We start from the raw sequence: 121,896 nt of genomic DNA, 5'->3' as shown, positions 1-121,896 counted from the left end.
CTGTGTAATGCTTGTTGTGTGTAGTACTTCCATCTGCCATCAACTTTTCTAACTATGAGTGGAATGTAATGATTGAATAATTGTATTGGTGTAGGCCTGTTGCTCCCTGTGACGAGACTTTTTATGGGGAGACTGGCTTGCATTTGTGCCTCAAAGTTTGGAACCACAGAAAACCAACTTCAGCTGACTCATGGTGCAAGCTACTACTAAACTACACATGCACCTCGCCTGTATTCCTCTGTGGAACCTCTAATGAATTGGTACATGCGGGAATGTGCGTGTACGTGTAGTGAATCCTGACGTGAAGTTTGTTTCTGCGTAATGCTTGTTATGTGTAGTGCTGCCACCTACCACCAGTTTTCTTAACTATGAGTGAAGTGTAATGATTGAATAATTTATCGTTGTAGGCCTGTTGCTCTCTGCGGCAAGACTTTTTAATAGGGAGATCGGCTTGCATTTGTGCCTCAAAGTTGGAAACCAACTTCAACTGACCACCACTGTGGCGACGGTGAGGTTCAGTGCAATCTGGGTAATGGTAATTCTACCACAAGTCATTATATCACTTGATCATTGTTTTAATAGTACAATAAAATTCATACATGACCTTGAATGGCCAGATAGTCATGAGACAGCACATATCGTAGCAAATCCATTGAAAAATATATTTGTTTTTGGTGAAGTGCTGTTGAGCATTCTCTAAAAACACCCTCTACCGCCTTTGATATTGCGATTCAACCACACCTTCTATGACCAAAAACACTCGTTTAGGTGTCATATATCACCTCTTGAAGTTTGAACCACGAATTTAGAATCGCCCTGTATATCTGACCTTCAACACATCAGAGGAAGAACTTTATAACTGACTAACTATCATTTCCTAATCGATCCTTTACAGAATGTAGAAATACAAATAACAAAATAAAACATTAAACTTCTTTATAATTAATATTAATGAAAAAGAAGAAAAATGAGAGAATACACAATAAATAATTATCCCTTCAATTCATCATTTCATACATATTTTATACAATATTTACAACACATGTTTGTACAAAAGGCAGAACAGCAAAAATGCAGTAAGAACAACTATTTCTTAATGATTCATTGAAAATGATGCAATCACCCATAGAAAATCCATGTGTTTAATAGACACTCTGTATACAGGCAATTCCGTTATACATCGAATGAATCTTCCGTTTTATGACATTTAAAACTAAAATCAAACAACATTTTGAATCAGGGAAAAGAAAACAGGTTATCCAGAAATACAATAAATTTTTCTATTGAACTACAGTAAACGCGGGCTGCTTTGATCCATTTTTTTAAACAATTCCAAATTATCTTTCTAATATAAACTCAATATTACTACCAAAGAACGGTTCCAGGGCCAAAGTAGCCCGCATTTACGGTATGAGAAAACATACTTAAAAATATATTGAATTGACAAATAATTAAAATGAAGATCGACCAATCGTTGAATATTAGGGCTATTTAAATTTTAAAGGAGGAGGTGGGAAGTGGGGTGACCATACATAACTCTACTACCAGCGTAGAAGTACGTAACACTAAGAATATGTAAAATCTGATTGTGATCTCACGATTAATACCGAAACAAATGCTACCAAACTAAACTGTAAAGGCATCATGTAAACAGAATTTTAGATACAGTTGAACTCTGTTATAATGGTATCTTGATTACAATATCAATAAGTGACAGTCCCATCTAGTTTCCTAGAGAGGATAATGTCAATGGACCTTCCTTATAGAGAAACAAAACACACAAATGAAAACGCAATGACTTTGGAAATAATGGCACATTTTTGTCATTCTGTATTATTTATCATAATTAGAATGATAATATGACACATATACAGGATATTTTAGAATTTTTCCCTTCCTGATATATTTTTTTATTATAAAAATGTCCTGTCTTTCGACAAAGTTTACTCATAATCAAAGTTTATTCATAATCCTTACTGAAATTGGATATGAAGATAATTTGCATGATTTATTAGTTATTTGATAATTAAATATGATTATGAATAAAAGCATTAATCACATGCATTTGCCATGTTAAACTTTTTTTAACCAATGAAATATACTGTACATCACTGCAGAGTTGCTGCAGCACTGCATTTCTCGCTGAGTTATTTATAAGGAAGAATTGGTAATTTCATCAATAATTGGAATTTTTAATGGGAATTGGTCCTATATTTTTCTCAAAAAAATATGGTCTACCCTAATCATAACAAAATAACAACTTGTACAATATTAGTAACTCATGCACAGTATTCGACTGCATCTGATAGAAATTTTTAATCAAAAAATGCCAACCTCTATTGTAATGACACCTCGGTTATAACGACAAAATTTCGCGAAATCTACAGAGAGATTACAATAGAGTTTGGCTGTATTTGAAAACATTAACTTCAGTCAACTTGAAATAACATTAACAGTTAATGTTATTTCAAGTTAACTATCAAACAGGGTCGATATAAATAAACTGACACTACTCAGACATAGGTAGCGCCCATTCTGAAGAAGGTATTTTGATGAAATTTGGTATGTAGGATGGATATATGTACCCTGGGAGAAAAAAAAAGATTCAATAAAAAACGTTCAATTTTTGGCCACCATGTAAAACAAGTGGCACTTTTCTATTGCAATTATCATTTTCCCACCATCCAAACAAGGAAAATACCAAGTTTAAATAAAATACCTCCACCATAACGGGTGCTACATAGGTCAAATTGATGTTGGTATAATTAAACGGACCCTGCTCAGCAAATTATACTACTCTGACCTATGTAGCGCCTGTTGTGGTGGTTGTTGAATTGGAACTTGGTATATATGTTATTTGGACAGTGGAAAAAGATAAGTTCAATAAAAAAGGTGCCACTTTTTCATCTGGTGGTAACAAATTTAACTATGTTTTTCATTGAGTCTTTCCTTTCCCCATGGTTTATATTTCCTGGTTTATATTATATACCAAGTTTCATCAAAATACCTCCATCAAAATGGGTGCAGTAGTTTGATAGGCTATTAGATATAGTATATGCATTACTCCTGTTCCTTTTAAGCTGCTTGCATGTATGGCCGCACATAGCAACATGGGTCAATTTTAATTTCACCAAGGATAATAATAATAATTGATAATAACTATCACAATTCCAAAAAGAAAATTGTGTTTAAAAAAATTTAAACAATGTGAAAAAATTTGAGATAATATAAATGCTATCATAAAAGAAAATATTTGAATACAGTAGACTCTCAACTATGCAGCCTAGTAAAAAATTCATACATAATAATTCTCTGTGATTCCAAACGGTTTTGGGGTGTGGCTGCGCAAAATCTCTCGTGCTGTGCTAGCCACACCTCAAAACCGGTTTTTGCACTGTTTAGAGAGTAAGTAGAGGGACATTGTGTCGTGTGAGTGGATGGCGTGTTGCACTGAGCGATTAACATTGCATGTGGCCCAGAAAACCTATCCATAGAAAAAAACCAACTTCAGAGGGCTAAAAGCTAGAATCAGTCTCCTATTAATGACTTTTTCCAAAACTGAAAACTATGTATTCTGACTCTTAATCTTAGGCCTACCTTTTAACATATGCACAATCATTTGCCAATTAACAGTCAAATAAATTCAAATAATTTTTGTAAGAAACAAACCTGTACGTATTCTGTGCTACGTTGTTTATTTTGAAAGCATATATATTCATACTATACATGGTTTCATGTTTTCTGCAATCCCAAAAGCAGAATGTTTTGCATTGTTCTTTAAAGAGCCCTCGGTCGATTGGAAATGTTTTGCGGTAAAAATCTCCATAATAGTGTTTTCTGCACTTTTTAAAAAAATTTTGCAGATTGTTCTGTGATGTACATCAAAGATTTCGCCATATTCTGCATTGGGGCCCTGCAATCAAGTTACATATAATATAATTTATTCTAAAATGTATCTAAATATTTTTATTCTTGGACCATTTATTCTGTAATAAATTTTTAAAATTCAGTGCATATGCATTTATCAAGTACTCCTCTGTACTTAGAGGTAGAAAAATATGAATAAAAGTGGGTTTTAGTATAAAAAGGGTGTTTTTGATGAATGGATAGGGCCTATCTGGCTTTTTTATTATCCGTCCTGTCTTTCCACCACATTAGGCCGGATATTCCAGAACCTTCTATGTAAGATTTCATCACTGAAACTATGATAAAGATGGGTAATAAGAAATGCCCTCACAAAATGAAATTACAATAAAGAGAAAGGATTTATGTCACACACTCACACAGCACATTTCATACGTTATATAATGGAAATAAGAATGATAGCCAATTTTTAATATGCTGCTCAGCCAAAATAAATAATGAAGTTTACAAATATAAAAACCATATATCGACAAAGTGTATCAAACTGCATAAATGTTAAAAAATAGCTCTTTTGCAATGTTTTTGTTTTATCTCTCTCCTTGTGACAGAAATAAGGCACCGGGTCGACGGATATCACAATTATTTCATCACTCAATAACCATTTTATGTTTACCCCAGGCATGAAAACACTTGGTGAATCGTTTTGACTCTTTCCCTTTTAGTGTTAGCATCAGTTTTCTGGGTCTATCTGGCTGTTTGGCACGAACGCTTTGGACATATACCTATAAAACAAGAATTTATTTATATAAATTTATGCATAAAACCATGAAAAAAATGGACTGAATCTCTTATAAGGCATTAATAGCTAAATTACTGTTTTCATTAAATCAGCTCAATCAGAACTCATGGCACTTAAAGCTTCATTTCCATGATATAGCTTGCATGTAGGCTTAACAAACCTACTTATACATTACATGCCAATTTTGTCAAAAATATTGTGCCAAAAATATTTTTCTTTCACGATCATGTTGCCATGATCACGTTTCGACAAATCTCGTGAACCAGGTTGTCATGGCAACAAAAAAGTGGCATAATTCCCCACAGTATTTTTAATGTATGGTAATTAAATCGGGGTCTAAGCATAAATTTTCTAGAACTTATGTTAGCATCTCTGCTAGTACGCAAGAGTTCTTAAGTCCGGGAAAGTAAAACAATATGCAACTTTAGACCATTTTTGCCAGAAAAAATGCTTGGCTTCTACGGAATGAGGTTGGTGCCATTTTTTTTCTAATATGTCGAGCCTTGGTATAATGAGGACATCCAAGAAGAACAATGAGGTTCTAACTTTTTTTTCTTTCTTTTGAAATGATGCTGTCAGATATATGGTGTTTACGGTAGGGTATACATGAAAACACTACTTAATGAAATGTTCAAAGTTTTAGACAATCATCAAATTATTAGATGAACATCTTCATGAATGATGGCCATCACAAAAATGTTGATCATGATTTTTTCTAACACCTATTGGAGCACGATACTTCTTTCCAGTAGCCTATTTTTTAAAAAGTTCATAACCCTAGATAACTACACATTCATCTGATAGACTACCAACCAACAAGAAAATAGAGTGCAAGCGCCAATTTTTACCACTTTTCTATTTTTTAATTGAAATATTATAATACTTCTCTTAAGTTACGCTAATTTGTTTGAAATAAATAAAGAAAATATAAAAATATACTGGTTTTTAATTTATAGTCTATGAGTTGAATTAGTTATCGAGTAACACTGATTTAAGTTTAGTTATCCAGGGTAAAGCCATCGAAAGTCACTACACAGAAAGTATGACATTACCATATACTTTCTTGTTAATTTCATGAGTTTCCATTGCTGATTTACTCTTTAATTGAGCAATAACAAAATTTGATTCATACGAAATCATATTACAGTAGCTTCACACAGAATAAATTTTAGCTGGATAAAGATGAAACGAGAGTAATGCCCATCATTGTTGGGTAAATCTATTGACAGAGGCATGTTAAAATACTGATTTGGGCATGTAATTTTCTCCTGATTGGTCATGTAAATTTTTGGGAAGTTGTCAAACCTTGATGTCTACATATGGAGATGGTTTCCCTCTCACAAATGATACAATCAGGGCTTGACAAATTCCCAAAAATTTACATGCCAATGCATGACACAATCATGCAGCTATATAACGGAATTGACAATAAGCCTCATTTTTTAAATAGTCTTGGTGTGAAAGATTGTATCATTTGCCATGCAGAATTAATTATCCAGTACATAGAATAAATCACCAGCGTTCAAACAAAAGTAACTCAGTCACAATTTTTTTTGACAGGTGCTACAATTAGTTGAAAATTCTAATTAATTATATCATGATATGGACAGTTATCAATCACGAACCACTTATCTAAACATCAGTAAATCTACTGTAGGAGTTGAAAATCTTGAAAATAATTTTCACAATTTCACATAACAACTCAAAAGTTTTAATTGACAAAATCTCAAAACTGGACTTGGCAACTTCTGCTTGAATGCTGGGTAAGATGCTCGCCTACCACCAAGAACGCTACCATCAGGTCTGCAGGTTTAATCCAAGGGAAAGGACAAAGATCCAAATTTCCGACCCAACTCAATCAGTAGTAAATTGCCATATGGTGATATGGTCAGAGTTGGTGTGCGGTAATTTAATTTTACTTCTCCAAATTTCATTGAAGAATGAAAATACTCCTCTAAATTATGGGTATTTTTTTTTAAAAACAGGTTATTTCACACTGATAAGAGAAAAAACCCTCCTCTTTTTATGAAAATACCCCTAGAAATTTTGCAGAGCAGTGAAACTACTCTTCAAAATTATATTTTCGGTTAACAGTAGTAGTTCATAGAATATATAAATGATAATAATTCAGGATATAGTATCACAACACCCAGTATATTTAGTCCCTTTCTTCCTTAATAAATATCATATTAATTAAAAATAACAAAACGGTACTTCGGATGACAATGAAAAGATTGTAGGTAAAACGTACCTGTGCACTTTTGTAAGCCAGTTTTATTTCAACTTCACTGCATTTTGAACCCACCCATATGAAAACTTGGGTCCCGTTGTCCAATATCATTATGTCATCGTCAGCAAGATCATCCTGACAGAAATCAGCACATTTCTCAGAGACAGAAAAATATCCCTTTTCATTGGAGCATCGAAACAGTCTTGTATGATTCATGAAATCAGCTTCCTGTGAGAATGGTCACAGAACAAAAGGACTTTGCTTTAACTTTTCTCAACAAGGTGGCTGTATAATATTAACATGTATGAAAAATGCATTACAGTGTTTATAATAATCAATAACTATTTGTAAAACACAAATGGTGAAAATAATTATAAAAATCCTGTGATGAATGATGAACAAAAATGGCTTCAGTAGAAGCTGCTTATTGGAATAACAATGTTATCATTTGGAATTGCTATCACTTTTGCAAAGTAGGGAATAGACTGATATTATAACATGGGGGAAAAATTTGTTTATAGTTAGTTATAAGGACTTTATGCTTTATGTTATCAATCTTTGAAATTCGTTGAAAGTTTTTTTTGTTGTTGCACATTTTGAAGACTTATTCTCTCCCCCCCCCCCCATAAGTTATTGTTACCAACCTCCAAGACTATTTAAGTCAGAAGGTGCAACCTTCTCTGTTATTTACATCTGCACAATGCCCTAATTGGGTTGTAGTTGCCACTATGATTCATGTACACGTGAAGTCGCTTTTGCAATGATTTTCCCATAGTGGAGGCAAATGCAAGGTAAAAGAAAAAGCTCCTAAGTTCTTGGTCAGTCTCTTTCAGCCGACCAAATTCACAGTTAATCAGCTGAAAGTATTGTGTGTTAAACCAAATATCATAATTCATAATATTAATAGATAGTTCCATTCCGAACACCTCACAATGGATGAATAATGATTACATAGGAATTTTAGTTTAAAGGAAAAACATTCATTTTAGAACAAAAAGAAAAATGAGAAAACGCCATGATTGAACATTTTACAACCAATTATGGGGAAAAAGAAATTGTTTTTCTGTTTACACTTATCCTGATAGACCAAATGGGATGTACACAGTCATCATATTCACTTTTATATTTGTTTCGAATATAGTTATTGAGTTGGTTATTGTTATCCAAAACCGTAGTCTCAATGTGATCATACATGCTGCAAATATGGATCGATTTGATACTACCTCATTCATGGATGACAAATTCTCATTCGCCAATCAGAAAAAAATGTTTCAAGCTACTATTTCTAAACCTATGTATACTGCAAATGATATGTTACAAAAATGTTAATCATTTCTGAACAGGATGGTTCAATAAAAACATAATTACAGCAAATCAATAATTTACAAAAACATAAAACATAATTACAGCATCATATGGCTTTTTGCCGCCGAGTGCCACCCAGAAGAAGTTCTCAGGTTCTTCTCCTTCATTGAGAATCTGTATACTGTGTGTTTCCTGTAATAACAATAATAATTTTACGTAATATAAGCATGCACAGTGAAACAAAAAGGTACTATATATAATACATACAAGTTAGAGTTACATTCATTACTGAACTGACTGAAAATATGGTCATATGTGTTTGAAGCTATATGCATAGAAGTAAATGTAGGGGTGGATCCAGGGAGGGTGATTTAGGTTAAAAGCATGGGGGTCACCCCATAGGCCTTTCTCTCTAATAGGACAGTACCATTATTTTCCCCTACAATTTTTGCTCCTATACTCAGGAGGAGGGGATCACTCTCCTTACCTGGATCCATATTTGATACATTTTGATTAAATAAAAAAAAGATGACAATATAAACTGAAGCACCATAAAACCCTATGAACATAATAAAAATATTTACACATAATATGAAAGATAGATCCAAAACATACTGTGTCATAGATTTTGCTGGCCAGTTCTTGTGTTAATTTTGCCTCACTCTCATCACTTTTAGACCCAATCCAAACATAGACAATGCCAGAGTCATTCACTTTATCAAAAGGAACTTTCAGGATGTAACTGAAAATATGACATAATGAATATGGTTGTAGCAACATAAACAGCAATAATTGAACAAATATGCAACAGAACCCTGTAATAGAAAATTAAATTTTTGGTCTCAATGCTAAGAAGTTCCTTTATGAGTTCTTTTATAGCAAACCAAATTCTCAGAAACGTTTAATATAACAGTGTCTGAATACATTATTTACCTAAATGTAAGCATCATTGATTTTCAATATCATTATTCGCAGCACCCCAAAAAACTATTTTGAATAATGCATGAAGGTAACTGAATGAAATTAGATCAATAGGAAGGGGGGATCTAGCAAAAGTTCAGTCTGAAAGAGATGAGTGAAATGAAGAAACATCATTCGACACCAAATCTTATCCTGTATAAAAGACACTGACTCTTGCAATAGAATACATATAAAATAACACAGTAAAAGCCCTGTTCAAAGGTGAAGGTGTCCGTTAACAAGAGTGTTACAGATGCATTCCTGTCTATCTAATATTTCTGGCATCGTCTGTAATTGGCTGTAAATCTTCATGTAAATATCAATCTAATGGCGATGTTTGATCCTTATCTTTTTATCTAATGGAAAGTGTTCACTACGGGAGATTCATCTTTGTGTGTGTGTGCTCTATAAATATAAAGATTTAACTAACATCAAAATACAGTCAGTGCTCCTTATAAGGACTCCCAGTGTCCCGTCAAAAATGAACATTATATTAGAAGGTTGTTATATTGAAAGGGAAAGCATAGTTTATTCAATATATTAAGACATGTTTGGCTTATCTTACCAGCCATTGTAAAAGAAAGGTAGTTATAATATGGGATTGTTATAACAAGTGCAGACTGTAGTATCAATATTTGATATTTTTTTATTTTTCCTGGAGTATGTGTGCTACTCATCAACTACGAAAAAAAAAAAACTTCTTTTATTGAATTTATTAGTGTTAAAAAAACTAATATATTGCTAGTTTTTCTATAGAAAAAATGGATTTGATGAAATAATTTACTAAAGAAAGCTAAAGATAATACCATATATTTCTTTCATAATGTGAGTTTTGAACAAGAAAAATAACCCTTGAATACATATGCACAGTAAAAAATGACTAAATGATTTCCGAATGCAATAAAAAATATGCAAAATTAATGTTTAAGTAAATGGTTTTTCCCTCCAAAATTCAACTCACCAAAATGCAGAATTCAGGAAAGTTCCATCTGGATTGCTCAACTATTAAAAATATATAAATAAAAAATGAAATTTTTATGATACTTTAAAAAAACTAAACTTCAAGAGGAAAGATAGTAAAAAAAACAGCGTATGGCTGCATTGATATAAAAATTCATGTAATGTGTTTTTGCTTTTATTTCAAAATAAACTTTACAGGAATTGGCAAACATTTTAGTACTAAAAAAATGTACATTAAATGCAATAAAAATTATTGTTTTTAACACTACCTGAATACAACGAGTACATATAGGACTGCCATTAGAACGAGTCTGAAACATTTCTATTGCTGACTTATTCCTAGGATCTTTTCGCTTGCCAGAGTGTATTACAAACTCTCTTTTGAAGTGCGAAAGAAACTTCAGATTTTCTTGTTGCTGAATAAATGAAACAAGGAATGAAGATTGTCTTAAAATGTGATACATTCTATTTACCAACACATTCATGAAACTCATTTATATAGAAAATTCACATGAAAATGTGTGCTATTAATTAAATAGAGATTTAAGATGATATTTGACAAAAAAAAAATATGTGGATAACAAAAATCTTTGACACAAAAACAACCTCAAAATCAATTCAAAATACAATATAGTCTGACTGACTTGTTTATACCAAACACCCCATGAATTTAGGATAATTTATCTATGTTTATCAAATTAGTATGGCTAGTAACAAATAATTTAGCCATTTTTGACTTCATTATAAGTGGGTCAGACTATATTATATCAATATAACTCAAATTCACTGAGTAATTAAAAACACCACATGAGGAGCATGAATATTTCATACTTGATGTGTTCGCACCACTTCCAACTTGTCACCAAATAAAGCTTCAAATTTTTTCTGCAAGCTGAAATAATTTCAGAATATTTTTGTTTAACTATAACAATTTTTACCTCATAAACTAAATCATATAATTTAAAAAATTGGTACCCCCCCCCCCCCAAATGTATTTAAATAAAAAAAATAATGAAAAAGAAAACTTACAAGAATGATTTCTTTCATATTTTTAAAATTGAGTTTAATAAAGAAAATCTCATTTAAGAGATTTTAAAAACTTGATTATATGTATAAAGTTTGTTGAACGTATCAGACAGAGGATTATATGCCGTATGCAACATCATAATTTATTTTCCCCTTACAGATTGTGAGGAAAAAGAATTAATTACACAAGATGAAAATTATATTAGCAAATAAAAATCGAAAATGGTCAGACTGCTCATTCAACAATAATGACAATCATTTTTGTAACAATGTAATAAAAACAATTCATAGGAGAGGTTAAGCAGCGCTTTTAAGAATTGACAGGTATTAGCCTAACAAAAGCACAAAATTTATTCAAATCAATATGAAAAATTTATGAAGATTTATACCTGAAAGTGAATGTAAGCCATCCCATGTTACCAGCATTTCTTCCTTGCCAGAAATATACGACACACTGATAGCCATCTTCTTGAACTTCCTCTTCTTCAGCATTTTCTTCATTTTCAGGTGCATCTAAAGGAACCCAATAACGGCAGAGGAACACGTAGCAGTCTTCGCTGTAGAAATGACCTGTGAAAATTCAATCAAATCATGTTTGATTAGATAGAAACAAAAAACAGTTGAAATAAAATACAGTAAAACACCTATATAGTGATACTTAAGGGGCTGGAGAAAAGTATCATAATATAAAGGAGTCATTGTTATGGGTGGAACATACTACCACATTAGGAAGTGCATCAGGATCACAGAGTAATATCGATTATATAAGTAATATTAATTATATAAGTAACATTAATTATATAAGCAATTATCATTATAGAGGGTATATATGATTTTAGTGAATGAATATAAATGAATCATTAATTGTCAACTTAAAAATGTAATTGGTCTACTGAACTCAATCAAGAATTACAAGTCCTCGTGCATGAGAATAAAAGGATTAATTTCATTGTTCCTATATCGCCCCCACCTCCTCATGCTAGATGCACAAATATGTAATGTCCATAGAAAAAAAGAATGTGAGAAACAATGTTTGAATGTTTATTCTACTCATGTCACTCTGTAAGGTTCAGGAGAAAAGAAGTAGAAAAAGGCTGGGGAGAAAAGAGGCAGAAGAAAGCTCAGGAGAAAATAAAGATCAAGAGATGAGGATAGAAGCATTCGAAAAAGAGGGGGGGGGGGGGGTGTTCTGAAGTTTGAACTGGAGGAGACATGAAGGTTTTTCTCAGGGGATTTGGAGAATAAGAACAAAATAACGTGTTTGTGTACTTTGAAGTTGTGAACCCAGTTATTTTGTCCTGAAATCACATTAAAAGTATAGCAGAGGACCTATGTTCTATAAGAAGAAGGGGAAAGTTTCTCTTACTCTATGGAAGTAAAACATTTCCTAAAATGCTTTGTAATATGTGAAATGTTTTGTGGCATGTGTTTTAATAATAATTACACATTCATGTTTCAGGTAAAACTTAGATAGCAAAATAAAGTACTAGCTTCAACCAGCTGATAAAAAAAAAAGACAATTCTCACATTCGTGCTTCTAGTATGAAGGGGAATGATATGCGCTGCTATCATTATACCAAAGTTTCTATCCATGCTGGTTTTCTAACATTTTTTTAATTTTTTAAATACAATGATCAAATATGTTGAGCATTAATATTCATGAAGCAAATATTTGTTTGAAAAAACCAGCTTACATATGACGATTTTGGTAATAAAAAGTGAGTGAGAACTGCAATCAAACCTTAAAATTTGATGAAATATGAAAGGAACAGAAATATTTTTTTTTGAAACAAAAGAAAAAATAACATTATTTTGTATATATAGTACCTAGCTCTTCTTCAGGCAATCTAACAAACTTCTTTCCCTCCAATACGAATGATTCCATGGCCTCTAAATCTTCGTTCCACTCTTCCATTAATGTTTTCTTAATAAAAGAAATTTGATGAAGAAAAAAGATAAGTATCAAAGAGATTTTAATGTGTTAATAGAAATTATAAAAAATTTAAATACTTTTCTTCTAAAACATTATGTTTCCATTACATTTCACAGTCACAGATGTTTAAAAAACAAAATAAGAAACTCAAAGTGATTCAAATTGACAGTTCCACAGCATTTGAGTTTCATATTCTGGTGAGAAGAGACATTAATGGAAAATAATTCCAGAAACACTATTGCTAAAAAACATAAAACACTTCAAGAAACCGAAGGAAAAAAATGTCTAGACATGAAAAATAAACACTAATTACCACAGAACTTTTTGCCCATTTCATAATCTTTCAATTAGTATAAAAGAGTATTTGAAAGGTTATTTTTCATTCCAATATACAGTTGACAATCATTATAATGACCATGCATTATTGCGCTCGCTCCATTAAAACAACCTGGTAAGTCCAAAAATTTTCCTTCCGCGTCATTTTAATCCAGTATAACGACCCATGAAGACTATTAAATTCAATACAATATCCATATTCAGTTCTGCCCAGCTACTTTTATGTAAGGAAATGAAAAAAATTGTCCTGCGCATTTGACCTTGACATTGGAAAATTTGGTATGTAAAAATTGTGCATACAATTAATTATTACAATTTAGATATTACTTTTTAACCTGATGCATTTTAATTGCAATGGCTTACATTATTACAAAACTAATAAAATGAATTTCAATTACACCATTCCAACATAAGCTTTTCACAAACTAATTTTTTTTCAAACTTTTGACTTCTCAGTACAATGTCAGTTTTCTATGGAGTAGAGGTAATGTTATTCCATTATAAGTGTCAACTGTATTTTGATGATGTTTACCATATATTATATAGATTTTAAAAACATATTTTCATAATTAACTTATGAAGTTTGCCATGAAAAAAAACATTAATTTCAAAACTATAATAAAGCATTTCAAATAAAATCTATAAGCATATTTACAGCTTCTTCTTTGCTCATTGGAGGCTGCCTGTTCATAAACAGAGCTGAAAGATCTGCCTTCGTTTCTTGCTTACTCATCCATTTCTAGAAGATAAAATATCCAAGTGTAAAAGAAAAAAATAAAAGTAAAAAATACATATGATGAAATGAAAACTTTTAATGATTTTAAATGAATTTATATCAAATTTTTTTCATTAAATTTCATTCTCAATAATTTCAAAATTTATTAAAAGTGAAAAATACACATGCATACCTTAAGATCTGCTCCAGTCCTTGAGACTGACTGGGCTGTTCTTGTGAAATCAACAGCAATGACATCATCCCAGCCAAAAAATTTAGATTTGAACAGTTGAGGTTCCGTTCTGAAAAAAAGAAGACAATGAAACGCCTATATAATGGGACCAGAGAAAAGCATCATTATACAAGATTTATTGTTGTAAATGGAACATGTTAACACTATTGAATATGTATTGGGATTGAAGAGTAATATAAGTTATGCCTGTAGGTTATTATCATATAATGTTGTCGTGTTAATACTCTGCAACTAGATTTAACTTGATTTTGGATGTTTTGAGGAAAACATATTTAAACACTGAATGTGTGAAGTGCATCTATGCATTATATTACATAGAAACAAACAAGAATAGCTTTGCTTAGACTTGTATTACACAGTAATACATGTCTGGTAGTAGCATATCAGAGTGCATGCTCAGATAAGTATTTTTTTTTACACCTGAAAATCACAAATTTTCGAGTTATCAAGTTGTAGTATTGATACAATGATATGAGAGTTTGACTGAATATATATGTAACTGCCAAAGCCTAAAATTGCAGTGTAATGGTACAGACCCAAGGCGGGTCAGAAAGGGACTACCCATCAGTAATGAGTGCTTATAATTTAGAATATTTTAAGAATTCACTTTTCTCACCATGATACCGCAGATCATCCAGCATCAGTCTGAGATCGTCAATTGCAGTGCGTGCTGCATCTGGAGACACCCACTGGTTGCTTACATTGGATTGATATGACGTCACGGCTGCTGTTGCCACATTGCAAAGAAAAGAATCGGGAAGATATACAAATTCAACATGTGATCGGCAATGATTGGCCACTTCCTCAGCGATTGCTAGTACATAAAGAAGTGATGAGATCATCACATCACTGGCTTACATTCTCTCAACTTCACTGCCTAATCACTTGTCGGGTCGATCTCCACCTGGAGACTCAGCGTCTTCGAGCTATGGCTTAGCTCTCCCTTCACTGTTGCTCCCAAATCCACACGTGCCGCTTCTACAAGTAAGGTCAAAGGATGGAAAGGAAAAGTTGGTTTGGTTCTGGAGAGCACAAATGATTTCCAAACCATAGCTTGGATAAACTATTCTCCATGATTGGATGTGAAGAGTGACAGATTGAGAAACGACATGATGTGCGGTGTGATATATTTTATTGTCAAAAATTCTAATTTGTAAATTTAAATCCATAAATACTGTTAAATTTAGATTAAATGATTTAGAATTTATATTTTCGACTCTTGTTGTGTTTGCTCATGACACTCTTTTTATTTTGGATATGTGACAAACATGGATTGTCACACCAGTTGATCTATCCAAAATCTAAATTTTAGGCTTCGATAGCCTCTATATATCTATGATTCGAGATTATAAGATTGAAGTATTTTTTAGTGATAATTACGACCATTTATAATTATGGTTCACTATGGCTGCCCTAATAATCAAAGGAATGGGAATATCGGTAGTTTAGGGATAGATATATTGGGACCTGACAAAAGCCTGAAATTTGGATATTGGCTGAACGAACTGGCCAATTTCGGGCTTCGGCAGTGACACACACACACACACACATATATATATATATATATATATATAGATAAGAAAAAGGAATTAAATTTACATTAAACTTGCCAAGTAATATGACAAGTTTTTTTTTTGCAAGTCACATTATTTTTTGTCATCAAATTGTAAAATGTGATCATAACAACAAAATTTTTTACAAAACGTAATAGAAAGCAAAAAAATTTACAACACAGAATCTAGTATTTTTTATGCAAATCCTCATTATGATTTTTATGAATTGATTACCTCAGTAGAAACTTTTTAATTTAGAGCATTTTACTTTTTATTTCTTAATGTATATTATCTTTCATAAATTCTACATTTTCAAGGAAGTAATAAATGCAATGCTAAAATCAATTGTCTGGCAACCAATGAGAAGAGGTAAACGGGAAAAAAATTTTCAATTACCAAAAACTCTATCTGATCACTACCTTTCGGTTGTTGGAAAAAGAATGAAAAGTGGTTGGAAACAAAATGAAAATGGGTTGGTAATTGAAAAATTTCATAAATATACTTACGACACAACAATTCACTATGACTATAATATGGCAGAAAATATGAACTATGAAGTTGCGAAGTGAACATGAAGCGATAAGGGATAGTAAAAAGGAAGTTGAATCTAGGTTGGCAGATAACATTGGCTCTGACCCAAAATAATTTTTTCGATACGTCAATAATGGATGTAAGGGGACAGTTGCCCCCCCCTCTCGATAGGAGGCTGATATTCGATATACGGGTGTTGCATGGGGTAATAAAACCCTCAACGATATTCAAGTAGAAGACGTGGACGTCCTAAATCTTCTAAGGAATGTATGTGCAAGCAAAGCACCAGGACCAGATGATATCTATCCCAGGATTCTCAGTGAATATGCTAATGAATTGTTGGGGCCAGTAGCACAGATATACAGGAGTAGTGTTGCTGAGGGTATTGTCCCGAGAGATTGGAAACTGGCTAACGTTGTTCCGATATTTAAGAAGGGTAGTAGAGAAGCGGTATCAAATTATCGTCCAGTGAGTTTGACGAGCTCCCTCTCGAAAATTTTGAAAATTATCATCAAAAGGCAGTTTGTGAAGTGTATAAACGAGAATAATGTATTGTCAGATAATCAGCATGGGTTCAGGAAGGGGAAGTCATGTGTAACTAACCTCCTTTGCTTCTATGATTACGTGACTAAGGCTTTGGGTAAGAGCAAAAATGTCGACGTTGTTTACCTTGATTTCCAGAAGGCATTCGATCGGGTCCAACATGGCAAACTCTTGAAGCGTTTACATGAGATTGGAATAGGGGGCAACTTGCTGAATTGGATATAATCGTGGTTAAGAGATAGGTCGCAATGAGTTATGGTGGACGGGGAATTCTCTGGTTGGACAGACGTTACAAGTGGAGTTCCTCAGGGAAGTGTCCTTGGCCCCCATACTTTTTTAACTTTTATCGACAAACTCGATCAGGGTATCGATGGGATTACTAGAAAATTCGCAGATGATGTTAAGCTAACAGGGGTAATCGGGAATGAAAGCGATAGGGAGTTGCTCCAGACCAACTTAAACAGGATTGCAGCATGGGCAAATAAATGGAGCATGACGTTTAGCGTAGATAAGTACATGGTCGCTCATTTTGGCTCAAACAACCCACGGTTCTCTTACGAGTTGAATGGTGTCACTATCCCGGATGCAACTAGGGTCACTGATTTGGGAATTCTCATTGACGAGCGACTTAAGTTTTCTGAACATTGTTCAGCGGTGGTCAAAAAAGCGAATAAAATGCTTGGCCTCATTTTCAAAAAGGACTCTTCGCGTTCTCCTGAAGTCATTCTTCCGCTTTTTCGAGGCTTAGTTCGTCCTAGACTGGAGTATGCTGTAAGATTTTGGAGACTATACCTACAGAGGGACATAGACTTGGTTGAAGGGGTGCAGAGAAGAGCTACGCGTGTCCTTATTGGCACACAGGGCTTGAGTTATGAAGAGAGACTTCATTTTTTGAATATGTTTACATTGGATGAACGCAGGTGTAGAGGAGATATGATCAAAGTGTTCAAAATTTTCAATGGGATGGATAGGATGGAGCATGAACTTTTAGTACACCGCCAATCGACTGCTTTTACAAAAGGACACCAGTATCAATTGGTGAGGGACAATGCAAGGTTATGGTGTCGCAGGGAATTTTTCTCTAATAGGGTTGTTAATAAATGGAATAGCTTACCCCCGGAGGTAGTAAATTGTAACACAATTGACACGTTTAAATATGTTGGGGTAAATCGAGAAGTTATCCATTCTTAGAATAAGACAACCATAAGTATTCTTTATGGGCGTTGCATAATATTTTATCATGTGTATATATATTGTTTATAATTTGTGTTAATTGCATTTTTAATTGGGTTGCTGTAGTTTTGAAATATATGACAACCATATTTTTATGGGCATCTTTTTATCAGCCATCTCTTATCAGTTCTCGTTGGGCATTTTGTCTGTTGTGGCGTTGTATTTGTATTTGAAATGCAATAACAGATTATCAGATACAAATGCACATTTGTATTTACCCTTCCAATACTCTTGTGACAACTGCATGTGCAGGCCTTTTGATCATGCTACACAGTTCCTGCGAAAGCTTCAATGCAGCTGCTCGCACCAATCGAGTGGATTTTTGGCCTAACCTATAAAAAAAAGCAAGAACAGCATGTTATAAAAGCTTCATACTTGTTTTCCTTGGTTGAAGTTTGTTCCAGTACTGCAGAAATCATAGGGAAAAAATGCTAATCTATATTGAAATCATGTTACATATCATTTCACATATCTGGATCATGATTCACATAAATCAATTTCTTATTAAAAAACTTACTTAATTACAACATATTTCTATTTATTAATGAAAAATATAGTAAGGCGACAGGCAGAAAGAATTGACACAAACTGATACATTAGCAAACTGAAAAGTCCTTGACTACATGTGTTTTGTGCATCTACATCAGACACCCTCAACTGTTGACATAACACGGGCTGCATTTGACATTTCATTGAGGCCCATGAGTCACTAAGTTATACTACATACTTTACCAAAGAGCTCAGTGGACCATGTGTTAAAGACTCCTGATCTACACATTATGTTAAAATAGAACATATGCAATGTAATAGAAACAACTGCATCCGCCTAATGAAATAAAAAATAAGCAAAACTCAGTAATGAAGCAAAAAAGAAAGCAATCACAAAATCGTGGAACATTTATAAATGAAGATTGTGTGCAATCGGTCAAAGCTGATCACAGAGACATGGTTGTCGCTAATGTGGAATTAGTTGGTTTTCGAATGCACTTGTGAATGGTCATGATTGTTGTTGTCAGAACATTGTTTTTATAGTCTTATTTATATCATATAATATTTTGATAAATTAAATACTTTTTGCACAAGATGTCACTCCTTCCTTCATTGCACCTATAATTAGTTACAGCAGATGTGAATTCATCATACAGTAAAACCCCTATTAATGTACACCCTCAGATGTGGTCACCACTCTTTTTACAGCTAAATAATAATTTCCCCCACTTAACAAAAGTATGCATTTCAAACCCATCATTAACGAACACCTTTCTTTTATGGACAAATTTTTTGTCCCGCTAATGTCTGTATATATATATATATTTTTTATATACTATGTTGGCTATCATATTTTTTATTCACCCCAAACCTGAAAATGGCTCAAGAAATTACTAATGTTAATCATGTTGCAATCAAACCATCTCAATTTTGGCGAACAAATCCATCAGTGTGGTTTCTGCAGCTAGAATCACAATTTACTCTCGTTAGAGTGATGACATTTTATTTAACAAAGGTCCCTCGTGTTGTGTGTGTGCTTTCTTGAGTTATAAATTATATTATGATAATTATGACCCTAAAGTTATCACTAATTATTAGTCATACAAATATATAAATCTTCATTTCTGTCACACGTATATGGTTTAAGTTATTTGACGAGTTACAATTTAACTTACAGTACCAATTATTATCCATGATTATGACAATTTTTCAGCAATTATAGCGATAGTTGGTAACTTTACTTCACCTTAGAAAATTTTTCGGTTACAAAGGGGAAACTTGACTGTAACTAGCAACTTTACTTGCTTTGATAACTTTTTGGAGATATCCAGTATTTTTTTTGAAAGAAATATGATCAGCCTAGGTATTTATTGTGTTGTGTGTATTGATGCTTTTTCTACCGAAACAACTTTTGTGGTTCGGAGGTTGTGTACTCCTGGTTTAAGGGATCAAAAAATGTACACATAAATAAAGAGAAAGAATGCATATTTAGCATAAGTAATCTGAGAGCAATCCATACCATACAAATATATCGGCTGAACAATCCAAAATATAAACACTTTTGGTTTCCAGAAGTTTTTTCTCTAATCTATTCTGTCTCATTTCCACTGAAATGGGATGAACAAAAACAAAATGAACAAACTGTTTAATTTATGACATGACATAATTTAACATGGTTTAAGAGAGCTTTAACATGGAAAAAAAAAGATTTACCTTGAGGAAGTTCGAGATATCCCATACCAAGGCCAACTTGATATAATCTTGGTATCACAAAATAGAAATCATCCGGAACATATTCCACTAATTCTGTTGGAATAAAATCAGATCCGCAATTCAACTCTTTCAGAAATTCTGCTGTTTCATCACCTTGAGTACACGTTATGATCTCAGAAAGATTCTTTCTTTCATTTTTATTAATTTTTTCTGCCAGTAGCCTGTGGAATTAGATGCATCAGAGCATAAGTCTCACTCACAAGCAATTATTTATATGAGTAGTACTTTTCAATGCAACAAATTGAAACATAGTCTGCATGTATGCTTACCTTGCTTTGGATTTGATGGTATTTCTAGATTTTTTTCCATACCATATATATAGCTTCGATCCAGCATCTAAGACAAACACATAACGTGGATCCAAGGAATCATACCCAATTGGCACCTGGGAAATAAAAAGAAAAAGAAGGTTCACTAGAAAGTAATTTACACATAACTTATATTGTGCACAGAAATATGCACATTTTCACACTAAAAATTTTCACCACAGAATCTTACCGACTCAATATGTAAAGACCTATTATTTGTGTGAAGTCTGTACAACCTGGCAATGTATTCCTGCATAAGAGAAGAAAAAAAAACATGAAGATGAAGTTATGAGAATTGCAGTAATCTATTTTCATCTCTATCAATACAGAACTGACAGATTCACTGGAATTCAGACTTACCGCCTCTTCTACAGTGAAGAAGCCACTTGATGTGCGTCCACCTTCAATGTAAATAATATCTGACTGGAAGAGTTCGAGAAATTCATCACTCTCATCACCCTGTTCTTCCCGGATAGTTCTACATTGTGCTCCAAGAAAGTTACGAAGATTTACCGCATGAATTGCTGCACAGGCCTTCTTGTCAAGCTAAAATGAGACAGAGATCATGAAAATATTGATAGAAATAACACATAGTTTAACATGAACAGTGACAGATACCAGAAAAGACGATACATTCATTCTTGTTGAGAATGGTAATTTTATACATATGCTTTATTTAGACCAAGATCAACAGGTTGAAGCTGACATATTTTTGTTTTCTTTAGCGTAATGAATAGTAATGTTTTAGAAGCACAAATCAGAGTGATATAAATGGATTATACCATAGAGCAAGAGGCTTGTCTTCCAACATGAAAGTTCCCGTCAAGGTCTGCGAGTAGAAGTTTTAATCCTGGGGAAAACATATATAACAAGTTCTTTTCCACAATGAGCTTAAGGTAACTATGATAGATTGTGCCTTCATTCCAACCCAACTTCATCAGTAATAAACTGCTGTAAGGTGATATGACCAGAGTTGGTGTGTGGTGAAGTAATAAATCTTCTGTTGCATGTCTCATCTAAATATTGACATTTCACTTTTGCCCACTTCTAGTGAATGCATCAGAACAAATCTTCATTTGTGTAGATTTTTTTGAAATGGTCAAAGTGAAAGTTTCGGATTTGAAAAAAAAACAAACAAATTATAGATGATATGGGAAGCAATCCGAATCCCAAGAAAAAGTTTGTACTAGAAAAGTAATGCAAGTATCCCTACACACAACATATCAAGAATTTCGAAAAGCAAGAATATTATTCCTGCAAGACTCTCTTCAAACGTTAAAAAAGCAAAATACTATGAAAAATTACTCAACTTATTTTATAGAAATATGGTTTCTTTCATTTGTAAATTTAATTCATGCAAATATATTGTGCGTATACACCCACGCTTTTTCCTTCAATAATTAAGCATTACAATAATTCATCATTGACAATTTTTTCATGTCTAGTAGTTTTACATTTTTTCCAAATATCATACTCGTAAATGGCAAAGTAATTTTAAAAGATAATTTTCTTATTACCCCAAAACCAATGAGTGTCAAAGAAACAATGATTCACAGTTTTCACTGCATGTTCAACTAATCAAGAGATCTGTCTAAATTTATTTCCATCAAATTACAGAGATGTAATGATAACTAATCATTTTAATTATCAAACACAACAATTTGGGTTTTCAGAATTATTGGAATGAAACAGAATATTCTTAGTAGTTCGAATAAAATGATAAAACTTTGTATGTTATAAATATGAGGTATGAACTGAATTTTTCTGGTATTTAGCAGAAAGAAAATTACAAAAAAAACTTGACTTACAGTAGTCTGTGATCCAATCCAAAAATAAATTTGCCAATTCAAGCTCTGGTTTTCATCAAAATATGTCTTTAGTATGATGTAGCAGTCACCTTCATAGAATTTTCCAATAAATGCTAGAAGAATGAAGTCACACATATCAATGAAATTCAATATTTTGAATACTTTCCCAACAAACTAATAAAGTAGCATCAATTGTGAGAAGGTAAACGATTTAAAAATATAATTTTTACCTTCATCTATCTGATTAGGGAGGAAGTTCTCTATTTCCCAGCAAGTAAGACCTAAAAACAGAGAGAAGAAAATGATTTGAAACACTTGATGATAGACATAAACTTAATTTTCATTTTTTAAAAAATAGGAAACGCTCTTCTCTCTTTTCAATAGGAAATTTTTACGAATCATCAAAACAAATAACCCTGATCACATGAGACGTTTGAGTTTTTTGATAATAATGGACTGATAATATGAGTAACATCATCCCCCTTATGCCAAAGACATGAATGTGCAAATTTTTACTTTTTGGATTGTCAAATGGTTGTATCTCACTTTTGCTACCTAAAATTTGACAGAGAAGTGAATGTGTATCCCCTATTGGAACACATTTTACAAAATATTTTAGGAAAACAAACTCCATCAAGTAACATGGGTAAACATTCAAACAGCATTTTACAAGTTCTTGAAATCTGCACATTCATGTTTCCGGCATAAGAGAGATAATATCTGAAAAATACATGAAACTCTAAGAAAGGTGACAATACATCCACTTTTTTTAATCTGGTTGAATACCTTATACTGCTATCTAAGTTTTGCATGAAACGCAAATGTGTATTCCTATTGAAACACATGTTACAAAACACTTTTGGACAATAAGTCCCATAGAGTAAACATTCAGACATCATTTACCATGCTCTTTTTTTTCCCAAGGACATTGCGCAATTTGTGCTTCTGGCATGAGAGGGGGATGACATCTTATTTTTTCATATTTTTTGTTCATCCTGTTATTTTGGTAAGAATGCTCATTTGATCACTAATCTGTTATCTTTATGAAAGTTACACTGATGTTATGGATATCTATAATTTGTGCGTGCATCTATGAGCTAATGTTTGGGAGGCTTCTATCAAACCAGTTTAGAAAGAATTGGATTAATCATAGGAAAGAAAGATAAATAATTGAAAGCTTTGCCCACTTTTGGTCTCATTGTTGAGTGTCAGGAGCAGTTAGTGACTATTAATGCTGTCTTGACTTGACCATTTTAATGTTATGTTTATGACTGAAATGAAGATCTATGATCAACACAAATACGTTCTTTACTTATTAAGTAAAAGTTTCATGAATGTTTTGTTCTTGTGAAACATAAACATAAATAAGGGCATCTGCTTTGATGGTCTTTGAGTAAGTAAAAAACTGAACAAAGATAGAGAAGAGTAGTTTTTAATGGGGGGGGGGGGGAGCAGGAGGGGGTTTCCTATGGTTCACATACTAAAAATGGCAATTTAAATGAGAAAGAAAACAATTTAGCTCCAAAATATAAACAAAACAATGATTGCACATGAAAAAGTGAATTGAGACGAAAAATATGGATCAAAATAACTGACAGATACAGTGAAACCTGTCTAAGACAGACACTGTATGAGATACAAACCTGTTTTAAACAGAATCAAAAGATAATCACATCAATGATTAGTGCCTTGATGTGGACTTTTATGAAATGGAAAACTGTCTAAAACTAAATATTATTTCAGTTGCTTGATGATCAATTTCATACAGGTTCCCCTGCATATATATGACCAAAGTTTTTCTCATGTTTCAGTATTTGTCTGGCTCTTACTTTGTATCTTAAAAATATCTGAATGATAGCATTATATCTGGTTCTAACATAAAGCATCTGCTATGAACACACAAACACACCTGGTATTTGTCCAGTCTCATCATCAAAAAAGTCACTATAGTCAAGCGGTGGTTTTTCAAGAGCTTCATCCCATCTCTTTGGTCTAAATTATTGTGAAAAAAAATCATACACTAAATTTCAATCATAAGTTGAAAAATTTAAATTCAATAGGATATTTCTAATTTTAAATATGCATGTACACACATACAAAAATGTTAGGGAACTATAAAATTTGATAACCAAGTCACAAAACAGGATATAAGACTCTCTACTTACTTTAATGAAACTATTTGCTCATCAAGCTTAATATCTTTATTCTTGTCTTTGGCTAAATCGCTCATGCCTTTCAAAACTTTAGCCTGCTCGCTATCCATCTCATCATCTTTTTTTCTCCTGAGTCTTTGTTTACGTGCTATTGGATCTTTACTATGAGCTGGAAGAAGAAAAAATCTAATTGTACTTCAATTCTTTCTTCAAAATTCAAAAGAAAACACCACTTTCCGGTACACAAAAATATATGGTGAAAAAAAGAAAATAAATTCTTATAACACACAGTTTCCCAACCTTTTTGTCCCATCGCCCCCTTTCTTAAGAAATTTTTTCTCCCAACGCCCCCTAATGCAATCCAACCCACAGGACCCTATGTTATACCCGTAGCTTCTACCTCCCCCCGGAGCATTTCAATGCCCCCAGGGGCATTAACGCCCACATTGGGAATCACTGTTATAGAAAAAACACATAGAAAAAAAAAAAAAGAAGGTTCAAACAACCCTTTTTAGTGGGTGGCCACAACAGTGGTCAGCGATTTCACAGATTTTTTAACTAATAATGCTTTATTTTGTTTCCAAAGTTTGACTTTGATGTGTATGGTGTTTTTGTCAAAGATATACTTAATCTCTTCCTACATATTACATCGAAAAAAAAACCAACCAAAAAAATTACTTTTTGTTTTGTCACTTATGCCAGTGGTTGTCAAACTTTTGCCACCCCTGACTTCCTTGCTATAGTCAATGTTTACCCGCAGTCCCCTTAGACTCTTCTAACAAAGAATCACTACAAAACAGTGAACAGGTACACATCAATATCGACAGCTCACAAAAACGACCATAACATCTGTTGGCAACAAACTTTTTCAGAACCACTGATTTATGGGACTACTACCTATGTTTTAAATCCTTGTGTTTCATGCATACATCTGATTGAAAACCACAATTCATGTATAACTTACTCAGTGCCTGTGTGAGACCCTAAAAAACACTTAAAATAAAATTTCCCCTGAATTTGAAATTATAACAGAGACCTCAAAATTAGTTCTAGATGTCGCAAACATTCGGTAATAATATTTTCATAATCATCTGTCAGAGGAAATTTATTTAAGGTAGTCTCACAGTACATAAACATACAAAACTTACAATTCAAAATGATCTAGAGGACTGGAAAAAGAAAACAAGTAACATAGAGAGGGGGAAAAAATGTCTTACTCGGCGCAACAGCAGGAGTATTAGCAGTGCCTCCAGCAAGCCTTAACTGAGTGCTCAAGGAGAAATCTATGTTATAAAATTCCATTCCACTGCCTCTTTGCATCTCGGTAGGTTTCGGGGGCATGATCAGATCTGGGTTGCCATGAAGATCCAGAACTTCTAGGTCTGTTAGTAAATGAATTGCTTCAGGAAGTGTTATGAGACGGTTATTGGCCAAGACCAATTTCTTTAATCTCCCACACCTAGAGAGAGAATATGCAAGTTTTCAAAGTTAAATACAACAGAGCGAGTAATAATTCATATCAAAATTTTTTTTGAAAAGTACTCCATTCATACATTAATATTCACTATGATCAGATGCTGATCTAGGGCAATGTGTTTGGAGGGACAATTTATTTTCTAGGTTTGTCAGATGGTCCTATATTGTATAAGACAGACTACTATTTTCTTCCATATCATTCTGCTCTTGAGAGGGACAATCTCACATGTCACCTTCAGATCTGCATCTGATTGTATGGCTGCAATTATTCAGAAAAAAATAACAAGAATTATTTCTTCAAATATTTCTCTCTATTTTTTATTGAAAGGAATTACACATAGAGTGCAGTAGCAACTCAATGAACCAAAACAGAGCAGGACACTACTTTTAAACCAAAACACTGAATCTGATCTTGGCCTTCTGCTGGATAGCAGATTACTGTCTACTTAACTCTGCATGCACTTTGTAAACATTTTGCCGAGAAATTTCAAATGAATTAGTATAGGTAGGAGTGTGTTGTGTGTTTGTATATGTGTGTGGTCTTAACGTATTGATATTGTCAGGCTAATGCTTGTTCCATGTTACACTGGTGTAGCAATCTGTCTTCCATATTTTGAAGTGAAAATAGCAAATGTCTGAATATTCATGCCATGTAAGTACCATGTTGAAGGCACTTCTCTCTCTGGAGAGAAGGGACAAGACAGTAGAGCAGTGCTTTTCAATCTTGCACAGCCCTTGAAATACTAGCCCCGTTCTAGAGAACATTTATTGTGCATGGGATTCTCGGAAAAATTAAAAGAACTGGTGTTTGCCACTGCTGTTCATTTATACAGTATTTTTCATAGAAACTGTAAACAATGTTTGAAAACTTCACTTGAGAAATGCAGCTGTTGAGATTCTGATAGATAACAAAAAAAAAATCTCTTCACTAAAATTGAAATTTAAACTTCTAAAGCTGTCTCATACAACCTTATAATCTATAGCAATAATCTTGCATGAATGATAATACTCTGATCCAGAGAGAATTTTTCTCAGTGATAACGTACATTCTATTAGATTTCATCCATAATGATATATATATATATATCCCTTATACATATAATTCTATTCAGTTCCTTGAAAATTTCCCCCAGCATGGCCCAATGCAACTGAGTAAATAACTGATATCCCTAGCGAGACAGAGCCAAGGTCCTGACTGGTTCTTCAGTCCATTGAAAATTTTTACATACATAAAGATACAGTATTAAACAAAACATTTATTGAATAAGAAATGATGATCAATGAAGAGAATTTTCCTATTGCACAATCAATGAAGAGAATTTTCTTATTGCACAATCAATGAAGAGAATTTTCTTATTGCACAATCAATGAAGAGAATTTTCTTATTGCACAATCAATGAAGAGAATTTTCTTATTGCACAATCAATGAAGAGAATTTTCTTATTGCACAATCAATGAAGAGAATTTTCTTATTGCACAATCAAAGAGTATCATACTTAAAAACAACATACTTAAATCTCAGACAAATAAATTATCAATCACCTAACGACTCCTTCAGGGATCATTTCCAAGTTATTATTTGATGCCATAAAAACTTCCAAGTTATACAGCTTCCCAATCCCAGAAGGTATACCTTCGAAATCGAGTGTATTGTCATTGATATACAATCTACGTAACTTTGTCAGTTTACAAATAGATGCCTGAAAAAAAAAAACCACAATCAACAACTGGCTTTGATATATTGGATTCATATGAACAATTTTCTTGGCAACTATTTTTGTCATACATACATACTACTTACATTCAAAAAGTTCTGAGACTTACCTTATTATGGAAGAATGAATATAGATAGAACTTGTTTATTTGATGTTTCCTTTGAAGTAACTACTCTGTGTGATTATGCATTTTTGTCATTGTTCATACAAAGATGTAAATGTGGATTGCAAGCACTTTTTGTTACATCCTTTAGTGCCTTCGTCACTCTATTTTTTGAAACCCGAGAATCATTGCCCTTAAAGCTAAATTCTTTATCTGAGGAAAGAGTAACATGGAGCGAGATGGGGGGGGGGGGGGAGAATAGATGGTCATAAAAGTATCGGAATGTGATGCTTTGACAGGTAATCTGACAAGAGGAGGGACCTATGAGCTGGCACATTGTCATAGAACACCCATGACTTGGCCTTTCAAAGATCTGGTTGCTTGCATCTTCAAATACAGACGTTTAAGGGCTCACGGGTCCCTCCTGGTGTAAGATTTAGATGTCAAAACATCACATTCCAATACTTCAACAACTAGCTTATTCCTCCCCAGATCTTGCCCCATGTGACATTTTCCCCTTTTTCCTCAGACGAAGATTTTTATTGAGGGGCAATTCTCAGATTCTGAAAAATGAAGAGAGTACACAAAGGCAGTGGAAGATATAACAAAAAAGACTTGCAATCCGCATTTACATCTTTGTATGAACAATGGCAAAAACTCATAATTGCACAGGGCAGTTCTTCAAAGGCAACACCAAATAAACAGGTTCTATCTGTATTCATTCTTCCATCATAAAATAAGTCTTGGAACCTGTAGAGCATAGCGGTATATCCTTTGTATTTAATGTGTAGTTAAACAAACAGTGAAATGTTTCATGTGTATTTACTACAAGCATAAGTATATACAGAAAAAAAACTCACAGGTAAAGCTTTTAACTTGTTTCTGGAGAGATTAAGTGTCACTAGATTTTTCCATACATCTGGAAATATAAATTCAGAAAATATGATTCATTTTAAATTTTTTGAAAAATTATAAAGTTCAGAGTTAAAAACCCAATATACAAATTTGATTTCACAATCTAGAAATAGCATGGAAATTTTAATGCTTACCTCTTTTTCAAATACATTTGGGTCTTAATTTAATTAACTAGTAGCTGTGGCAATCATGGTTAGTTTCAGTTGCATGTTTACTTTATAATCTCTCACTTTTTTGCAATGATGTTGCTAAACACCAAGAGTGACCATACGCCCACTATTTAATAGCAATAGTTTTTTTTTTCATAAAAGTTTAGTATAAAAATGTTCATTTTGTTAAGTTTTTTCCTGAAAGCTGACTTTTATTACTACAAAAATTAGTGAAACAAAAATAATAAAATGATGTTTGAACCCCGTTAGAAATAATTCAGTCAATTTCTTTCGAAAATTGTCACAGCACACCTATGATCCTCTTAGGGCACACCAGTGTGCGAGGTGTTTGAAAAACCCTGTCCTATCATATATTTTGTGATATCAAACTGTTCAGGTGGAGCAGCAAAAAAGTGAAAGTTTTACCATAATATCATTCTGGCTCAATGAAAATGAAATGTTCATTTTCGAAATACAAACTTGATTGTCATTGATTGTATGTGGAAGTCTGATTTACCATGGCAATGCTCAATGAATAGCAATGTGAACAGCAAGTAAAACCATCTTGCTAATAGACACCCTCACATGAAAATAATTTTGTCTGCTGAAGGGGGAGTGTCTGCTTATAGGTAGTAAAATACATTGAGGTATGTATTAGAAGGTTACACTGCATCTAATTACATGAATAAATTTATACAAAACATTCATTGCAAAATAATATTTATGCTTAACAGAGTATATGAATAAATGCAGCCAGCATAAAATTTTTATTTGAATTAACAGAACATCAGTCCAAGCTATTGAAATGCAACACAATCCTATTAGTATTTTATACGCAGGAGTATGCATAGTACATAACAATAGCATCAACAGAATTAAAAAATAAAGCCAAAAAACAGTTACAGAAAAAAATTAAACCTTGCCATTCATCATTAATGAAGATGAATAAATTGAAAATTTCAGATTGTTACCTCCAATATCTGATGCAACATCGATGATACAATTGTCACTTAGATTTAACCTTTTCAGATTAGGGAGAGTATACACAGCATCTGGCACTTTCGGCAAAGCATTTTCAGAGAGATCAACATCTGAAAATAATCAATTAGAACTGAAAACTTGATTTAAGTTTGAAATTGGAAAAAATTCAATTTGACAATTTCTGATGAAAAAAAGTTTCATAATTGCATCATTATAATACCAAAAAAGATTTTTTTTCAACTGTTTGATATATTTGAATGCAAACGATATTAATATTGTAATTCTGTCTGTCACATGTATCAAGCTTACCTTGGAGATTCACTAAGCTGTCCAATGATGTTGGTATATTTGTAATATTTCGTTGAGTGTTTGCCATATGTAGGGTCTGTAACGACACTAAAGCAGGAAGTTGCCTGAAAAGGGGAAAGAAATAATCAAATGTTGATGATTTTTTTTTCACACAAAAGAAAACTAAACTAAATATAACTTTGATAATGTTATATTTAAATTATAATGCAAATTTCCAGATTGCAAAATCTGTAAAAATAAGAAGTGAATGCCTGGCAATTTTAATACAAAGAAAAATACTGACCTAAGTTGGTTATGACCAAGAGGGTTGTTGTTTAGTTTCAGAGTCAAGAGATTAACGAGTCTCCTCATCTGCGGTGGTAATGATTCTGGAAATAATTTTCAAACTCGTTTGAGATCACAAAACATCATTAGAAAGTGTCACTAAATGGAAAATAAATTTAAGATATCATATTTGAATTTATATCATGGCAATAAGTGATATGCTGGTTCATATCACTGAAACAGGAACAATTTTCACATTGTTGAAATTCAGATTCAAACTTTTCACCATTTATCTCATGCTTTTAATCACTCTTGTTAAACAAGCTATAATCACTTATAACCTTATTGTTACCATGATAAACATAAAACAATAAATATATGATGGTTATATACATGATGATACAGATCTCTTTTAGCAGAAAAGTATTTTAAAATTACTCATACACCAATACACAGGGCGTTTCAAAAATATTGGAATAAATGTTGAGGGGAGGCAAATGCTATTTAAAGTCGTCATTTTCAACCTGGTGCTCTCTGAAGCAGAAATGCTCAATGCTCATGTAGATATTATGCTCGCAAGCACTTGATAAACTTTTTCATTAAATACCCTGTAAAAATTGCATTTAGGAATTACGATTATGTAGATTTCAATCATTTGGATGTAAACATGGCCACAAGACATGTGTTCAACTCATGACCCATGGGCCTAATATGGCCCTGAGAATAATATGATGAGGCCTGACATCTCAAACCCTAATTTTGTGAATATGAGCTTAGCGGCACATTTACAGATCACTTGTGATTCACTGTGAAGTTCTACATTACTTAAATGGCCTGCAGTACATTTTTCCACATCGCTTAAGTGACCCGCAGCATACTTAAAGATGATGAGTGATTTGTGGCACAGTTTCAGATCACACACGCAGTTCGCAGCATATTTACAGATCACTTAAGTGACCAGTGATTAATTTAACTTTAATTTTAATAATAACCAGTGGTTAAGTGACTCTAGATTATTTAAGCGAGAGAGCTGTGGCATTATTACAGATGACTTAAGAGTCTTGCGGCAAATTTACAGATCACCTAAGCAAAAAAGAATTTGCAGGTTCTCCGAAATTTTCTTTTTTCAATTTTGTGCTCTATTTTTGACTACTAAGTGTGTACATGGATATTGAGTAGCTCAGCTAAGCCTCAAGGTGCAGGGCGACTTGTGCTCGAATGAGGAAATGGTAACGTTTCTGTTTGTATGAGTGGATACGAGTTCCTTATGCAAATCTCATTTCTTTTAGATGATATTTCTGTGGTGTTTGGTCAGCACATGATAATTCCAAAATGACATTTTTGATATAGAAGCATTTTCACTATCATTTAAAAATCAAAAATAAAGCATACATGCAAATACAAATGAAAATATCATACATCAGCATGTTGTTTAGCCGTACCTACGTATTTGTGCATGTATTTCCTTTTTAATTAGTTACAATTAGGAGGCGTTATAGATCAGAAAGCCACTTTTGGAGATATCATGTTCTGATTAAACACCATAGATTTATCTCCCATAAATGTTCATCCCAATATTTTCCAGACACCCTTTATAGTAATGTATTAGATATTGGCATAGCGTTGTTTTTGTTTAATTTTATTTTAGAATTAGTGTCAATCAGTGTTAAGTGTATGTTTCAAATAATAATAAAATAAAGACATTAATTTTTTGCTAAACATATTTTTTCGTTTGTACAAAAAGAACTGCAGTCAGAATTGCATAATTACACAACGAGAAAAAATATTCTTACCTAATTTGTTATCACTTAGATCAAGATGCAGCAAATCGGTGAGATTCACAAACAACTGATTGGGTATATTCTCTATCCTGAAACAAAGATTTCAAACAGTTCTTACAAACAGTTTTGATTACACCAGATTCCAATTTTTTATCAACATGGATGACATTTGATGATTTGTTTTTTTCCTATCAGTTTTTTCAATCTTTGAATGGAATTTTCCATCAACAAACACTATAATAGATCATTGGATGCTTGAAATTACAACAGAAATGGACAATTATAAAAACACAATGACTCGGATGATTTTTGTAAAAGCCTGATCTGGTTGCCCCTCATTGAAATTCGTATTCAGGTATTTTGAGCCTCAGACACACTGATGAAAATTCAAGTAAAATTAGAATGTAGATAAGTCATATAATTCATTATATCTCTTTGTTTTCTTTCTCCTGACATGCACGATATAACTAAGGTTAAAATAAATCAAAGTTCTTGTGTCAGTGGGAAACAAAAACTTAAATGATTAAATTCAGTAAAAAAAAATGTACAAATGCAAACTGATGTGATCACAGAATAATTACACACACACATCACTTTCTTCTACAAAAAATATTCCTTCAAGGTTTGTGTAGAGTTAAAATGATGCAGATGAGACTGCTTCCAAATGCATTTGTACTTTTATCATATACCATTTCAGCCGCTGGGTGCAAGAGTGGAGTGGTGCAAGTCATTTTTTGTGAAATCATGACTAATACCATACGTGGGTAGCTTTACCTTCAATCTGTTGTGTGCACACATGGTTTGACTGTATGGCTATCGCCACATTGCAGTAAAAGTTAATTAGCAGCAAATGAAATGATGAAAATGTTTTGTGCAAAAAGTGTAAGTCCTATCCCAAGTGGGGGAATCAATGAGGCACGAGATAAGGCCTGGATGTATGTGTGGGATGAGACGATTGTTTCAAGGAGTCTCAGGAAATAGATTCTTGTCTCACAAAGCATCTTGAACTAGAAGAAGCAGTAAAAACACACCTAGTAGCGCTCAGTGACAGTTGCACTGGACAAAATCATAATTTAAAAAATTAGCTTTAACATAGAAGAAAATTGTCATGGGCACAAATAATATTATTGTGATAGTTGATCACAAATATTTTGTATCAGGCTACAGTTTTATGAGGAACAACTAATACTTTGGAAACATTGAAATTGCAGAAAGAAATAAAGTGCATTACACACCTTCTGAATGGTTTGAAACTATCCACTCCACCCGGAAGAAGAATAGTTTCCATGAGCAAATAATGCGCCAGCAAGACTTAAAACCAAAAGCACAGTTGGATTAAGAAAGGAAATATGTAAAGGTAATAAGTCAGTAAGATGGCTCAAGATGAGTTGGATGAAATTCAGACAGAACTGCCCACGTTATGCACTATAAATATACAAAAAATGATCTAGAGAAGTTTCACACACTCCGACTGCCACCTGCAAAAAGGATCTGCACAATCTTTTGCACAAATCAAGCAACAACCATTGTATATCGCAACAAGGCCCATTACCAAAGCCAAAAACAAAAAAAGACGGATTTGTTTTCTTTTACAACCCCCATCCATCACCTCTTCATTGTAGCTCTAAAAACTTCTATTAAAACGGATGACATTAGACTGCTTGACTATGATGATGACAAAAGTGAAGACAGTGCAATTGCAGAAACATCCCCTAGACCTGCCCGAAAGAAGGCATGATTGAAGACAGGGCCGGACAAATTGCAAAAAAATCTAGGTGGCAAAATTATTTTACCTGAAGAACAAGGTCTACAATAACGCTTCTTTTGGCTTTTTACATCACTCCTCTTTCATGTTCGCAGATATGCTGCTATAAATTCTAAAAATTTTGTGCTGCTCCAGAGTGTAATTTAGTAACTACTCAAGGAAAATTTTGGGCGTTAATACCAATTTTTTAGTCCTCATGGCAACCTGGTGCATGCAATTTGTCCAGTCCTAATTGAAGACTTTTTCCTCTTTATGGACGCTTATTTAAAAAATAAATGAATATAATGAAACACTACAAAAAAACTAATTTTATTTAAGCCCTTTTTTAACGAGACTGACAAAAATTAAATTTCATTACATGCAAAAGTGGTGTAAGTCATGCATGAATGGTGTGTCATTTTTCACAGGTAATTTTTTCTGCAAAGGTGGTGCAAGACAATTTACTATGATATTCATTCAATGATGAATGAGTATCACTGAAATGTGCCTAAATAGTTAGACATGTTCAGTACTGACATGACTGTGAATAAAAGAAACAGTATTTCATTCAATAACTCAAAAGTTTTTTACAGAACTGCTCATAAAGGACAAATTATCTTGAAAGCACATTTTTTGACTTACACCACCATTCTTGCACTCAACGGCTCATTTTCCAATCATTCCTATATTGCATCAAGCAATCATTCAATGATAGTGCATTCACATGGTTATTATGATTATATACATAGATGATATAGGGCTAGATTGAGGATAAGTGTTAATGACGAATCAACTTACATATTAAAGCTAAGGTTCAACACTAGTAATCCTTTAGCATGCTCCAAGTCTCGAGGCACTTCTTTCAAGCAATTGTGGCTAAAATCCTACAAAAATAAGACAACTTATGTTATTCACAAATCAATACAGCTACTTCTGGCAAAGTAAAATGTTAATTCATAACTTCCATAACTTAATTCTTACGGAAAATGAATAGGCCTACATCAGTGAAGGGAAAACCTTTTTAGGAGCAGGCCAAAAAATGAAAAGAAAAAATTTTAGTGGGCTGGATATGTTTGGACATTGATTCGTAATTGGAGTTTTTATGCTTAGAAGTAAAGCAATGCATATTCTGCTGCAGGCGGGATAGAACCTCGAAGCAGGTCGTATTTAGTTCACAGGCTAGAGTTTGTCTATGACTGGCCTATACTATCAGACTACTGTAACTATCTATATTCTGGGGATGAAAATAAATAGTCAAGTCATCATTTTAAATATTTCACTATTTTTATGTGATAGAGCATTTTTTCATGATTTTAGGGAATTTTTCATGATCTCTGTAATTTAAGGCATATTTTCATATTTTAGAGCATTATATAGCATATTTAAGCATAAAAATTAAGAGGGATCCGCGCTTTCCCTTCCCTAGCTTCATTCCCCAAAATTAGTGATTTTAACAATAATTCATAATTTTTCTTACTTTTGACATCGTTTTAGACAAATAATTGGTGATTTTTCGACGATATTAGCACCTATTAGCAATTTTATTTGTGTACCTTTGGCATACATTTTTATAATGATTGGTGATTTCTCGTATTTTTCATGAGGAAAATATGACCAGCCCATTTATAAAAGCGTGCTTGTAGGTTTTTACAGCATATTTTCAGTTTTTAGGGCATAAATGAATTTTTTATAGAGCATATTCTGCCAGTTTTTAGGGCATAAAAATCCTAGCCTTGGTGATCATTATACTGCAAATGTGTTTGTGTTGCACGAAACTTTTTCTTCTTTAACGAGAGAGAAAATACACCGGTATTGTACCATGCCAATTTTTGTTTATTCTGATTGGTTGAGAAGCAAGTTAGAGATTTTAAATGATCATAAAGAATGGGGGAAAAGTGCTGAAATTACAATTTCTTGCAGCGATACATGAAACTTTTATGAACAAATTACACTTGGGATTCAGAGCACTATTGTATGAGAAGCTAAATAGCATTTTAGTGTATGAAACAGATTCACACGTATAGATATTCGTTTATACCGAGTTTTTAAACTCGGTATAAACTCTTTGAGCGAAATGCAAATAACACTTCTTTAAGTGGACCCTGAATATTTTTTATGCCCAGTGCTATGTTCAATGAGCGTGGAAAGTGTAATTGTAAAAGAAAATTTGTGATTTTGTACACCCTGAACAAATTTGATAAAGCTATTTTACAGTATTTTGATTTAGCTGAATATTGTGCTTTCAGTTACAATGATATCAACTTAGAGAGGTTCAATCACAGATATTTGCCATAGAGGTTAACACACAGTTATAGGGAAATAAAAGAGAATCCACATAACAGAAGACCAAATCTCAAAATTAAAAATCAGTAATTGAAAGCATACCACAACTGCGAGATCCTCTAGATCGAATATGTCTGATGGTATGCCAGAATTTTTCAATTTATTGTAACGACAGTTGATATAACGCAGGCACGGCAAAGTAGAAACCTCTCCATGTATCGTTACAAGATTATTTCGAGTCAAAGATAGCGTTTCCTAGATGAAAAATTAAACAATTTCAATTTATTGTAACGACAGTTGATATAACGCAGGCACGGCAAAGTAGAAACCTCTTCATGTATCGTTACAAGATTATTTCGAGTCAAAGATAGCGTTTCCTAGATGAAAAATTAAACAATAAAATTTAGTAAAATGCTCATTCAATAAAAATAAAGACTCTATAGCAACCATTGCTTTATCTATCGTGCAGGCTTTACATTAAAAATGTAATAAAAGAAATAAACAAGCTAGTGAATGAAGAAAATATTCAATTTACCAGCTTTTGGAGACTGCATAACTCATCTGGAATCCAGTCAATACAGGTTTTGTTCAGTTTCAGCCATCGCAGACCAGTCATCTCAGCAACCGCTTTTGGAAAATAATCTTCCTACAAAATATGTTTTAAACATTCATAATATTACTCTCATTTAATGCATCTTAGTTCTAAGAAATGAAAATATGTAATATTTCTGGGAAAAAAAAAAACTGTTAGAAAATTTAATTTCTGACATTAAAAAACTATCCTATAAACAAAATTTAACTTAAACAAGTTCAATTTTGAATAGAGGGGATGGGGGAAGAAAATATGACACGTTATTTGGTTTAATAATGAAAAAATTCCAAAAACCGTTATCATAGCTTGACAAATCTTGCATGAAAGTGCCAGTTTAGTAATTATTCTCAAAAATCACCTGCACACCCATAGGCATACACAGAATTTTCTCAAGAGGGGGGGGGGGTTTAAATTTTTTTCCTTCTCAAGGGTGGGGTTTTTACATTTTTCCCCGCAAAATAACACTATGATCTCGGCTTGGGGGGGGGGGGGGTTAGAACTCCCAAAAGCCCCCCCCCCTTTGCATACACCAATGTGCACACCCATAGAACTGAGGCCTCTGGGCCGTGTGTCCAGTCGAGCCCATGAACTGGGATACCCTATCATAGGACATTTCATGTTTAATATGGACATCATGTGTTGTTCTTGAGTGGTTTGATGAGCTTGCTTATAATTGGAACCAGACAAGCAACAAAACAACTATTTTGGAGGATCCAAACATAGTTGATACATCAAAGGGACTTGCACTACACCTCAGGAATCTTGCATGATCAAAGGCTGTGACATGTAAAACAATATGTTCTGTAATTGATTATGGTAATTATACAATTGATTATATAAAAATATATGATTATATCAAAATATATGATTATGTTCATACTGTAATGTTATAATAATCGATTAGTTGACAGGGTTACCACTAGAGGGGATCAGGCGGGTCTAGTGCCATGGATGCTGCACCAGAGGGGGACAACAATGCAAATATCATCTTTTAAACTCTCCAACATTAAAAGAGGGTGGCAAAATGCACAAAAAAAAAGAAAAAAAAATAACTGTGAGAAAAACTGATATGGACCAAGATGGCAACTAGCAAACTCCAAATAATTCTTTATTCCCACCCATGATCAACAACTTGGCGACAAAAAGGTGTACCATATTGGGGATCAACCACACCTTCAAGGTTGCAACAGAGATAAGCTACATTGTCGGAGGGAAAACCCCATACGGTTTCAACTGAAGAGTAACAAAAGGTGGATGCTTGAGACAACGAAACTGAAAACGTCCCAGGAAAGATGAGCCAAACTGTCAGTGCAAATTTGATAAGACAAAAATGGCGCCAGAATATATAAGTGGTTGCCATGATAAAAAATGAACCAAATGAATGGTTATAACGGAAAAGTAAAAAAAAAGAAAAAAAGAATCACAGTTTAAACACGATCTACCATTGAATGTATTTGGGGTGAAATTTCACACATTGATATCACCATAGCTTTCTCTGAAGAGGGGAGGCTGACTCTCTGAAGCTCTAGTATAGAGAGAAGGGAAGCCTAATTGTCAACCCCATTTTAATTTTTATACCATGAATTTAATGAGAGATCCATTCTAAGGGGCCTTCGGTATGACTGATTCAATTTGATAACTGCATTTCTTTGCGGAATTTGTCTTCACGGGAAACATGATTACTGATGTCTAATAAACTTTCTTAGCAAAAAAAATACAACGCATGTGTGTTAAAAAAGACCTCCGAGGAAAGGAGCATAACCGTGCAAAGGAGGGAGGGAGTTTGCGGGCAGTGGGGTCTTCAACGCATGCCCTGCCCCCCCCCCCCGAGCTCTTCGGTAATGTCAAGTATAGCTGAGTGGTTTCAGTAAAATGCGAAATGTGGCTCGCGACGTGTCAATAGTTTGTTTGTGGGAAACCTTACACATGTATGCAAATTTCTCAACACCTTAAAAAAATGAACCTACGAAATCGATATATGGGAACCCCGTCCCCTGGGGGTCATGGGCTTCACCACTACACATAATCCAGTTTTAGATTTGTCTACATATAATAACACGAGCAATAAATTCGGAGATATCTCTAGTAATTTGTGTACCTGGAAGTCATTTCGCGAGAAATCAACTCCTCTCACGAAAGGCAACACTCCTGTGACAGCCATGACCGAAATACCTATAAAGGGTTTGTTTATTTGTTTTGTTATTGTTTTGGTGTTGCCAACGATCAAGAACAAAAGATCGAGTCATTGATGAAGACTTTTTTTTTAAAGAATACTTTTAAGTACTTCAATTTCATTTAAATATATAATTTATTTTTAAATTTTTTGATTGCTAATTTTTGGATTTTAATTATCAAAATTCAACGTTACTTTCTCTCTCTGATATCAGGAGCATGAAAATGACCCTATCTGCCAAAGCCTTGTATAATGTTAAGGGTGTGTAAAGAGACACGAACCATCCCACAGTGGCCGATAAATTAAAATAATAATAATAGTAATGACGGGTCAAAACTCTTTAAGCCGTGGTGACATTTAATGCAATGTTTTAAAGAATCTCGCTGATATAATTAAGGTATTAAGCCAATTTTTATTATCATTATCGTGATTATTATCTCAGTGATTTCAACCCCAATGATGTACATACACGCATTGGCGTTCGCAAAGTAGAAGGGGTTGAACCCCCCCCCCCACCCCCAATAGCCGAGATTATGTTTTATTTTTGTAGTAAAAAACGTAATCTCACCGGGAAGAAAAGAAAATTTGAACCATTATCCCCCACCCCGAACGTTGAGGAAAATCCCACGTACGCCACTGTGTACACAATTCATTAGCTGACCTTAATTTTAGTTGCTTGATGATTGAAGTTGGTTTTCCAGTTCGTTGCCACTGATATACCCAGTGACGTATTCATAGAGAAGGGGGCAGGGTTTAGTGGGCTATAGCTCAAGCAGTGCGTTTGGTGGAGTGGCAAATTCTATGAATGAGTGGGCAAGAAAATTGTATAGCCCACAGGTGGTAAAGCTATGAATCCACCTCTGACTAGATAGCGAGGGACTAGGGACTATATCAGTGAGTGACTTAGATATTTTGCAAGCATATGAGCAACTAAAAGAGTGACTACTGACCTAAAGCACATGCAGGGCTGGATTAATCTATATAAAGGCCCTAAGCAGGGCCGTCTTAAGAGCATTATGGGTCCCTGGGCCAAGTGATTTTTCTGAGACCCTACATGGCCAAATCTTAAAAATGAGAAGCAGAATTTTTTCTGAGGCCCCCTCTTCTCTTGGGGTCCCTGGGCCGTGCCCGGGTGGGCTCATGCGTTAAGACAGAACTGACCCTAAGCACTCAAATGATTTTGTTGCCCCTATCCTTTTTACCCCATGACCTTGGGTCTCATGAACAATCAGATCTGTTTAAAAATTTTAAGGAGTCATTAGCAGTTTTCATATGTAAAATGATAAGCAGATATTTTTATGGGGACGGGTTCAGAAAAAGCATTTTTCCTGAGGCCTATGATGCTACGGGTAGGTAAGTGCCGTAGAAGCCTTATGACAATTTGATCTGGTTAAAATTTGAGAGAGAGAGTAAGTATGCAAATTGGAAATTGATAGGCAGGCAGCAGGTGAGGCCTCAGAAAAATTTGTTTTTCCCGGGGGCATATAATGCTGCTGAGATGGCTCTGGGCTTAATTTATGGAAATTGAGCAAAATCTCAATTTATGCACCCCCTAAATCTATTTTAGCACCCCCTTTCTCATAATTTTTAACGGAAATAGAGTAAACTCAGTACCCTTCCTGGTGCAGCTATTGGAGTACCACACCACATATCCTCCCTTGATTGTGAGCCCTGGCCAAACTTTCTATAAAGATTTTTAACTGTGCAATCAAGTGATCTTTAAATTTCTGGGTTTTTTACTGGATGGTTGATTCTGGGGGAAAAAAGGTGCATTAAAAAATACACTGACCACTTCGTGGTGTCCCTTTTCTCCTGATGCCCTAACCATGTGCTTATTTTGCTTAATGGTTAATCCGGCCCTGCAAGCATGCAAATGACCAATAGAGAGGGATTGAGATAGTGAGCCAAAAGAGTTGCCGAAGCCCTGTTTACATGTGCAATACTGCAGTCGCATTGGATGTTCTAGCACCCACTTGACTTTTTTCCTTCGTGAAGAAGAAATTTAGAACAGGCATTTCTCCACCTCTTTCTTTGCTGATTTTTGAGAGTTGTAACTTCTTTTCCCATAATCCTTTGCACTCGCAAACCTCTGACGACTTAGGTAAAGTGGGGTTTAAATGTTGGTCCATTTAAGTTGGTTTTAGAAAAAATTCTTAAACTTGATTTTAAGCAGTCTTTTCTCATTTTTCTTGTAATGTAAACAGACCTCTAGGGAGTGTATGAGCATGGAAGTGAAATAAACAGTGACTTGGATAATGTACAAGCATGCTAGCAACCAAAACTATGTAAGCCTGGAAATGGCCAAAAGAGTGACTTATAGAGTAGAGCTTGACAAATTCCTGGCTCCAAGTCACCATGGGGGACTATAAAAGCAGCATAGTTTTCTTCATGTAAAAATGTGAATGAACGTAATGATAAAGTGCCTAATCACAAATAAAAGATCTTCACACAAAATTCACGCATCTTCAATGCAAAATAAATGTCACATGCTACAAAACAGCTTCTTATTAATTATAAGTCGGGTTATTATAATTTGACATGCAATCAAAAAAACTTAACCTGTTCTTCAGAAATACTGAATCACTTCAAAACAGTAACCTCCAAGCAGGGTTAGTTTTTCATGTTTTTGACATGACAAGCATCAAAAACTGGTTAAACGGTCAAAAACCTAGATGAATTTTTTGGATGATGTTTTGAACACAATAGGTATATAACGTCATGCATATTACAATGCTTTATTTTTAAACAATGATTTATTACAATAATTAAAACTAAATACCAATTATAATTTGCTAGTTTTATTTTTTTTGACGCACAAAAAATTTAGAACACATAATATGTAATTCTATGGTTCATTTTATCTAAAATATTGGTTATCTGTTTTCAATTTACAATGTGAAATAGAGCTGCTCATTCAAAATAAATGTGATCAGAGATCAGGGTTAGGCGTTTATCTTCAGAAATCAACTCTGTATTAAAACAGTCAAAGCTTATTGTCAGTGTTGTCAAATAGTTTTTAACCTGATAGATATATTAAATAACAAAACACTTCCTTTCAGGTAGATTAAACTGTGTTATGTTTTGAATTATAATTACTGAGTAAGTATAAAATATATATATTGCGATATTTTAAATTTCCTGATCTGCCCAAAATTTTATTTCATATTAAAAATTTTCGAGCAGCTCTGTCAATACACTAATTAAACTCATTTATTCTCACCTAAAAATTTCTTGTTTAGGTTGTAGTGTACTAGCTGTTACCCACAGCTTCGCTTGTGTGAATTTGATAATCCGAAAATTCTTCCTTGAGATCCCTTTAGGGGAATGAATTTGAGAAATCTCTTCTTAGCGAATCTTCGCTACATAAAATGGAGATACTGACTAGATTTCAAATTTATAGTTTCAGTGGGTTTTCACTCGGCATGATTTCTCTGCATAGCATTTCAACCCCCATGATCTCCTTAAGGGTCAAATTTTTAAAAATGTCTTTTTATTGAGTCTTTACGTCATAAAATAAAACTACTGACCAAATTTAATAAATATAGCTTCACTGGTTTCGGTTTAGTGTGATTTCCCTATGTCACCCTTGAACCCTCTTATGACCTCAGGGGTCAAATTTTGTAAAACCCGTTCTGAATCGGTCTTTACATCATAAAACTACTGACCAAATTTCATAATTTCATAAATTCTTCAGTGGTTTTAGCTCGCCGTGTTTTCTCTGTATAACCTTTGAACCCCTTTATGATCCCTTTAGGGGTCGGATTTCAAAAACCCTTTCTTAGTAGGTCTTTACTTCATAAAATAAAACTACTGACCAAATTTCATATTCATAACTCTAGTGGTTTCAGCTCGGCGATGATGAATCTGTTGGTCAGGACATGTCATTAGTATATACACACATAGATAAATTATGAGTTTTAAAGAGTATTTTCAATCAAAACGCTGGCAGGACTTGGTGTATCCAAAACATTGTTTTACATGTTTAGATACAGCTTTAATTGGGAAAACATTGCATTATATAAACAGGGCCGTCATTTCAACTTTTTCCGGGAGGGGGGGGGGGGTGCAAAGAACATGTATTTAGTGTATTTAAAATTATATATATATACATTTGCATAGATATATATACCATTTTGAGTGTATTTTCATAACCCGGGGGGGGGGGTGCAACGGCCCCCACCTGACCCCCCCAAGTGACGGGCCTGATTATATAAATGCCGGTAAATATACCATATCATAGTAAAACTTAGTTATTCTTACTTTTGTATTAACGATAAGTTTCGGGAATTTCTTAAGCACCATATACAAGCCAGCACTGCGAAATTAAATGACATTGTAATCCTACAATTTAGTATTTTTATTGCTATATATATTCTAATGTTATGTACAATAAGGATATTGTTTCAAGTATCAGTGATTATCTATATAATTTAATAATGACTTATTAGTCGACTACATATTATAGTTGCTTAATAGTCGACTACATATTATAGTTGATTAACAGTCGATTACATATATTGCCATATATGTAATCAATATTACATATGTGGCATTTTAAAACAACTATGTGTTATTAAAAGAGTACGGCAGATGTTTATATCCATACACATATGTATATAAGCAGTTGAAGAAATTTTAGGTCGGGAATTATCTTGAATTGAAGAATATCAAATAGTCTATCCATAGTTTTTCCTTCAGTTTTTATGCTATGCTCTATTCAAATTGTATAATTTAAAAGAAAAAAAAATATTGTCCAAAATAATACTGTGGAGAGTAAAAAATTATTTTATAATCATATAAAGTATTTATTTTATGTATAAAACAATCTTTTTTAAAATATTACATGCAATTATCATGTGTATTTCCAATCAATAAGAATTTTTATAATTTTGGGAGGTTTCACTATAAAATCATTTCCAAACTTGTAGCTGTTTTGATATCTTAATAATTAAATAAAAAGCCAATCAACATAGTGATTTATTGTAGTGTATATAGAATACATGATTGTATTTTATACATTCAAATTCAGCGGGAGCTCAGGAATACACTAAACAATGGCCTCATCTTACAAATCTGGTGGCAATGGATCGTACTCTGGTGGTGACCGACCATCCGTTGGCGCTGCTGCTACAGAAGCAGATTTTGCTGGTGATCCTGCAGCTGGCGGATTCTTTGCTCCAGAGTTTAGAAAGTAAGTTTTTTTTTTCCATTATTAAAATTAATTAAAAAATTATCATTGTATTCAGATCTTTAAAAAATTTAATATGAGCTTCAAATGGTTTAATGATTTTTTTATAGACATGATGACCTGAAGACTATGCTGGACAGTAACAAAGATGGTCTAAAATTGGAAGCCATGAAAAGAATTATTGGGGTGAGTAGTAAATATTTATTTATTAGAGCAAGTAAAATAAGGATAAAATTTTAGTAATGTAGAGAAATTAAACTAAGCTTACTGTGTTACACATTAATATTAGGTGGGGAAACAGAGGTCTTGCCAGAAATGATAGGTAGCATCAGACAAATTGTAGTAGTTGTGCTTACAGTCTAATTTGCATAATCATTATCATTTTGGAAAATTTAAAGAGCACTCTAGTAGTATGCAAAATTTTGCTCATTATTTAAAACTTTTAGGTGTAATACAGGGCATTTAAAATGTTAGTTGAAAAATATAAAATTTGTCACATCATTTGGTTTCACTGAAAATCTGAAAATCCAAACTTAATACTTCCAGTTCTGCAGCTGCGATAAATTACATCTTAGTAGAGTCCACTGTAAGTGCCAGAGCAGTAGGAGACTTTCTACTATGGACATTCCCCTCGCCTGAGGATTTCCAGCTGGAATTTACCTGATGCCAGGGCAAAAAAAGGTCGCGAGATGCACATGGACACACAAAAGTGGCATATTGTTTGTCTGGTGGGATCATTGGGGAATTATGTTCTATGACTTTCTTCCAAAAAGATATTTCTTGCTTTTTCCGTATCCTGTTTTCCTAGCAATAACTTTGTCCCCCACCTAGTATTATAAAAATTATACTCGCACTAAAAGGATCAAGTCAGTCATTTTAACTGTTTTTGATGTTCTTGCTCCATTTTCATAATGAACGAGATCATTCAAAAGGTTGATATTTCATGACTCTTTTTAAAAATATTAAAGCATTATGCCGTTAAACTACCATTACTTTAAAAAAAATTGGCTTAGATATTTTTAGTTTTACCTAAAAGGACCATGACCGGTAATGTTATAGACACTTTCCTGGCATTCACAGCAAATATTTCATTGAATTGTGACATCAGATTTTCTCATATAGATTTTCTCGCTTCAATTAATTGAAAGTGTCTTTACAGACTGACTAATTATGAAATAAAAATACAAATTCGGCCAAAAATGTGATGTAAATCAACGAATCTTATCGAAAGCTAATAGAAATGTGACCACTTGATTATTAACCATGGTCATTGAAAAAGGAAGAGGCAAATTAAACTACTGTATATGGAAATTGGGTGGAGAATGTTAAGCACTCTGGTAGGCTATGGCAAGCTATATAATGCATCTAGTAAACTGATCAAAAAGTAATTGAATTGTTAGGCCGAATTCATCAGTTCACCTCATATAAATAAGATTATAGTATCATTGACACATTTATCATTTTTTACATATTGATATGGTTCAAAATTTGCTTTTAGATGGTGGCTAAAGGGAAAGATGCATCCGATCTTTTTCCAGCTGTTGTTAAAAACGTGGTATCGAAAAACATAGAGGTAAAAATATAAAAGGTGTTTGATGCACCATGATTATCTTGAACTGTGTTTTTATGTACCTCAATTTTCTGTGTATAATCCATTGATTATATATGTATATATAAATAAGCAGTTAGCAAATACTTTTGGTCACAGATACCCCCCATAAATTTTGGTGTATGCCATTGACCCATCCTCCCTGATTTATAACAGCAGAAACAACAGCTACCTATCATCAAGAATGTTGTAGAACAATTCATTCAATCAAAAATTCTAACCAGTACTAGTAAATATGATGTTTGCAGACTGCAAAAAACAAAACATTTCATACTCCTATCAATACAAGAGAAGTTACCACAAGTACAATCTTTGTCAAATCTAATAATAGCACTAATGCAGTCTACCAACATTGCAGCAGTGCTTTTGCATGCAAATTTAGTTGCAACTTTTATTTTTAAGTAATTAATTTATTTCTTCAACTTCTTGGCATTTATTTTTTTCGTTTTATAATTCTGCAATTAGACCGTCGATCCCCAATAAAAAGGCTGCAGACCCCTCGGGGTCGAGGCACTTCCAATTGAGAAATGCTGGACTATATGTTAAAAAAAAAATTAAATTTTTTAGGGTGGATCATAGACAGCTGCAGTTTTTTGTTTTTCCCCTAAGATAGTGTTTTAACTGACAATTTTTTAAAAATTGGGCTTACAGAGATTATCATATGCCATACAATTATGAGTGATAGAATAAACATTTTTTTCTAAAAAACATGAACAACCACATCCATTCCTTAAAATTTCATTATTAATTGAGGGAAATTTTCATAATTATAGGATGATGTGCTTTCCTCAAGCTATTTTCCCCAAAGTGAAGTTTTGCATATGCAGAATATGTGCAGGAAATTACGACTAGAAAATGTTAAATAGTCATTATTAACCATCATTATTGATTTCAAGGCCTCAAATATTTTGGAATTTGATAATTTTCAGGTAAAAAAGTTAGTTTATGTCTACCTTGTGAGATATGCTGAGGAGCAACAGGATCTGGCCTTATTATCAATCAGCACATTTCAAAGAGCTTTAAAAGTGAGTTATGATGAATTAAAAAGTATTAACTTAAGCTTTTCTTTTGGCCAACTATGATGCCTATTTCGACCAATGAGCAGTTATGGGAAAAATAATTAAATTATCTCTCTTCTCAAACGTGTAGGATCCAAATCAACTTATTAGAGCTAGTGCACTCAGAGTTCTTTCAAGTATCAGAGTACCTGTTATAGTTCCGATAATGATGCTGGCCATTAAAGATGCTGTCAATGACATGTCGCCATATGTTCGAAAAACTGCAGCTCACGCTATTCCGAAACTTTACAGGTTTGTATTTTTTATTCACATTCATAAATGTTCATTTGGCAGTAGCGTGGCAAAATTGTTTAGTTCATTATCAACATTTGTCATTAAAAATGGAATTTTCCTCAAAAAATGAAGCAAAGCGAAGGTGAAATGTTTCACATTGTAGAGTTATAGAGTGCACAATTTTAGGGTTGTTTATCTATTCATATCTGTAAATTAAAAGGTGATATGATTTTTTGAACTTAAAAACAGGGTTTATTCAAAATAAATGGTACAAAAAGAAAATGTGATGAGAATTTATCTCTCGCATATCAACAGAAAGTGAAAGATTAATTCATGTTTATTCAGCAAAATTGAAAAATATAATTTTCTAAATGTTCACTAGAAGTGCTCTTATTCAAAATTGAAGCATAAGTGACCTAACAAGCTTATGGTATGCTAGAATACGAAAAAATATGTTTTTGCCTATTTTAACATTCTGCAAGCTTTTTGTTTATCCATCGCTTTAATTTTGAATAACAGCACTTCTAGTGAACACTTAGGAGATGACAATTTTCTGTTTTGCCAAATGAAACTTGGGAAATTAGCATTTCACGTTATGTTGATATTACATCATTATATGTTATATTTCATGTTATATTCAATAAATTCATTATAGAAGTCAGACAATTTTTCTTTTTGTACCATTTATTTTTAATTACACTGTACTTGTAGAAATGAAGTTAAGAATTTTCAAACAAATGATGCATTCGTGAAAGTTTTAAAATAATCCATTTCTGTGAAACAGATTTTCTTCATTATAAAATTTTTAGAATGAAAATTAGCATGCTCGTGTTTTTGTTAATTTACTTAACATTGGAAATTATTTGTCTAACAAATTTCGTCAATTTGTTTTCTTTTACTGAATGAAGCAATTTCGTAATGTAATGACCCAATTGTACTTTATTTGTATTTCATGATGTGATCAAGATATGCTTAGATTTCCTTTTTTCTTTTCTGGCACTTGTAGCCTCGATCCAGAACAAAAAGATCAGCTCATAGAAGTTATAGAAAAGTTATTATCAGACAAAACTACTGTATGTATAATAGTTATTATATTGGGTTGCTTATAATACAGGGTGGTCTATAACCACTCTGTCTACTACAGGTGGTTATACTACTATTTAACAATACATGCACCTCATACACATTCTTCCACGGAATTATAATGAATTGGTACATGCTGGCATGTACATGTATGGGTTGTAAACCTACCATGAAGTTTGTTTCTGTGTTTGCTTGTTACATGTAGTGTGCTGCCATTTGCGATAAAATTTTCTAACTATGAGTACAGGTGGTTATACAGAGTGGTATAGTCTACTATGTAGCTCTTGTTCTGGTAGACATGCTTCGTTGAAACTTGGTTTGTGTGGGCTATATGGACCATAGAGAAAAGAAAACTGTAATTAAAAAATAGTTAAATTTTTGACCACCAAGTGAAAAATGGAACTTTTTTTAATTGCAGCTTTCTTTTCCTTATGGCCCATATAACCTACATACCAAGTTTTACCAAAATATGTCTAGAACAGGCGCTGCATAGGTCTGACTAGTGTTGGTTTAATTATGACCACATAGTACCAAAATATTAGTAATTGCCATGATTTTTATTGCTGTGGCAATGAATTTGAACTATCTGTGGTTTATTATTAACAAAACTTCTATTAAAATTTTTGTCATGTTAGGACAGCATGAGATGACAGGACTAAAGGCGATGTCACACTACACTGACATGACATAATTTTACAATGTCCCCAACATGATGTGATTATCATGTCAGTGTAGTGTGTTTCTTGACCTTTAGACTCAGTAAAATAATAGATAAAATTGAATATACAATTCCCCAATGGTTGAGATGTTATGACTCTAAGTTTTATAGGGATGATATTTTATGAATTGCTGCTCATAAATCTATGTCTACTGACTTGCAATCATGTTAAATATTTTGATTTCAATAGTTGTTAAATTGTATTTTTTTGGATAATAAATTGGATTCAAATTTTTATTTATTCTTCAGTTGGTTATGGGAAGTGCTGTTATGGCCTTTGAAGAAGTTTGTCCAGAAAAAAATGAACTTATTCATAAGAATTACCGAAAGCTCTGCAATTTATTGGTCGATGTAGAAGAGTGGGGCCAAGTCGTTATTATGAACATGTTGACAAGGTATGCAAGGACACAGTTTGTGGATCCGAACAAATATGTGAGTATTTAATGTACTGCTTTGAAATTACCATTCTCTTGAATCTGCTTAATTTTACTAAGTTTTTCTGTACAGGTTTTGAAATGAACTTAATAATATATATATACATTTTAAACATGATTTTAAATCCTCTAGGATACTAGTGAAGTAGGAGAAGAGAAAGCATTTTATGAGACTGATAGCTCAGAAGTTCCTGACAATGCTAATGAAAAGAAAACATTGGTCATGGACTCGGATCATAGATTGCTGTTAAGGAATTGTAAACCTCTGTTGCAGAGTAGAAACTCTGCGGTAAGAGTTAGTTATATTTTAATAACAACTTTGTTTTCCAGCGGAAGTTGCATTTCATTACATGAAAGACCAAGAATAACAATCCATGCTTATAATATATAAATATCATTTCTTTTGCATAATAGTATAGCACTTAATTTTTTTTTCTTTGAATCATCTCAATAAATGCCATTCACTGTTCAGTTTTCATCTTTAAATACTTAATTTAGTGGGAAATAATGATTGAAAGTAAAATACACTTGAGTATGAAGTATGAAAGCCTGAATAACCCAGCAGAAATGAATATGAAGTTCGGAAAGAAAATTCACATTCCTCCATAGGGAAACCAAATTCACAACCTCTTACTGTCCGGGCGAGTGCTCTACCATTGAGCTGCAGAGCACATATTTTCTGTCCTTAGAGCATATATGAGAGCTAAACGGTACTGCACATGGACAGCCTCCTATCTCAGCTAATAGCTCTCACGACTTAGCCCCAAAGATGGCGACACATAGAGCTAGGCTGTCCATGCACAGTCCCATTCAGCGTTCATACATATGCTCTAAAGAAAGAAAATACCTGTCCTCTGTAGCTCAGTGGTACAACATTTGCCCCGGGCAATGAGAAGGTGGTACGATTATCCACAAAAGAATGTGAATTTTCTTTCCGAACTTCATCTCCGCTTGGTTATCCAGGTTGTGTACTTGGCATGAACAGCAGAGAGTGACATCGCACACACACACATTTCTTTATATACACGACTATTTTAGTAAGAGAAATTATATTTATCTGTATCTTGTTGAAATTTCATTGTATTGATTAAAATGCGTGTTATGTGTCTTTGTAGGTAGTTATGTCAGTGGTTCAACTTTATTATTATTTAGCCCCGAAGAATGAAGTCAATATGATTGCGAAAGCTTTAATAAGGCTAACTAAAAGTCACAGGTTTGTGATGAAATTTTTTTTGTTAATATTTTGCTGTACAGTATTATGACTTTATTTTAGTGCATTGATTTTTAACATACACATCTGTTAGAAAGATTCAGTATTAGATTCTTCAGGTGTAATCTAAAGATGTTTCAATGTGCATGTGATTTTTTTCATATTGCTGCTGTTGTAGTTTATTGCATACATTTTATGAAATGCATTGAAAATATCTTGTTATTGTCTGTACAATAGTTTGAGCATTTTTCGTTTGAAATAGCATTCAAATCATGAAGAAAATTTTCTTACTATTTTTTTAGGGAAATACAGTCTGTTGTTTTGGGCTGCATCGCTACTCTATCTACAAAACATAAGGTGTGTTGATCAATTAAATTGTGTTACTTATTACATGCATCTAACTTGTGAAAAAATATGAAATTTTGACAATTTTACAAACCTATTCTAATTTTCATAATTGAATATATGGTTTTTCAAAACTATGAAATAAATATAGGCTTATTACTACGTATAAAAATGCAGTACGGTCTCCATATAATGAACTTCTATTTTTTTTTAATACAAATTTTTCTGTCACTTATAGCACCATTTCTACCAAAACTGTCCCACTTTCATTAATTTAATCAGTGATACCCCCAACTTACTTCAGATCTCAACTTAAGTCAGTATCTCTTTCTTGTTCCAATGCTAATATCGTAAGTCGAGGTAAAGCTTTCAACACTGATTATATCAGCAAAATAATGAGGCAACCATGACTCATGAAATTTTAATTTGCCATAATCTGTTTTATTTAATGATCATAATTTATTATATTTATCCCTACTGATGGCTAATAAATTTTGGTATAAAAAAATGGGCCAGGCAAAATTATGTGTAAAATACTGGAATGACAAGTAAGTTATTAACCTCATTGGAAGTGAGGGATTCCTCCTCAAATAAGATCCTGTGTCACCCTATTTTTTCTTAGCTATTGGTCTTTTCGTGGTGACTTTCTTGGGAAAAGATTCTCATTCTAAGAAGGATGCCAGAAGCTTTGCTCAAAATGTATGTTACTGAAAAAAAAAATCTTTAGGATGAGACAGTCAATGCAAAGTGATGTAAGTTAGAGTGCTACTGTGCTACATTAAAAACTATTTCTACAGAAAAGCTTTTTGAATGAAGCAAATTGGATTTTCATTGTATGGAAACTTGACTCGGTATGACTGTACTGTTTGTGAACAATCCAAATTTTTCCTTCATGTACTGTGAGTTTCTTGTTCATTGCAATGTTTTCATTTCATTTCAAATTATTTATATAAATTTTGTGCTGCTGGATCAGAGACATGTAAGTAATGTTTCAAAAAACAAAATGTTTTTATTGAATCAGTAACTACATACTAGATTTTGAATATTCGTCATCATTCACCAAATCCGTATCGTTAGTGGAACTTGCTCTGCCAGTATCTCAAGTTTGTCTGGAAATTAACCAATAATTCAATAGTGCCAGAACTTTGAGGATATTCTTGTGTTTTTTTCTGTGGCACTAGAATTTTCAAAGAAGAGAAATTAATGTTCTCTATTTGTATACTGTTTTTAAAAATGAAAAATATTGTATCAATATAATTTTTGACTTTCAATGATTCCTGAATTTGATTTAAGACACTGTTTGCTTCCAACTATTATCTTGAAAATTAGATCATATTACAATATCACTGTGAAAACATGTAAATGCTAATATAATTAATGTGTGTGAATTAATGAAGAATTTTTTTCTATTTGTAGGGAATGTTTGAACCTTATATAAAAAGTTTCTTCGTCAGATCGAATGATCCTACTCACATAAAAATTCTCAAGGTATGCATGAATTAATGTCTAATTTGTTTTTTAATTTAAAAAAAAAATTTTTAATGTTATTTCTTGCTTTCTTTCTGAGATTGTTATGCATCATAGTGTATTATGTTTTCAACTTGTGCCACACTAAAAAGATGAATACAATTAAAGTGAAACACCTGTATAATGATAGTCAAAGACACCCAAAAACATATTAAAAAAAGTTATCATTATATAGAGTATATTATCACTGTAAACAGTGTATCTCGAGACCAGAGATAAAATTGTTGTATAGGTGATTATCATTATAGAGGGTATTGTTGTACAGTGGGTCCCACTTATAAAGTTTTCAAAAAACAGTCTTGAAAAAAATTTAAGTGGGAAAATACTTTAAACAAGAAATCGTGAGGCCCCGAAAATAATAATTATACTAAGCGGGTAAACGTTCCAAGTGGGGATTGATCTGTATAGAATTTTCACTATAATGATTTTAGATGTATTTCGCATTCACTCAAAAAAGTTATTTTTTTGAAATCTTAATTTTGATTATGTGCATGTGATAAAATGTGATTAAGGATAAAAAAATCTCTTTGTTCTGTTCCCACCTGGGGTGACTATTGCTTAATGATTATGATTGGAGGCTGCAATGTCTCTACTCAGCATATGTTGTTATAAGGAAAGGAAGCATGTTACAAGTAAAGGAAAGTGGTGTCTGGTTGGTGTATTGGTTAGCATTTTGAAGTTAGTATGAAGTTATTAGTATTATTAGTAAGTATTAGTTTTGAAGTTAACTCTTTGGTTAGCATTTTCTTTGCAAGAACAACCGGGTTTGACTTCTGTTGGAGACCACAAACATCAGTAGAATTTCATGATTTCCAATCTCTAAGTTAAGTTTTAAAATCGTCTTGTAGTGAAATTGTTTAAAGTGAGATCGTGTAAAGAGAGGGATTGTTGTATTATCATTGAGATATTTCATGAAATATCTCTTTTCTAAGACAACTCAGTATTTTTAGAAATCGTGGTTTTCTGTACCAAATGTGTTTATGCTTTGATTTCATGTTTAGTGGTTATTTCAATTTTGTTTTCAGTGTTAAAACATATAGGCTCATTTTAATATTATTTCTTTATATAGCTGGAAATTTTGACAAATCTGGCTTCTGAAAGTAACATTTCATTCATTCTTAGAGAGTTTCAGGTAAATTCTTACTTACTCATCTTCTCATTTAATTCTGTTTTATCTTTCTGTTGTTTAAACGTGGCATTATTAAATCATTTTTATTTATTAATGTTTAGTACATTTTTGACAGTAAATTATTTTGTAGACTTATGTTTCAAGTCCTGATATGGATTTTGTGGCAGCCACAATCCAGGCAATTGGTCGATGCGCTAGCTCTATATCTGATGTCACAGACACTTGCCTTAATGGTCTTGTTTCTCTGCTCTCAAACAGAAATGGTGAGTTTGAAATTCCTAGTTATTGACACGCACTGTATTATGCCACATTTTCCTGAAAATAAGACTAGGTCTTATATGCATCTCTTTGCTCCAAAACGAGGCTTATTAATATGGAATGTCTTATTTTTTCAAATACAAAAATTTACATTTATTCATATGCAAAATGCCCACTGAAACCATAACTGTCCAAACCTGGATAACTGGCTCGAATATCTTGAGATTTTAATTTCCTGCAGAACATTCACTACAATCTCTCCTTTCCAGCAGTAGAGCTCTTTTTAAATGAGAGCTCTCAGCATTTTTTTTATTGTCCATGTAGCCTGCTTATAATGCATTGGCAACCCAGCTGAAGTGTGATTTTATTCCTTGATTTCTTCACCCAAGTTACAGCGACCTCTTGCCCACTTCACAAAAGTTTCCACCTTGATTTCTCTCTATTCTTATTCAAATTCAGTCATTGAATTCTGTAGGTCCAAGTGGTTCTTGAATGGTTTATTTCAAGAGTGTGAGGAAAAATTGGCAGTATTTCCTGCGGTAATCATTTATAGGCATTTCCATCAAATCCAGTCTTCTGTTATGAGTATTTTCTTCTTCCAACAATTTTTGATTGTATCATTCTAAATCCTAATGCCAAGTTACATTGCATTTGTATTACATTCATTGATGTCTGCTTCAGTTGCAAAACTTACATCAGGCCTTGTTTTAACCTCTAAATTATGTAATATCCCAGGAAAAAAAAGTGAAACTTGGATAGTAAATATACTTATAGCCCAGTGATTCTCAAACTTTTGGCACTCACTGTTTGAAATGGTAACCAGAGGGGCCAAAATAATTTTTCCTTTCAGATAGGTTTCTGTTTTATGAAGACATATCAAAGCACTAATAATTAATTGGACTATCTTCTATGTGGCTGAAAAGTATTTTTGTATTCTTTGATCATGTATTTCAGATTTTAATAATCAGAGCAAAAAATGAATAAATTGCACCGCAAAACACGATATTGTAATACAAATTGACAGCATAATTTTTCAATCTCTCAACATGCAGAATACTGTCGGCTATCTATAGACTAGTGATAATTAGGTTGGACTGATAATTAAGTACATAATTTTTATTATTAACATGTTTGCTGCAGTGAAAAAGATTATTTTGCGTGGATTCACATTTTTTTTAAAAATTTATATTTATTTTTATTTAAAATATATTGATATTGGTCTTCTTAATGTATCACCTGATTTATGTTTTTTTCAGAGGCTGTAGTTGCAGAAAGTGTTGTGGTCATCAAGAAATTATTACAGATGCAGGTGAATTTTTTGTGATTCTTTGTTGTGAAGTTTATTATAATTATTATTACTTCATTGTTTGTTCCCCCCACTCCCATAATATCTTGAGGTCATTAAGGGAAAACATTAGTACAAAAAACCCCGTTGAAATTAATTACTTCATAAGAATCTGATAGCTCATGGTTAGAGATATAACTAACACATAAGTAATGTTGGATATAATGATGTCATTATATCTAGTGAACTTAAATATAGAGGGGGAAGTGCCAATGTGTCATCTAAGTTTAAAAATAGAGATTTATTAGATCATTTCACTATTTTAATTCTTGACAAGAGGTACCAAATTACTTAGAATTTTGCCATTATTTTGAACTCTAAATCAGCTACATTGGGCTTACAAGTGTTGAATTGTTTTTACTTATGTACAGTGAAGTATTTATTTTAAGGAAAAACATTTGATGCTTTTTTTCTTCATTTAGAGTGATATTCACCGACATGGTTTAAATTATGGTAATAATTTTTGGATAACAGATCGCCACAGATTGGTTAAAAACCAATGTGTTTCAAATTTAACCAATTCGTGTCAATCTCTTATACAAAGTTTTTTACTATAGTTTAAACCATGTCTGAATACCCCCTCATCTGTTCTGTTCCCAATCAGCAATACCTTTTTATTCAAATTGAATATTAAATGTACCAAAACAGAGTATCAAATTCATTGCAGTAGAATAATAATCTTTTAGTAATGAAATCCTTTGCAGCTAACAGACCATAAAGATATTATTGTCCATATGTCACGTTTAATGGATACTCTGACAATACCCATGGCAAGAGCGTCCATCCTATGGCTTCTTGGCGAGTATGCTGATAAAGTTACTAAAATTGCACCAGATGTTCTTCGTAAAGTTGCTAAAAATTTTGCAAATGAGGTAAGAATTCCACCTGATGGCAGAGCAAAAATTAATCAATGGTAAAAATGCATTTCAAAGAAAATAAAAATATTTTCATTATTAATCAAAAAGTAGTCATGCTCTTTTCAAAATAATCTATTATAGGGAAATCAAACTAAGATGATAATTTTTCTTTTTTAAACTTTTTCTCACTAATGCATTTTCTCATTCCAGGAAAACATTGTGAAATTACAAGCAGTAACTCTAGCTGCGAAACTGTATTTGACGAATCAGAAGCAAACAAAATTGTTAGTTCAGTATGTATTTAATTTAGCCAAATATGACTTGAACTATGACACCAGGGACAGAACTCGTTTTCTTAGACAGCTAATCATGCCAGCTAATGAAAAAGGACAAGCGATTTCAAAATATGCAAAGAAAATTCTTCTTACTCCTAAACCAGCCCCAGTTCTACAATCAAAGTTTAGAGGTACATTTATGTATCTTTGGTTATTGTATTTAATTTATTGTAGGTGTGAGCATGTTGGAAATGAATGATGCTGTTCTATTTATTTATTTTTTTGAGCTAATATTTTTTATCCTTAGACCGTGATCAGTATCAACTTGGATCTTTGAGTCACTATATTAACAGCAGAGCCTCAGGATATCAAGATCTTCCAGGATTTCCCGAAGAGCCACCTGATCCTACAGTTAGGAATGTGGAAGTTCAAATGCCATGGCAAGAACCTCAACTAGTTCTGAAGAAAAAACAGCCAGTGAAGAAGAAAGCATTCTACTCAGAAACAGAATCAAGCTCACCCGAGGAAGGAGGTGAATGAATTTTATATATTTCAGGAATATGAAGTTTAAATCATCGTTTTGAACATTACGACCACCAATACTTAACACTCAAATCAATGTTGTTAACCCATTTACATCTGTGAGTAAAATTATCTGCAAATTGTAGATGTACTTCATCTCAAAGTATGAAATGATGCACTAGTGCAAGTGAAATTTTGCTCCCTCATTTGATATGTTAGTGAATTTAGAGGAAGGATGCAAATGGGTTAAGTATCTAATTATAATAGGTTTTTTTTTTCTTCTTACATTGTACTCTATTCCTCTAAATTTTCAGTGTTTGCTGCTGTTTTCAGATTTATCTGGTATTCATCAACCTCATGACCCACATAGTCTAGGTGCCTTTTTTCCACAAAATTTCTCTAGTGTCTTCGGGTTCTAAAAGAGGTGCCACACTGTCTTTGAATTAGCAGCTTCGTCATTCATTTCTGTTGATCTTCTGCATTTCAATAACTAACAGACATCTCTCTGATGAAAAAATACCTACGACTCGATACTCAAATGTTAAGCTTTCACTCTCAGAACTATGTTCAGGGTAGATGATTTTGTTACAACTGTCGTGAGAGCATTCTCATGAAAGCTTTTATTTTCTTTTCATTATCGTAGAATAATTTATTTTTCGTTTGCTTCTTTTTTCTGTCTTGACTTTGGCAAAAATCTTTTGAAATTCACATATCAGTCTGTTGTATTTTTTACTTGGCGACTCGTCAAATTATAAAAATTTTCTCTTTTGCCTACTACTACTACTAAACCACACACACACACACCTCATCCATATTCCTCTGTGGAACTTCCAACAAATTGGTATATGTTGGAATGTGCATGTTGTGAACCCATGTTGAAGTTTGTTTCTGTGTAATGCTTATTATGTGTAGTGCTGCCATCAGTTTTTATAAGCATGAGTGAAATGCAACGATTGAATAATTATACTGTTGTAGAGGCCTGCTGCTCTCTGTGGCAAGGCTTTCTGAAGGGGAGATAGACTCACATCTTCTGTCTGGTTCTCATATTTGGACAAAATTCCAGAGGTGTCACATGATCCTTTACTGACCAATTAGAAGGTAATATCTCTGTCAGAGTGCTCAAAGTTTAGGTTTGTCACACACTTCTTGTTGGGAATGTTAAGGATAGCGAGCTCCTATGTGGGTGGAATGACCCAAATTATTGAAACTCAGTTTAAAATCAATTTGATAATGTAATAAACAGGTTTTTTCTTGCCACTGGGTGCTCCAAAGGAGTGTTGTGTTTTTGTATTTTGAATGGCTTTTGGCCTGGTTATCTATTGGTTTTGTTTCATCAATTTTGCTTATAATTTCATATTGAGTGGCTTATAAGTATAATTTCTATTAATATTAAATATATCTTGTTTAAAATGATTTGATTGAAGAATTTAATTAATAATGATTTAAAATATTTTGAATTCTTAGTGATTGATTAAAAACATATTGAGGCACACAATGTGACAGGCGCCAGAATATTTTCATTGCGTAATGTTTGTTTATTTATTCAATTCTATATGTCTGTGATCCGATATCAGGACACTACCTATTTTGTGAATGAATCTTTTAGGTCACTTGGATTGATGCCATTAGAGAAAGGAACCTTGTAGTTCAGATTTGATTCTTACATTATTTGCATGTTCAACATTTCAACTATTTTCCAGATGGCTTGCAAAGTTCTGCGTCTGAAGGGTCAGCATCTGAGAATGAGAGTGATGCTGCCGAGGATGATGAAAAAAGCACTAGTGAAGATGAGGACTCAGATTCGGGCAGTGAAGATGAAGAATCAGAGGATGAGGAGAGTGAGGAATCGGATGCTGGGAAAAAAGAGAAAGAGGTTGTCTCGACAGATGCCAAAAAGAAGCCAGTTGTCTCAAAAGTGGAAAAACACCCGGTTAGGAAAGCATCGTCTACAGAGGAGTCTGACTCGGTTGCTACCAGTGACAGTGAAGAAGAAGAGTCTGAAACATCTTCAGAGAGCGAACAGGAAGATGTCAAACCAGACTCTAAAAAGAAAAAGGATAAAATGAAAAATAAGGTAACAAAGGTAATAATTTTGGCTGTTTAATTGTGTTAGTTTTGTGTTTGAATTTGGAGTTTGAGTGAATCTGTATAGTAGAGCATTATCACAATTTCTTTAATGTTTGATGCTTTTTCAGGTTCCTATCAAGAAGAAGAAGCCTGAAGAAAATAAAGATATAGACCTTCTATTAGACTTGGATGACTGTGAGTGTATTGAATTTCTCCAACTATAAACATGTAATAGCTTTTCAGTTCAGTTTAAGTGGTGACATTTTGACATAATTTTTTTCCTACATTTAGTTTATATCAGCACTAATTATGATAGTTATGCAGTTATTGATGAAAAGTTTTCTTTTTTTCAGTTTCTACTCCATCGGCAGCCCCAGTGATCCAACCCTCAGTTTTGACAGCACTTCCCATTCTTTCACCATCTGCAAATATAAATGAAAAGATGGTGCATCCAGCTGCATTAATTGCATCGGTATGTACAGCTTTGCCTTTGGTAATGCAAAAGGAAATGAAATAATGTGAACTTAAGTTCTTTTTCATTTTGAAGTATACTTTGAAATGAAATTGGTAATACTTTTTTTTTTGTCTTGTGCAATGCTATTTGCATTCCCAGTGTTTTTTTTTTATGTATCCTATATCAACAAAGTAAAATGAAACAATCTTTTCATCACAAGCAGTTTATTCATCTTTTAATAAGTTACATTTTACTATCTTTAAGCTCATTCGTACATTGATTAACCTATTCTTTGGAAAAATTAGCCAAAATATTTTCTGAACAAGAGCACAGATTTTTCTCATCAAGATCCATCATTTCATTACTAGCCTAATATAAAATACAGATAGCCTACAGTATTCTGCATGTTCAGAGTTGAAGAAATACGCTGTCATTTGTATTACAATATCATGTTTTGCAGTGCAATTCATTCATTTTTTGCTCTGATTATTGAAATCTTAAATACATGATCAAAGAATATGAAAATACTTTTCAGATACATCGTTAGACATTTTGCCTGTTGTGGCCTTGTGTTTGTACTTTGAGGTCTACTAATTTTTCCATTCAGCTCATCTAATCCACAAAGAATGAGTATGCTTTGTATCTGATGTTTACAATATTTCATTTCATATTCTTTCACAAAAAATAATGACTACAAATGAGTGACTGGGACCTTCTCTTGCCAGGGATAATTGGGGTCACATTACAGCCTAAAAAATTTTCACTTAAACTTTTACGAAGGTTTTTAACAACTGGGTGTTGCGAAGATATATTTTGGAAAGAGAGAAAATTCAACTGTCCCTGCGGTGAATCGAACCCACGTCCTTTCACTTTCCGGGTGAACGCCCTAGACCACTAGACTACAGAGGCACCAAATCTCTCAATCTTTCCTTGGAGCTCGTGTACACTGAAAGGGACTGTACATGGACAGCTAGACCAGACTCAGTCCAAGCTCACAACTGCTGACGCTGCCACCAGATGGCGACTTATACAAGGATGACGTCACTCTCCGCTATCATATACAAAGGTTTTAACAACTGGATGTTGCGAAGATATATTTTGGAAAGAGAGAAAATTCAACTGCCCCTGCGGGAAATCAAACCCACGTCCTTTCACTTTCTGGGTGAACGCCCTAGACCACTAGACTACAGAGTCTGGTCCGGCCGTCCATGTATGGTCCCTTTCAGTGTACACGAGCTCCAAGGAAAGATTGAGAGATTCGGTGCCTCTGTAGTCTAGTGGTCTAGGGCGTTCACCCGGAAAGTGAAAGGACGTGGGTTCAATTCCCCGCAGGGGCAGTTGAATTTTCCCTCTTTCCAAAATATATCTTCGCAACATCCAGTTGTTAAAACCTTTGTATATGATAGCGGAGAGTGACGTCATCCTTGTACTTAAACTTTTGATTACGAGGGACATGGTTTAGGAAGTGTTCTGCAAGATGAGCAAAACAGTTTAACAAATTTTGAGTCGATAAATGAGCAATGTCTCACTTTTTTACTCGAGGCCTGGTGGACCCATTTATTAAGATGTCACTGACTATGGAAGTGGCTTTCTTAGCAGAAGACCATGATAGACTTTGAAAAAAATTGTGGTTTGTGTGGGGCAAGAGACAAATAAAAACCATGAAACAAATTATTTGAGTTTCTATTATTTCTCATGGGGAAGTTTGATTTGTATAAATGTTTAGATTATGAGCTCGTTTATGGAACGAATTATGTTTGTAAACAAAAGTTCCATTGTATGTATAAACTTAATACAGTGTGTACGGTTGTGCCCAATTATATTGTGTTTTTTTCCTTCAGGAAAATAATGAAATTTTAATATACAATCTGTTTAAAAATTTTTCAACATATTTTGTTAAAAGATGCAATTTATTAAGTTATATTCATCAATCAGTATTAATGTTTCAATGTGATTTTGTACATTTTCTCTTAGATGTCTGTATTTTTTCTTATTTCTAGACTGTGTCAGCTGCATACATTCCCATAGAAAAACACGAATTGTTGAATAGGTATAGTGGAAAGGGTCTATCAGTTAGCTACAGGTTTACTCGGACTCCAAACTTGTTCTCGGCAAAAATGACAACTATAGAACTGACTTTAACGAATGCCAGCTCAGAAGATATATGTGATGTCCATGTGCCTGATAAAGTAAGTGGAGGATTTATATGAGAAAAGAGTTAAGGTGGGTGGGGGGGGGGGGGTGAAGAAGAGAGATGTGCAAAAAAATGATAAAATATCAATAAATAATAGGTTTTGGATGATTTATGTGAACAATATACATATGATGGGAGGCAGCTGGTGGTTAATATTTTTTTCCGAAGTGGTATTTCTCACATCACATGTTGAATTACAGTCGAGCCGAGCCCGGCTATAACAATGTCGCACAGGAATGTGAAAAAAATTCTTAATATCTGATATTCATTATAACAGATGCATGATAAGTATTCGAGTTTAATTACAGACATGTACTTAAAGAAGCATTTGTCAACTTATGGTTTGAAGACCAAAAGTGATCCTTTGATGGACATAAAAATGTAATTATAATTAAAATGAAAATAATTCATGTGTGTCATAAATATTAACAATATTTACATAGGTATTTGAATAAGATAGACCCATATACTCAGTTGGTTCTCAAAGTGTGCATTTCAGCTCTTAGGGGTGTCGCCAAGCTATGCCAGAGGCGGTGATATTGGTGTGTGCCTGTTCAGTGCTTTGAAATGATTCTGTATTAGACTATTTTGGGAAGCCTCAAGTAAACGTCAACTGAGGCAAGAGCGCTGTGGTCTGTTGAATTTTTAGACATTTTAATGATCCTGAAAGTTTACAAAAAAAAAATGCTGGTGTAAATGAAACTGGTTATGGCGATCCCTCTTTATATGAGCAGTTCTGGGAATTAACAGAACCAGCACTATTTGTAGTTAGAAATTGTCATCTAACTATAGATGGTGCTGACAGAACTCAGCCCGTAGACTTTCTCAGAATAATATGGTAGTACTATACACAATTTGATCTTGTTTCTAAAAAATAATTTCTGATTTTATGGAACTTGATCCTATAAAAAAATCTATTTTTGCCAAAAGGTTTGTTACATTTGATATTCACAGATATGGCAAATATTTATTTATATGCAAGTTCACTGGGATGGAAAAAAAATTTGCTGTAACCAATACTTCATAATATCTGATTTCATTATAAGCTGGCTCGACTGTAGATAAAATTTCAAATGGATGTATAAATAGCGATCTCAGCCATGAAATATTATGTATCTGTATTTTCATTAAATGAACAAAATTATCTTAAAATATAGCGAGTCCATATGAAGACAAAATTTGTTGCGTCAAAATTAGAAATGAAACTTATCAATTAATTGCTTATATATTGATGTTGATTTGATTTTTAAAAATTCAAAAATTTTAATTTTATTATTTCTTAATTTATAGAAAGTTGGATCATTAGAAGTTAAAGGTTTTCCTTCAATTGGTAAGCTAAAAGAATTTTCAACATTTTAAAATTATTGTATTTGCACCTTTATCAAGAAATGTAGTAGAAGTCTTTAAAATTGTGTTTCCCATATCATGTTTATCATTATCTCATTCAATTAAGAAAATATAATTTTATATGACATGATGTTTTTCTCCACTTGTTAATGTAAGATATCAGCATTCTAAAAAAAATAAATATATTCACAACATGCAGTTTTCTGTATATCTTGCAAATCTAATTTTATACACAGTGATACCCCCTCCCAGACTGACTTGCACCAGTAATTTGCTCCAAGATGGTAAATTTTTCCCAATGGTAATGCTCAACCCTCGTCAGGAAAAGGAGGAGTCAAATTTTCAGAATTTCTTTATTATCTGTTTTTTTTTGGGCGGGGGGTGTCAACTTTTTAGAGATTTCTTATGGAGAAAGTGACATAAAAAGCTTTCAAGGTTTGTTTGTAATGAGTTTGAGAAAAAAAAATCATTTTTAGGACAAGACAACATAAATGTGTGGAAGACGTAACATGCGGTAACACTGTATCTTATTACAATGAGGTTATAAATCTAGCTACACATGTTCAGGTTTGTCTATGCAGATAGGGTATACCTGTACAAGTATGCTGAATGGAAAAACCAGTTATTTCAGGTAAAAACTGCACAGACATACTGGATGGCCAATACACATGTTCAGGTTTGCCTTCATAAGTCCCCCGCATATTTACTCTTGACAGGTAAATATTAAAGTGTTTAGCAGCCTTAAGAAAGGCAAACCATGTTCCCTAAGACCTGCTGTTTAACTACATATGTGATAAATGCAGCCAAGAACCCAGTCACCACTCAATTTTATAAGCTTCCAATTCATGAACTGACATATTTCTATGAACTCTCTTCTCGATCAATATTGAGCATTAAAGGACCAGACACACACCTCTGCTTCATATCTCATAGAGATATCAATATGCTATTTCTTTGAACATCTTTCCCAATCACAAACTTCCAATTTAGAAACTGATTTTAAAGTTCTACATCTTCAACTTCATAAATAATTTTCTTTGCATCAAAATGCTTATTGGAACACACTCCCACTTTCATAAATTTTACTTTTACATTAAACATAACTATGATGAAATTTTTGATGAATAAAACATTTTTATTCGGAAAGTGTACACAGAATTTACTTTTGAAATTCTTGAAATTAACAAAGTAGTATGGATTTTTAAATATAAAAGTGTTGAAAAAAAAGTTTGTAAAGTAACTTTGAGGAATATTAATGTATATTAATGTATATTTCTATTTTAAATGTAAAGAAGTAATTCATGCTTTCTGAAAATCTAGTGTCAGTAAACTGGTATTTCAATTTTTTCTCCTACCTACAGCTATTATTGCTCCGAATTCAACCATTCCAGTAACAATGGCCATAGATTACAATGAGAGCACTCAGCCAGCAAAATTTGATGTAAAGACAAGTAAGAATACATTCTCCCTGTCCATAAAAGCTCCAGTTGGTGAATTGCTTCAACCTGTTATGCTGTCTGAAGGAGAATTCGAAAAGGCACAGAGTGAGTTTCTGAAATGTTTGATTACGAATTTATTATTAGTAATTTAATAGTATTGGAAACAAATAAATCAGTTTCAGTATTTGAATTCACATTTTGTTTCCGAAGATTTTTTTAATGTTTGATATGACATTTTTAAAACAAATTAATTGATTAAACCAGAAACTCATACAACAAGTCAGTAAAATAAAAATGCAGTAAAAATATATTTCACGAAGTCATGAAGAAAATCATTGTTATAACAAACTTGATAAAAATTAATTTTTTTGCTGTATCGGGTATTTTAGAAAATTGCTGCTTTATCAACATCAGAAATTTTAAGTTGTAGAATGCTCCAGTTGTGGAATTCATTTTTTAGACTCACAGTAGTTTATTCTCTAAGATGTTTTTGTACATAATTTGAGAAAATTCACAAATCACAATTTAATGAAATCCGTAAATCATAGAAACTCTTGAATCACAGAATTTCTTTGTAATAATTTTAAATAAAGTTTCAATTCAAAGCAATTTACCCGAATAACTGTATAATGGAAATTTTCAGTTCTTATATCACTGCTCACTTCCATGGCTTTATGGAATCATTAACATTTTTCATTTTAATCATCATAACAATTTTCAGTTAATCAGAAAGTTTTTTTAGCATGATTTGTCCAGCTGTTGAGAAATGATTTTCAACTGCAAGTTACGATCAAATAAGCCCTGGCTGGCAGGAACCGTAGTCTCTTGTCATTAGAAGAGATAAAAGTAAAATAGAATCTGTGTAAAGTGAGAAAGTCTAATAAGAACAAAAGGGTCTAATTAGAACAAAAAATAAAAAAAATTGGCTTTCTGTGTCCATTATTTTTTATTTTTTTAAGAAGTACCTCAGAGTAATGTGCAATAATAGGTATTATAGTTTAATTCTTGAAGAAAAAGGAAGAAAAACTGGCATTTTTATGATGTTATGCGAGACAATGTTTTTCGACGTCATAGTGAAAGCTGTCTAATTTACAACTCACTATAACTGAATATTTCTTGTATCTTTAGTACTAACATTTTGACAATCACTTGCACATCACTCGTTATAGTGAGATCATCGATATTGTATTTATACAAAGTTTATTAGTATTCAAAATATTGTGTGTATTTCAAGTATTGTGTAGTTTAGTTTTATTCAATGCTATTGACACGAGGCTTGAATTTATAAATTTTATGTGTTTTCAAAATGAGATGACATGAATAATCAATTTTTTTTCATGTCTCAATTGTAAAAAATAATGAAGTGGAATTGGAGTGTGGCTTTTTTCAAAACTTGCAGCAATAAATCACATTTTATTTTGTGCAAAACTGGTTATATTTAGTAGTTTAGTTTTTTTTTTAAGATCACTGATCTATATGCAAGTGCATGGTTATTATAGTTTGCATTACTATATATTTTGCACATGATAGCTATTGTAAATTTAGTATTACAGTTAGCATTTATATAGTTTTCTTGTTTTCTAAATTTTTATTTATGTGTGCATGTTTTTCCCCCCTTCAGCAAAACTGAAAGGTATGAATGAAAACGTTGGTACAGTCGATTTGTCTTCTGGAAATGTAGATGCAAATGCTCTTGTTCAACATATCTACAGAGCAGCAAATATAATGCAAGTTCAGAATGTTGCGAGTGATGCTAATACAATAAGGTAAATTCTTTTTTTCATGGGCCCAATCAATTCTTTCACAATCGTGGGACTGACAGGGCTCCAGGGACAATTTGCATTTTTGTTTTTTCATGCTGTAAATTCACTAGCAAGATACAGCCACTAACTTGATCACTCACCCTCATACATACAGTGCCTATACAGTCCCTCACTCATTCACTTGCATTCACTTACATAGGGTCACTCGTGCAGTTGGAGGTAAAATTTTAGGATCCTTCTGGTTTGATAAAAATGCAAAGTTAATGAAAGAAATAATTACAAATTAATGAGAAGAAAATGAGATTCACTCACTGAAAGCATTTCCTGCAGAAAGCAACATATGTCGTTGCTTTTCCACTTTATACAGCTGCAATAGTGAGTTCTATAATTGGAACAACTGAATATGACGTCATTGTGTTCATTATTTTCTTTAGTTACCTTCCCAGATAAAATAATCGTGTGTGTTATCTTCAGGAAAAAAAAAATTCCCCTAATTCAGTAATAACTTTCATTTCTCCTCTAAAGTTTGGACCATTCAAACACTTCAATTGATAACCCCCCCCCCCCCCCAACTATTATTTTTTGCACCAAGTCGCTTCTCGTGAAGGCAGCCAAGAATCACTCTATAAAAGGTTGATAAAAGATATTTTACGAAACATTGGCTGTTTTTTTTCATAAGCCTTTTGGTTACATTCATTGGTTATATTTTTCAAGTTTCATGAAATAACTTTTCTAACACTTTTATAGTGTAGTCCTAGCCTAAGGGAGGTATGTGTAAATTTTGTGAGATGAAGTGTCAATGTTTTTTTTTTTGGTGGGGGGAATGCCAATGTCTTTGAGCTACTAATTGTAATTTTTTGCAATTCAGATTTGTTTAATCACACCTATGCTTGTGTTAACTGAAACAGTTTAAACTTGAAAATCTTTTCCCCCCTCCCCTTAGGTTTTCCAGCCAGACCCTCGGAACGAAGTCTCTAGTACTGGCCACTGTTCAGATATTAAGTAATGCCAAAGTGTCAATTACAGTCAACTGTGAGAAGATGGTCATTGGTTCGATGCTGTTGAAGGAATTGAAAAAAGCCCTTGTGAAATGATTACGGAATGTTCAACTCCTTGTCTCAAAAGACCTGTGGTTTTTTCTTAATTTTCAAGAGAGATGATGTTTGAAGCAATAACTATATTCAATATAATATTTGTATTTAAGTTGTTCGGTGGTAAAGTAAAAATCTTGGTTCATATTCTTCCGTGAAGAGAAAAATTTCTCTTAATTACAGTAATAATGAAAAACCTGAAATTCTGTCCATGTTTTGCTAAATTTCTTTGAATTATTATCAATGCTCATTTTTATTTTTGTATTTATTCATGCGAAATATCAAATAAATATATTTCATAAATGCTTTCGTTAATTTTTGATTGGCTGTAATTTTACTTTAATGTCTGAAGTTGATGTTTGGAAAGTTTCTGGATTGGTCTTTCAGTTGTGCAGTTAAGTGTTTTATCCTAACTAACCCTCCCCTGGTTTTTTTTCTGAAATTTAGTTTTAATATTGGGTTTATTTATTGAGATATTCAACGATTACTTTGATTCTATTTGACGTGCATGCATTAGCCACTGCTTACACAGAAACTTTGCCACCTAGCGTGGCCCATGCACAGTTTAGAGGAAGCAACGTCGAATTTCAATAAACCATCTTTCCTACCTATGCGGGTTAGTGAATGTGTGCAACTAACAGTCTGCAAGATGTCGGTAGTGTGCAAGTAAATTAGTGCTGTCATGTAGGTATTCATTTGTGGGGATCATTGCTCTCTGTGGCGAGACTTTTGAACTGGGAGATCAGCCCGCATTTGCGTCTGGAAGTTGGAAACCACAGAAAACCAACTTCAGCCGACCGAGGTGACATGTGTTCACATGTCAAGCATCACTCGTTCACCTGACCGATCTCGTCGGCCATTTTTACCGTGAACGGGGCGACTCCAGGATGGCAGCTTCGCGAGAGCGTCAATCTATCGGTGGCCGCCTCAGGTTCAAATGGAAAAGATCTGAATCCTTACAGACTCTAGGATCGAACCTGCGTGCCTCGACGCTTCCCTCATCGTGGGAGCTGGGTGCTTTACCACTGCGCCATCCGCGCCAGTGGAATATTTACTTTTATTCAAAGGAGTTAGTATAACATAGTGTGATAAATGAAAGGGATTATTGAGATGCGCCATCTAACGGATGCCGACTCGGGTTTTAATGGAAAATAAGTTTATAATTTTGAACTTGCGAGCTGAGTGCTTTAAAACTGCAATATTTACTTTTATTCAAAGGGGTTAGTATAACATAGTGTGATTAATGAAAGGGATGACTGTGGAGATGCGCCATCTAACGGATGCCGACTCAAATTTTATAATGGAAAATAATTTTTATCATTTCGATCTTCGGGATCGAACTTTCGAGCCTTGACGCTTTCCACACGTTAGGAGATAGGTGCTCTACGACTGCCCTATTCACGCCGATGAATAATTAAATTCTACTCAAACGTGTCGGTATAGTATGGTGTCATTAATATACGTCTCCATCGAAATCTTTATATTCGTATATACATATATGTTGAACACTTCGCCACACACAAAACTTCTCGAAAAAAAAAATCATAATGCAAAAATTATACTTTAACCCCGACATTCAACGGCCGTATACATATGCATGTATAGCGAGGAGTGGTAACTATCGACACCCAACAATTACACTCGTTATTCTTGGTAAAAACTAATATAGACAACTGTGTTCTTCGTATTAGGATCGGACGAATATTAAGGGAATTATAACGTTTTGAATATTTGTGACGTGTCATTTTTCTAACGGTCAGTTATGCATTAAACACCCGAAGAAAATAAATTTCTCCACCAGCAGCGGGTTGCTACTTCTTTAAAATTCCACTTCAGAGCATGACACATCCACACACGCCAGCCAACGCTTATTTTTTTCAAACCAAGCACAACCCAGGTCTATTGCCATGGACAATTCACTACCTATCCAAAGAACTCAAAACAGATTCGAACAGTAATTTTGAGGACACTAACTTGCCTTTGAGACAGGAAATACAATTTTCTGAAAATCTCCTGATATTCTTGAATAGTTTCTTCCAAAACTATTCAAGGGTTGGAATTTAAAGCAGAAATTGAAAGGCTTAAGAGGGGAGAGGCTATAAAGGGTAACTCCGAGTTAGCTTCCTTGCAGGCACGCCGGAAGTCAAAAATGATTGGTATTGCTCGCTGCGTCCAACTAACTTTCGGTTTCGATACATAGCGTGACCATGCGTTCCGCTTTCAACAAAAATGTCCCGTTTTTGGGCTTTTTTGTCGAATTCAAATTCCACATTTTTTCTTCGCCATTCCTCGCTCAGATATCTCTGAGGTTCCAAAGAAAATTAGAGTTCTCGGGACCATGTTATGTGCATGTACCGAGAAGCTCCCACATCCTACAGCAGGGCCCTTAGGCTGGAATTCAGATGGCGAGCCCCCCAAATCAGCTTTTCAGGGGCCCCCTCTGTGGTTAATTTACAGTGTGAAAAATCAAAAAGTGATAAGAATCGTTGTGGCCTCTGTCAGCCCTGCCCTTGTTGGGGGGGGGGGGGTCATGCCGAGAGATATGCATATGTATAATATACATATAACAGCAGTGCTCCCAACACACAGGGTCGGGGTGCCCGGGGGTGGGGATTGCACGTATACCTTCATGGGGAAGTTAGAAGTTTTCATTTCCAGGGGTCCTTGATGGATCTCATTGTTTTCTTGCTGCTTTAATGTTGAAAAATTTGCGATAGCGGAAGCACAAGATATATCCAGTCTGGGGCCCCATAAAATTTGCGAATTTGGTCACGGGTAGTTGCGTGGGTGGGCCTGGATTTTATTCGTTGGTGAAATGAATACAAATGAAAATTTTTCATGGCACTCGCAGCGGGGGATCACCGACAAGCTTCCAAGTCGGGGGCCCCATTTTTACAGGTTTCATTTTGGGTGCCCTGGATGAATCTAATTATTTTCTGTTGTAGAATTTGCAACAGCGGAAGCCCGAGATAAAGCCAGTCTGGGGCCCCCACTGAAAGTATGCTGATACAACGGACAACTGATTGGGGGCCCTAGATTTTATTCCTTGGTAAAACGAATACAAATGAAAATGTTTCATGACACTCGCACTGGGGGATGACCGACAAGCTTCCAAGTCGGGGACCCCATGTTTACAGGTTTCATTTTGGGGGCCCTGGATGAATCTCATTCTTTTCTGTTGTAGAATTTGCAACAGCGGAAGCCCGAGATAAAGCCAGTCTGGGGCCCTACTAAAAGAATGTGAATTGGTGTCCCGGGTAATTGGTTGGGGGCCCTGGATTTTATTCGTTGATAAAACGAATAAAAATGAAAATTTTTCATGGCACTCGCAGTGGGGGATGACCGACAAGCCTCCAAGTCGGGGGCCCCATGTTTACAGGTTTCATTTTGGGGGCCCTGGATGAATCTCATTCTTTTCTGTTGCAGAATTTGCAACAGCGATAGCCCGAGATAGGCACAACTCTTCAGTCTCTTTCATGTACTGACTGTTAGTGGGTGTGGCCAAGTTTGATGTTCGTCTAGTGTGGATTGTTTGGTTTGCAATAAAATATATCATGACCTCTCCGTACACATTGATAGAAAATTTCAGGTCAGCAAACCACTTAAGGATAACTCATAGCATGCAGTGTAAACACCCATTAGTATGACTGATCAATATAAATTGTGGATCTTTTCTTTCTTGAAGGTATGGTAGGCTATTATTACTTAATCATACATTAACCTTGTAAACATTCCTCTGGGTAATTTCCAATTTCAGCGATACTTTGGCTAACAAACGCCTCAGCTTTCAATTTTTTTTGATGAACAAAGATTATTTTCCTGATTTTTCAGCCTCTGGTATAATTTGTTTGAAATATGTTTTATAATGTTTGTACCAGTCATTATCAGAATTGCTATCACTCGAGCCGAATTAATTCATGTCGGAATATTTTTCTCATTGCGAGAGGAAGACCTTGTCCTAACAAGTGCATATGCCTCCCCTAAGTCTAACATCAACTCACTGCTGATAGAGACTGACGCGTTGTGCAACAGCATCACCCGATCTAGTATGATTTTTGGAGGTGACCTCAACGGAAGGGCAAAAATATGGGGTTATCCAAACGACGACAGAAGAGGAGGGAAAATTCTCGAGTTCATCAATGATCACGATCTCCACCTCCTGAACCACAAGAACTCTATTTCGACATTCCAGACAATGCACGGGAAAGGTTGGCCGGATCTTACGATTACAGAATCGCCACTGATTCGGAATGGAAAGTGATAGACACGCCCACCCTGAGCGGGCACCGATATATTCACATCGATATAAAAGGATCTATGAACACTCATCACAGATTGAGATATCATACAACTACTCGAAAAGTGCGAATCTTCTCCCGTAGAATACGCACAGTACTGGCATCTCTAAATTTCGATTGTAACGAATTTTTGTGAGGCTCCTCTTCTCTTGAGCCCCGAGCCGTGGGGGCACATGCGTTAAAACGAGCATTCTCGAAACCGAACATTCTGTACGTTTTTTTTAACCATTGCTTAACAATGCTGAGGAAACTTAAGTCGCTCATCAATGAGGATTCCCAAATCGGTGATCTTAGTTGCATCCGGAATGACACCAACGCCATTCAAGTCGTAAGTGAAACGTAGGTTGTTCGAACCCATGAGCGACTATGCACTTTTCAACGCTGAAGGTCATGCTCCAATCGTTAGCCCATGTTGCAATCATATTGAAGTTCGTCTGAAGCCCCCATCCCTTTTGCTTTGATTTCCGGCTACTTTCATTATTTTAACTTCTACAAGCTTCACGTCATCCTTGAATTTGCTTACAATCCCATTGATACCCTATCTCGCAACCACGGTTCTACTCAATTCAACAAGTTTCGCCTAATCTCAATTTCACGTAAACGCTTCAAGATTTTACCATGTTGGATCCGATCGAATACCTTCTGGAAATCAAGATAAACAACATCGACGTTTTTGCCTTTTCCCAAAACATTAGTCATGTTATCATAGAAGGAAACGAGGTTGGTTACACATGACTTCACCCTTCCCGAAACCATGCTCGTTTCCGACATCACATTATTTTTGTCTATCCGTTTCACCCAATTGCCGTTTGATAGTAATTTCCAAAGTTTCGAGAGAGAGAGCTCGTCAAACTCACTGGACGATAACTCGACACGGATCCTATAAATCCCTCGATGTATTTTTTTTTGTTTGATTTATATGTTTTGTGACAATAATGACAATAAAATTGAAAATTAAAATTCCTCTAAAACCCTTTTTAAATATCAGAACATATCTTTCCGAACATTTTTTCTCTATCAAATATTAATTTTCAGCAATTCTTAATTTATTTTCACACTAAATATGAAGTTTTCATTATATAATTCTGAGAAATTATTTTTTCATCAAATAGGGGTCGTTCAAGTATTACGCCAGCATCGAGGGGGGGGGGGAGGGGTATCGGATTTGCTGATTTTTTATGACAAGTGGGGGAGGGGGGGGGTTTGAAGGTCGCTTACATTATCAACCACCCTTTTTGAAGGTATGGAATATTCTAGGCTGTCGACGAAATTTCACTGACAACGGGGGGGGGGGGGGGAGGCAGTGTTTTGCTGGCTTTAGCTGACGGGGGGGGGGGTCGAAAATGGCTAAAAATCTGCTGACGTAATACTTGTATGGCCCCATACGAATTTTCATAAACCATGACTGATCCCTTAAAAAATCAAATTGCCCTTCCATTGAACGGGACGTATGGTCAATTACATTTTATTTGGTAAACAATGGTGTGCGGCTTTGGACAGATAAAGACTCACGTAGGCTAAAAAACCCATTCAGAGCTTCTCACCATAGTCGCGACACATGAAGCTTTGCACCGGGACAGCAGGGGAGTTCCAGCAGACTCGGCATCTATCGTGAATATTAACCTTGCTAAGACATATACGATATTTTGATGTAGATTATTTATTTATGTAAAACATAGGGTTGCATTAAGACATCGAAATTTAGCATAGGATGAACTGTATCAATTTTAGAATCGCATTTCACAGCTTTGAGCTTAGAGACACGTCGATACGAATCTCCTCTGAGACTTCAGAAACTATCTTCATTATTTCTCTAGAAGCGTTATAACGTCGAGAAGTTTCATGCAGGCTTTCGTGAAACTGAATGGCCTCGTTGTGAATTCCGAAAAGATGAGAATGTCAAAAGTGTTGGGGAGAGAGAGAGAGAGAGTGTGAGTGAGATCTATACATTCTGAAAGAATCGACTCGTAGTAATTACTGAGCCCTAAGAGAAAAGAGAGTCTTATATACATCCATAGTAGAGAAGGAATCGCCTTAATCTTCGAGATTGCTTCGAAGCGCATTCGTTTAACGAGTCGTCGTCGGTGTGAGAATCTCCAACATAATGGTACCAAAAAGCGAAGAACCAATTACTTCATCACCAACTTTCTCTGTCGTCATCGCTTTCTATCAGCTTTTGTTTTGATGATGGAACTTTTCACATATGAGAAACTCTCTTTCATCCACGTGTGATGTTCCAAATCAAACGAATTTCAGACAAAGCTTGTGTTAACGAATGAAACAGGATCCGTATTTTCAATCTGAAATTGCCATACAGTATATTGATTCTCTGTGAGAATTTTCACCATATAAATTTGAAGACCTTCATTCTTCAATAATGATTTTTCTTCCCATAATATTACGTCATGCATGAAAATTTGGTGGTTTTGTTCGAATGACGTCAGTCAGAATAAAATGCGTCACATTTTGACATACTTTTATATGTCCTTAATTTGAGTAAAATATATTCACTTAATTTTCTTGTAAATATGTTAATATTTTTAGGATATAGGCTAAATGTGATTTTTTGGTTATAACCAGGCAGACCAGAATCAAAGGTGCCCCCATGCCCAGCACAGTGGCTGATTATGGGATTACGAACAGGCCCCGATAGGCCTATGGAGAAGGGCAAACTTCTTTGTACTGTGTCGGTTTGTGTGTGAAGAAGAGAAGAAAATTTTTGTCAAGTCCGGGCCATGGTCATAGCTCAGAATTTAGCCTGACAGTTCAGTAGGTCCACTAGGTAAAATGCCACCACAACTCACCGATGACATGCCAAATTATTGTTTGGTTGTCAAATTATTAATAGATAAAACATGTTTATTTATAAACATTGGTCCCATTGGTATAAAGGCATTTTACATTTACAGTGTGTCCCATAAAAATTCGTAAATAGTTGAAAATTCATAATTGGAGGAATCGGTATATTTGAATGCGAGTTTGCTAAAAAAGTTACTCTCGCAAAGGGGGGATTTTTTTTGTACAGAAAAAAATAAATCAGTTCGAATTTTTTTGTTAACAGAGAGCGCTGCATCAGAGCAAAATCAGGCATCCTTAGACTAGGGTTACCAGACATCCTCCTTTTTGATGTCATTTCAAACGTCCTGGTTGTGTTTCGGATAATTCACCCTTTTGTCCTCCTTTTCCGGTTTTTGGAATTCTCTTCTTTTTTTTTTTCTGAGGAAATTTTTTTCCACTATGAAACATATCTCTTCTTCGATAAGGGTGTTTATATGCTTTTTTCCCGCGCGCATTGACTAATAGCCGTCGAAATTCCCTGAATTTTTTCTGTTTGCTTGTTTTAGCGGTTTTGTTTTAGTTGGGAAAAATTATCGTGTGGCCGGTTTTATTGGTCAGTTTATTGACACTATCTGTTGTGGAAATTGGAAAAAGTGACACCATTAACTAAGTTATTAAGGGTGCGCGGCAGGCGTCCTCCTTTCTCAGTTTTCGAATCTGGTAGCTCTAAGTTAGACCTGAACCTTTCTTCAATCTCTTGTGTCCAGAACGTTCGTGAAGTTTCGATTCCGTCGATTCATGGCCGAGGTAAAACAACTACACGAACATTGCTTTATTCCCTAATGTCAACATCACAATGAAAACCTTATGTTAGAGCCAGTAACAATAAAATTTAGAAATTTGTTGTTAATTGTACAACATGAATTTTATAGGACTTTATTGCCACGCCGTCTATCGACCAGGATTTCAACAATTTTTTTTATATATCAAAACAAAAAAAATCCCCTGTTTGTGAGAATTTTTTCGCAAACCACGTTAAAATATACAGATTCCTTCAATTTTTATGAATTTTTAAATTATTTACAAATTTATGGGACACCCTGTACAGAACGGCGGATCATATTCTATAATTTGAAATATTTGAATCTTGAATTGAATTGAGAATTTAAGGCACTTTTCACAATTTTCTGAAAAATTTCAATAATTATTTAAATTTAATAATATATTTTTTTGAACTTTATTTTATTTTGGAATTTTTAATTGTTTTATATGAGAATTGTAACGTTTCCTTTTTCTGAAATTTTAACAACACATTTTTGGAAATTCCAGTTACGCGAGAGACAAAATAAAGACGTTTTTTGGTATTTTTTGTTTCTATTATTTACGGGGAATCATCACAATTCAAAGCTGAGGAACCTAAAACACCACGAGTTCTTTCTTCGTGTTCTATTTTTCAATGATAGGGGTGAAAGCATCTCGCAATTTAATCAATACAATTACGAATTTTGTTTCTTACAAGTTCAATTCATATATAAAAATTAAAAAAAAGGAGCGAGAACCCGAAATGGAAACCCAAAAAATTGCTACATTTCGGAATTTTCTATTTTTTTTCTTCTTTCGTTAAAAAAGATGTATTTTTCGTTCATATAAGTGCTCGCAGGCACAACCAATGAAATGAAGGAGTCGTTAAAATAAAAAGTAGTAAAAAGTGGTAAAACTCCTTGAGCAATTTCTTGGTAAAAACCGAAGAACAACAAGAAAAAAGAGCTGCAAAAAGCTCTCTTTTTTTCTTTTTTAATATTTAAACTTGGAAACTTACTTTCATTTCCTTTTCAACGAAAGCGAAAATTGAAAAAAATAGAAAAGAATCCGTGTTCGAAATAAATTTCAAATTTTCAAAGTTGAGTTTGCACTTCCTGCCTGTCTTATAGCTCGAGAAGAAGAGGTAGGAAAAAATAAATAAATCAAAATCCCTTATTATTACGAAAAATTACAAAAAAAAAAGAATGGAAGAGTAATTTTTTTTCTGTTTTATCCTCCAGAGAATTTCACTTTCTCTTTGAGACCGAATTGGGAATTTTTGAATTTAATATCAGCGAGACAGATGTATTGCAGGTTAGTCTTCATTTTAGTAATAATGTCTGTAGTGTGAAAAGAAAAATTAATAATATTCATGAGTTTTTGTAGACCGTTGGATATACCGAGAAACTGTTTCGAAAACTACCTGTACAGAAAGCTCTCAGATAGACTGTTTATGTATTCTGTGAAAATCCGCAACGCTAAGTATTTTCTCGTATTTTTAACCGGTCCGCGATTTATTTCTCGTGTCCATGTATTTTTGTGCCTCTCCGCAGATTATTTCTTCTGTTTGTGTTTTTCTTTTTGTCTGTCTGGAAAAACTATTGCTTTTATTAATATATTTATTGCCGGCTCACAGATAATTCTTCCCATTTATTTATTACCGGTCCGCTAATTATTTTCCTTCTGCTTATGCATTTCCAGTCAGTCCGCAATTATTGTTCCTATTTATATATATTTTTTGCCGGTTTAGAAATTATTACCCCTATTTATGTACCTTCAAACAGTTTGCAAATAATTCTTTCTCTTTAGGATTTTTTTTTTTGCTGGTTCTCAAATATTTCTGTTTATGCATTTTTTTTCCTGACGGGAAGTTGTAGCTTCCATTTAGTTATTTACTGCCGGTCCTATAATTATTCCCCCCCTATTTATTTATTATTGCCAATCCGCCAATTTGACTTTTTATTTATTGCCGATCCGCAGATTATGGGTGCATAGGTAACAGGGCTCATGGGTTTTACTGGTGAACCATTGATCCTAGAGGCATACTTCCAATTAGAAAAAGTTTCCGAATAACGTGTAGTATTCAGATATGTCATTCATGTTGCAAGGGGTGGTATAGTTATTTATATATACATATATATATTAAAATATTAACTTTTTATACCATCCCCGTGTGCCCAAAAAATATAATTAGAAATTTGTTGTCCAGTCTCTTATGATTGTGCTTATATCTTCTCACGGAACAGAGCCTGGTTCATGTCTGGTTCTACAGTCTCTCCTGATGCCAACAAAAACATTCGCCGTTTGTAAGTGCAATAGTAACTGAGATATTCCAAAGCGAGATGGAAGAAAGTTAGGGGGAAAACAGCTCTAAATGCGGAGAAACCGTTTTACCCGCATTTAATGCTGTTTTTTTCCCCGAATTTCCTCCATTTTTCAAACTCGAATATCTCAGTGAATGTTGCACTTAGAAACATGGAATTTTTTGTCATCAGAAGAGACAGGGCAAAAACTTTCTAACTGAGCACAGGTTGACCGTATAAAAAGTTACTTTTAATTTTAATAACTATAAACCCCTTGCAACATGAATGACATATCTAAGTACTACACGTTATTTAGATAATTTTTCTAATTGGAAATATGCCTCTACGGTTCGCCACAGTAAAATGCCATACTCCCTGTTACTTACGTACCCTGTATAAGTCCTGTACATTTATTTATTGCCCGTACGATAATTATTCCTTCTATTTATTTGTTATTGCCAATCCGCAAATCAGATTTCCTGTACAGACCAGCAATATACAAATATATGAGGATTTTAATTTGTGGGTTGGCAATAGTGAATAAAGAGGAGTAATAATTATCGGACCGGTAATAAATGAATGAATAGGAAGTCTAACTGGGGGATTGGCAATAACAAATAAATAGGAGGAATAACAAGTGGACTGGCAATAAATTTATGTACAAGAAGTCGAATATGCGGATGGGCAATAAAAAGCCGCAATATTAAATAAATAGAAGGAATAATTATCTCGGACCTTCAGTACATAAATGTATTTGTTTATTGTTTATTTATTATTGCCATTCCGCAAATTAGACTTACTGTACATTTAATTATTGTCGGTCCGATAATTATCTCCTCCATTTATTTATTATTGCCAATCTACACACAAATTAGACTTTCTATACATTCATTTATAGCTGGTTCGCTGATTATTCCTGCTATTTGTTTATTATTGTCGATACGTAGATTAAATACTTCCTGTACATTTATTTACTGCCGGTCCGCAAATCATTTCCGGTGTTTATGAATTTTTTTGCCTCTTCGCAAATTATTTTCCCTATTTCCGCCGGTCCGGCGAAATTTTTCAACAATTTATTCCCGTAAGCACATGCCAAAAAATTGAAGAACAACTGCTTTGAACCAATAACACATCCTCTACATCCAAAGTTGCAAAAAAGACGCAGCTTCAATAAAAATTTTCTCGGTGTATTTATATCGTGATGGGGGGGGGGGGGTGTATACTTTTAGCCTTGCTTCTCTGTGTCGAAATCTGTGGGAACACCCCTGTGGGGCCCCTATGTATATATACACAGAGTTTCAGTTGAAAACAACTTCTCTTGAATATACACTCATTCTCTTGAGGGACATTCAGATTGCTCGAGCACATTCGACTAAAAGATCCCGTCATTTCCATGGGAAATTTTCGGAGAGAGGAAAAGGATTTAAATTTCAATCATGGAGGAGAAGGGCTTTCGTGTCCCGCGTCGGGGCGAAAAATCTCTGTTCGAAATGAGTTTTGGTCCCTTGAGATCGTTGGGGGAAAATATTTACGCACGAAACGAACTTGAAACATCCGAGAAGAACCTGGCATAAATTGTGTTTAGCGGACCGAGATAATCGATCTGTAAATAAAGGTCGAAGATTCCCTTCTTATCCCTTTTTTCAACGGAAAAGTGACTCCAATAACGTGATGTGACATGACAGAGATGTTTCCGTCTCCTGCCTCGACCCAGTTTCAAAATATCATTTACATGAACTCCGGGGAAAAAACATATTTTGCTTCGGATGCCGATGATCGAAAAAATTTCTAGTTGATATCCAGAAACAGATCTTCATTATTAAATTACACTGAGAAAAATATTCGTTCAATTTTCAAGTTTCTCACTTGGGATTTGGAAGGAAGAGGGCAGCACCTCCTTGAACACTTAGCGTGCATCAATCCTATCAAAATTCTCACTGCCAATTGGAATTTGCCAAATTCGGAAACATCAAAACAAGAACGCGCGCTCTTGTATGCACCTAAATAATGACTCATTTGTCTCTGCTCACAACAGATGGTGCCACTATGCTTACGCCCATCCCCCATAAACCCGAATAGTTTATCAATCGAAACAGGACTGCGTGTTGCTATTTTTGTCGGCATTTGATGTGATGTCTCCATATTCCAAAACTCTGGGACACGTGCTCACACTCTTGGCAACGTCACTTTTTACATATATTCACAACAGATGACGTCTCTGTACCAACGAAGAACAATTTTTTTCCAAATAAAACCAAGACACGTATTCAGAAAGGATGCACATGCACAACCTTTGCAGCCCATGGGACTGATATGCAGTAATTCTGCCACTCTCACTGGCCAGAAACTCGTGTGTGTGTGTGTGTGTGTATATATATATAAGGTGACCATATGACCCACATTTTATTGGACATTCCCTTAGTTTTGGCCATAACACAAGGCTTTTTTTTTTTAAATGTCTGTTTTTTTTTATTTTCAACGAGACGCACTTGATTTCTTAAAAATCAAGAATCAATTTAGAAATCAGGAAAATAGTCTTATTATTATCATGACAGAAATATATAATAAGGCTATTATTTACTATACTTATAATAGCGTGACTTATAGACACGCTATTATAATTAATTATTATTATAAAAATATTATCCTCTCACATATTATAAAGGGTGGAAACTATCGAGAACCCAATGATTACATAAGTGATTCCTTCTGAGAAATTAATATAGAAAATAGTCTTCCGTTTTAGGATCGGATGAATATTGAGGGGGTAATGAAGTCTTGAAATGTTATAGAGTGTCAGCTTTCTGACGGTCAGTACGGTCAGCTACCCACCAAACACCCAACGAAAAAAAGAAATTCTTCATACACCGGGTCGCCGCTAATTGCAAATGAACTGAAATAATCAAACTCCTTAGAAGCCAAGATCAGTTATTTTCTTTAACGATTGGCGCAATTTTGACCTTGTTATTACGTGTTATAACTATATTTTATAACCCGTAATAACCCGTAATTATTTTTTATATTTAATAAATTAATAAATTAATTTTTATATATTTTTATATTGACAAATTTTTCACCAGATTTGTAAAGAGTTAGACAAATAAAATCTATTTAAAAATTGTTTTCCCAAAATCAACACTTTTTCGCCAAAAAAAATGTGGTAATTTTTTTTCTTTCTCTCTCTCTCTGTTAAGTAAAATTTTTTGAAGGAAAGGATAAGGGGAAAAAAACTAGTTTTTTCACACACAGCTTTATCTTTCTCACTGTATCTTTCTTACAATCACTCATACGGCCGTATTCACCAACACACTTTCAACTGCAATCGCAGGTAAAAGGATTGAGGATCGAAACGGATTGGTTAAATTAAGGATTTTAACCAATCCGTGTCGATCGCTGATCGTTTAACCTGTGATTGCAGTTGAAACTGTGTTGGTGAATACGGCCGTTAGGGTTATAGCACATTGCTATCAGCTTATAAAACGTCAAGTTATACGTTTGGTGAAATTGACAGGATTTGAAAGTGACGTCACCAATTTTTAGTAATATAACTCCATAATTATTGGTCAAATAAAAAAACTGAAAACATTTTCGCATATTGGTTTTTCACAAGGAATCACGCTTGCAATTATTGGTGGCCAATAGTACCCATCCTGTATACTTTGTTTTTGTCAAACATTTTCGTTTTTTTAAATTATTATTTGTAAAACATTTTCACACATTGCGCTGGTAGTGCTTTCTACTTCCCGCCAGTAGCAGTTTTTCAGCAATAGTTGGCAACTTTATTTAATTACGACAATTTTTTTGGCTGTAATTGGCAACTTTATGTTTATTCCACAATTTTTTGGTGATATCCCGATTGGATCCTTCACAAGAATTTCCTGAATTCTTGTGAAAGAAATATGGCCAGCTTAGGTCAGGGATCTTCAACGTATCGCTCGGCCCGCTGCATTTGTCCCACTGAGCTTTTCGCTGTGGCTCGCCGACCATTTTTAGAAAATGGCTAAAAAAATTGTGAGTGACGGATCACGAGACCCAAACAGTTTTCTGGGGGGAAAAAATTGGCATCTCAAAAGACATATCTACCCACAGAATTAACAGAAATTCTGAAAAATACCTTCACCTTTACATACCTTTGAAAATAATTTCAAAGTTAATGAAAAAGAAAAAAATTCAAAAATTCATGAAGGAAAATTCGTTATTATTGTTCGGAAAATTTTTTTTAGAATTTTTGAAAGAAATAATTTCAGAATTGTCGAAATTATTGTATCGCAATTGAATTTATTAAAATTATTTCGCTGTTGATAAAACTTTCTAATTAGTGGGAGGATAATTCCAGAATTACTAGAAGAAATAATTTCTGAATTAGCGATAAAAATTATTTCACAGTTGGTAAATGATTCCAGAATTATTGAAAAAAGTATTTCAAAATTACTGAAATTAATGCCCGAATTACAGAATCGCCGGAATAAATAATTTAAGTAACGAGTTATAAATGAATAATTGCATAAATTGATTGAATTTACTTCGGAATGGTTAAAAGAAGCAATTGATTAAAGAAATTTTTCCAATAGAAAGAAATGGTTGCAGAATAAATGAAGTCTCCAGTTATTTTGGGCCCCTGTTGGCACTTTGGCCCCACTATAAATATGGATTCCATCTGATAATTCTGAATACCTCAGGTTTCAATTTGACTCGCGATGTCTGAAAGGTTGGAAACCCCTGGCTCAAATATTTATCGAGTGTATTTTATGTATAAAATACAACATATTACCTATACGCGGGGCGCATTGGGCCGGCGGTTGTGCACCCGATTCAGTGATCGTCATAAATCTCTCAAAATATCATAACAAAAAGACAGCAAACGGAGAGAAAATTGAAATAAATTCACGCATATCACCTGATAAATGCTATTAATTTTCCCTATAATTTGAAACAAATAAAATGATATTAAACGCCCGATTTGGAGCATGTTCAAAAAATAATGCCAAATGATTAATTTCTAGAGCAAAGAAGATCATTGTCATTTTTGAATTTCTCTTCAGTTCAGTTTGAACTATTCACCTGTCAGGGTTTTGCAGCTGCTGCCAACTCATTATTTTCAGGAAAATAACACAAATACAATTTTAATTTGACATTTTTTTTTAACACAATAATTTCAAACGCATTTCGTGAAGTGAAAATGCCCACACATAATACCTTTTTGTTGGGATTGTTAATTTAAATATTTGAATCGTCCGAAACTCTTTCTTGATTAAACTTCTCACACACGAATTCGCCTTTAACGTGGAAGGGAAATCATCGCGAGATTGAAATATTGAAAGGCCTGACAGCGGCAAAATGCAGCAAATAATTTATACCGTTAATTTTAATCAAAAGTGAGATTTATTTCCGAGAAATGTTGCTTTAAATAACATCTCTGGAATTCGGATGAATGATGATCTCTCGGGGATGGAGTGAGCGTATAATTCACATTTACTACTACTAAGAGTCGTATATTTTAGGTTCCGGATTTGAAATATCATTTGGTTCAGCGAATCAACTCGATGGTATTTCAATATGCAAATATGGAAACTTTTATTGACCTTCTAGAAGTCCTTTGAGGGAGGTGAGCACAGTGAAACATTTGTACATTTTTAATGTTTTGTTTCTTGGTTATCTTTCTTTTGTAATTATCTTATGTGTCAATTCATTAAAAAAAATCGCGAGTACGCACCCACGAAAAGTCCCGTAAGTCCCAAAACATTCCGAAATTACTGTTTCTTGTAATGTCTATTACACGTCCTTGGAATGAGTAAAGGACGAAACAAAATGCAGGACGGCGCAGATTTATTCAGAACAGCTATTTACACTTATTCATAAGCAGTGATTATATTATACACGCTGAAACAGAGAGCACCTGGGTAGATGGCTTCTCAAGTGTACAAAAGAGTTTACAGAGGGGAAGAAAACTCGTGAAGTTTATCATTCTCGCGTGATCCCATTCTTACTGCGAATTTTTCTTTGAGCCATGACGTTGCCAAATCATCGGAGTCATCACCAAACTTGCCAAGTTCGTCGTAAACTTGGAGTGATTTACAGAAAAATGCGTTATTTTCGTTTTTACATAAGGTCATGACTATCTACAAACTATTCACATGCGAAAAATGACATGATAAATGATTAATTAATTTTCGTAACAGTACGTTCATTTTTCAGCATTACATTTATTCACTGCCGATATAAATAGGTAGATGACAGCACCTTCCTCTAGAGCTCTTTCCTCTAGAGCTCCGTGAAATACCATTCTGGCTCATCCATTTTCCAATGACGTTGGTATTGCTGTGATTGAATACAAACCAAACGTTAATCTTTTCCAAAAGTGTTCAGAGAAAATCTACATCGATTTCGTTTTCTTATCCGAGTCCACTATCGATAGAAATGAAACACGGTATTTTATCCCCGCAAAGACAAGTTACATCTTGGTTTCGATAAAATATCGATTATGGTTAAATTTAAACATTATTTTGTGTGGCCAGTCTATAGACCTCTCCAAGTTCTCTGCTGGAATCGAACGATGTCCATTCCAATATTCAACCTATTGACATGAATAATCTCTGATTTTAGACCAAAAAGGAAAAAGTGATTTGATCGTATTTTTAACGCGAAAATTCCAATAAATTTAGAAAAAAAAAAATACTGTACTGATTGGAAAAAGAAACTGTAATTCGTCTCGTTATAAAAAGAAACGTGAAAATGACCCAAAATAATGCTCGGGGGAAAATAAGTAAGAGCAAAAATGACTTATTATAATTAGTTATGTTCAAAATGCGAGAGAGAGCGAAAAATATGTTCTTATGGATCTGTTTTGAAGGACACCATTAAAAGAAGGGAATTAAAAATCATGAATATAAGTGGAGAATCTCTTTGCAATTTAATAAAAATATCAGGTAGAAAAGAAAAGAGAAAAAAAACTTCTGCATAATATTAATGGTTTTTATTTTTCATTAATTTCCTATGTTTTTCAACATCGATTTATGTATATGTGAACACATTCTCATACGAATTAAAACTTTTTCAACAACTTCTACGAAAATTTGCTTTCGTTTGAAATACATCAATTTGTAACAAATAAGACGACTCATCTTTGCATTGTCTTTTTCACGTCCATTTGTAACATAGATATGGACTTGACTAATCCCTGCAATTGTCTTTTCACGTGCATTAGAAACATACATGCGTTTACCTCCGAGCTATCATTATATATACCTCATAGTTACCATTACTTTCGATTGTCTTTTCTCCGTCTATTAGTAATAAGTTATACACGTAGACTGTACTCATTCTTGCATTGTCCTCTCAACGTCCATTAGTAACATACTCACCCTTCGATTTTCTTTTCACGTCCATTAGTAATTTCCATGTTTATTAGTAACATATATGGGCTTTATTAATCTTGTTTTTTCCTCGTCCATTATAAATACGTATATATAGATTTTAATAATTTTTTCCGATTGCCTTTCTTTTACGCCAGTTCGTAACATACATAGATTTTACTCATTATTCACCCTTCGATTGTCTTTTCCACGTCCATTACATAATTAACATAAGTAGCAAGGCCAGCGGTATAGAACCGGAAGTGGCACATTTCTACAGGTAGATGGTGCTGATGCCGTTACTTAGATACGAGTAGTAAGAGGTGTTCCCTCGATTAGTCTTATTGCTATTGACTTCCGGTGCCTTATCGCTATTGATGTTCATTACCTTGTCACTATTGACTTCCGGTGTTTATCTCTGCAGAACAGTTTAGACTTCCGGCGTCTTGCCTCTATTGAGAGGGTTCCACTGCTTTCGATTAAATGACTTACGCTGTGCCTTATCGTTATTGATGTCTGCTACCTTGTCACTATTGACTTCCGGTGTTTATCTCTACAGAACCCAGAGTTCCGACTTCCGGTGTTTATCTCTACAGAACCCAGAGTTCCGACTTCCGGTGTCTTACCTCTATTAAGAGGGTTCCACTGTTTTCTATTAAATGACTTCCGGTGTTTATCTCTACAGAACCGAGAGCTCGAAGAATTCCGACTTATTTTTGGGGGTGACAATATTTTGAAAATAAAACGGGACATCTCTTTCATGCTTACTAGTGTTGCCACCGCTATTAATAAATATTTTAAATAAATACTCCTATAACTCAAATTGTGACATCATAGCAACAAGGAGCGCGATTAATTTTCTATAATCATCTAGATCCTCATTGGGTACCCATACTAAAAAAAAAAGATGACCGGATGATTCAAACATGCACAAGAGTGTTGCCACCAGTAGGGCATGATTTATACTACGAGTTTCTGTCTCAATTTCAGGTATTTGCCCGAATTCTCACCTTTTTTAATTGTCTCGGTACTTGCTTTTTTTCCCCAATGATGTGTGTTTGTTGACGACATCATGTGACGAGTTTAAAGCCTGTCTGCACATGCATTGTTGCCCTATTCCCCCTGCCATCAGCGTGGTTCGCCGATATATATATTCGTATTCCCTTATTTAATCCTAATAGTTAAGACATTGTCTTCTCGCTTGACAATGTTCAACTACATAGGTCTTTGATATTTTCCGTACTAATATTCTTTGAATTGCGTGAATATTTTAGAGCCTGTGCCAAATACGTGATCAACTTTCTTTTTGCACGCACACTGAATAATCGAAAAATTATGCCTCTCTTGGTAACAATGTCTTCTGAGAAAGTGTTCGGTGAATGGTAGCAGTTGACGGCGTGCATTTAAAGGTTTCTGCATTCTTATTTGTATGGTATGAGAAGAAATATATCGAGATATATGTAAGGGGAGAAACAATTCTGCAAGAATATAATCAGCGAAATCTTTCTTTAAATCAGTAGCACCGGAAAAACGAATGCTTATAGAGTGATGATGAGAGAGAGAGAGAGAGAGCTCTTCTAAAGCTTTCTCTTTTGAAGTTATATTGACATTATTGTATACAGCAATAGTGCTTAGTTTAAAATATTTAAACAGTTAGGGGTCATTCAAGTATAACGTCAGCATCGAGGGGGGGGGGTGAGGGGGTTTCGGATTTGCTGACTCTTCATGACAAGGAGGGGGGGGGGTTTGTAGGTTGCTTAGGTCATCAACCACCCCTTTTTGAAGATATGAATTATTCTAAGCTGCTGACGAAATTTTGCAGACGGGGGGGGGGGTCAGAAATGGCTGATAATCTGCTTACGTAATACTTGAATGGCCCCTTAACTGATATTTAATTATTTTAATCTATTTCATCTTCTAGTTGTTAATTTATCCTTTTTTTTTGTTAATTCCTAATTCTATTATAATCGTATTTCCATTTATTTCATTTTTCATTTCATTAAAAATTTAATATTTAAATTTTATTTTCGTATTTACTATTATTATTTAATATCCATTGTTAGTTTCACTTGAATTTCCTTATTTTTTTTAATCGTTATTATTTTATCTATTTGATTTTTATTAGCTTTGTAATTCTGTTTGCAAAACATGTAAAACTGTCTTTCTCCTGGCATTGAGTAACCAGAAGGAAGGTTTGATCGAAATGTAGATGAATGTAGAAAAAAGTAAAAAAAACATCTAAATTTCTTGGTTGCAACATTAAGCTTTTTTTTTTTTTTTCAAACCGAGCACAACTCAGGTCTATTCCCATAGGCAATTTACTACCTAGTGAGTTGTGCCGGAAGTGTAAGTGCGTGTACCTAACAGTCTGAGTGCGTATCTAGTGTTGTGCATGAAGAAGTGAAGTGAGTGATGTGTAGTGACTGAATATTTGTACTGGTTGTAGGACTGTTGCTCTCTGTGGCGAGACTTTTTAACGGGGAGATCGGCTCGCATTTGCGCCTCGAAGTTGGGAACCACAGAAAACCAACTTCAGCCGACCACCATTGTGGTGACTCGAACCCGGGTCCCCGCGATGCGAGTCCGTCATTATGACCACTCAACCACCACAGCGTGCAACATTAAGCTGCAGTAATGTTTCATCTAAAGACTTTGCTCTGAAAAAATGCAATTCGTACTCCAGCAAAACAAAGACAAATTAGGTATTTGTTGGCCCCCATAAAATTGACGAAAAAAGAGAAGAAATAAAAATGCAATTGACACAAAACAATTGTTGAGAGTACGCTACCAGTGCTTATTCAAGTTGAAAATACATCACTAAAATATAAGGAACATGTTGCGATTGTCAAGCATTAATAACAAGTGCTGAAATAGGCAAAAAATGCCTCGTCAGATTTGCGTATCTCTTTACATGGTGAAATTTAAATTAATTTTTCTCACCATGAATTTTTAACAAACTTCATTGCTGACTATTTTTCATTTATTAGCAGGTAAAGAAGTGTCTCTTTTAAATTTTTTTGTCAAATCTCTTGAGAATGACCCATTTACGTTTTCAGTTTTTCAGTTTTTTTTTCTTTCAGAGTATTTGTGAGTAAATAACGGCCGTATTCACCGACAGAGTTTAACTGCAATCGCAGGTTAAAGGATTTCGAGTTTGGTAAAATTCGGGATTTTTAACCAATCGGTGTTGATCGCTAATCCTTTAACCCACGATTGCAGTTAAACTCTGCCGGTGAATACAGCCGTAAGCGCATATAAGTACAATTTTGGAATGGCGGCTGTTTGTCGGTACAATAAAAATTTAATTTTTGAATTTAAAATAGCTTCCCTCCCAAATTACGTTAAATTATAATTGTACGCAAAACGTAATTCAAATTGCGATACAATTAGTTTACTACAGTCAACCATGCACGACCTCCTTTCACCATCAGGGGATTTTGGCTCAGATCTGTCCTTGATCTACGATCCCACTCCACTTCCTCATCCTCACCAGAAAGATTCACAAACCAACGACTGCATACTAGGGAGCCTACCCCACCACTCCTCTATATTCTCATTCACGAAGTATCGCTTCGGGAGAAGGTTCGATCCCGAGGTATCCAGAAGACCCCTTCAAGTGAAAAAATCTTACATAGAGTTAACCGTATGCAGCTGCGAAAAAAAGAAAAAGAAAAAAAAAATTAAATTTAAGATTAAATTTTTTTATTTTTAATTATAACCCGCCCAATTTTCAATCCCTGCTAATGAAGGAAAAAAAGTGTATAAATTAAAAGAACCAATTTGAGAGAGCTTTTTATACTGTTCCAACTTTTGTTAACAATCGCACTCCGCAATCCACTATTGAACCTATTATTGCTCAAAAAAGTAACAAACCTTTCAAAGAGAGAGAGCCCTGCATTGTTGGGAAACACATTGCTAAATAGCCATAGAAATCGGAGCAAACACTTCCAAAAGTCATTGCCAAAAACTGAAAAACAGCAAAAGCTAACGGACAACGCTCCTTTCCTTTATTAATGCTGTCCTTTCCCAACTTTTCTCCAATTTTTGAATTCGAATATCTCAACGAATATTGCACTTAGAAACTTGGATTTTTTTGGTTGGTCTCAGGAGAGACAGGGCAACAAGTTTCTAATTGGAAGTTAGAGGGCAGGAGGGTCGTATAAAAATTTTGATTTTTCTGTATTTACCTCTACGACGGACGGTTGATTAGATAACGGCTGCATTAGCACTTACACAGGGCACCTCGTATACTACATTATTGAAACAGAGATAAAAGATCAACCTATTTATCTAGATGCATACATATCTATATATTTTATTTATTTATTATGATAAGACGCTCAATACAATACACGTAAAAAAAATCAGAAACTGGAGAAACAAAGACTTTTTTCGCCAGAAATATGTATTTTTTTATTATTATTTTCGGTTGCTTCGCTTTTATACGGATTTAGATTGAAGACTTCGATATCAAATTTATTTATTTCTGCGTCCGCTATTTCAGACTGAGCCTTTGAGCCCGTGGCTGATCTGATATACCGCCCTCTTATTCTTTTCAGGTGCATCTGATCCAAGTTCTTTCCGAATTTTATACCAAAAAGATGAAAAAAAAACCTTTTCATTTTGTTATTTTATTTTTTCGGTACATTTCTTTTATTTTCTCGGAAGCTTCAACTGCTTTTTTTTTTTAGATATATACACACAAGTACAAACGTATATCAAAAGCTGCTGCGAGAGACGAAGATTCTTTGTTTCACGCCATGGTTTATCCCCAGCTTTTATTCTGTTTCCTTCTCTTTTCACAATGTCTTCTATTCCTTTTATTTATTTTTTTGGCTTTCACCTGAATCAGCGATCTCAGAGTCAGAGTGTATGATGTACAATACGGTCGTGTAGGATAGAAAAAAAAATCCTAAAATACGATGATATTTCCTCTTAAAAAAAGAGTATTTACGTGTAAAAATCAAGCGAGAATCTTGTATCGTTCATTGAGGTTGATCCGTATTCGAAGATGATTCTTTACCCTTAGAAAAATATAAGAAACGCTCCTATACATTGTAAAACGTCAGCAATAAAAGTTAAAATCTATTTTGATTTATTCTTATTTCTCTCCATCTTTTGAAATATTTCTTTCGCAATGTTTCCTCGAAAGTGCACTCGATGAAAGGAATGAGATCCGCACAGAAAATAAATCTTTTGTTATAATAATTTACTTTTCTATTTCTCATTTCGAAGAAACGTGGATTACTGGAAAGATAAATAAAACTGATGAATAATCTTGAACGGATGAGAATTTTTTGTTCGGCCAAGATACATGAAATCAATAGGCGTTTTGGATATTATGCCGAGCTGAACTTGGGGAAAGAAAAAGTGTCGTTCTCTCTACCGTGAATTGGACACAGGACCTCTTGCATACCGGCCAAGCGCACTGACCATTATATCACAGAGTGACGGTACTTTTTTTCCTTAGTCTCTCTCCGTAGTAATCTGTTAAAAAAAAATTACCTAAAATTTGAAGGAGTATTTTCGACCCTCGACGAAATTTGGACAAGTAAAATTGAATTTTGATGCGTGAATCAAAATGCGTGTTTGGCGAACACTTATCGGGGGAGTAATCTGTAAATTTTCCGTGGGTCTGCCAATACGTAGGTCACTTGAGTGATGTGGAACTGTACCGTGGGTCTCCCAAGTGATCTTTAAACGTGCCGTGGGCCACTTAAGTGACCTTTGAATGTACCGCTTAGTTGATTTTTACAAAATTAGGTTTGAATTCGCGAGCCACATTTGGCCCTTTACTTTTCCTTTCCAACCGAGCACAGCTCAGGCGTATCGCCATAGGCAATTTACTACCTAGTGAGTTGTGCCGGAAGTGTAACTGTGTGTGTACCTAACAGTTTGAGTGCGCATCTAATGCTATGTATGATTTTTCAGTGCAGCCATCTATATCTCAGAAGTGAAGTGAGTGACGTGTAGTGACTGAATATTAGTACTGTTTGTAGGCCTGTTGCTCTCTGTGGCGAGACTTTTTGACGGGGAGATCGGCTCGCATTCGCGTCTCGAAACTGGGAACCACAGAAAACCAACGTCAGTCGACCACCGCTGTGGTGACGATGTGACTCGAACCCGGATCCCTGCGATGCCCACATTTGACCCGCGGGAAATGGGTTGAACATACATGATTTATACAATTCATTATGGCAATTATACACGCCTAGTTTCTTTCAAATCCGAAGTTTTCTTCTCAGTGCGTTACTTTTTTGTGACCGTGGAAGTATATTTCTATCCGTCTTTTGTGTGAAATGCCCTTTCTAAATGTTTCCTCCAAAGTGCACTTGATGAAAGGAAAGGGATCCACCGATAAATTTCTCTTATAAAGATTTATTTTTCCCATTTCTCATTTCGAGGAACGTAGATTACTGCAAATACAGAAATACTTGAATAATCTTGGAGGGAGTTTGTATTTACGTGGGAAAAAAACCACGAGCCCTCGAAGGAATCTTTGAGAGGAGAGGAGTAGAATTTTTAAACTGCATTTCTCTGGTCTAATTGATTCTCAGTGAATATAGCTTGAAAATATCTCAATGGCAACTCAACATTATATGATTGTAAAAATGATATAATGATCATGTACATGTTCTAGTGAATGATGAGTAGATCATTATTTCAGTGGTGCATTATTGGTGAATACTCTTTAGATACTATATCAGTGGATATAGGTTTGAAAATTTTGAATAGCTCGTGATTCAGAGACTCCCTTTTCAAAAAGTGGACTTGTATTTAGAAAAAAAATGGAATTCCACCATTTCAAGAATTTATCTTGAAGTTCTTGGAATGATATGGTTTTAAGATTTAATGTCCAAAGATATTGGCATATTCATTGATGGGTGGTGGGGGGGGGGGGTTGCGTAGCAGGTTACGGCCCCGGTCGATAAATTTGAGAAATGAACGGCCAAGAAAATTAATAGAATAGGAGAAGGGCTGAAAAATTTGTATATCTTACCATCAATACACCAAACCAGTGACTTCGGGAATTTGCAAGCATGTGAGTGAATGAAAAAGTGTCAGAGCGTGCGCATAAATACGAATGACCGAAAGAGTAACCTTGAGAATGTATAAGCATGGGATTGACCAAAAGATTACGCAGGCATGTGAGTGACCAAAACTTAGAGACACAGGCATATTTCCCCAAGGGAGAGGTCAAATAGCATAGGGCAGTGAATTTGAAGAATGGGTGGTCAAGAAAATTGGACTAGAATTGGAGAAGGGAGGCAAAACGCCCTCTGCTCACAGATTTGAAATAACCCACTGTCCATTCAAGTATAGAGTGTCCCATAAATTCTTAAATATTAAATACGAACACAATTTCTACAACTGGCAGATTGCCGAACGAGGTAGGCAATTTAGGTTGCTGCATTTCAGTTATACATTATGTAACTAAAATACAGCAACCCCTAATATAAAAGCATACATCATATGAAAGAAAGAACTAATATTATATATATAATACACTGTTCATTTATATATATATATATATATATATGGTTATCTTTTATCTGAGTATGGGTAGCTTCTCCATTTATCCTAATATTTTTATCGTATTTCTTTTCAAACGTGTTGTGTCAATAAAATTGAAGGAATTAGTACATTTCAATGCTTTATTCTCACGAAAGAGGATTTTTTTTTGATAAAAAAAATTAGTTCAAGTTTTTGTTCACAGAGGGTGCTTCACGAAAGCAAATCCCTGGAAATATGCAAATCAGAGTGCTATAAAATGCAGGTTGTACGACGATAACAGCTCATTTCAAATCTTCGTTATGTACATACGATTTTCATGAGATATTGACATTGGTGGATAAAGTACTAATGCTGAAATTTTAACTCAGCCATGAATCGCCGGCTTTACAAACGTTTAAGACCCAGAATAGATTGAAGAAAGGTTTAGGTCGAATCACTTTGGCCGGACTGACGAGCAACATCCTCTATCGGCAAACATTTGAGCTAAAAAATTTCTATGTATGAAAAAAAAAAATCCCTCTTCGTGAAAATAACTTTTTGCAAACAGCTATTCAATACCAATTCCTTCAATTTTTATGAATTTTTAAATTATTTACGAATTCATAGGAAACCCAGTATTTATGTTTATTTTATGGAGAAAAAAAAAGGTCGACAAGCTCTGAAAAATAAGAAAACTCGATTCCATTTGAAAATTTGTAATTCAAATGACAAGAAATCGAAACCGAACCGAACTTTGTTCTCTAATTTTGCTACGCGAACCGAGTTTTCAAATTCGATACCACAAAAAATGAAAGCGAAAAAGTCTCGCTTGTTATTGGCCAGCTGAATCTCGAGAAATAGTAAGTAAATTCAAAGAAAATGAGTACACACTCAGAGAGGAAGAGAACACCTTTTAGATCACCTCAGGCAGTATTCCTCTTTCGCAGGTTATTCCCAGTCAATGCGTACATAACCCAGACAGCGAGAGAGAATCCATTTGTACCCTGAAGAAGAAACAAAATACTCTCGGTTATCACGAATATACAGAAAAAAAAGAGAAATAAAATATCTCTGGATCCTACTTAGAGAGAAAAGGGAACCAAAGTGAAACTAAAATTGTGTCTCTGGCAAAGAAACAAAAGGAAACAGAAATTGATTACCGTAGGGAGCGAAATGGCCACAAAAGAAACAACACAACACAGGAATTCCTCAGAGCTATAGATATGGAACTACATTTTCTGTGCGTAGGAAGAAATCCCACGCACACACACACACGCCCAGAAAAGAAATAAAATCTAGAAACAACAAAATTGGAAACAAATATTTTTAGTGTCCAAAACTCGTTCAGTTTCTTGGACATCAAATACTTACTAAAAGAAAAGCTAAAGCTAATTCTAAAATATCATATTTCTTTTGCGTGTGTTTTTGTTTCGATATTATTGATACACCAACTCATACTATGGATATGTTTTTGTTTCCATTTCTACTTTTCCAGATACTCTACGTATATTTGTTTATTGTATTTTTTTTTTCTTTAATGACTTCTAAAAATACGGAGAATGTTTTTCCTAGAGCTAGTCGGAAATCTTCAAAAGAAGTTTTTGGTAAGAAATTCCAGCAGGGCACGTGAAATGCTCGAGGAAAAGGAAAATATAAGGTTATGGGCGGGGGATTTTTATAAAATGGTTAAAAATATATATTTATTTTATAATATTTTTTAAATTTATTTATTTTTCAAACTAGGATTTTTGAAGAGTTATTGGAGAATCGAATTTCTTCAATAAGACACGAAACTTCACTCGATGTTTTTACTGATTTGAACAAAAAAAAAAGCAATGGAAATGTACATTTTTCTGCGTAGTGTTTGGAAAAGAAATAATTTGCGGGAAGGCAAAAAAATAATCAAGGGAAAAAAAATAAGTGGAAGAGACAATATTTGTGCGGATCAGTTAAAACCAAATAAGTAGGAGAAAAAAAAATTTCGGAGCTGCAAAAATGAATGAACGGTAAAATAATTTTTACACCGGGGAAAAACTAATAAATGAAACAAAATATTTGAGATGAGGCAAAAAATAATTTGGAGGAAAGAAGAAAAAAAATTGTAGAAATAATTTGTGGACCAGAAAAACATGATTAGAAGATTAAAAAAAGGCGAAAAAGTAATGGGATCAATGATTGGGGACCAACGAAAAATAATCAGGAGGCAAAAAATAAGAGAAATAATTTGCGAACCAACAGAAATAAAAATAATTTTCGGTTTGAACGACAAAAAACAAATGAACGGGAGCAAAAATTTCAGAACCGGTAAAAAATAAATGAATGGGGAAAAAATATATTGACGGACGAGCAAGAAAATAAATGAACGGGAGAAAAAATTGGCGAGACAAAATGAAGGTCAAGGGAAAAAAATAAATAGAATAAATAATTTTCGAACTGGTGAAAAAGATAAATGAATGGGAAAAATATTCGCGAAGCAGCAAAAAACAACCAGGAGAAAAATATAGGGGAGATAATTTCTCCGAACAGAGGGGAAAAAATATAGAGATAAGGGAAATAATAAGCAGATTGGCAAAAAATAAAAAAACGGGAGAAAATAATTACTGAGCAGCAAAATATCTGGAGGAAAAAAAATAATTTGCGGACCGGAAAAAAATAGAAATAGTTAGCGGATGGATAAAAAAAAAACCCATTAATAAATGAGAAAAATAATTTTCAGACAGCAAAACTTAAATTAATGGGAGAAATAATTTGCGGACTGGAAAAAAATAAATGGAAGAAAATATCTACGGAACAGCAGAGAGAGAGGAAGAAAAAGGAGAAATAATTTGTGGACGTGACAAATAAATAAATAAATGGGAGAAGCACTATGCGTACACAGGCAAAAAACAAATACAGTAGAGCCTCGCTTATCCAAAATTTCGTATTATCCGACATCCAACTAAAAAACATAAACAAAAAAAACCCGCATCGATCGGTTGTCGTTTAATAGGCTTTTTCTTAACTACTCCGACATTTTCGCTTATCCGACGTTCTGTCGGCCCATTTATGTCGGATAAGCGAGACTACTGTAAATCGGAAAAATATTTGAGAAGCAGCAGAGAATAATCAAAAGAGAAAAAAATAGGAGATATAATATTTATGTTTGCAGACCGGCAAAAAATGTGCAGGCGAACAACGGACCTACTAAAAAAAATGTGGGAAATAATGTGCGGAATGTGCATTATCCGTGGATTATCAAAAGATTTCCACGCATAATTTTCAGGTGTGTGTACTTTTTTCGCCGAAATCTGTGTACTTTACTATAATTCAATTTTTTTTCTGAAACAATCCAATACTCACCAAATTAATTCCACTGAAAAAATACGACTATCGCCCTAAAATTTTCATACACGGGAGATTTTAAAGGTATGGCTTTTTTTTTTCGCGTGTCATCAGACATTTTTCCCACCATCCTAGAGTTTAGCCGCTTTGCCATCACATGGAATTACATTACTCAACGCATTTAAACGGGGTTCATCCAGAAGAAAACAGTAATAATAATTATTATTATTTATTTATTTACATGTAGGTCACTAGCCCGTTACAAAGGTTAGCAACACAAAAAATGTGCAAAATACATAATTTTTAAGCAAAAAAAAAAAAAAAATAATAATAATAGAAAATTATCTGAAAATCTGACGCGGCTCACTTAATGATCTAGAAATGAGTCGCGGGCCACTCAAGTGATGTGCAATTGCACCGCGGATCACTTAAGTGGTCTGGAGCTGTGCCGCTTATTACATTTTTACGAAATTAGGTTTGAGATCGCGGGAAACATTAGATTACTTCGAGGGCCACATTTGGCCCACTGGCCATGGGTTGAGAATTTATGAGCCAGATTGTTCATTTCTAGTGATAGTCTCTAGTCCATCGATTGATTCTTCGCAATGACTGTTTCTGATTTAGACACTGGAATGTATTCTCATATTCATATTATGGCGTTAATACTAACAATAATATAGCGCAATATTAAATACAGGATGATGGTGGAACATAAGTACAGAGAGAGAGAGATTTGCTTGAGGGAAATAATCTCCGGTACGCGAGGGTAATAATCCCGATAAATAAGCTTATTTTCGATTCAAGCTGACGCATCAATTCCATCCTCTTCCCTTGTATTGCATGCAAAACGGATTTCACAAATTTCAATACGTCGATACGCGACTATTCCGCCTTCAAACAATCAAGGCTAATGAAGGAGAGTCTCTCCAAAACCAATTAGTACTCACTCATATATTGATCTCGGGCAATACAGCAGATCTTGCCAGAGAATTTCGATGTTTATTGTGAAGTGTGCGCGCGTGATTTCTAAAAGAGGGAATCGCGTGGCACATCCGCAATGTGCTCTTATCTTTGCATGTCACTCACCCGTATTTACACACTGATGCTCAAACGTTAGAAAACAAACGAGTTTAATTCCAATTAAAAATACTGTATTATCCGATTACCGATCAAATGAAACATCGGTTAAACGAAAGCGTTCTAGTCTCTGCAAATTCACTGCCTTTAGACGGCTACTATGAGGTAGTTAGATTCTAACTACTACTTCATATATAGCCTTCAGTAGTCTTCAACCTTTTTCCAGTCACGAGCACTGCCTGTACCAATCATCAAAAGAAGAGCAAATTTGACATGCGGATGCATGAAATCAGGGTGATTTCAATCCTTGAATGCAATTTGTACTAATTATGACGTTGATCAAATGCTCGCGAGCACGAAATCGGACACGAGCATCGACCAATCTGTTGGGTGCTTCATTGAGCACCGTGTTGAAGATGCCTTTCTTAGAACAACAAGAAGAATGTGATGTTGTCCAATGGCTGTCTTTAAAACGTTTGCGAGATTTAGGGGGAAAAAAAACGAGTCTCAGAAAGCAAAAGAAAATTTTGGGACTACTAAACTATAGACCTGTTTTAATGGCCCTTTTGAACTTGTCAAACTAGGCTAGTCAGTTCTCTGTGTCATTTGTAAGACGTGTGGTACAAAATGTATACAGTTTTGTGTTAAATATCACTGTTTCTTTGTTTCATAGTGCTTCTATGACACTGGTGCAATTTTTTCCATGAATGATCGGTTATATGAAAAACTAGTTATCAGAACACCCCCAGTCATTTCGGATAATCGATGCTCTACTGTACTGGACAGAATTCAACGGAATTTGGTATGAATATACATTGGGAGGAAAAATCCCATGAACCCGTTTCTACAGAGAAATCGTGGAAATGGTTGGTGAGCGATCACAAAAATGACACATGGAGAGCGTGCAAGCATGAGTGACTAAATTGGTGTGTAAGCGTGTGAGTAATCAAAACAGTGTGTAAGCATGTGAGTGACCCATAGAGTATGCAAACACGTTCGAAGTAATTCGGATATACCCAGAGAAATGCATCAAATGTGTTGCAGAAAGCACGCGCACGTTACATTACATCCTACTCTGCAGAGAACGAAAAAGTTCAACTACTGAATAGTCATTTACGCGTGAATGATGCCGGCCTAGGACTCTTTTGTAGGTGCTCTAAAAGCGTGGGAACTGATTCAATAGCTCATATTTTGCATGGCACTGTCAGAAATTCTGCATTTGTAACGATATTGGAGATTCACGAAGGCACGAAATTCCAAGAGGAACAAATGTCATTCATATTCGCGAAACGTCGTCAATACAGCAACTAATGCCATTTATATCAAGGAGCAAAAATTGAAATATCTCTACGAATAATATTTTATGAATACGCCAATTACTTGTTTCTGTTCTAAACGTAAGCAATAAATTGAAGAGAATTCTTGAAAAAAAAAATGGTTGCGTTACGTTTTCTGTAAATCCAGTAGGAAATGTGAAGTTCAGGCTGATCGATAATGGCATTTTTTTCGTCTGGATGGAAGAAAACAATCGACTTAAACTATTACGGATTAATATTATCACATTTATGTTATTTTGTGGGAGGGTCATTGGTTTTTCTCTTATCAGCTCCACGGTCGGACGGGGGCTTTCCAGGAACATGTCGGACTCTATGACAGAGGTTTCCAATGAATAATAACAATAGCGAAATACTTGAAGTAAGGACTATACCTGAAGAAAATACTGGAGTAAGGCACGCTCTTGGACAGCGCGATTATTATTCGCTCCCACGAAAGATTCTCAAGGTTACTTTTTCTTAACTCAAGTCGTCGGCGCACACACTTGGCAAGCGAAAGAATGGTGCTTTTTGTATCCTTTCTATAGAACTTCCGACGTGATATCACGTCAGAAACATTAGACGAGTCATAAGAACCACTGTTATAAATGGTAGGGAGTCCTCTGGCAAGCTCTTGCGGATCCAAACTCTCCTAGATTCTTCCGCGTGCATTTCTGAAACACTTCCCGTACATGAAAAAATTAATAATTAATTGGTGGAAAAATTTGAATCGAATCTTCGTGTCCGATATTCACATCCGAAAAAGAAGTAATTTCCCGATTTGTTTGTTCGCTCCAAATGAATTATGATGCCGATTCGTTTGTACACACATTTGCTCCAAAACGAGTCGCTATTTTTATTCAGTCATCTTCGATGGTGTATTTGTAATCACGTTCTGAAGGAGGGGAGGGTTAAAGGGTCACTCACCAAAGTCATCCAAAAGTGTCCACCGTTTAATCTCGATCGGAAATCTTCGTTTTTTTTTGTGACAACGGATAATTTGTTTCCTCGGGTTTCTATAACAAAGTTTTCCATCCTCTGGCCTTTTTTTTCCTCCAAAAAAAGACAATCTCCTCCCTCTCTCTCTCGTTTCTTCATCTCTATTCTATTCCTCCCCTCATGTTCTTTTTGTGTGTCTGTCTGTTGTAGAATGTTCTGAGTAAAGCGAAAATCGATGACAAGAACTTAAATGATTTTTGAATGTTCAGCGGGTCACTCAGGTGATTTGGAACTGCACCGCGGGGTCACCGAAGTGCTCTGTTAATATGCTGTGGGATTCTTTCAGTGATCCGGGAAAGTGCTGGCAAACATTTCAGTTATCTGGGAATGCGCCACAGGCCACTTAACTATTGTGAAACTGCACCACGCGTGATTTAAGTGATCCTTGAATAAGCGGCGGACCGCTCAAGTGATCCGTACTGTGCCGCGGGTGACTAAAGTGATCTGTGAATGTGCCGTGGTGTCCTTTAAGTAATCTGAGAAAGGGCCGCTTGAGTGATATGGAACTGCACCGCGGGTCACTCAAGTCATCTGTAAACGTGCCCTGGGTCACTTAAGTGATCTAGGAATGTGCTGGGGTGCAACTTACGTGATCTGGGACTGCAGCGCGGGTCATTCATGTGATCTGTGAATATACAGCGAGTCATTCAAGTCATCTGTAAATATGTCGTGGGTCCGTTACGTGACCTGGAAATTGTTGAGGGCCACTCAAGTGCTATGTGCCTCTTAGTTAATTTTTACTAAATCAAGTTAGAGGTCACGGATCACATGCGATGACCCTGTGGGCCACATCCGACCATCAGGCCATAGGTTGAGCACGTACGTTAGAAATAGTCGTGCGTCTTCCGATTCACCAACTACGCATCTTTCATCTCCTAGATGCTCGTACATGCATTTCTGAAGCACCCGACGTAGATGTAAAATTAATTTCATTAATTAGTGGAAAAATCGAATCTTTGTCCGATATTCGCATCCGGAAAAAATGAAATGATGTTTCGATTTGTTTATTCTCTTCCCCCCCCCCCCCCCCAAATGACTTATGATACTAATTCGTTTGTTCATTTGCTCAAAATGACTCGCTATTTTTATTCAGTCAACGTCGATGGTGTATTTGTAATCACGTTCAGAATGGGACGGAGGGGGGGGGGGGAAGGGTCTCTCACAAGTCACCCAAAAGTATCCATCGTATAATCTCGATCGAAAATCTCTTTTTTTGACAACAGATAATTTCTGTTTCCTCGGGTTTCTATTACAAAGTTTTCCTCCTCCGGCCTTTTTTTTCTCCCAAAAAGACCATCTCCTCATTCCTTGATTTCTCTTCTATTTCCCTCCTCCCCTCCATGTTCTTTTGTGTGTCTGTCTGTCTGTCGTAGAAAATTCTCAGAGTAAAGCGAAAATCGATGACAAGAATTATTGGATAAAAATATGAAAATAAAAAAAAAAAATCTTGTTTTTCCGATACCTTTTTTGTGATTTTTTTTGGAACTTTTCCCATGAGGATTATGGAGCGAGCAATCGTTTGTGAATTTCGATATGTGCACCTTTTTGATGATCGGATTTATCATCCTTAAAGTTGTGGATGTCGTAACAAATGACTTCCGTTTTAATTAATACCTTAGAAACAAGAAGGAAAAAAAAAGTATTAATTCCGTTCTTTTACGTACTATTTAGATCAGTGCTCTTCAAACTTTGTTACAATTGCGGACCGTGGTGAAAATAAGTTAACAATATCCGCGCGAAATGGGAGAAATGATCTGCGGACTGCAAAAAGTGAACAAATAGCAGGAAATATTTGCGGACGAGCAAAAAATAAAAAAAAGAATAAACCGGTGAAAATTTCTTTTTTTTATTTCCCATTTTTCTTTTTTTGTTTTCGCGCTTTTAACATAGCAATACTAATTTCACTATTAACTTTTAGTTTTAGTTTTATTATTTGTTGTCAGCACGGGTAACCAAGTTACCCCTTGTCAACTCACATGTAACTCAGTGTATCAAAAATTACTTCAGTCTGTAACATGTTATGCATATATATATATTTCCCCCCCCCCCTTCTTTGTATAAGTGGAAGTGATTAGATGTCTTGAAAAAAAAAAAATTGCAGATATGCAAAAAATAAGAATGAATAGAAGAAAATATCTCCGGAACAGCATAAAATAAATGAATGGCAGTAAAAATATGAAAAAATTAATGAATACACGTGAGAAATAATTTGCGGGCCAGCAAAAAATGAGTGAGAGGAAAAAATTTGAACACCGGTAAAAAATAAATATATAGGGAAAAAAAGAGGGAGAAAATGAATCTAAGGAACAGAAAAAAGAAAGAAATTTGAAGAGACCGAAAAAAAAGTGAATATATAGGAGAATGAATTCGAAGACCATCAAAAAATAAATGAATGTTAGAAAAATTTGAGGTAAAAAATAAATATATATAGGAAAAAGAAACCGCGGATCAACAAAAAAATATTTGAGGTCCAGCAAAAAATGATTAGGAGGAAAAAAATGAATAGGAGAAACAATTTGCGAATCGGCGAGAAATGATTTGCGGACCAGCAGAAAATAAAAGAATTTGCGAAAATTTACTTTAAAAGTTAAAAAAAAAATGCGAACAAAATATTTTAACGAATTAGCGAAATCTCCGGCAAACATGCTCTGCAACAAACAAAGAGCCATTGTTGTTAATTGGGACACCTACCTGCAAATTGAAAATATAAAATTGGAGGAATATGACACGCTCATATGCAAAGGCGATTCTGAATTTTCATCTTCAAACTGGGCTGCAGTAATTGAATGTTTGAAGAGCCCTTTTGCACATATGGAAAGCTACTCATTTTAAGGGGAATAGAGAAAATTTCTAGCTTATCGCAATAAGTGATTGATATCCAGAAACAAAATCCGAACAGAATTTGGTTTTTTACACGGACCAAAATTGAAATTAATGAAATATTTCAAAAGTTTATCTTTTGGCGACAAGCGCTTTTTTTCTTTCTCTCTCTCTCTCTTTCACACACACACAAAAACAACGTAGAGTTTAAAGCCGGAGAAAGTATTGGCAAAGCTGTTGTTTGGCGATAGATACAGTCTCTGCGATTTTTCCGGAAAAAAAAAACTGCGACATATACTCACTGATCATCCATCCCTAAGCGTCAATTTAAAGAGCCGAAAAAAAAGGTCCCCCACGTCTTTTTTACTCTTCCACGAGGCGTTTCGCCGAGTTTCGTGTCTTTAAAAAGCCATTTATCACTCGAAGCGTCACTCGCCTCTCATTTTTCTACGTGTTTCTGTTTTGGCCCTGGACCAGAAGGTACGCATATGCACCAGAAACTTTTTATTATTTTTTAAGTAAATTTTATGACATGAAAAAAAAAATTGAATATTTATAAGTTTCTTTAAAAAAAATTATTTAATTCCCTATTAATTTTTTTTTTTTTTGGCTGGAAATTAAAAATTATGTTCTCACTCAAACTGATTAATAGATAGAGGAGAAAATTTCCTTCCTCTTCATCAAATAAGGTAATTAAATATGAATCTGATAAAGTGAGATTCCAACATAGTGTACCAAAATACTGGGGGGGGGGGTAACGTTTAGATTATGGAAAATACGTAATTTCAGCTACTTTGCATCAATAGCGTGTTTCTTAGCTAAAGAAAAGAACTCCACAAGGGATAGTTTGAACCGAATTTGCATTAGGAGAGATATGTCGAATGACAAAAGGCAGGCTGTTAGAGCAACCACCCCCTACTCAGTGTTTACAACATCGGGGACAAAAGAGCCTCCATCTTTCTTTCTTTTTTTACACTGCTGGCCACCCAAATTGCAACACTAAGAAAGACAAGAGATATCGCAACAATATTTATTTTGTAGATAACATGTTGACCAAGCATCAAATGATTAAATTTATAGACTTCTGTGAAGTGTGGTTCCTGCCAAAATCAGTAGACGCCATTGTTGGAGATAACCGCTGCCACACGCCTCGGCATTGATTCAAAGAGACTTTGGATGTGTTCTTGGGGTACAGCAGACCAAGCAGCTTCCACGAGTTGCCAAAGTTGATCTGGTGTGGCAGCTGGGGATGTAATCTGGGTCAATCGTTGAGCAACCATGGACCACATGTTTTCTATCGGCGAAAGATCCGGAGAGCCAGCTGGCCAGGGAAGCAATTCAATCTGGCGATTGACGAAGAACCTTTGGACAATGCGTGCCACGTGTGGTCGCGCATTATCCTGTTGAAATATGGCTGTGGGCAAGCCCTGAAGGTAAGGAAGGACAACTGGCTCCAACACCTCGGAGATGTAGCGCTGGCTTTTTAAAGTACCGGCAATGCGTACTAGAGGAGTGCGAGAGTGATATCCAATACCGGCCCATACCATAATACCCGAAGCAGGACCAGTGTGGCGGTGCATAACGCAGCTGTTCAGCATCCTCTCTCCACGGTGTCTCCAGACTCGAATCCGACCATCGTGGTGTTGCAGACAGAAGCGTGACTCGTCAGTAAAGACAATTTCATTCCATTGTGCCGTCCACATCCTTCTTTCATCGCACCATTGGCGGCGGAGACGTCTGTGGTTCTGCGTCAAGAGTAGACGAAGCAATGGACGTCTTGCGGACAGACCACTCTGCTGTAAACGGCGTCGAATGGTACGCGCAGACACTGGATGATGCGGTACAGACTGAATGTGCTGTGCTATGGTTCGTGATGTGGCTGAGCGATCCGTCACTGCCATACGCACAATACGCCTGTCATCACGTGAAGTGGTGCACTGAGGTGGATGCGATCGAACACGTCGTACCCTCCTGCATCCAACGATCACATATCCGCATTACAGTTGTTTGGTTTCGTCCAACACGACTACCGATTTCCCTGAAAGATAATCCACAATCTCGGTAGGCCACTATCCTTCCTCTGTCGAACTCGGATACTTGATCAAAAGATGATCGCTGTTTTCTACGAGGCATAATTGATCGTTTTTTTGGAAAAACCACAAGAAAAACACAATTGCCGTACTTCAAATCGTCGAAATCTCCAAGCCTTAAATAGCGCTTTGAAGTGGCGCCACAGGCGCGCGTGATGTGCGTCTGCGCTGAAATTCTAATCATTTGCATATCTCACCTCCGCTAATGCGTGTTGTAAATTTCATATTATTTGCATGCTTCCTTCAGGGTGTTGCATTTACGGTGGCCAGCAGTGTAAATAACGTGATCTGCACGTATTCCCAAGGGATCAGCATGATCCGTCCAGAGAATTTGTTGGTGTTAGGTTAGTAGACATCCATGCCCGAACTGGGATTCGAACCCAGACCTGCCCAGTGAGAAACTAGTTTCCTAACCACTCGACTCCCAGGCGGCATCTTTTGCGAGCTTTTTTGAGGTTTAAGAAACAAGTCAAAATCACTGAGTGAAGAGTTCGGACTATATTTCGTATGTTCCAGTACATCTTAGAGAAATTTGGCGAGAAGATTGGTTTTTTATTGCACAAGTGAAGTAGACTTTCTTCAACATTTTTAAGACAAACAGTTTTTTAGGTGAGGATGCTAGTAAATCCCTTCGCTTACAAGCTATTGGCGAGAAATTCAGACCCCTATTTGACGAAATGGGCAATAAATATGGTAACCTTGTCTTAACCTAACCGCAACTTTACAGAAAGGGAAAGAAGTTGAAGGGGAAAAAAGTAGAAGAAAAAGGGGGAAAAAACAAATGAAAGGAAAACAGTGTAATGAATAGGTACAGGTAAAAGAGAGAGAGAGAGAGAGAGAGAGAGTTAAGAGAGAGTAGGTATAAGAAGTAGATTTCTCTTTTCACCCTTACCGACAGGGCCGTCATTTCAACTTTTTCCGGGGGGGGGGGCTGTTCCCCCCCCCCCAAATGACGGGCCTGCTTACCGAGCCTGCTCTATTTTGCTCTCATTTGTATATAGTAGAAGGATACATCATATGTGAGGGGAAAAAATGTCATTAACAATTGCAATAGAAATAAAAGGAACGTAAAAAAAACAACAACGGAAAGAAGACACAGAGAACTCGTTTGAGTTTATTCCACTGGTGTTTGGAAGCAATATTATCTCCTAAAGTTGTTAATGCTTATCATCACACAATTGTCACAAAAACTAAGGAAGTAAAGTTTCAGCATTTCATTCGAACTGTTTATCCACGGGTAAAAGCTGAATTTTGGGAAAGTTCATTTCACCAAAAGGGATTAGATTCGGCACAGAGGGTCCGTTCAGCTCCAATATTTCTTTATATATTTTCGTATATTCACTCTTAAGAACAATCGCTCCACATTTGAAATAGAATAGAAAAAAATTCCCACGTTAGAGAATTCAGTGTGAGATGAATATTATTTACATTGGTGGAGTGAAAGTGAAAAACGAACAGACAATGCACGTGTATAACACCAGGGACTCTGAAAGATATTGTGGTGATTTATATTCCACGCTTTCCAAACATCTAATTTCCTTTGGGCATAGTTTGCAGGAACACCGAAAATAAGAAAAACTCTCACGGATCCACAGAAGCAGAGAAGGTAACATGTTCTTTCACTTGCCTTATACTCTTTCTTCAAACACACGATTCTCTCGGTTTTCTTTCGACTGAGCAATCAATCTCCGATAAGTGTAACTGGGCCTGTAGGAGACATTAATCAAGAACGCGAAAAGAAAGGAAAAAAAATTCTTTTTTTCGGCACCTTGGAGAACACGAGAATGTGAAAAGGGAATGATATTTCAACTGAACGGAAAATGTCGGCTGTCAAAAAACAAACGTCCATATCTTTATATGGATTATCATGGACATGAGAGAGAGGCCGATCTGAAAATTTGCCGGGTATCCGATCAATGTAGCTTCAATTTTTTTTAGCCTCTAGGCTCAGGAAATAGCCGGATGAAACTTGCTCTCTCATTGTGGCTGAGTTAAAATAAAAAAATCATTTTTTTTTCAGTCGTGAAAGATATATGGTACTCAAACTCATACGTTGCAAATACAATACCTCGGCTAACGAAGATAATTCGTTCCGGAATCACATTCGTTATCCAAAAACTTCGTAATCCGAGGTATCACTTGAGGTGTAAGCTGAGGTATCACTCATGACAGGTTGCAGAGCTGTCTTCTTGACTGGAATACAAAAAAATAGTCCCTTCATTGATTAAGGGGTCATTCAAGTATTACGTCAGCATCGGGGGGGGGGGGTAGGGAGGGGGTTTCGGATTTTCTGACTTTTCATGACAAGGGGGGAGGGGGGTTTGAAGGATGCCTACGTCATCAACTACCCCTTTCTGAAGGTATGAAATATTTTAAGCTGCTGACGAAATTTTGCTAAAAGGGGGGGGGGGAAGGGGGTCAGTGTTTTACTGACTTTTGCTGACAAGGGGGTGGGGAGGGGGTCAAAAAGGGCTGAAAATCTGCTTAAGTCATACTTGAATGGCCCCTAATGCTTTTATGCGCGTAACCTTTATAAAATAGAAACCTTTCTAAAATGGAATATTATTTCAGTCTCTTGACGTTCCTTTTCGTACAAGTTTCATTGTTTTATACAACCGCGAGAAAAATGGTGTGATACAAAAACAGAGAATCTAGGTTTGAACCTACAATCACCACATAAAAGAAAGATCGGGGTACGCAGCCACTTTGCCGATGTACAAAACCAAACAACAATGTACAATTTACCACGTCCATACAGCAAAAGCAAACCTATTAAAAAATAGAGAAATAATAATAAAAACTATAGAATATATATGCGTACGTGATTTTAAGAACTGAAAAAAAAATCTAGATCATCTTCAGATGATGGGAGTAGATTGCATGCTAAAGAGAAAGGTTTTAGTGAAATTTGCTACTCACACAGATTCTTTTCCACTTTCGAAGCGTCCTTCTACATCATCCATTCACATAGTGTTTGGCTCAGAATATCGACGAAGAAATCCCGACAGCCTAAAATCCCAACGAAATTGAGAATCGTGCCTCTATCGAAATCTCGAAAGTACCGAAATTTTGGCTAGCCAAAATCTCGACAAGTCGAAATTGGGTCACTATCGATATCTCGACGATACTGAAATTTCAAGAACGTAAAAATACCGAAATTTTGACGAGAAAAAAATTCTCGAGAAGCCACAATTGTGACATAATCGAAATCTCGTCAGTACCGATATTTCGGCAAGCGAAATCATGGCACTATTGAAATTCAGACGAAACTGAAAAGCCGAAATCGTGACACTGCTGAAATCTCTAGAATACCGAAATTCCGACAAGCCAAATTTCCGATAGCCGAAATCTCGACAAACCGAAACCGTGACATTACCGAAATTCCGACGAGTTGAAATCATGACACTTCCGAAATCCCAACAACACTGATATTCTGACAAGCTGAAAATTCGATAATTTGAAATCCGGATAAATCGAAATCGTGATATTGTCGAAATCCAGACAATACTGAAATTTTGGCAATCCAAAATCCAGACAAGCTGATATCATGACACTATTGAAATCCCGATGAGCCGAAATGATATTATCGGAATCTCGACTACACCAAAATTTTATCAATCCGAAATTCAGACAATTCCGACCACTCAGAATCACGACATTACGGAAATCCCGACAAGCCAAGATTTTTGTGATATTATTCAATAGACATGAAATTGTATTGTACATTTCATGTTAAATATATACGCGTAGGTGAAATCGTTATACTATTGAAATTCCGACAATACTGGAATTTTCGAATGCCAAAATCCCTAAAAGTCGAAGCTACTGAAATATATCTCTACAATACCGAAATTTGAGCTAGCCTGACAAAATTCCGACAATACTGAAACTACGACATGGCAAAATTCTGACACTATCAAAATCTCGACAATACTGAAACTACGACATGGCAAAATTCTGACACTATCAAAATCTCGACAATACCGAAATACTAAGAGCCGAAATCATCTAACACCCACAAAATCTCAATAATACCGAAATACCGACAAGCCAAAATCGAAACGTTATTAAAAATTTTTGCAAGCACAAATCATGACACTATCGTGTTCCGAACGAGCGGAAATCGTGACACTTCCGAAATTCCAATAACACTGAAATTCCGAAAAGCCAAAATCCCAATAACACTGAAATTCCGAAAAGCCAAAATCCCGATAGTTTGAAATCTCTACTAGCCGAAATGATTACAGCATCGAAATCCCTACAATACCGAAATTTCGATAGCCTGAAATCTCGACACTATCGAAATTCCTACACTACCAAAATTTTGGCTATCCCGACAAGCAGAAATCACGACTATCTTGACAACCCGAAATCATGATACTACCGATATCCGACAATCTCCACGAGTACTAATTAATAATATTGATTAAAATGCATTAGAGATTTCGGAAATTTTTATCGATTTTATACGCGGAGGAAAACTTCATGATATTTTCATGAATTATGAAAGACTAGCTGTAATACCCGGCGCTGCCCGGGTTCTCTTCAATTTCTGAAAGGATCGAAAAAGTGACAAACCATTAGAAAGGCTTGAACTAACATGCATAATACTGGCAGCATTAAAGAAGTGGCAAAAGGGCAAACCATTGTAAAGGCGTGCACAATTGCACACGTCTGATATGCATTGTTAGGAAACTACGGTAACCAAAGTAAACATTCCGAAAGTCATTGTTAAGGCCGAAAAACCATCGCTGCCCTCGGTTTCTCGCCCATTTCGGGCACTTGATCAGCTCTGATGAACTTTTAAAGTAGCCTATAGTTCAATCCCGGTTCTGTTTGGTATATATGAAAAATTTGGCGACGATCGGTCTAAAACTTTAGATTTTTATAAAGAACAAACATACATACATACTTTCACATTTAAAATATAAGATAAATTGTGCGGGAGTCACTGTCGTTTCAACCAAAAATTTATAGATACATGTCGAACAGAATGTGTCAATCTGTGCTGCCAGCAATCTTTTAAATCAGCAGCGAACGAATCACTGGAACATATTTCGGAATGTTTTTTGTCTTCCGTAACGATTTTCTTTTTCCCGAGAAAGTCGCCTCCATCCACTGCTCCGAGTTGAGAAGCTGCAGAAAATCAACTCCAGCTACATTACGCGGAGGTATTTGAGAGAGAAAATATTTATAACTGATTTATGTCTCGAATAAGAATCTTCGACGTCTCAAAAACAGAATGCGAACGATGTTTCGTTTCTTCTCATCGGAACGAATCGAAAATCTGAGAATTCCAGCCGATATTGCACATCCTACGCGGTTATAAAATATCCATACTCGTGCATGAATTCTTTCAGAACTCATTTCCTATTCGGGACAAAATTTCGAGAATCGCTTGGGTTTCAGAAGAATACCTTATGCATATAAATACGAGAATCCTTTTTGTTTTGGCGGACTCAATATTTTTTATAGATTTTCGAAAGAATACAACACAAATTGAATATCTTATTTTATACACAAAAATATTCACTTGATCCGTTTGTTTTCTAGAAACTATATAAAAACCGAATTTAAATTCAAGATCAACCAAGGGCTGAAATATTGAAAGGGAATTTTCTTGTCATTTGAGATAAAAAAAAACTACTGCGATGACAAATTAAAAAGAGCCAAAAAGAACGAATTATCCTAAGAAGGGAAGCCAAAACATACCAGAAAATATAAAAACAGAAGAAGGAAAAAAACCATCTTTCAATATTGAAACGCGACGATAAGAATCCAAAGGGGGAACAATTATTGTCAAAACACGACAAAAGCACCAATAAGATTAAAAATGGGAATTTTTTTTGCGAGTCAAAATGCCCTAGAACATGCCAAATTCGTAATATTCATAGATAAAAGGATATGAAGCTCGTATAATAGGGTTGGGGGGGGGGGGGTATAGATGTACTCATTACGGTAAAAATGTGAGATATACCATATTTTATACATACTCATCAACCATCTTGGTAAGTTTGATAGATTTATCATATATATATATGTATGGCGAAACTGACGAAATACACCATAAAAGGTGCGCTATAACACTCCGAAATGTTGATCATTTGCCAAAATGAGCCTAAACACGACAAAATGATTCAAAATAAATGTCTAACACGACGGATACATTAGATAAAAGCCATATAATTAAAGTTCCACTTTGAAATGGCCATAAAAGGAAAACTACTGGACGAAATGTTATCAAACTTCGTAATAGTTTACAGGAGGTCATGGAATTCAACTTTCTGCAAAAAAACCCCAAAAAAAAACACCACCACCAACTCGCCACCAGCGGGGAATTGTGGTATATGAAATATTGTTGAATGTAATAAAACATGAAGACATCCGTTTAAAATGTTTTTAATCGTTTCTAAAACGTGTTATAAAGCATGTTCAATGTGGCATCCACCATTTTCCACAAGCAAGTCAAATCGCATTACTGCGTTCTCAACAGTAGCTATTAGCATATTAGGAGGAATATTACGGACATGGCGGTGTATCGCATTTTTCAATTCCGCCAAATTCTTTGTTAACCACCATAAACAGTGGCTTTGAGGTAACCCCATAGCCAGAAGTCACAGGGGTTGAGGCAGCACCTCCTAGGGATAGAATGCCTCTGCACTATTTGCCATAAACGTCATTCACCCCCATTTTGAAACACAGCATCCTATTTCGTTTCTTCTTATTTTGGCGTAGCATCTTCCTGATTGGTTCACAAATAATGCATACTGATTGGATGTGGGGCGTAGAAATCGCCAATTCTGAGCCCGATCATTTCTTTTCCTCACAATGATGATACTGGCATGGGCAGGGAATTTTTTTCCCTAAATATTCGGAGGGAAAATGGACTACTTACTGACGTCACAAGCAGACCGCGGAGGCCTTCTATCTCTAGGAGGTGCTGGTTGAGGTCTGGTAACCGGGGTGGCCAAGAAATGGGGAGTGTCGGCCTATAATCCGGTCATTCGTGAAATGATGCTAAAATAACTGTTTGACTGACAAATGTACCAATGTGAGGTGGAGTTTCGTTTCCAAAACGATTAAAAACATTTTAAACCGATGTCTTCATGCCTTATTTCGTTTAACAATATTGCATACAGCGCCATTCCCCGCTGGTGGTGAGTTTTTGAACTATTTTTTTGTTTGCGGGAAATTGAATCCTAATGAGGTTCTATAAACTATTACCAAGTTTGATAACATTTTGTCCAGTAGTTTTCCTTTTATGGCCATTTTAAAGTGGAACTTCATTTATAAAGACCCTGTATAATACGGACAGACAAAATAATATAAATTCAAACAAAAAAATCGCACCATAAAGAAAAACAGATAATCCGAATTTTGTAGAGTTACAACAGAAACAAACCCGAAAGAAAATGGAGTTAAAAAATTCATCGCGTATTTTCATGAAATAATTCATATACGGTATAAGAAGAATATTTACGAATATTTAGATTTTTTTTGCAGTTAATTAATAATAATTAAATATAGATGATTTTTTGATCATTAACAATTAAACAGGGCGTTCTTCAAATTTCGTCTTGAGGGCGAAACCTCATAAGATATTCTTCAAATATCACAAAGCAAACAATACGGAATGAAAGAGTTTTTGTCTTCCCCATTTGAGGCAAACAAATATTCATTTTTTAAATTAAAAATATTTCAATGGAAGTATTTCTTTTAAACGTAGTCCACATAAGAATCACGTTTTATTTAAAAAAAATTAAATTAAAATTGTCTGAGAAATATTTTTGAAAATATATGATCCGAGTTTATTCGGACACAAATGATGAAAACACTTGTAACAAACTAATAAATAAATGTATATTCTGACAGATTCCATTTGTGGCCTAATTATGCCGATAATCGTTGCCGGAGCTATATAGTAAGGGCTGACCCATTCCTTTGAAGTTGCTCTTGCCACCTCTCTATGCTTGCCGCCTTGGCGCAGTGGGGGTGGTCTCGGATCAGTTGCGCGACGTCAATGATCTAATACTTTTTAACAAAAGCGAAACTACCTTGAAACAACAGGGCAGCCAATGGCAATTAGCCGGTTCTCTCAGGACGATGACGTCAGCTGGTGCTGACTACGGCGCTTTATGCAAAAGCCCATGTTGTATAGCCCCGTATAGTTGTAGGCTACTGAAGGTCACTCTTCTGATCGCTAACTCTGACTAAATCCCTCGATCTCTAGGTAACTTTTTTTGGTCATTTACTTTTACCATTGGTTATTTTACTCACGCACACTTGCTCCTTGCTCCCTAGCTCAATCTCCCGGTCACTTCCATGCTTGCGAATTCTCTATCTCACTGACCTGGTATTTTGCTCTCTAGGTCCCCTCTTTTGGTCACGCTTATGCTCTCAAATTCTCTTGTTCACTTATTTGGTCAATCACTGACCTGGTCTTTTGCGCTCTAGGTCACTATTTTGGTCGCTCAGTGACCTGCTCTCTAGTAGTGTGCTCAGCTCTCTGACGTGTCCGTTGCTCTGCAGGTCACTCGTTTGGTAATTAACTGCCATGGATCCTTGCTTTCTAGCTTACTCTTATGCTTTTTAATTCTCTAGTTAACTCGTTCCGTCGGTCACTCACTTGTCCATTGCCTTCTAGTTCATTCTTTTCACCACTCATTAACCTGGTCTTTTGCTCCCCAAACCCCTCTTCCGGTCACTCTCATGCTTGAGAACTCTCTAGATCACTCGTTTGGTCACTCAGTGATCTGGTCTTTCGCTCCCTGGGTCCCTCTTTTGGTCACTCTTATGCTCTCAAATTCACTAGCTCACTCGTTTGGTAGGTCAGTGACCTGCCCCCTGGCTCTTTAGGTTCACTCTCTTGCTTGCAAACTTTCTAGGTAACTTACTGACGTGGTCTTTTGCTTTCTAGGTCAAGTTTTTTGATCACTTATCGACTTTGTCTTTGCTCTCTAGGTTACTCTTTTGGTCACTCTTTGAACCAGTCCCTCGTTCTTAAAGCAGAGAGGTGAATTCTTTTTCTTTCTCTCAACTCAACCGGGATAATATACATATTTTTCACTACCGAAGCGCAGAATTCGACTGTAATCTCGTAAACATTTATCTGAATTTTAGATAACGGATTTCATTCAGGTGCCAAGAGATATAATAAAAGTTGTATTCTCCCGAAATTTCACTCTTGAATTGATCCTGTCCAGAGAAATGGTCAAGGGGGGGGGGGGTTGTCCAGGATCGAACAACTAGTGCAGCGGAAAATTCGCCTATCGGAAAGAAATAAGCCGACGGGATAAAGGGGAAAGGATTGCATATATATATACACTCTGCGAAATGTTTCATATACTATACTGTGTATATTCCTATCGAAGTATGGACCGAGAGTGTGTATATATAAGGACTGGGACTCTCTCTCCATCTTGTGTGTCCCTGTCCTATCAGAGAAATAAAATCCTTCTCTCTTTCGGATCGCGTCAAAATGGCAGTAATGTATCCCCCGGAGATTTATTCGACTGTGCGATTTTTTCCCTTTCTCTCCCGATTCTTTACGACTTTTCTGGAATCTCGAAGATGCAACAAAAAAAAAAGTATCGTATATTCGTATTTGAGTTGGTGTAAACACTGGCATTCGGAAATAGAAAAGTATATTTTTTTTGCATTTCCTGCACAAAAATATGTCATTATTTCTTGTATTTCGCGGGAGTTTGAATTTTATGAAGTTGCAATTGAAAAATGCAAATAGCACCACTTGGGGGTAGAATATCTTTGAACAAATTGGAGTCTTCGACGTGCCGTAATCTTAACTTTTGCATTGGATACCAGTGTTTGAGGGTTTTAGGGTTGTTTCAATCAATTTTTACCATTTAGAGCAAAGGATACTCAACATTATGGAAAGTGCGAGCCACTTAAGTGACCCGCGGTGCACTTAAATGCTCTGGAACTGCGCCGCCGGTTCTTTTTTGTGATCTGGAAATGGGCTGCGGGGTCACTGAATTCATCTGTAAATGTGGCACGGGCCGCTCAAGTGCTCTGGAGCTGTGACCGCGGGTCATTCAAGTCATCCGTTAATCGTGTCCGGAAAATTCACCGACAAGAATTCACCACTAGGAAAATTCGTCGACAACAATTCACCGAATGGAAAATTCACCGACATCAGTTTGGCATGAGTGAATGAATGAGCCAAATCGGCCAGTCACTAGATCTAACTCACTCACTCAATCACTAGAAATTGTTGAGTTCATTCTACCACTGTTATACCAGATATGACCCTGGCTCTATCCCATAAGGGATATAAGCACATCACCCCTAGGGGTTGGGTCACACTGGAGAGAACCAGGTGCGCCGGGCCGGAGGGCTCGAAAGATAAGCCCCCACAGTCTTCGATCCCTACGATTGGGTCTCCAGGCTCAGAATCCTTAGGCGGTAGGATCCACGGGCACCCTACCGCCACCGGCCGTAGCAACCATCAGGCCCCCATCCCGAGTCCATCCCACGAGGGACCCACGAACCCAAAGACAGCCGCAGGTGCAGCCACCCACACCCCCGGAGACCCAACCCAGCAAAATCCCGGAATCTTTATCATTCTACCACTCACTCAATGGGTCGCTCCCTCTGTTTCTCACTCACCAGACCACTTATTTTATATCACTCACCCACTATAGGTTGCTCATTATATCACTCACTCACTAGGTCACACTCGCTATGCTACTCGATCACTCTCTCAGTAGGCCGGTCACTCATTTGATCTCTATGTGGCTCATTCACTATCTAGGTCACTCACTAACTAGATCACTCACTAACTAGATCACTCACATACTTCCTAAGCCACTCACTAACTAGATCACTCAGATACTTCCTAGGCCATTTACTCATTATGTCGTTCACTTCGTCATTCACTCACTGAGTCACTCATTCTATCATCAACTGACTACGCCACTCCCTCTGTCATTTGCTCATTCACTAACTACTGTATCATTTACTGACTCACTCACTCACTGGCTCACTCATTCGTGTTGAACTGTTGGCAGTGAATTCTTGGTCGAGGAATTTTCTTGGCGGTGAATTTTCCGTACACCTCTGTAAATATGCCGTGAGCCAATTGAGTGATCTGGAAACTGCACCGTGGGTGACTAAAGTGATCTGGAAAGGTGTCACGGGACGTTTAAGTAGCTTGGAACTTTGCCTGCAGCGGGACGGTGATTCACAGCTGCACCGTGGGTTACGAAAATATTTAAATGTGCTGCGCGCCGCTTTATTGCTCAAGAAATATGCCACGGATCACTCAAGTAATCTGTAAATATGCCGCTGATTACTTCAGTGATTTGGAAATGTATTGGGGCCGCTTGTGTGATGTGGAACTGTGCCATGTGTCATTAAAGTGATCTGAAATGTCATGCGCCATTAAGGTGATCTGAAAATGTACGCGCGGGCCATTTAAGTGATCTAGGCATGGGCCGGGTGCCGCTTAAGTTGTTTGGAACTTGTGTGACTACGGCACCGGCCCCTCAAGTTATCTGAAACATGACACGGGCAAACTTAAGCGATTTGGAACTGCACCATGTGTCACTTCAGAGATCTGGAAATGTGCCGCGGGCCGATTAAGAGGCTTGGAATTGTGTCATTTTCTATAATGAGAACAATTACGCCTACAACATTTGAATTACGTCCATAATCATTTGGTGCGATTTTAACTCCCGATATGGAAGAGAGATAACAGCACCTGGAAAACTATAATGCATTATACATACATATACTTTTTTGTGATTGGTTAAGGCTTTCGATGCCGTCGACAATTGAAACAGTTTATTGGAGCAAAGAGCGTCGTCGCTACGAGATAATGTTCTTCTCAAAGTGTGCTCAACGCTGGTCGTTATCACAACGAGGGCTTTGACCGTTTTGCAATTCCACCCCCTCCCCCTCCCCACGCTTCTATCTTTTAGTCACTCTTTCGGTCACTTGCACACTTTCATGGCCACTCACTGGTCTGGTCCCCCTTTCCGGAGGTCATTCTTTTGGTCGCTTACTGATCTGGGGTTCCTCACTCTCCATTCTAGGCCACTCCCTTACTCGCACACTCTTCGATCACTCCATACTCACACGCACTTTCTACGTCACTCTTAGTCATTCTCATACTCACACGCATTCTCTAGGTCACTCTTTTGAGTTGTTCATTCAGTTGGTGTGTCGCACTCAAGAACAACACTCTTTCGTTCTCTCCCCGACCTGGTGCCGTATTTTCTGGGTCACTTTCTTGATTGCTGACTGACCTGATTCCTCACTCACTACCTCACTGTTTTGGTCATTCACATGTTTGCACTCACTCTAGGTCACTGTTTTCGTCACTCACTTACCTGTTCCCTTGCTCTATAGGTCACTCTTTTGATTACGCTCATGCTTGAAAACTCTCTAGGTCACTCTTTTGGTCGTTTAATGAACTGGTTCCTCACTCTCTCGGTCACTCTTTCCTTAATTTACATGCTTGCGCACTGTTTCGGTCACTCACATGCTGCTTGCACACACTCCGGGTTCCTTTTTGGATCTGGTCACATTGATCTGATCCTTCGATTTCGAGACACTGTTTTGATCAGTAGCTTAATTATCCCTTGTTCTCTCGGTCACTTTATCACTCCCTCTCACGGTAATAAACTCTCTAGTTCACCCTTTCGTTCTGGTCACTCACATGCATGCACACCCAAACCAGCTCGCACTTTTGGTCATTCTCACGCTTACAAATTCTCTAGTTCACTCGTGTGGTCACTCACTGACCTAGTCCTTTGCTCTCTCAGCAGTGACGGATTTGTGATTTTATCTCCCTTCGCCCATTACTTTTTACCAGATGCATGCAATAAGACTAATACATCGCAGTTACACATCGTGAACATTCTTGTAAGGAACTTATTGCGAATTGCAGCCTTTTGCCAATTGCAGACCTCAAATTAGCCGCCCCTACGAATTCTCCACCGTTAACCCGCTAAGTCCCCCCCCCCCCCCCCCCACCACAATCCTCCTGTAAATACGCCTCTACGTAGGACCCGGGCTCTATCTCTCGTCGAGGAGAGATTGGTTGTTTTAATTCTGAATGGTTCATCCCAAAGTCGATGAACAAACACAAAATTAGTGATGTTTTTTGATTCCGAAATTATTTTTCCCGATATGCAAGACGCATAGAGAACTCAAACAAGGACAAACTACAAACAAAAAACGAATTAATTAGGATCGATGTTACGCGGACTAATATATAAGTATCACAAATCCGGGACTTTTATTAGTCCTTAATTAGCTTTAGTCAACAAATGATAACCTAGACTTTGTTGCCAACACTAATTCCATTCTTGGGAAACAAGCGAAGAAAAAAAAAGTGAGCATATGAATAAAATAAGAGGTCATTTTCGGAAGCAACTCAATATCGATTTCCAATTCGACACACACTTGCAATCATTCCCCCCCCCCCCCAACAAACCATTTTTCTTTTTATTTCACCTTTTTCTTTTTCACAGAGAGACGACCGAAAACATATCGATTATTTTTTATCGATAACGGAAGCCATCGTTTATTTTGCATAATTCTGTTATATGCTCGCGTGTGACAGTCGTACGTACCTTTTGCCGCCAACGCGGAAGCGTGTTTAACAAGACAAAAGAAATTCCGGTTCGGTTGATATCGATGCCGAGTCAAACTCTAATTAAATAGCGAATTAATTTATCTTTCCGTGGGAACCGAGAATTCTTGTTATTTCTGGGAATGGATTCATTGATATTCGTTCAATTGATAATCGAAAAGAAATTCTTACTTCCCTCGTACTTATTACAATGATGTGCATTTACACTCACTGATCCGTTTTCCGTTCGTTGTAATGTGATACGTATATTTGTCGGTGTAAGTCGAATTTGCGGCCATGGAAAACTCAGCTTGCGGATATGATTTTCCGTCTTCTTACATATTAACGTGTGTCATTGAATTTGACACATCTGATATATCCACAACTGACATTATGTTCGACACATCCGAAAGTGCATCGAATCTGACGTATCCGTCATATTCAGTAAATTTTACACATCTGAAAGTTCAAAATTTGAAATATCGGCAATGTCAGTGAATTTGATACATCGGAAACTGCATCTGAGTTTGAAATAACAGTAATAGTAAATTTTTGACACATCTGAAAGTGCATCGAATATGCGTGATTTTCAGTAAATTTTACACATATGGAAGTGAAAAATTAGAAATATCTGAAATTGCCAATATATTCGACTTGTCTGAAAATGCATCACATGTGACATACCGCAATTGTCAGTAAATTTGACACATCTGGAAGTGCATTGAATTTGACGCATCCGAAATTTCAGTAAAATTGACACCTCTGCAAATTCAAAAATTATTTTATCAGCAATCAAATTTGACAGTTCTGAAAGTGTATCGAAGGTGATATATCCGTAACTTTGAGCAAATTTGATATATCTGGAAGTGCAAAATTTGAAATATCCGCATTGTCAGTGAATTTGACACACATGAAAGTTCGTCGAATTTTATGCAATAAATATGTTACAAACAGATTTCAAATATTGTAGCCGTAGTTGTGAGAAAATTTGACACACCTGAAAGTACGTCTCATTGGAAATACTGTATTACACACACATCTAATAGTGTATTTCTTGAATTTGACATTGCAAAAGTGTATTTCTTGAATTTGACATTGCAAAAGTGTAACCAAGTTTGGCATGCCTTCAAGCTTCATTATCTGCATCTGCCATCATTTTATATTTTTATTATTCTCAAAAAATCACCACTCGATTGAAATAATTGTTTATTCTACGATTCAAATCTTCGAATCCATTTCAAAAAAGCCATTCAATCATAAAAATTACGAGTTTAATTACATCCACGAATGATTCTCGAAGAAAACTTTCATTCCTACATAATGATTCATGTCCAATTTTAAAAAAAAAAACTTCTTAATCAAACTAAATCAAATCGGAAGAACATTTGAAACAATTATTATATCATTTTTCTAAAAGAAATCAAATTTCTTAATACCTTAATCACTCAAAATATATAATATGTATAATTATTATTTTTTTTCTTCTTCTGGAAGTAGTGAAAATCGGATCAGAACAACTTTAAGGTACTTTAAAACGACAGTATATCCTTACAACCGCATCTTTATATTAGATATTAAAAGAAAGAAAGAGATAATACATACTCTTTTAAAGAATTAAATCAAACATGTATTTAAAGGGGGGAAAAGTTAATTCACTATAATTAAAAAAAAATTTTTTTTTTCTTTGTTAAAAAAGCAAGAGAAATGAGAGTTTATCAATTGGAGGCTCTTATCAAAAGGCTGGAATGCACCGATGCACATGGAGAGAGAGAGAGAGAGATTTTTGCTCGGTGATCTTTAATGGGGCATTTAATGAATATTAATGCACTCTATCATTAAATGAAGCAGAAAAGCATCGCTCTTTATTATCTTTTTACCTACGAGTTTAGAAAAGTTTCTCCAAAAAATTACGTTTTTTTCTTTTTCTTTTTTGTCGTTTATTGTTATGCATTAATCTTTTCCTTTTCTATCGCGAAATATTAATAAAGTGAATCAACTTCAGGTTTTGATTTTCTCCTGTGTGTGTGGTTTATTATTATTACTTCTTTTTTCTTTCTTTTGTGGAAATTTCTGCCAGGAAAATGATGTGCAATGGCGTGAAATATGGAAGTGAAAGTATGGCGGGGGCTCATTCAAGTTTTTCTCCCATTAGCTGGCAATAACTCGAAAGTGTCATTTGAATCGTTGATCTTTGTTTTATTATTGTCGTGAAAAGTATCGTGGAATGAATGCGGTTTCCTTTGTGAATAAAGAACATCTCGGTAACCCTAGAGATCTAAGCGAAAGGTATGAAGAGTGGGAAAATTGGGAATTATACGCCCCCCTTCTCCCCCCTCTGCTCGGTATGCAAGAGGTACAGAGTTCGATTCGCGGAGAAGAAAAACAACTTTTCTTACTAAAGATTTTTTTTCGGCGAAACATCCAGAAAAATTATATTTCTCAATATATTTCGGGCCGAAGAAACGGCATCCCCTCTATACCAGGCATCTTCAACCCGGTTGCTCCCTGAAGCACCAATAGTGCTCGATGCTCGTGCTCGATTTCGTGCTTGCGAGCACTTGATCAACGTTCCAATTATTCCAATTGTACCTTGTACAAATTGCATTCAAGGATTGAAGCCATCCTAAATTCATGAATTCGAATGTCAAACTTGCTCTTCTTTTGACGATGGGTACAGGCAGTGCTCGTGACTAGAAAAAGGTTGAAGACCTCTGCTGTATACCATAGTTTCCCAAACTTTTTCTTCCATCTCCCCCTTCTTCAAAAATTTCTTCTTTTTTCATTGCCTCCAAGTCAAGTCAACCCATACGATCCTATACTAAACTCTGAGCTTCTGCCGCCCCTCTGGACCCTTCAATCGCCCCTTGGTAGGGGTAGCACCCACTTTGGAAAGCACTGCTCTATACCATAATACGCTCATTCTGTGACCCTCGAAGTCATCCGATTTGTTCCACAACCTGAAACCTAATTTTGCAATAACGAATTAAGCGACAGATCACTTAAGTGACCCCGCGGTGTGTAGTTTCACATCACTGAAGTGGCTCCTGCCACATTCTCAGATCACTTGGGTGACCTGCGTTCAGGTTCGAGAGCATTCAAATGAACCACGGCGCCATTCCAGATCCCGCAGGCGATCCGCAACACCTTTACAGAAGACTTAAGTGACCCGCACCTTCGGTGCAGCTCCACATAAATTAAGTGCCCCCCCCCCCGGCACAATCTCAGATCACTTGGGCAACTTGTGATCAGGTCCCGGAGCAGCACTGTCTCAGATCGCTTAATTATGTGACCAGCGATCCATTTTCAAATATCTATGGAGTGTTCTGGCAAACCTTTAGGAGAGTGCGAGCCTAAAGTTTTGCAGCTTGTACTATATATTATCGCCACTCATACCCCCCTCCCACATCCTGGAGCAGGACCTTTAGGCTGGGACCTTTAGCGGGGCCCCTGCCATCCCTTTTTCACGGGCCCCTCTATAGTTAATTTATAGCGCGAAAAAAAAAAATGATGACAATCGTCCCGGGGCCAGTCGCACTTCTATGAGGTCAGCGCCACATTTGTACTCTGCTTAATTGAAATATACTGCCGTAATTTAAGGGAGGCTGCACCCAGCGCTTCACTCTAATAATGTGTGTTATAAGGAAATGAAGGTTGTACCTCTGGTTTATTGGTTGGCGCACTTGCCTGGTATGAAAGAGAATTCGGGTTCGATTCCCAGAGGATGGAAAAAGTTTTCTTTCCAAAGACTTCAGCATAACATCCAGAAAAAATCCTGTTGCTCAATATTTTTGCAATCATTTGTTCGTATTTGGTGCAGTTTGGAGGTTTTGAGCAATTTTGGTGCAATCCGACAGGTTCAAAATCATTTACGCAAACATAGGGCTTAAGCATACAGCTTGCGTGTATGGGACCCTTTGAAGCAGTGGTTCTCAACCTCTTCTAGTCCAACACTACCTTTGAACTATATTTTCTTCTCGTGCCCCGCGGGCTTACCTGGGGGCCCCCCACCCTAATGCAAGAGCGAAAACCGTCTACTTATTGAATTGAATTTAGTCAAAACTAAATTTGCATTTGACGAAAATTTTATAAATATCTTCGATCTCAGTAACCCTGGGCCAGAAACAGATCCGAAATAGAGGAAAGAGGAGGTTGTCCTCTCTCCCCCAAGAGCCGAATTAAATATGGGACAATCCAACGAACGTATACAATTAATCGTTCCTCCCGACACATTGCTATGGGTCCGCACCTA

At 35.3% G+C, this 121,896-nt stretch overlaps 2 protein-coding genes and 1 non-coding gene across 4 annotated transcripts; 2 read left to right on the top strand and 1 right to left on the bottom strand.

Annotated features, from left to right (window-relative positions):
• Positions 1–1,002: 1,002 nt before the first annotated feature.
• On the bottom strand, positions 1,003–39,268 carry fliI (FLII actin remodeling protein). The gene is made up of 32 exons (XM_089252842.1): positions 39,183–39,268; positions 37,028–37,138; positions 36,595–36,747; positions 35,008–35,093; positions 32,478–32,554; positions 30,704–30,788; positions 30,421–30,524; positions 30,102–30,221; positions 28,927–28,985; positions 27,791–27,948; positions 25,990–26,231; positions 24,785–24,941; positions 24,529–24,611; positions 22,850–22,900; positions 22,620–22,732; positions 21,172–21,357; positions 21,002–21,061; positions 20,773–20,888; positions 20,444–20,664; positions 20,250–20,337; positions 18,460–18,573; positions 14,322–14,430; positions 14,069–14,152; positions 12,972–13,068; positions 11,534–11,714; positions 10,950–11,010; positions 10,388–10,534; positions 10,120–10,160; positions 8,814–8,940; positions 8,301–8,390; positions 6,915–7,121; positions 1,003–4,646 (listed from the first exon to the last, which is right to left on the bottom strand). Exons 1-32 carry the CDS (start codon positions 39,243–39,245, stop codon positions 4,512–4,514), a joined length of 3,726 nt encoding a protein of 1,241 aa, XP_089108968.1. The 5' UTR covers positions 39,246–39,268; the 3' UTR covers positions 1,003–4,511.
• A 236-nt stretch (positions 39,269–39,504) lies between these two features.
• Positions 39,505–67,719, top strand: rb (adaptor related protein complex 3 subunit ruby). Of its 2 annotated transcripts, none has more exons than XM_089252788.1 (26): positions 39,505–39,654; positions 44,287–44,448; positions 44,556–44,631; positions 45,944–46,018; positions 46,984–47,079; positions 47,204–47,364; positions 48,353–48,419; positions 49,397–49,579; positions 49,715–49,870; positions 50,697–50,794; positions 51,094–51,148; positions 52,553–52,624; positions 53,733–53,795; positions 53,923–54,055; positions 55,307–55,359; positions 56,100–56,267; positions 56,463–56,718; positions 56,835–57,059; positions 58,750–59,123; positions 59,245–59,311; positions 59,470–59,588; positions 61,571–61,759; positions 63,055–63,094; positions 64,473–64,655; positions 66,172–66,316; positions 67,257–67,719. In XM_089252788.1, exons 2-26 carry the CDS (start codon positions 44,312–44,314, stop codon positions 67,405–67,407), a joined length of 3,342 nt encoding a protein of 1,113 aa, XP_089108914.1. In that variant the 5' UTR covers positions 39,505–39,654; positions 44,287–44,311; the 3' UTR covers positions 67,408–67,719. The 2 variants fall into 2 exon arrangements, with proteins under 2 accessions (XP_089108914.1, XP_089108913.1); XM_089252787.1 differs by having other exon boundaries at positions 58,750–59,132.
• On the top strand, positions 60,834–60,907 carry TRNAS-GGA (transfer RNA serine (anticodon GGA)). The gene has a single exon. It is a non-coding gene; the product is annotated as a tRNA-Ser (tRNA).
• Positions 67,720–121,896: the final 54,177 nt, after the last annotated feature.

This window comes from Pholcus phalangioides, unplaced genomic scaffold (assembly GCF_987345545.1).
Source record: "Pholcus phalangioides strain wild (caught in Gottingen) unplaced genomic scaffold, Ppha-v1.0 ptg000031l_1, whole genome shotgun sequence".
Classification (NCBI taxonomy): domain Eukaryota; kingdom Metazoa; phylum Arthropoda; class Arachnida; order Araneae; family Pholcidae; genus Pholcus; species Pholcus phalangioides.
Note: the sequence above shows the minus strand (reverse complement) of the source record. Positions and strands in the feature narration are given on the sequence as shown.

Coding starts and splice junctions, on each gene's coding strand:
- fliI (XM_089252842.1), bottom strand. CDS start 39,245: ATGGCTGTCACAGGAGTGTTGCCTTTCGTGAGAGGAGTTGATTTCTCG. Junction 26,232..27,790: donor ATCCCTGAAGGAGTCGTTAG/GTGATTGATAAT, acceptor TTCTCTCTCTAG/GTGTGGGAGATTAAAGAAAT. Junction 22,901..24,528: donor TGAGACTGGACAAATACCAG/GTGTGTTTGTGT, acceptor CTCTGTTTTTAG/GTCTTACTTGCTGGGAAATA.
- rb (XM_089252787.1), top strand. CDS start 44,312: ATGGCCTCATCTTACAAATCTGGTGGCAATGGATCGTACTCTGGTGGT. Junction 48,420..49,396: donor TATTATCAGACAAAACTACT/GTATGTATAATA, acceptor TTTATTCTTCAG/TTGGTTATGGGAAGTGCTGT. Junction 54,056..55,306: donor TCTGCTCTCAAACAGAAATG/GTGAGTTTGAAA, acceptor TGTTTTTTTCAG/AGGCTGTAGTTGCAGAAAGT.